Here is a 144,179-nt window from a genome sequence, read left to right on the forward strand (position 1 = left end):
GATCAAACACTTTTTATCCACCAAACAGATTATCAAATATAAACCAAAACGTATTTTAAACTTCAATATTTTTATTAAAACAATTAAATAAACAAATAAAAAGATATACATATGATTAATTCCTTACGATTCTTCACTCACACTTTTATCAAACCGTTTACTACACACTTTCAAATATTTTTTTCTAATATGTTTATTCCAGAGACATATATATAGTCTCTGTTAATTCTAACCACTATACAATATCAAACTAACAACAAATTAAACAAATCATAAAGTATACAAAACACTCACATCATTCATCCTCATTCGTACCCATCACGTACATGGGGTCTCCGAATCCTTGTTGATCGACCTCGTGGGCACGGTAGTAATTTATGAGTGTTAAAATGTTCACGAACATGTCTAACCGTCGCATCAATTAGTTGATCACAGAAAATTATCCCTCACACAGTCAGAATGGCCACCATGAAAAAAATAGTCAATCTTAAATTTTTACACCGAATCATCATCATCTACCGCAAATTAGGTAGCGTGCCCATTTTTATTTCTTACACGATATTGTCCTGCTTTTTGCTAGTTAGTATACTAGACCTCTGTTCTATGTTAAAGTAGGGACGTACATGTATACGTATATGAATAAATTATTGGATGTTCCAAGGACATTCGGCTAACCTCGGCTGATTCCGGTACCCTTCATGAAGAGTTAGATGTAGGTACGGAATCGGCCGAGATGTGACGAGTGGTTCCAAGGGTTTTCATTCAAAAGAACGACAACTCTGGCTATGAGCACTACCACAGACTGCAAAGCGCTCTTTGGCGGTATTCAGTACAAGTCGTTTATTATGTTGCCTAACATGAAAAGATGGCGGTGTGGAAGTAGGCTAGATCACGTTGTCTGAGAAGATACAGATTTCTTGTGGTTATAACACAGATAGAAAAGGTTATTAGTTGTGCATTTTAAACTAATTTTGAAAAATACTTTTTTTACTGTAAAAGTAGCTTGACAATGCTATTAGGCAATACGTTTCCTGTTTATTGAATACACATTATAATTTACGACGTTAACCTTACAGTAGGCCTACCTTTTATCTAGTATCTGGTTATGGCCGTTGTGCTCAGTAGCCGTGATGCGCTGACAGTAGAACAGTAGAATACTGTAGGTCTGGTGATGATTCCACAAACGAATCACGACTAGGCCTAACTTGTTTAGGTTCATGACCAGACCTCCAGTAAATATTAGTTGCTATTGAAATAGTTTGTACAAACATGTACACCAGGGTGTTTGCTAGCCCGAGTTTTCTCTGGCCCTGTTACCATGTCTGGTGTAGGGGCCCTACACCAGACATGGTAACAGGGCCAGAGAAAACTCTGGCTATAGGTACATGTGTCAATGATTTTTTGGTACTTACAATACTCAGGTAAAATATTGATAGCAGTACCTGTCAGACAAATTGATAAACAACTTGTTTTATTTCTATAATGATGCTAGTTCCAGAAATGGCTCTAGATTTTTTTGAAAGGAAATAAATTTTGCCATTGGATTTGCTAATTTTGAGCAATGCATAGGTGAAATACACAGATAGTATGTCCTTGGATTGTAAAAGTGCAAGTTAACCTGGGGTCCATTGCAGGTTTCTTTTCGCTGGAAATTACGTAACGTGTTTCAGTTTCGTTAAATAACCAATGCAGTACCTCACCAGCCAAACCTGTCTGGAAGTCAGTGTGGTGTCTGCGGTCAAGCATGACGGTGTTACAATAGGATTCACTGAGAGTGTTGTCTCAATAGCCCTGGGCATATATGACCAGGTGTGATTACCGTAGTCGCTTCGTAAGAAGCCCTGGGTTTACAGGTAAAATAAATCTGAACAGAGATTTTATGTCAGAAGTGTAGACATGTACCTTAAGATGGACACAAACAGTAAAACAAGGGAACATTCACAAAATATTTGCTGAGAGTAACAGGTAAAGGGAAAACCATCTACATTTGTGTACATGCATATAATACGCAACCTTGCTTATTATACGCCAATTAAGGTATAGTTTTGTTACTAAAAAATAGCAAAAGTAACTTCACAGTTTCCAAAACATTAGCTGAGGTGACAAGGCTTTCTGTGTATGGTTGAAATTCCTATAGCACGTGCATGCATGCACGAATGCGCTTTCATATAGTTCAGAAGCCATATATTTAAAGATTAGTAATGACTCTCGGTGCATACAAAGTAATATCATCCCAACTATGAAATCAATGTGGTTTTATGACGTTTTTCGCCAGTTTTCCCCAAAAACTTGATATGTTGACATTATACATGTACATAAGTACAGGATAAAATATGTGAAGGTAAGAAAAACAATTACCTTTATTAGCATTAATGAATAACTGATTTTGTGTGAAAGCATTGGGCAAGAAAAACTTGTTTAGTGCCCATATCGTAGACAAGTGGAATAGCTTCCAACAAAGTGTCATAGATAAGATCTGATGTTAAACATTTTGAAATATTACCGGACAATCATTGGATACGAGAAAAGATAACATTTTGAAATATTACCGGACAATCATTGGATACGAGAAAAGATAACATTTTGAAGTATTACTTGACAATCATTGGATACGAGAAAAGATAACATTTTGAAATATTACTGGACAATCATTGGATACAAGAAAAGATAACATTTTCTGCTAGTTAATCAAATTGATTATTGGTTATATGTAATAATGTAATGTATATATGTACACGGACAAAATAACACCAGAAGTAAGAAATAATTATTGTATATATAACTGATATGGATATAGAGGCTGGCACTAGTTTGCATCCATTCTTTTCATATTAAATCATAATGAATTAAAGTAGTTGTTATACCAAAGTGAAGAGTCAACCTGCTGTAAAAAGATTATTTGACCATCAGTATTTTCTAGTTATTATATATAATGAGTCTGTCAATGATTTGGTATCAGTTGTTTACAAAGAATAGCCATTACTTTTTTTCCCCTCTTTCATTTTGCCCCATTGCAACACCTGGGATCTGTCCATTCTTTAATCACTTATTTGTCTTTCTTTGCTTTGTTTTCCTCGATGTCTCCTAGACACTCATCCTGATATGACCCTGGCTGTTGGGAGGGCATGCACATTAAACACCTAAAAACAAAACAGATATCTCCTTTGTCTGTTTTAGGTGTTAATCTGGTGGAATAGGCCGGCGCTGTCATGGCAAGTACTGGAGATGGTGATAGTACAGATATCCAAAAAGATAGTACAAACATACAAGTGGAGGAGGATGAAGACTTCATGTTGTCAATGGACCAGTGGGATGTGGTGGATGAAGCGTCTGGATCAGAGGAAGATGGAGGTGGCCAGATGACTGAGGAAACGGTTAATGAGCTGATAGAACCAAGAGAAAAAGTTGAAGGTAAAATGAAATTACCTACAGCTGACACTAATGTCCAAGCTGATGAAGAAGTTGACACTCATGTCAGAGGTAATGAAAAATCTGACACTAATGTCGAGGTTAATGAAGATGACTGTAATAGTGCTACTGAAAAAAGCAACGAAGAAAATGAGGCTAAAATTGATCATGATACAGACCAAGTGCATTTATTGGAGGATGACATTGCTAATGCAGAAAATGTCCTACTGACCACAGAAGGTGCTACACTTACAGATTTAGGGGATAACAGCTTGGATAAGAACAACAGTAACGAGGACGATAAGGCAGCTGCTATGACTGAAAGTTCAAAAGGTAAAAATAATGTCCTTCCGTAGTAAACTGATGTAACTTATATAGGTGTGTAAGAATGAAGTACACTTTTCTATGTAGTTACTTAGCAATCTTTATAATGAGGTATACTTCCCTGTTTGTAATTATCATCTCACCTCATCCAAAGAGACTAAATATCATTAGCTTTATCTGTTCTGAAGAATCCATATTCTTCTCATTTGAGTCCATGAATAGTACAGTATATGTTAACTTTGACTGAAAACATCCTGATATGGTAGGGATTCAGAATTGTACAAATAGGAAAGCTGAGGAATTGGATCAGAAAGAGAAAACTTATCATTGTTGTTTTCCAATTACTCCCCCTGGTAACTTGGAAATGGTTGATCATGAGATATCCCTATCATGTAATTTCTGTTTTATAGTGTTTTTGTAGCCTGGAGTTTTTTCAAGGACATTAACCCTTTCTAACTTCTAACATCAAAAGACTTGTTATTCCTAAAACAAACAATTGCTCAGAATTAAGAAACAGACAAAAATCATGCTATAAAGATTTTCTCAGAATATCGGTCTTGCATATGAGTTACAACAGACTTACAATTTTATTGTCAGTAGGAATATTTTTTCATGATTATGATTGCTTTCCATTAATATCAATGTTTTTTGGTGGGTCTATAAAACTGTACCCTTGTACATTGTATTTTCAGAATCAAGTGAATCATCAGTTTTAGTATCAAACTTCAGTCTGTGGCCCAATTTTACTGTAACTATACAGAATACTGACGAGGAAGCTGTTCATTCTGGGGATGAAGGGGCAGATTCTACAAATACCCCTGCTGTGTTGCCAGCAGGCGATGAAAACTTGGAAAATCTTGATGTGATTACTACTTCTACAGAAACTGATTTCGAGGAGAAACAAAATACACTGGATGGGGAAAAGATTGATGTAAATTCAACAATAGGCAATGAAGATAAACTTCTTGAAGTAAGTGAATCAAAAGGTGAGAAGGAGTCATTTCATGAAGAAATTCCAGAAAAAGACAATGTTATTGATAATGACATGTCTGAACTTCTGGACAGTTGTACTGATGGTAGCAAAGAAGGGAATGCGTTTTTAGAAAGAATTGAGGAGACAGATGGAAAAGCAAATCAGGGCAAAGACAACATGGAAGTTGAAAGTGAGACAATAGAGGAACAGGTTGAGGTGGAGACTGATGATCAGAAAGAGAGCTCTTCAGATGGAACTCAGATAGTCACAGAGTCAGTCATAGAAGGGAAAGAGGAGGATTCTCAGCTTGATATTAAACTTGATGATAAAAATGAAGAACAGTCAAATGATGAGAAAGAATTCAACAAGGAGGAGACTGAAGATGATAAAAAAGATGCGAAGAAAAGCTTGGAAAACATTCAAAATAATGACGAAGTAGAGGAAGGAACAAATGAAGAAGAAGAAAAGATGGAGGTAACTGATTGTGAGAGTAAAGAACTGGAAGAAAGAAAGGATACAGATGAAGAGCTTGAAGATGGAGAAAGGAAAGAATATTTGCAGGAAGACAAAGATAATGAGGGAGAGGAAGAGGTGAAAGAAGTGGAGGAAGATACGAGTATGGATGAAAAGAGTCAAAAGGAGGCAAAAAAGGCTGAGGATATGGAGGTTGTAGATGAAACTGTGATTGCAGATGTGGTCATGGTAGAGCAAACAAAGGATAAACTTATGAAGACAGTACCAAAGGAACAAGTAAAACTTCGGAGGAAACCTGCCATCAGTGCAGCCAAAGCTGGCACTAAAGCTCCTGTTGAGACTGAAGTCAAGGCACCTTTCAAGGCGGAGGCTACCCAGGAAATCACCAGCACACATGTTTTGGGTAAATACTATCTAAGATAACACAGAGTATATAAAGTGAAAGTTCACGTCATACTCTGTGTTACAAATTTCTCGACCTTGGTATAAAGAATGTGTGTTCAGTGATAATCATATAAGGTTATACATGTAAATACTCTTCAAGTCAGGGTATTTGATGGCTAAATATGTTTCTGTAGATCTCTTTATGGCAATTTGTTATACAATATTTTACACTACTAACAAAATTAAGTTATATATTTCTGTATTCATAACCTAAACAATAACTTTTAAGACAATGTATAATTGTTTGGTTGATTTATTGGGTCATATGACCTGAAGGGTCAGGATGACTTATAATCATAATTGTGCTCCCTCTGCCGTGGTCCACCATGTGTTAACTTTTCACTTTTCAAACTTCTTCTCAAATTCCATGAGTGGGTCGACTGAGCTCTAACTTGCCTGATATGATCCTGAGATGGTCCTGACCAAATGTTTTTATTTTTCGTGTTGGTCCAAAATCCAAGATGGCCACCATGGCAGCTATCTTGAAAAGCACTTTTTAAACATCTTTTCCAGTTCCACTACTGGTGCCATTGAGCTGAAAATTGATGTGTACATTTAGGAAGCGAAGCCTACAAAGTATTACTATTTTTCAGCCTTGTAAAAATTGTACATAGCAGGCCACAGTGGACTTTATAATAGGATTGTACAATCAAAGTTTGCCTGAACAACACCCATTTTGACTTCTTCTCAAGTTCCTCCAGCAGTAGGATTCTGCTGTAACGTGCCTGAAATTATCCTGAGATGGTCCTTACTTATACCCAAGTATAATTTCACAAAGCTTTGTAACTTCCTTTATGCCAAATCCACCCTGTTCTAACTTACAAAAACAATTTAACATTGTACGCAAGCATGCACTTTTGAACAGAAAATGATATCGTTCTAACTCAATTGCAAATTATCAGAAGAGAACAACTACGTATATATGCCTTGTGAGGGATAGTTTCGAGATAAAATCTGAAAATTATATTGCTACTATTTGTTTTTACAGCACGATAAACAATATCCAATTGGAATATTACAGAATATTTATTTTATCTTCTCTGGATAATATGGTTATTTGGATAGAACAAAATAAAGTTAATTGCCTGTGTACAGGGCACAGGTTTAGGACTGGCGTACACTTTTTCCCCCAAAAAGTTTTTTTTTTTTTTTACTTCTATGTTAGGGAGAGGTATATATTCTTACTGGGAGAATTTTTTACGACTATTTTACACATAGGATACGACAAAAAGAACGAACACCTAATGTTTGTAAATCTTTATGAAAATTTGTAAGTTACAAAACTTTGTGAAACAGTACCCAAATCTTATTTTTTGGATCGGTCCAAAATACAAGATAGATCTTGAAGATCACATTCAAAACTTATTCTCCAGTTCCACTGGTGCCATGGGACAGGAAATTGGTGGGATGTTAAGGAAGGGAAGTCGAGAAAGTATTGTTATTTTTGGGACTTGTAAAAACTTTGACATGACAGCCAGGGAGGCCATTTTGTAACGTGCTTGCTCAATCATGGTTTTCCTGAAGAATACCTGTTTCAAACTTCTTCTCAATTTTTTTTTTAAGTTCTACCAGCTTAAACTTGCAATGAGATAGCTCCTCTCCAGGTGTTATTTTCAGGTTGGTCAGTAATCAAAGATGGGACCATGGCCAACATGCAGTATTGCACCATCCCAATTGTTGTCTTCAACTATATACTGCTTAGGAGTGTGCATACTACAATTGTGCTAGTGTCTGTTTAAGTCATATGACTGTTAAGGTCAATGGGCCTCTCGTTGATGTCTGTTTTTGTTTCTCAGATTTGAAGATGACCTGTGTAACTGTTGATGATCTGGGGTCAAGAGATATGATTCTCATCCTTAAGAATGCCTTACACTTCAATGTAGATTTCCCAGGCCAGCCTGGTGGTGTTAAAGGAATAGGGTGAGTTACCTTGTTAAGTAATTGCTGGTAATCTATAACAGGAAAACGATCATGATTTATTAACTTTTCTTGTTTTGGTTGTTGCTATTGAACCACAAATATAAATATTACAAATATTGTTGTATGGGCTAATATAACCTAGAAAAGTTTGTACCAATGAAATAATTTGAAACCATGAGCTAATGCTGTACCCCCGGCATCGGCGTCCTCCTTTGGTTTATATATTCATTAAAGGTCTAGGAATAATGTTAAAGCAAAACCAGGCAGAAAAAAATTGTGATTTTTTTGCATTTTACCATTTTGTGGACTTAACTTTTTTGGCACCAAAACTCACTTTAAAGTTTTTTGGAGGAAGTTTTTGGAAAGCATGTAAGTCCACACCCTTCTAATTTGGTTTATACATCCATTAGAGGTCTAGGAGTGATATTCCACACCCTTCTAATTTGGTTTATACATCCATTAGAGGTCTAGGAGTGATATTATGTGACATATGCAATTTCAAAATGAAATGCTTGTACGTACATTAAAAATGAGTGCATAGTGTGATTGCTGCTGCCGGTGAGCTTTGATTGCACTTGTCATCCTTAAAGATAACTTCACATCAACATATTAACCCTGAACCTGAGTTAGAGATCATATATTAAACTCCCAAAAAAACATAACTTTTTTCCGTAAATCTCACTAAATACCTACTTTAATTTTTTCTTGTATGCCAAATGCTCATTTTGGAAAGGATGTTTAATCATTTTGTGTAATATCTTTCAATTGATGCCTTTCTGTATAATACAGCATTGTGACTGCCACCGTATCCCTGGATAAGAGACACACAAGTCTGAAGTATTTGATGAAAAATCTAGCTGGTCTTTACTTTGAAGGAGTTGAGTTTCCAGACCTGCGACAGAAGTACTTAGAATGTATTGGTATGATTTTCATTTAATTTTAAATGCATTGATCTAAGATATATCCTCTCAAAAAGCTTTGTCCATTTTAGTTGATACAACTTTATAATGTGTTATGAAAAAATGTATAAAGGTTTCTTTTTACCCGAATATTATGCAAGAAATGCAGTTTTTGTATGTTGAAAATCGATAGATAATTATTATTGATATGATAATAATGTGTTTGGTTGAAATCAGTCATCAGTATCTCTTAATAACGATTATGAAGATGAAAACAAAACAATGTAAGGTAAATTTTTTTAGTTCATTTCTCAACTAAAGAGTTAACGTTGTTTGCCTGAAAACTGACCTCATTGATTTGTATATGGAACTTTTAACTGTTAGAATTTAACAATGGATTCCTCTTTTATTTCAGCCAAGGAATGTAGAGGAATGAGTCTGCAAGGTAATAAATTGATAGCTGGCTAGCTTTCTGTATTAGCCTGTCTGTTATATACTGGCATTACTGTAGGTGTTTAGGGATCTTAAGGTCCTATTGCTAGCTGTGTACAGGAGGACATAAGCTGTGTACAGGAGGACATAGCTTGTATCTACCTGACTAAGATACAGTGTAACATTGTTGTCACAGAGGATACTGGCATTCATACACAACATTTTACAGGGTAATCAAAGTAGAATATAGTCAGAAATCTCGTGTGGGAAAGCATAAATCATAATACCGTTTACCTAGTGTATTTGTTGCTGTGTTACTTTGTAATAACAATGGTCTATTGTTCACTGTGCACAAGACCAAGGATCATCTACAACTTTTTTAGTTAGAAATCATTTGACTTTTTCCTGTAGACTAATTGATTGTTTCTTTGAGAGAATCAATGCAAGTTGTCAAACAATTTCAAAGTCTGGCGGAAAAAGCAGGTTAACTTCAGGACACATTAATATCTAGGGCAATGTTAGAAGAGATATGTATATTTTAAAGATGTTTATTATAATAATTGTATTATGTATTTTTTATGCAACATAAAGATAATGATTTGGAAGTTAAAGATAATATAAGTGCTTTGAAATATCAATTTATAGTTATAATCTACAAAGTACCTAAGATACAGGTGTTGAATGGTTTTATATCTGACGTGATCAATGTCAATAGGCAGTTTGTCCTGAAATGTGTGATTTTCCCTGGGCCAAGGATTACTGTACGTTTATTTTAGTATGTTGAACAGATATGTTTATCATTGGAAGGATCCAATACCCTGTATGTTGTACCTTTGTAAATAATATCGGTTATAATGGACTATTTCTTAACTTAATTGTTAACGATTTAGTTTGCTGCTTGGACTTTCTTGTCATTTTTTGTTCAATAAGGAAGTGTTTGCATTACCATGTATACCTGAAAATCACATAAATCTTATGTAATTTAGTGAAAACAGGTCTGTGTTCATTCTATTCCATCCATGGGTGTGTGGTTTAGATATATTTTGTTTTGAAGAAAATCTGTTTAAAACTTTGGATAATCTAGAGTTCATTTTGAGAGTGTGTTTCAGGGGAAATGTCTCTTGTAAATGGACTAAATATTCAAAACTTAAAAGATGATTTTGTATTGTAACTTGTTGAAAACCCTGGCGAGGACTGCATGTGTTGTGATATCGTGATTGGTGCCGTGGATACAGAGGTGAAATCAGTGAAAAAGTGAGATAATCATATGGATATTCAAAGTGATTGCAAGGGAAGATAGTTAACTTTAATTTCAGGTTTACATGTTGTTTAATACACAACTTGGACTGTTAATGTCAAGGGTGACAAAATTGTCCAGAACCCATTTTGTATTTGCTTATCATTCACAGGTATACATCCAAAGCAATATTCTCTGTTTGCTTACCAACTTCCAAAATACACAACACGGGAAAAACTCAAAAAAGTTTTCCCTAACTCCAAAAGATCATTCCTAGCGTATACAAGGAGAGGTATTGGGTAAGTTTTATGATGAAGGAATAGTCGGGATGAAGGTAAGTCTTCTTGGTATGAGATAACCAGAGTACGTCTACTGTCGATAGAGATTCTGGCATGGGTCAGAACATTAAAGTGTATATTACATACAATAATGTTTTTAGGTATGTGCATGTGGTTTCTCGTTTTAATTTGTACATTTGTTTGACACGTTTTATTGTTTAATTATATAAAAGTACATTTCTACATTAAATTGGGTTTGATACAGAGGATTGTTCAAACCATATGCTGTTTACTGGATTGTTTACTTGTTAACAAGACTATTTATAGGACTAATGAGTGTACATTTTTTATAACATTTTCAGAATATCTACTACATTTTCTGAAAGTTCACATTCAGAAGTAAAGAAATAATCTACTGATGTAAACATTCAATGTTTGGTGCAAAATTATACCATATATATATAACATAACCTGCATATATGTGTCATTGGGAACTGTACTATGCAGACAGCTTAGTTAGATGTCAGATGTGTTGTCAATTTCTACTGTCATGGCCAAGTGTCCATTATACTGTAAGTTAACAAACAGAAATATGTTGCTGCAGAACTTTATATCATTGTAAGTGTGACAGCATCAGTCAGAGCGCTGAACACGTAACATCAGGGTGAAGATCTGAGGTGTTTGGTTCGATGCTCCCTACCTGTGTTGGTTTCTCTGGAAACTGAGAAACAGGCCAGGTCTGTGCTGTTATTGTTGTGTCCTTGGGCAAGACACTTAACCTTAATTGCTCTGGATGGCATGCAACAGGCCTCCCATATGTTGTTCAGTGAGGTAGTCACCAACTACTACACCTTTAAACACACTTTAAATGACCCTGGCTGTTCAAGGGGTTATAAAACACAGCAAACAAACAAAACAAACGAGACAGTATCTGTTTCTTGCAGTGCTGTTTTGCTTGTCTGAGACAGCCATCTTCAGAACTCTTGTCAAATTGTTGGGCTTGTCTGAGACAGCCATCTTCAGAACTCTTGTCAAATTGTTGGGCTTGTCTGAGACAGCCATCTTCAGAACTCTGTCAAAGTTTGTTTTACATGTTTGTTTACAGGTGGGCAGTGCTACAGTTCAGGACAAAGGAGGAGCCCCTGAGGATCCTACAGGCTACTGGCGGTGAAATTACTCTAGAAAGGAAGGCTCTGCCTACAATTCTAAGTGTTGTATCTCTTCGTTCTACAGGTATCAATATATTTAGAAATATTTCTAATGAAACACATGGACTACACTTAAAACTCCTCAGAGCATAATTATACTTCCTGATTATGGTAGTAAAGGCTGACGAACAAATATGTTGTTAAAGACCAAGGAGAAGCTACCTATGTAGTTTGCAAAAAGCCTTCCAGTATGTAGGGCTATAGTGCTTTAGCCTGATTAAGAAGGAGCCTTACTTCAATTTCAATATTAAATCATTCAATGTTTTCCCCACCCTGAGGAAAGTACCAATATTCTTATTCAAATAATTATGCTAGTACATATCTACAGTTGACTGTGGTTCTTAATAGATTAGTTATTTATTTGTTCATTATATAAGAAATATGACATATTCTTATGTGTCGATGTATATGTAAGCTATTACTTGATATGAAAAGTAAGACGGTAGTAAGTTAATCACTTACTGAACCCTGTAAAATGAGTCATTGTTAGCTCTCCTGCCGGAAGTGATGCAATGTCCATCGTCCTGTCATCTATTTTTCCCTTCAAACAACTTCTTCTCGAAAACAAAGAGATCGAGAGCCATGATGAATGATATTGACCTACTTCCAATGTTACAGTGGGAAAATGTGTTAAACTGTTTAAAAAATCTTCTTCCCAATAACACAAGAGGCAAAGAATCATAATATTTGGCTATGTGGGCTGAAGGGTTTTATGATTTGTTTACCTGCTTTTATGGCTGTATGTGTCTTCATGGGCTAAAATCTTCAATCACTTATATTTTTTCTGAATAACAACTCCAAGGATATGATAATTATTTGATGCATTCTCACAGGAATGCATATTAATTTGATCTTCATCATTTACCTACATCAGCTATAAAATTCATATGCATTAACCCTTCCAGCAAAGTCGTCTCTACATAATTGAGCTGCGTAAGAGATGAACAATACAGGCCCTATGTGTATTTTGTTTACCTGAACAGAATTCAGATCAGCAATTTTACAATTAGATTACAATTCAAAACCAATGAGAGTATGTATTGTTAAAAAAAAAATGCATTGTTGTTGAATGTGATAAAATTTATATATATTGCACAATTTTGAAATACATTATTCTTAAATTTGTGCTCCAGTGTGAAGCATCCTAATTCCCACATCGCAGGTGCCCTATTGTACAATTCTCAGTGTCCGTCCTTCCATCGGACCGTGTGTCCATCTATCCATTAGCACTTTTCTGGAAGTTATATTAGAATCATAAAGACTTTTTGAAACTTACCCTGGTATTACACTGTGATGTGCAAATGTGCAGTTGGTGGTTTAAAACGTTCCTAATGTCAATATTACTGTTAATGAAAATAGAATTGAGTACATACTGTCAATAATACATTACATAAGGCCCTTACAGAAGGCCAGATCTTCCTGAAACTTCACATAATGAAACACTGATATTCTGCTATACGTAGTTTTACCATGTTGAACCTTGTGAATACAATAACTTGAGTAATTAGTATGAACAGTTTTTCATGAAAGTTATATTAAGTAGCCTTATATCAAGAAGATCTCGGATGGGTTTGACATTTGGGCCGATTCCATTGTAGGTCATGGGACCAATTTGATCATAACTTACAGAGTTATGGCCCTTTGCAGTTTTATTTACCATTTGGCCTTGTGAACATTCTTACTTGATCAAATATGAATGGATTTTGATGAAATTTGGTATGCTGTGAGCTTTATAGCAATGAGATCTTGAACAATTTTCTTATTGGGACTAATCTGATAATAATAATGATCCTGCAGTCATTTTGAAATAATTATTGCTTTCAGAGGAGCTGACTTGTCCAGATTTCAAGGCATGGTTTTTTGACCCAAGATTTAACCCTGGTAGGTCATATGTATGCTGATGATGAGATTTAATAGGAAACTTACTTTGTGTATATGTCGTTAAAAGAAAAAAGAAAATACAACATTTGGCAATTGATATTAATGAAAATTTCAGTTATTTGTTACCTATACCCTTCCTTATCTAGTTGTTGATGATACATAACGATCTAACCGTATGTGTTGTTAAATTATCTTTTCTTGTTTTACAGCAATTATCCTGTAATTTTCCAATCAGACTTGTTTCAATTTGCATATAAGCCTTTATGAAGAGAAAATACAACATCAGTGTTAATATAAACAGTATATGTCATTTCTTATCTTATTGTCGCAAAACATCTCATGATGATCATTGTTCAGAAACTTCACAAACATCATGTGCAATATGTGTTTACTGCTTTCCTATTCTGCAACGAAAATCAAAGTGATTTACTATAAACAGACATGATTGCCATCATCAATATATAGACATCTTTTATCCCATTCTGATAGATTTTTCAGTCCTTTTTATTAACACCATCTCTTGCAAATACATGTCTCAATCTTTCTAAAATCACAGTTACTATAAATGTTGTATTTTTAAGTGACTAACCATATATTGTTAGTCACAATAAGTTATAAAAGCTTCTAAGTCTATTAATTTGTTTCAGGTGGTAGAGGTTGGGGACCAAGAGTGGGGAAAGACAACTCTAGAGAAAAAGCTACAAAAGAAATGGCCAAGGAAATAGCTCACAAAGACAAATTGTCTTCAAAAGAGAAACAAATTTCTAAGAAGCAGTTAGACAAGGCACAGACAAAGGATGGCTATCAACAAGTAGCAAAGTTGGAGACCACACAATCAAATGATGGCGGTACACAAACAACAAAATTGTCAACAGTTATCTCTGATAGAAAGATGGGCCAGTTCAATGTACCCCCAAGTGTCCGATGTCTGATCTCGGTTCTACCCACTGTCGAAGGTCCAACAGCATCATCATCCAATGTCACAGGTCCAACAGCATCATCCAATGTCACAGGTCAGACAACATCATCATCCAATGTCACAGGTCAGAAATATGTGTCATCTCTTATAGAAATTCAAACATCGTCATCAGCTATAACCAAAGATCAGACATCTGTGTCTCCAGGTAAAGGTCAGAAAGCTACACTGTCCAAGGTCAAAGGTCAAACAGCTACACCATCCAAAGTCAAAAGTCGGACTTCTGCAGCCTCCAGTGCTAAAGGTCAGACTTCTAAAAACCCTACTGTCAAATGTAAAGTGGCTGGTGGTGTCAATAAACAAGATTCTAAACTTTCTGTTGTCCAGAATCAAATACAGGAAACAACAGATAAAGCAAAACCAACAGCACAAGGTAAACCGAAGAACAACTTGCAGTTCGAGACCAGCAAGGATGTACCAACTGACATGGTGAAACTACAGAATCTGGAATCTGAAGATACTAAGTCTGATGACAAACCAACAGTGATTGATGAATCTGAAAACAAATTATCAGAGGAAGATCAGGTAAATGATGGTGACCAAAGCCAGAATGAAGGCGAACACCAGGCTTGTGAGGAACCAGAGACTAAGAAGAATGAAAGTGTGGAGGAAGTAGATGCTGATGTGGTTGAATTGAATACAAATGGAAAAGAGAGGGATGTAGAACTTGATGTAGAGGAGTTGGAGGATGAAGAGGATCCTAGTGAGAATAAGGGTCAGGATGACACTGGAGAGGATGTGGAAAAACAAGATACAAACGAGAATATAATGGATGTAGATTCCGGGGAAGATGTGGATGCAAAGGATGATGCAGAGGAAAATGATGAGGTTATAGAACTTGATGCAGAAGAAGTTGAGGACTTGGAAGTTGATGCAGAGGAAGATGAAGAGGTTATTGAACTTGATGCAGAAGATGAGGTTGCAGAAATGGATGCAGAAGAAGTTGTGGATGTTGATGCAGAAGATGAGGAGGTTGTGGATGTTGATGCAGAAGAAGAAGAGGAGGTTGTGGATGTTGATGCAGAAGAAGAAGAGGAGAGTGTGGAAGTTGATGACGATGAAGATGGGGTTGCGGTTGCAGAAGTGGATGCAGAAGAAGTTGTGGAAAATGAAGCAGAGAATACTGAGAATCTGGATAATTCAATAGAAAATAAAGTTGAAGAAGAAAAGAAGGCTTCAAATGATTCGGGGGAAAACGAGGGCAAGAATACAGTAGAAAACGAATCTGATAAGGGCACACATGCTGCTCCAGCAGTAAAGCAGTCCACAACTCAACATAAAATAAATAAATCCTCAAGAAAACTGAAAGCATCACCAATTAAAAATCCAGTGAGAAGTCCTTTAAAGAAGCTTGTTTCTAGGAAAGCAAGGCCAGGATTGGTCAAAGGTGAAGGGGCAGGGGACATGTACGACAATGTGTCACCATATGACAGCATATCACCATATGACAGTATCTCCAGTGATTCAGAACATGATGGTCTTAACAGGAAGGAATCACCTCGTAAGAGAAAAGCTGCAGTGAAGTCTGATAACAAATCGAAGGATACACAGCTAGAAAATGACAGCATCTCAAGTGATTCTCTCCCACCAGAAGACTTTAAAAAGAGCAAAGGAGGATGGGATTACATGCGAGGAGTATGGGACTCAGTAAGTGGTGAATCTGTGACGAGTGCTAATAGTGAGCTGAGTGATATCAGCTCCAAGGACAGCAAAGACAAGAGGCACAGGAAGGCTAAGAAAGGCAAATCTGATGATGACTTGGATGAGGAATCCCTCAGTAATGTATCTGATGCAGGTGAGTGGTGGGAAATTGTGTTCAGGATCATTGAAATAATGGGCAAATTCTTACTTTTAAAATTTGTGTTGATAAGATGGTACAATATCAATGTATTTAATTGATGTCGTGAGATGACTGATCTGATAACTAATATGATGATATACATTGTACACTGTACTTAAAAACAGGAACTCTTCTAACTTTGTTGTTTCTCCATTGTAGAGAGTGAAGGTCATCCCCGTAAATATTCTCACAAAGTAAGTACTTAGTACAGAGAAAATGAGAAGGTACTGTAGTTTATATAAATTATATTAACACCTCTTCTGTAGTTCTGTATGTTAGGAATAGTTTTTTGTGTAGAAATTGTTCATGCCTTTCCACTGTACTGTAATAATAGTCCCCGGATCAATCATAGTATGATGCCTGAATGATTCCTGTTGACAATTTTCATTCAATAAAATGGTAACCACTAATGTTCCCACAAAATCTTCCATCATTTTGTGAAAGAAAAAAAGAAGAAAAATGAAATGCATATCTAACTCAAAGAATCCATTCAGAGAGTTGTATTTTCTTGGCAGTTGGAAAGTAAAATGTATACATAAATATAGATATAAACTTTTTTGTGGCTCCCCTATTCACCACCCTCTATTGTTTTCTTGGGGCTCACTACCATATACAGCTGTTCACATTTATTTAAGACTGTCTGCTTGCTAGTATAATGTATCTCATTGCAAACCTCACCCATATTTTCTGGAGGTCATTTACAATTTGTTAATCAGTGATCACAAAGACAATTGTAAATTCCCTTGAAGAAATAATACTTGTTTATAATTTCTTGTAATGAAAATATCCTTTAACATTTTGTAAACAGGTTTAACTTTTATATTGTTTTGCCTTCAGGAGCTGTCCAGCAAACTTCACTCAGCTCTGTCAGATGGGAAGTAAGTTGACATGTTATTATTGTTGCCCCTTCAAAAGAAGCGACACATATTGTATTAGTACTGGTTCTTCTTCTGGTTCTCCTTCTAGTCATAATTGTCTGGGTCATAACTTCGGAACAGTTGAAGATATGTTCTTATGTAACTTGGAGGATACTTGCATCACTTAAAACTGATGTCCAGTGCACTGTTTTCGGTCACTGTGACCTTGACATCTAGGTCAAATGTCAAACAATTGCTAGTTTTACAACAATTTCTTGTCCGGGCCAAAACTTTTAAAGTGTTTAAGATACCTAAAGCCAATGTCAGTGCACTACATTTACATCAATTTGACCTTGACATCAAGGTCAATCAAGTGTAAATTTTTCAGCAATCTCTTGTTGGGGCCAAACTTTCTATGCTTTTGAAGAAATTTTGATGTGCAGTGCACTGCTGTAGGTCACTGTGACCTTGACCTCAAGATCAAATGTTAATTAAATTTTTCAAAAAACCATTGTGCAAGCAATAGCTTTTTAATGTTTAAGGACATCCTAGTAAAAATGCTGTATACCTTAAAGGTCAAATGTCAAGTAAGTGTGAGTTTTGTTCAGGCCTTCTTAACTTCTTAACTGTTGAATATATCTGGACAAAACTTACAGTATCTTTTCATTACCTGAAAGCAAGGTGTAGTGCACTACCATATGTCACTTTGACTGTAGTATCAGGGTCAAAGGTGACATTGTATATTTATTTAATCATTTCTCATCTGGTAATAACACTAAAATCGTTAAAGATGTTCCAATGATAGCAGCTGAATACCTTTATTGCCCCACTAACAAAGTTCAATGCGACCTTGACCTACAGGTCAAAGTTCAATGAAGTGCAAGTTAATCTCTAGTTGATTATATTTGAAACAGCAAACTTTTTGCTTACTTGAAATTTTAACCTGTATCAGATAACACTTAACAGCACCAATGTAAGCAGAACAAATTCTATAAAGTTTCACCTGTTTTTTGTTTTTATAGATACAAACAGAATGATAGTGCAATGGTAGCCCTCCTTCGTTCAGCACTTGATGTGGTGGTCCAGAGTAGAGAAAAGTAAGCCCTATTATACGTAATAGATCTCCCTCAGTCTATGGTGGGCCAGAGTAGGGAAAGGTAAGCCCTATTATACGTAATAGATCTCCCTCAGTCACTGGTGGGCCAGAGTAAGGAAAGGTAAGCCCTATTATACGTAATAGATCTTCCTCGGTCAGTGGTGGGCCAGAGTAGGGAAAGGTAAGCCCTATTATACGTAATAGATCTTCCTCGGTCAGTGGTGGGCCAGAGTAAGGAAAGGTAAGCCCTATTGTATGTGATAGATCTCCCTCAGTCATTGGTGGGCCAGAGTAAGGAAAGGTAAGCCCTATTATACGTAATAGATCTCCCTCAGTCAGTGGTGGGCCAGAGTAAGGAAAGGTAAGCCCTAATGTATGTAATTGATCTCCCTCAGTCATTGGTGGGCCAGAGTAGGGAAAGGTAAGCCCTATTGTATGTGATAGATCTCCCTCAGTCATTGGTGGGCCAGAGTAGGGAAAGGTAAGCCCTATTGTATGTGATAGATCTCCCTCAGTCAGGGGTGGGCCAGAGAAGAGAAAGGTAAACCCAGTTGTACAGAAGAAATCTCCCTCTGTCAACCCTCAATGTCATTGTCAAGAGTAGAGAAAGGTAAGCCCTGTTGTAATGTGTATATATAATATATCTCCCTCGGTCAACCCTAGATGTTGTGGTCAAGAGTAGAGAAAGTTAAGCCCTGTTGTAACGTATATATAATATATCTCCCTATGTCAACCCTAGTTGTCATGGTCAAGAGTAGAGAAAGGTAAGCCCTGTTGTAACATATATATAATATATCTCCCTCGGTCAACCCTAGATGTTGTAGTCAATAGTAGGGAAAGGTAAGCCCAGGTGTATGTAATTCATTTCCTTCGGTCAGTCCTAGATACTGTAAATCTTTAATATTTCAATTAGGATTTACTTTTGGGTTAATACGCAAGGAGAGTCAAACAAAGAAACAAACGAATTCAAATCCTTCGCAATGATTTGTATGAAAATAACACCTTGGTATGGCAACCAAGCTATCAGTTACAGGAATTTTGCAAAGTCAATGGCTCTAATTGCCCATCATTTGCAAATTAAGTCATTTCTAGATCAGCATTCACAAAATCATGTATTTGCAAATATGTCTGTTCGCAAATTAAAGTATTCGCAAGATCTAAGTGGTTTACAGTATTGTGGTTCATAGTAAGGAAAGGTTAGCCCTGTCTTTGGTCATGTAATAGGTCACATTCAGTCAGCCCTCAGTGTCATGGTCTCAACCTTTGATTACCTGATACATGTAGTGTTAGATGGCAATCAAACAGTTTAGATAACTTCCTCCGTAAAATCTAAGCAAAAGATTTGTAATAGCTCTGTATATCAATACTGTATATGCATAATAACACAATTTGTTGTATTTCAGACCTAGCCCATCACCTCCTCCTAAAAGCAGCAAAGTGAGAGGTGTCTCCCCCAGGAGAACTGATACCTATCACAAGTACAAACGCTCTCCTTCCCCAGACTCCTACAAAAGACGCAGGGAGTCTCCAACATTGAGGGGTCGCCATTCAAGGTCTAGGTCACCAATGATGAAGTACAGAAGATCATTTACTCCATTGAGGTCCCGCAGCTCACAATCTCCTACAAGACATCAAGAGTCACATTCTTCTTTACATATGCGAGAGTCTCTCTCCCCAACTAGACGCAGAGGTTCACTCTCTCCACTGCGAACACGAGGCAATTCATCTCCCCACAGATCCTTTAGGTCACCAATAAGAGGTGCATATGGTGGTAAGAGAATGTCATTTTCTCCAGTACATGATGACAGATATCGGCAGAGGAGGGATGCTCGGATATCCAGGGAAGGCTCTCCACATGGGACACACAGACATGGGCTGTCACCTGTCTCGGTATCGCCTATAAGGGATAGGTATGGTCGGAGCTCATTCTCCCCGAGTACTTCAGATTATAGCAGAAACATGCTTGATAGAGGAGGGCAGTACAGACAGAGGTCACCATCCAACCACAGGGATCTAAGCTTTACTCGTCGTAGGGTTTCAGTTTCTCCACCAAGGCCCACCTATACCAGACACCGGTCATCATCTCCTGAAAGGATTGTGTCCTACAGGAGGACAAGAGATTCAGTGTCTCCCATCGGTAGGGAATATGACCGTGGTCGACGGTCACCATCACCTGGTGAAAGGCATAGGAGATATAACCGAGGCAGACGGTCACCATCACCTGGTGTAAGGGGATATGACCGGGGTAGACGATCACCATCTGATGAATCAAGGAGATATGACCAGAGCAGGCGATCACCATTCTCAGGTGTAAGGGGATATGACCATAGCAGACGATTACTTTCCCCAGAGTCAAGAAGTTATGACCAGAGTAGAAGATCACTATCTCCAAGGACAAGGAGCTATGATCGAAACAGACGGTCATTATCTTCAGTCAGGCAAGGCTCTTATGATCGGAGTTCAAGGTCACCAGAAAGATCATATGTGAGATATAGGTCACCTGCAGGGTCTTTGTCTGATATAAGCCAACAGTCAGTTTCTAGAAGTTTGAGCCCTATATCTTCAAGGTCAAGATCAAGGTCGCCTAGTGTGAAGCGAAAACATCCATATGATGATTACGCAGAACAAGATACTAAGAAAGCAAAGTTGGATCAGCCAGCAGGTAAAAAATTTGTAATCGCAAAAATATTGTTAGGATGATTTGTAAAAAAAAAGTTGTACGCTGGTTATTTAATTTTCTAAAATTACAAAATGAAATAAAATATCCACTTAAACAAATGACTTAGTTATTTTACAAAAAGTATTGATCACTGCCAATATATTAATTGAATGCAGAATATGAATGCCTGTAAGAAAACGACATACTAGTACACTTCATCAAATGTCTCATTAACCAAATAAGCATCTATTATATTATAGCTATCTGTTATACTAAAAACAGGTATATTTATGGTATATTATAATAAGTCCTTGTATATATGTTATATTGCTGAACATACATGTACATATATGCTTTTGAAAAAAAGCTACCTGGTGGCTTCATGGGTTCTCCTAGGTAAACGGGCATGTACTGATTGAGTCTGTGATACAAATTGCTGTGTTACTGTGATATTTACTGGTATATGTTAGTTTGATATTTATAGGGCATCCTATTTTTATGATTTTTTCTCAATTTCAGTGGCTTCATATACATCAGTTGGGTACAATGTGTCCCAATCCAGTTCAGCAGTGGCTGCCTCGTACTACCCTGGCACAGGTAGGTTCAGCACAACATGGCATGTGTTGGTTCAGTACAATCTGTGTAATAGTATTACATTAGTCCTTACTGGAGAGCTGCCTCCTACTACCCTGACACAGGTAGGTCCGGACCACTCTGTACAATCTATCTCATTAGTCCTTACTGAAGAGCTGCCTTCTACTACCCTGACACAGGTAGGTCCGGACCACTCTGTACAATCTATCTCATTAGTCCTGATAGGAGAGCTGCCTCCTACTACCCTGACACAGGTAGGTCCGGACCACTCTGTACAATCTATCTCATTAGTCCTTACTGGAGAGCTGCCTTCTACTACCCTGACACAGGTAGGTCTGGACCACTCTGTACAATCTATCTCATTAGTCCTGATAGGAGAGCTGCCTCCTACTACCCTGACACAGGTAGGTCCGGACCACTCTGTACAATCTATCTCATTAGTCCTTACTGGAGAGCTGCCTCCTACTACCCTGACACAGGTAGGTCCGGACCACTCTGTACAATCTATCTCATTAGTCCTGATAGGAGAGCTGCCTCCTACTACCCTGACAAAGGTAGGTCCGGACCACTCTGTACAATCTATCTCATTAGTCCTGATAGGAGAGCTGCCTCCTACTACCCTGACACAGGTAGGTCCGGACCACTCTGTACAATCTATCTCATTAGTCCTTACTGAAGAGCTGCCTTCTACTACCCTGACACAGGTAGGTCCGGACCACTCTGTACAATCTATCTCATTAGTCCTTACTGGAGAGCTGCCTCCTACTACCCTGGCACAGGTAGGTCCGGACCACTCTGTACAATCTATCTCATTAGTCCTTACCTGGAGAGCTGCCTCCTACTACCCTGGCACAGGTAGGTCCGGACCACTCTGTACAATCTATCTCATTAGTCCTTACTGAAGAGCTGCCTTCTACTACCCTGACACAGGTAGGTCCGGACCACTCTGTACAATCTATCTCATTAGTCCTTACTGGAGAGCTGCCTCCTACTACCCTGACACAGGTAGGTCCGGACCACTCTGTACAATCTATCTCATTAGTCCTGATAGGAGAGCTGCCTCCTACTACCCTGACACAGGTAGGTCCGGACCACTCTGTACAATCTATCTCATTAGTCCTTACTGGAGAGCTGCCTCCTACTACCCTGACACAGGTAGGTCCCGACCACTCTGTACAATCTATCTCATTAGTCCTGATAGGAGAGCTGCCTCCTACAACCATGACACAGGTAGGTCCGGACCACTCTGTACAATCTATCACATTAGTCCTGATAGAAGAGTTGCCTCCTACTACCCTGGCACAGGTAGGTCCGGACCACTCTGTACAATCTATCTCATTAGTCCTGATAGGAGAGCTGCCTCCTACTACCCTGACACAGGTAGGTCCGGACCACTCTGTACAATCTATCTCATTAGTCCTGATAGGAGAGCTGCCTCCTACTACCCTGACACAGGTAGGTCTGGACCACTCTGTACAATCTATCTCATTAGTCCTGATAGGAGAGCTGCCTCCTACAACCATGACACAGGTAGGTCCGGACCACTCTGTACAATCTATCTCATTAGTCCTGATAGGAGAGCTGCTTCCTACTACCCTGACACAGGTAGGTCCGGACCACTCTGTACAATCTATCTCATTAGTCCTGATAGGAGAGCTGCCTCCTACTTCCCTGGCACAGGTAGGTCCGGACCACTCTGTACAATCTATCTCATTAGTCCTGATAGAAGAGCTGCCTCCTACTACCATGACACAGGTAAGTTCAGAGTAACCTGATACATGTAAGTTACAGTAGCTGTAATGAAGCTTGTAGAATATCAACATATTTAAAGCCACATACTCCCAAATATATATAAATGTTTACATTTTGGCCTCTTTACAGTTTTAAGACGTAATATATACCTAACAAATTATCCCGAATCCAAAAGTGGAGGAAAATTTGTATTTATGAAAGTATACAGGAAATTCCCAAAAATAATAACTGGGTCTGATGGACCAAGTTTCTGTGCAAATTAGTCCCACAATGCAACAGGCGGATTATCATTCAACACAAATGGGGGACCAACAAAAGTGTGGGCCTGCAAAAATGCACACAGATTCTGTCTAAAAGAAATGTAAAAGGGACTGGAATAGGCAAAACCCCAGGCTTTTCCTAGGAAAAGAATTGATTTGTTGGAACTTATCAAGAGAAGAAAAAGGGATAGACTTAAATTCCCATTTTGCCGGATGTGTATTGAACATTGTCAGCTTCACCAATCTGCATTGTATCGATGTTTTGTCATATCCATATTGCTATATTTTAAAATTAAGTGTTTTAGTTGTATGTTTGTTTATATTGATCAGTTATTACGAGAATATTTTGCTAATTTGTTCATATGAAAGCATTATTGGGCAAGTTAATGTATATTCGATATGTAAACAGCAGTCGTATGGGTAGTTTATGTGTAGTGTACGTTGTTGTAGCCTAGTTCTCGGCTCCGTGGCAAATCTGGCGATAAAAGTAAATGCGGCGAGTTATTTTTTATACACTAATGTTGCAAGGATTCCTCCGGTCAAGCTATTAGTCAAATGGTCATTTTAATGTTAGGAGAGTGTGAATGAGCATCTTGGATTGCCATTAATACATGTGTGCAACTAGAATTTTTGGTTATTTGGGAGTATGCGGCTTTAATAGTGTTGGCAGGAGAAGGGAGACAATTAATTGTTGCTTGTAAATTAATCGATCAATAAAACAAGTTAATTCTGAAGGCCTTACAGCCCATAGGTGTTTGCACAGTTGTTTCTATGTGGAAATACTTTATTCAGTGATCAGCTTCACTTTTTATCCTGACTTGGAATTGATTATGGCTGCGACTGGTTGCACTGTGATGGACCTTGGAAAGAATGCTTTTGTTCTTATGAAACACTCTTGGCTTCTGGAACATTCTACAATATTTGCTGAATCAATCAGAAGATTTTGTTTTAACAGCAGATTTATGATTCTTTATAGTAACAGTTGGCTATCTTGGATTTTAATACCTTAAGTGTTCTTTTGTCTTGTCGGTGATGAATAGTCAGAAAAGCAAGATTATGATTTCAGTTGCGACAGTGACTCTGGAAACTTGTGATGCGTGGAAACTAGTGTCTCGGAAAGTTCCAAATTGATTGTTATTTGAACCAAATTTGGCATATGGTTGCATTGTTGTATGGATATCCCAATCCACCATATCAATTATATGAATTATATTTTATTTGTTTTTGTGGTTAAAACATATAATTTCGTGTTATTCTTGTGTGATAGCCCTTAAAAGGAATATCTCATTTTCATGAAATGTCCTATATCAGTATGGATGTCAGAATCCATCAGAATCAGATATCTGAGGAAATTAATTGAATATTGATAATATTTATTAGCACTGTTTTCGATCAAATCGTTCAATGGTTCCATGTTACGTATCTTGATTTTCTCTCACTTGTACTAGTACAAAATGTACTCAATTCACAGGAAGTGAACACAGGGAGATGTTTTGGACTTGTGCAAGTCTTAGCTTGTTATAAACTTCAATTTCCTGTAGCTATAATTATTGAGAATTGCGTAAAGATATGTGCAAGGTACTTGGAGTATGAGATATGCATCTTTATGTGACGACAATTAAGGTATTGTGACCATCTTATTCTCATCAAGCGATATTGGTGTCTTTGGATCTATTTAGATTTTATAAGCAAGTAATGAAATTATTATTGGATTTTTTTTAAAGAAATTTTCACACTTTAAAAACAAGAATTTCAATGAAACATAATGCAAACAATTATTGTTTATATCCATTTGTACATTTTGTGTTTACTTAGACTACCAGCAGACAGCCTCTGCCTACTCTCAGCACCCTACAATGACTGCCACAGCACATGGCCAGTATGCAGCTCCATACCAGCCCCCACTTGTTCCACCCCCTCCGATGCTACCTCAGTCTGGTCCGTCATACATGTACTCACGGCCACCATTGCCATACGTGGGTCCCCAGCATCCTCCTCCCATGATGCCACATCAGCTCCAGCCTCCACCAATGTTCATGTCGATGCAGCAATCCTCATCATACTCTTCAACACAGCAGCCATTAGTCACAGTCACCACCAAGAAAACCCAGCCACAACGCCGCCAGCTAATCCCTGTACCAGAACAAGGGACCCAATCTGCTGCAGTGTCTTCGCCTTTTACAACCAAAGCTGTGGGTATAGTGGACCCTCCTAGACGGATACTCTTTGTTGGCGATAGCCTTATTCACCAGCTTAGCAATGATTTTGTTGGACAGAAACAAAACTTGAACCTACATCAGCGTGAATTCCAAATTCACTGTGTTGGCAAGTTAGGAGGAAAAGTAGGAGATTTGGAGCCTCCAGCATTGAACCATACCATGAATGAAATTCAGCCACATAATGTGTTTATGCAGTGTGGGGGTGATGACTTGGACTCGCCAAACTTTAACCAAATAATGACATGCCTACCTACACAACTTGTGTCCATTGCTCAAAGATTAGTGGATGGGTTTGGTGTGCTTTCTGTGGGAATCATGCAGATTCTGCCACGACAGACAACCAAGCATGTTGTCTGCGACACCTACAACCAAGGGGCCAACCAGGTTAACTGTAGCATCAAGGCTCTTTGTAAAAACAATGAAAACCTCTTTTTCTGGAACCACAAAAATCTTAAAAATACTGATGTAGTTAGTTTAGGTAATGATGGTATTCGTCTAACTGAAGCAGGAATGGTGAAGTATTTCCGATCAGTCAGAGGCGTGACCTTATATGTGGGTCGTGGATCAAAGAAAAGTCTTCAGTGAAAGAATCTTATTTTCGTTACAAGTTCAAAACTTGTTTGATTGGAATGTCTATTGATACAGTTTATAATATTACCTGAATTCACTCATAATGGGTTGGAATATTAGTTGAGAAGTGTGACATGTACACATTTATGGGTGACCATGTATTTTACATGGTAGTTCTTTTGAGGTCAAACATCACAGCAGTGCATTTTGGGATTCTGTGAACTTTGCCTGTTTAAACATGAATCCAGTTTAAGTTCCATCAAAGGCGGTATTTGGGACAGAGGGTATACATGTTCACATATAAACATGAGAATTCATTGATGATTTAGAAACGCATTGTGCTTTAATGTTAAATTAATTATTGTAGGAATTATTTTATTGCATGTGATCAAAATTTACAATGTAAATTCTTATTTTTATAGATGACTTGTTACTCAAATTCATTGTTGTTTCTTGAACTGTTCGAGTTTGATATAAATTAATGGCCATTATGTTTAGGGATTTGAAATTGGTTTGAACCATTTGCCCCATATTCATTGTTTTAGCACTATGTTTTTACCGGAGTTTGGAAAGGCAGTAAGGTTATATAGTGGTATTTCAATGACAATATGAATGATTCTAATCATAGCTTCATGTGTAAAACAAAATGTGTTTGTGGAAAAGAACAATATACACCCATCAAATGCCATAAAGTGTTACATAATATCTTTGTTGGATGGCATGCTATAAACCTCACCTTTTCTCTACTAAGTCAATGTTTAATTAACAGTTTGAATACAAGTCATCACAGATTAGTCCCCAACAACTTGATATAATGAATTATTTTCAAAGAAATTTGTAGTAAAAAAAACAACCTTTAGGAGATGATCTGTGGACCAGATTTAAGCACTACACTAGTAACAAACTTTTAAAAATCATTCCAATCAAGATGCCTCTCTGGGAAACAATACGTGTCCTGATTAAAATCTCCTAAAATCAAACAATGAAATAAGCAAAGGACAGTTACGTAGCTGTTGCAAAAATATTGGATTCAAAATGTAATTGAGGGGAAACGCCTACATATGATTACAGTGCATACAAAGTTTCAAAGAGAGATCTGGCGATAATTGATCTCGGATGGACAAACCAATACCATAATACTTAATATTAATTAGGCTTATAAAAATTGGCCAAAATCCCTACACCCATGGCAATACTGTGTAATATAAACTTAGTGTACGCATTGGATATTTTTCAGGATAGAAAAGTTTTGGTAGTAAATTAAATAATGGAAGTTTGTGGGTAACATTTGGCAGACAATTACTGCTGCAGTGGTATTAATAGCTTTATCTTACATGTATATGTTTGTAATATCAACTTTCAGAGGGTGATTTCGTAAACTGTTATATATGTATGTTGTTATATTGACATATTATTAGGTTTGCTTTTGTCCGAGACGTATGTGCGATATTTGTCCCTGCTTTTGTGTATTGGAGTAATCATTGAGTAAAAGAAATATTATTCATGAATTGAGAAAGTGCTAGATAATCTGAAGGTGCAAGGAAAGAATAAATACCTGGTACATGAACAAATTGTTTGATTATTTTTGTGATTTTATGGTATCAGAGGTTGGAGAAACTAAAGCTACCAATGCTGGCCTCTAGGAGAATCAGAGGAGATATGATTGAACCAATAACTATACAAAATAAGTCAGATTTATGATGAGGAATGTTTTACTGCAGTATCAGTAATCACTCTGGAAAGATGCATTCGATCCCCACAGCTGTAGTAAAGAGGACACACAAAAAGAATACTCCCTAAACGAGCAACTACCATGCTAAGAAAAAACTATTTATGGATCAGAACAGTAACAATTTGGAATGAACTGCCAGAACATGTAGTGTCAGCAATAAATTTTCTTATAAAAATAAGTTGTACAATCATTGGAAAATTCAAGAACTTTGTTTTAATTATAAAACTATAATAGGAATAGAGAACAATATATGTTACCGGATAAAGTATCTAATATATTTATGTATCTATTACGAGTCTGGTATGGAGGACTTTAAATAATCCTGAATCAGAAGGAAACTCATCCTTTCTTATGGTATGTTGGAGATTAAGGAAAGACTAGTTGCTGGAATGTGGGAACGACAGAGTTTGAGATTTTCTACTGCCCCTATGTAACACGTAATATTGTGGATATGACCTAAATGTTATCAAATGAAGTAGAAAAAACAAATTTGCCTGGTCTTTATCGTATTATAAGTTTCCAAAGGCCACCATGTTGATATATATTTTATGTTTATATTTTGACCTTGTTTCATTAGTTCACCTGTCGCCAAAGAGCAAGTGAGCTTATGCCATGGTGGGGGTCCGTCTGGCATCAACTTCTTCTCAATAACCAAGAGGCCCAGGGAGTCGATATTGGGTCTGTAGCATGCTGGGGTGAAAGGCTACAAAGTTTTTCAAAGGAATGATCTTGACCTACATTCAAGGTCACAGGGTTCAAATAGGCTAATATCTTCAAATCCATTTCTCCTCAATAATCAAGAGGCCCAGGGACTTGATATTGGGTTGGTTGCATACTGGGATAACAGGCTACAAAGTTTTTAGAACTTAATGACCTTGACCTATATTCAAGGTCACAGGGGTCAAATTGGCTAAAATATTTGAAACAGCTTCTCAATAACCAAGAGGGCTAGGGACTTGATATTATGTATGTAGCATGTTTAGATGAAGGGCTATCAAGTTTGTTCGAATGAATGATCTTGACCTTTATTCAAGATCACATGGGTCAAATAGACAAATATTTCTATGGCTTATTTTTAATAACCAAAAAGTCCATAGACCTGATATTTGGCTTATAGCATGCTTGGATGAAGGCTTGGATGAAGGCTAGGAAGTTTGTTAAAATGAATGACCTGGACCATAATTTAAGTTTGAAAGAGTTAAATAGGCCAAAATAATTAAGACATCTTTTCAAATTACTGCGAGATCTTATATCTCGTCTCTGATGCACTTGTTCTTAATTATGTTTATGTATAGAAAGGATCAATAGCCGTGATATTCTGTTTGTTGTCTACCAGTCATTTCATGTTTTTACCAGGAATTGAAGAAATAACTTGAAAAGTGTTTAATTTGAAATGAGAAAAAATGTAAAAATCCATAAAAATGACAAAAAGATCTTTATTACAAATGCACAATGTGTGAACAAAATGACAATCTGAAGCTTTAATGAGATACCAATTAGCCTTAACCAGTGGACAATCAATAATAATGTAAGTCACATAATTGCTGTGTAAATATTACAACATCTAAGATGCTAAATTCTGTGACATACACTTTCTCATGATTACAAACACAATTTGAACATAGATGTACATTATACATGTATATACAAATGGATAGCTGTAAACTGCCACATTTATTTTCCTGTGACCAGACACTAGCAAACATACATATAGTTTGCAAAATTGACTATAAATGAGGCCAACTACTGAAGAATTGTTACTCTGTATCAGAAAATTACTTAGCTACACACCTCCATCCTTTATTTACATAAAGTTTGATATGTACAACAAAAACTGAACACAATGTACAAATAATATTTCAGCTTCTCTTTTCTAATATTTAATCTACTAATATATGTTCCTTCAAGAGTTAAAATTTCCAGGGTCACAATGTCTGTAGTTATTGTCATTAGGATAATGATGTCACTATGTTCTGTATCAATAGTCCTCGTAACTCCTCGTCATTCCTTGGCTACTGCCCATACCCATCTGTGGTCGATTTCCTCCTGAGAATATAACCAGCATGAATCTATTAATATCTACATGTATATCAAACTCGTGACCTACAGAACACTCTGTCATTATCAGACTCCCTAAGGATGTAATTATTCCAAACTAGAACTTGCTTAGTAATAAACTTATTATACTGCCCACTCCTACGTCAAATATATAGCTCCCCAATAGAATCAGACACAAACCTTGGTTGTATCCCCCTCTGCCAGCTGCACCATGACCTGTTCCTCCTCTGCCTGTCCCACGAGCTGTTCCTCTAGCGGTCCCTCTTATACTCCCCCCTCTCATACCCCCTCTTCCACCTCTACTCATTCCTCCTCGTGCTATACTTTGTTTGGAGTACTCGTTCTGTAATGGGGTGCGGTACTGCTGTGATGACTGTACACCAGAGTAGCTCCCACTCCCCATTGTAGAGCTGTGACCCAGTGAGGATCCTCCTCGACTTTGTCCTTGCGAAGAAAATTCTAAATTGACAAAGAAAGTTATTTTAAATTTTGAGCAAAGAAGCTAAAGCCTTGCTCGATTTATTGCCACAAAATAATTACAAGGCTATCAGAAGTGAAGTAAACACAAATCATTATTAAGACAAATCATAGTGGGCAGTGCATACTGCTTGTATAGTCATAATGACCCAAGTATTTTCCAGAAACATTAAAGCTATCTATCACTGGCAAGGTGTGCTTGAAGGCTCTGAAAAAGGAGCTACATTTGTACCTGATCTTGGTCGCTTTTGCAGTTGTGAGAGGTCCTCATCATAGGGTTTCCTCCTCTTTAGAGGGATGGGATTGGATCTGCGCATGGATGGGGATGTGACTGGACGCCCAAGTGAGCTGCTGACAGTGGCACGGGCAGGCGACTTACTCCTATGACAAATTAATGATGCAGATATTATTGTTAATTAATTGTACAATTTTATGCCTCACTATAGTTATGTACAAAATATGAAGTTCTGTGAATAACTTTCCACAAACTGAACAAGATACTTGGTTTTTACCCATTGAACTACAGGTAAATGGCATAGCTCCCTTTGAAGTAATTTCTGAAAATAATATTCTCATAAAAATTTATTTTGGATTGAAATTTTAAACAAAAATTTGATCACAAAGCTGTATCATTTTACATGTAGGTCATGTGTTTGCATTATGTAGAGACATGTCCGTGATATATAGGATTTCCATTCAACCAAGTCAAGAACATCATTTTAGCATCATCTTTACACATAATATTAAAGTGGTTCATAGTTTTTACACAATCAAATCTATATTGTTATGTCAACAGAAATGCTATTTTTCAGTATTTCTACACAAAATGATCCCAGATATTACCCTTCCTTTTTCTGCATGGCATCTAGGGCTGTTTGCAGGAGAGCCACCATAGCACGATCATCTTGGACACCTTGTCTATAACATTATGGACAGTAAATAAAGTAACCACTTAATGACAAAGATAAACTACAGCAAACAAAGTTATCTCCAGTATGCAAAGGTAACTTCTAATGATGAAGCATACTATATTTTTCAGCAATAAAGATATGCTTGGTAATAAGCCCACTAATTTCAATTACAGTTCAGTAGAAATGTCATGTTTCATTCTTCTACCTGGTTCTATTAATTTTAACATGAATCTGTTTAAATATTATTTCTCAGAAACTTGAACATCAAAAATATTATTACCTTTCATTTGAGAGGACAACTCCAAGCTTTTCGGATAGGTCCTGAAATAAAGAACATGAGGCCAAAATAACACTTTGATCTAGCAATCTTGATGTTTAGACACATGGTTTATGTTTAACTAATAATTTTTCATAATCTTGCTTCAGAGCATCCAATTCGTCCACCAGTTAACAGAAACAAAATTTAACCTGTGAGTAACCCAACAAGACAATTTCTTCATTTTTAAAAAGAAGTAATAGGCGATATAATCAATTACATAAAACTGTACATTATTTTGTAATACATTTATATAATGAAATATTTTATAATTTGAAAATACACTGTACTTTCATACAGATAAAGGGTACATCCTGAATTACCTACTGTATACCTGGTAATTTTCGCCCCCGTTTAATTTTCGCCATTTTCGCCCTTTGAAGATAGGGCGAATTTAAGATGAAGGCGAAAATTTCAAGCTGAATTGGATTAATAAACCACAGTAAAAATTAATATTCAGTTATTTTTAAAAAAATTATATAGTCCGGGTCATGATAAAATTGAAATACAGAGTGGCATCAAATTCCTGTCATGGACACGACTAATTTTATGTGTTCAATGTCGCTTAATTGTGGCTTCCATTCATGTACATGTGAACAAAAGAAAACACTGGTCAGTCATTAGTGATGGCGCGGTGAACTTAAAATTAATCGTGTTTGCTTAAAACCACCCATGCATACTCATGACTACTTGAATCAATAGGGACTAAAAGAAAATCTGAGCACGGGTAAACATTCTTTATTTGACACCTGATTACATTTCACATCTCATCCTGATAAGACAATTGGGTAACTCGATAAGTCCTGAGTGTTCCGAGTTCAACTGTATAGAGAATTATGAACGGAATTTTTCAATTTTACAAACGAGAAACGGATATTTCTTGAAAACCATTTAGGGCGAATTTAAAACGGGGCGAATATGTTTTGTGTTGCTCAAGGGGGATAATAACCTGGGGCGAAAATTACCAGGTATACAGTATTTATGTCGTTTTCTTCAGAAGTGTTCAATATAAATTACATTTCAAGATCTAAGAACTTCCAATCAAATTCAAAATTTAATGGGCACTTCATAGGTCCAAAGGAAACCTACATGTAAAGTTTGAGAACTATTCCTCCAGCACCTTTAAAGAAATAGCGATATCAAGGGTTGTTTACAGACTGACAAACCACAGATGTACGGTGATTTTGTAGCTTATTTAATCTCCATCTGAGCAATATCCATCGCTTAGTTCCAGAGAAGAAATCTTTTATAGCAATACAGCCAAATTGCTCCCTTTTGGCCTCACCTCTCTGCCTTCTGAGGGGTAAACCCCAACCATTTGTAGCATTTTGACCAGTCAAATTAGGTTAAATTCATATCAGTAATTAAGAAGAAGTAATTTTTTGTAGTGTTGACAGATGGATGATGGGCAACGGGTGCCATGGCATGACATCAGCTCATATTGGTCCTTTGGACCAGCTGAGCTAATAATACTGTTTCTCCAACATGTTCTATTGTAATTGTATATTTTAAGAACAATTGCATATCATGCTTTCTGCATACCTTTGGTAAACACTGACTTACCCTGCGAGAAGCTGTCTTTTTCATCCCTCTTCCCCTGGATTCATCATCTAAGTTGAAATGGAAGGACAAAATCTACATTGTAAACCACAAAAATCAGGATAGGTTTTTCCAATCTCAGATATTTTTTTTAATTTTTGTTGATTTGAATCTTTCCTGAGGGAACTGCTTTGTGTTACCAGGAAAAAATAACTATTGTCGAGTTGAATTCATGGTTTTAAAATGGTTAGGCATATCACTTTTTCTCAGAATCGGTAGACTTATCTTTATGTCAGTACATTAAACGAAATGTGGGTTTGTCTAAACCATGTACAAATAGATAAAGGATCCTGATCGACATTGAATAAGGGATCATTTATTCTGTGCGTATAAGAGTTTTCAGATTAACTACTTTCAACAGGAAAACATACTGAATGCATTTTGTTATCAGACACTGAATACAATATTCCAATTAACAAATCAAATGATAGTGGTCTTGTTAAAAAACAAACACAAACATTAAGAATTAAGTATACCTCGTTCCATGCTAGGGGAGTTGTCATAGTCCCGATCATCCCACATGGGGCTTCTCTCCCTCCTCTTAGTGATCTGTTGCATTCTCCTTGGTGCTGAACTCTGTCCCATTCTGTCGGAGGATCTTGATGGCCGATCATAATCATCATCTCGACTGTAGCGAGATCCGCCTCTGTTGTAGTCCTCCTCATAGTCGCTGTGATCACTATAACTACTACCTTTGTTGTAATCCTTATAGTCTCGGCTAAAGTCCTCGCTGTCTCTACGACTTCTACGGTCTCTATCGAAGCTTCCATCTCTGCCAGAATCAAAGCTGCTTCTATTGTCTCGCCCACCTCCGTAGTTACCTCCCCTACCACCTGTGTAACCACCTCCACGAGAAAAACTGCCCCTATTGCCTCGAGATGAATTGGATGATCGGACATTGATGTCACTTGTACGTCTCATCCCTCCATCCCTAGGTGACCCTCTCCTGTTGCTGAAGCGACCTGTATCCATGGTACCCCCAGTGCTCCTCCTTTGACGCTGATCATTGAATGACCTTTCTGATCCATAGCTTCTTTTAGGGGAAAGACTTCGGTCAAGTCTATCCCTACTTCTGGACCTTGACATTGAGGCAACATTGGTTCTCATTCCCTGAATATCTGACCCCATTTGGCCCATTCTTTGGTTCATGTTTAGGCCTCCCATGGAATTTCCACTCATGCCCATTCCCACACCGCTCATGTTCCCCATCATTCCAGTTCCCATCCCCCCCATGCCAGATGCCATACCCATATTTCCCATTCCCATAGCTGATCCCATGTTGTAGCTCCCCATGTTTCCTCCCATTCCTTGTCCCATCATGCTCCCCATATTTGATGGGCCCATTCCCATGCCACCCAGGTTTTGAGCTGCTAAATTGACATTTAGCCCTGGGATTCCCATATTTGACCTCATTCCTAGGTTCATGTTTGACCTCAGACCAGTGCCCCGGATGCCTGGTCTCCTGCCACGAGTATTCAGGAACTTGTTGTCTCGGAAGTTTCCGCGACTGAACCTACCAACAGTTCGTCTATCCAGGGAAGACCGGTTGTTTTGGAGGTTGTTCTGTTTGTTGTTCCAGTACTCCCTTCTCTCTGTAATCAAGAGGAGACAGATTATTGGCAGGATCAATAAGTTATCATTTACAGTATTTACTTTCATGGGGCACATAAAACTAACATCTATGTCGATCTGAGTACCACACCCTGTCAAATATCATGTAGTATGTATCCATTACAATAATTTTATTAGTGTTACAATTTGGGTTTATCTGGTGAAAAATGTTTGAAAGTACCATATCTAGTTTTGTTACATTTAATTCTTGGATGTGGTGAAATAGAAAAATAAATCATTCAGGACAGATGGGACACATAAGCTCTCTTTACCTTAATGTGTCCCATACAATTGTTTGACTAGCATACTATTGTTTTCTACTGAAGTTAGTGTTAATTTGATGGATAAAAGGACTTCTTGAAATGTTGCTAAGAAACGATTGATATACAGAGACTGCTGGACTATAAGCCACATGAGAAATGTAACAGAAATGAGACAAGAGGTGTTTTGAAAACAGCTTAGCTCACCTTGTGATGACATTATTATTATGCTATGTAAAATAACTTTAAATGAAGACCAATATACATGTATTAATCTTGGGACAAATAAAACCCTACAGTAATACAACAGTAGTGATAAAGTAGCAAAACATATTGGTACCACTAGAAAAGACAAGAAGGTTCTCCCACTTCTATGCAAATTAGTATCAACATTTGACAAATACAAGGTACATTGTTATAACTATAAATTGTGAAGGTGATCGGACTCTTTCCGACATTGCATCTGGCACGTCCTTAAATGACCCTTGGCTGTTAATAGGACGTTAAACAAAACAAACCAAACCAATTCTGACACTGACCTTTTAACCCTGAAACAAGAGGCCCATGGGCCTTAACAATCACCTGAGATTTGAAATATTTCAGTTAATTTAAATGACCCTTTTTGGCCCCGCCCATCAGCCCCTAGGGGTCAGTCAGGATCAACATGTGCATACCATTAAGCTGTCATCCCATGCTGATTATGTTAACAAAGTTAGAATTAATTCCAATAGAAATCAAACAAATTATAGTCAAAAATGTGATTTCCCTATATAAACTATAGTTGAATTTATCCCCTCCCCAGGGGCAAACTTGTGACCCCAGGGTCATGAAATGAATAGTTTTAGTAAAGCACCATAAGACCCTTCCATCTATGATGGAGTATTTGATTCTACCTTATTTGGGTCTTGAGAAAAAAAAGATTTTTGAAATTTCAGTCAATTTGACCCTTTTTAGCCCTGCCCATCAGCCCTGGGGGTCAGTCAGGGCCAACATGTGCATACCATCAACCTGCCATCACAAGCTGATAATGTTAAACAAGTTAGAATTAATTCCAATAGAAATCAAACAAATTATAGTCAGAAATGTGATTTCCCTATATAAACTATAGTAAATTTTACCCCCTCCCCAGGGGCAAACGTGAGACCCCTGGGTCATGATATTCACAATTTTGGTAAAGCACCGTAAGACCTTTCAATCTATGAAGAGTATTTGATTCCATCATATCTGAGAGTAGAGAAGATGATTTTTGAAATTTCAGTCAATTTGACCCTTTTTAGCCCTGCCCATCAGCCCCTGGGGGTCAGTCAGGGCCAACATGTGCATACCATTAATCTGTCAACCCATGCTGATAATGTTAGCCGATTGAATTCCATTACAAATCCAACAAATAAAAGTCAAAAATGTGATTTCCGTATATAAACTATAGTAAAGTTTACCCCCTCCCCAGGGGCAAACGTGAGACTCCTGGGTCATGAAATTCACAATTTTGGTAAAGCACCTTAAGACCCTTCCATCTATTAAGAGTGTTTGATTCTAACATATCTGAGAGTAGAGAAGATGATTTTTGAAGTTTTAGTCAATTTGACCCTTTTTAGCCCCGCCCCTCAGGCCCCTGGGGGTTGGGGACCATATAATTCACAATTTTGGTTGAACTTTAGCCATAGAAGCTTCTTGCCAAATTTCCTTGAATTTGGTTTAGGGGTTTTGGAGAAGAAGTCGAAAATGTAAATTGTTTACGGACGGACGACGACGGACAAAAGGCGATTAGAATAATAATGAACCAACCCCGCACCGATGAAATGACAAATGACAATGATATAGTTTTTTCTTATTCAAATGAAATCACTGTTAATCTAAAGACCTTTTGGGTTTTTTCTATGAAAGAAAAGCTTACTGTCAGACAAGTAGAAGAGTTTTCCCCACAGCCATTGCTGTACACGTGGTGTTGTTGGAATCTCAGGTTTACCTGGAATTAAAATGATTCATTGGTATACATAGTACTTATTTTTCCATACCACATACATATATAGTTACCCTGATGATATCAAAGGGCTATAATTCAACAATTATGGCTAAACTTCATTCATAGTATAAGTCTTATGCATTTGATTAAGCTATTGGTCAAAAATGATATAACAATTTACTTCTGCTTCAGTAGAGCATGTTAATTCAACCTAACTCACCACATCTTTATTCAAAATAATGTATGATTTCTTGATAAATCTCAAAAATGTTTTATCAATATAACTCATCACAGGTCTCTCTGACCTATCACATTTACAATACATTTATGCCTTCTTACTACAATCAATGTGATGAAATGTTACCTATTGAGGTCATTCTGCTGACCCGCACTTGATGCTTGCCGATCTTGATGAACTTGTTTTTGTGAAGAAAGGCAAGACATTCTCCTTTAGATTCCATTTCAACCACTGCCCAGCTAGAAAAAAATCAACGCAATCTTTAAATTTAATTATACCTGCGTGATATGTAGGAGGTATCTGCAATGGCTGCAGGTAACACAAGAATATCTAGCTAGTTAACTTCATGAATATAATTTTTGTCAAATTGTCTGAAATTTGTAGCAATCCTTATCTATTTTACAGCTTATGGATGTGACGACATAAATATTACTTGTCAAATAGTCTAGAGATATAATATTACTGATACCAGTCTTAGAGAAGGACTTCAAAATATAAATGTTACCTGTCTTAGAATTGAGGGATATGACAATATTAATGTTACCTGTCTTACAGGTGAGGAACGTGATGATATTAATGTTACCTGTCTTACAGGTGAGGAACGTGATGATATTAATGTTACCTGTCTTACAGCTGAGGGACGTGATGATATTAATGTTACCTGTCTTACAGCTGAGGGACATGATGATATTAATGTTACCTGTCTTACAGCTGAGGGACGTGATGATATTAATGTTACCTGTCTTACAGCTGAGGGACGTGATGATATTAATGTTACCTGTCTTACAGCTGAGGGACATGATGATATTAATGTTACCTGTCTTACAGCTGAGGGACGTGATGATATTAATGTTACCTGTCTTACAGGTGAGGGACATGATGATATCAATGTTACCTGTCTTACAGGTGAGGGACATGATGATATCAATGTTACTTGACCTTAACTTAATATTCCACTTAAGATGACACATTCCAAGATTATATGATATCTGGACAATGAAGGCAACAGTATGAAGAAGTCGACGTGCTGGTACATCATATACACTTTTTACAATGCAGATGTAGAGTATTTCCCATTTGAGGCAAATCGTACAGTAAGGTTATAAGGCTATAAGAAGTGATGTTTGCTATAATCATTGACAAAGGAAATTAAGGCAACTATGGCACTTACAGGAAATAAGACACTTTTGCACAACATTTTGTTTATAACAATGTAGACATAAACCCAAAGCAATTCTAGATTTAGAAGATCATTGATGTTGTGTACAGACACACATCCACTGGATGTTGTACAAGGCCAACAGATGATTCTACAGAAGATGAAGCATGTGTATTGAAACCAGAAAAAAATAATCTTGTCAAGGCAACATTGTATCATGTTTTTTGCCAGTTCTTTAATGAACACGGTACATAATCTTTATCTTTTTGTAAACTGTACTAGATTTATTACTTCTATTATTATGCATATAGACCTCAGTACTGGTACAGCACTCCAAAAAAGGTTTTTTTTTTATCTGTTAAATAAAGGTCATATATATATCCTTCTCTTTGTGTCTCTCCTTTTGTCATGCAATAGACCCTTTTCATTTTCATTTATCTATACATGTTCTTAAAGAGATAAAACAAAACAAAAGTTGTGTTTGTATAGCTGGCATATTTCTGAGATCTTTCGAATCCTTTCTTAGACTTTGCTTGATTTAAATCATGTACATTGTTTTAATCTATTGTACAGAATTTATCACATCAAGATACACCATCAATAATGTTAATGGTTTCATTTTGTGATGAACAATGACACTGTCATTAAGCGTTGTTAATCCAGCATAATTATTCTAAAGGGATCAGCATGCTCCAATGATATTATAAAGGGACCAGCATGTCCCTATGATTATTATATGATACACAAGATTTCTTTCATTATACGAGTCAGCTCTTTGATCCATGTCAATGAAATGATTTCCTAAGGTGACTGCAGTCCCTCTGACCAATATTATCAACTTATACAGTAGTTGCTCACCTGCCTTACCTCTCCCTGAGGCCTGTCTAATTTGTATACCCCACAGGTCTGTACTTACTTACCCAACAACCTTGCCCCCTGGCTTGCGGGCTACACAAGCTCTGACCATATTAGGTATGTATTCCTTCAGAGATAAATCTGTCGTATCTTCAGGTAAATTCTTCAGGAACAATGACCTGTCCCTGGGATGGCCTTCTGTAAACAACACGCAAAGCTGAAAATCAAGTCTTCATCAAGAAATATTGAACAACATTGACAGTCGTTCCTCTGTCCCAGATCGGAGATTCTAAACATCCATATGGAAGTGTTAATTCTCTTTCTCTGTTTCCAGTCTAGCAGTGTATCACTGAATCAATGACATGGAGGATTACTCCATTATGTGACAGTCTCTTTCATCTTCAAACATAAATAGTGAAGATGTGTGGTTTACATGTACAAAGCATACTATAGTACTTCTAAAATGGCAATATTTGGTGCTACTGGAAATCCATCACTGCTTCTAACAATCACTTACAATCAATTCCATACATTCAACATTTGAAATAGACCAATATGGAAATATACATCTTTTGTTAGCCTTGCATCATCAGACATGCATCTCATTCCAATCAAAGAAGATTTTATGACTATTTGAACATCACATCATGATCAATAATAGATGAAACTTTGTGATTTCATGTATTTCATATATTATATATAATTCAAAATAAAATCCACACAATACTTTGTGTCAGGTGAGCATTACAGCATCACAGATTCTTGCTCTTTCAGCAAATAAATAAGCATTTTGGATCTTAGACAGAATCAACAACCCTTTGTAATTCTTTATATTTTATTTCTTTGTCCTTTCAATCAGATGAATCCTATAAAGTTATGATTTTTCATCCAATGTTTTCCTTGACATCCTTAATTGCAGTATTTTGATTTCCATACTTTGTGTGGCATTTTTGGTGATAACATGGTACATGAAACACTCAATTCTTGGTCATTTTGAAATCCACATCCTTCAGTTGACAAGAATCCAGTTAGTGAACATGGAAACCTACCATGCTAAAAACATTATTGATTGCAATTGCAAATTGTTGAACAATGTAGTGTTTATCTGGATACACTCCACTTCAGGTAACCTGTTGCCATTAACAAGACACAATTCAGCAGTTATCCAAGTTACTTTCACAATCTTTCATCTCCAACTGTTTCATCTTGCAACATATGTTTGCATAAAGATGGCCCATTTCTTCACCATTTTCTGCCACAGTGAGTAGACATTTTCCTGTAGAATGCTGTTGTATGGCATTGATGAGACCAGAAAGCCTGCTTTTCTCCAAATTCGTTTATATTGATACATCAGCAAAATATCTCCAAAATTAAAAAAAAAAGTTGTGTTGATAATACCTGTTAACAGTTTTCCAGCATATTTTCAAGAATCAGAAGATGACTTTTCCCTTCATTTGAATACTGATTGAGAACCAGTACAGTAATTCAACGGAACGTGAAAAACTGAAATGTACACAGTACAATAGGTGAACCTCCAGTGATGTGGTCACAGTTGTCCTGATTATGTGGGAGCTTCCAAGATATGTACATTATGAAGACACTCTGACTCATATGTAAGTAAATGATGTAGTAATTTTGTACACTTGGCCAATGTCGGTCACTCAAATTTCACTCTTTTGGAGCTTTTAGATCTTCTTGGCAACAAGTCAACTCTTCTTGCATTACTTCTTTATTCAAATAAGTAGTGATTTCTGAACTCATGCCCAGTGTGTTGGATGATACTCTACCTGTTGGCAGTACCTCCTAAGATTCAGGATACAAAATCCTTACTATGTTTAAGTATTGACACAATTTCATAATGCATGTATTCAATCATTGCAATGTGTCTTGGTCAGCAACATATATATCTCTGTATAAATGACTTACATTACAAGAATTGATTTCTTGTGTTTTGAATACATACAGAGACATTAGTAAGTACAATACAGTATATAATGTATACTCACCTAGTTTATCTCATGGTTAATATATATATCTTACCTTGCAGACCCAGTCTTCTGCAGAATTCATCTGAAATATGAAGAAATGGATGATCAAAAGGTTTCTTACCATGTCCTGGTATTGTATCAAATCTAGATAGTTCATTTTTTGTGGGGATACAAATTTTGTGATCACACTTCTGACCCCCACCAATACCAAAAAAACAAAGAGCATCTGGATAGAGAGAACAATAACAAACAGCTGCCAAATTATAAAACATCAGATGATCATCTATCTATATAAACATTAGATGACCATCTATCTATCTAAACATTAGATGATCATCTATCTCTCTAAATATCAGATGATCATCTACCTATCTAAACATTAGATGATCATCTACCTATCTAAACATTAGATGATCATCTATCTAGATAAACATTAGATGATCTATCTATCTAAACATTAGATGATCATCTACCTATATAAACATCAGATGATCATCTATCTATATAAACATTAGATGATCATCTACCTATATAAACATTAGATGATCATCTACCTATCTAAACATTAGATGATCATCTACCTATCTAAACATCAGATGATCATCTACCTATCTAAACATCAGATGATCATCTATCTATATAAACATACGATGATCATCTATCTATCTAAACATCAGATGATCACCTACCTAGCTAAACATTAGATGATCATCTACCTATCTAAACATTAGATGATCATCTATCTATCTAAACATCACATGATCATCTATCTATATAAACATTAGATGATCATCTACCTATCTAAACATTAGATGATCATCTACCTATCTAAACATTAGATGATCATCTACCTATCTAAACATTAGATGATCATCTACCTATCTAAACATTAGATGATCTACCTATCTAAACATTAGATGATCATCTATCTATCTAAACATTAGATGATCATCTACCTATCTAAACATAAGATGATCATCTATCTATCTAAACATTAGATGCTCGTCTACCTATCTAAACATTAGATGATCTACCTATCTAAACATTAGATGATCATCTATCTATCTGTGAGGCTACAGTTAGTCTTTCCCTCATTGAGCCTATACACACTATATATACTATAACTACAGTGTATTATTAGTTACCTGTATTCTTAGTGGAGCAGTCCACACAAATCTTCCTTTGTTTTCTTAACTTCTTACAATATTTATTTTTTCTTTTATAAATGCATTTATTTTTTCTATGAAATTTTTTAAAAATATCTATACAAGTAGTAGAGGTTTTGATAGCTAAGATATAGTATTTGGGGACTAAAATTGTGGTTTCACTTGTCCAGTGTGCTTAAAACATTGCACTTACTTGTTTTCTTTAACAGATGTTCAGCGCATTCATCAATCTTTATTCCCAGCAGCCTAATGTTAGCTAGACTTTTGACGAGGCTTTCATATCGTGCTGGACTTGAAGCATTAAAAGCGACTTTCATTTTACTGGAAATAAAAGAAAACAAAATATTACTCTAATATACACTGTATATGTAAAGATTATTTATAATCAAAACATTTCTCCTACTCTGGAAAATTAGAGCAGTTGTATGCTGTCACAAAAACAATCCTGCCCCCTTTTATACAGTTTGCTGAGATTCAATCCCCTTTATAAAAGGTTAACACATACCTTATATTTGAGTTATGTAGTTCAAAGGGATCCTCATATATACATCATACTTTTCCATAAGATATGTTATAACGGGATGTTATCTACAATGTTTTACTGACTTAACTGTAATCAAAGGGCCAAAGGCCCTGAAAAAAACATCAGAGTCTGAGGTCATAAAATAAGGAATTCAAAATTGGATTTTATAGTCAGACAGCTGCATTTGTATTAAATGAAATGTCTTGATCTGGTTATTCCTATTCTATACATATTCAAGAAAACATGTTTAACATATTTATCTGCTGAAAACTTTCCAATAGCTGAGTATAGTTCTTTCCCCGACCATTTTCTTAAATGTTTGTGGAAGATTATTGATATACTTCTGAATCAGTAAAGCTGCTTGTAAACTTTGAAAAAAATCAACTGAAGGACAAATCATGATCAGTCTATTAGTATTAACGGTTACATGTACAACATGCAGAGATAAAATCCAAGATGTACACAGCCTAATGTTTTTTTTTAATTTATATTATAAGATGTTAATTAGGCCTAGCAAACATCTATTTTATGACCCTAGTAACATCGAAAATGCAAATATTTCAGCTCCGATAGAAAACTGCGGTCGCGCTGTTGGTCACGCTGTCCGACGAGACATATAAAGGCCTACAGTTTTGACAAACAAGACGTCAGTACATCAGTCACAGATCATAATCGTTATATTCTTTTCAAATAAACAAACAATAATCTTATTTAATAAAATCCTCATGAAAAACGGCAATGTAGTTTGTTACAACTTGCCTTCAATTCATGTTGATATTTCTTGCGTATTCTAGTGACATAAAAATAAATATGAAACTGTGAACGGTCGCTGGTTTAGTTACATTAGACATAACCGCCATTTTGGTTGATAAGTGATGATCACATAATTAGTCATGTGACAGCTGAAGTTCCCATGGAATGTATGGTTGTAAAGCTATTATAGAATTGTAAACATTTGACTACGTAAACATGGTTGGTTTTAGGCTTATATGAAATGTTCTTGCATATGAACATATGAGTCTAAGACATGTGGATAGTTTCTCTGTGGACGCATGTAAATTTCCACGACGATCAAGCTAAATTTTTTTACTTTCGTTTTCAAGCCAAGATTGAGACAGAGCTATGTAATCCTACGCCAACAAAATTGCATATACTGATGAGGAAAATGTTTATATTTAAAATTTATAATAGTGTAGAACACCAAACATTCATATTTCATTTTTAATAATTGCAGTAAACATGGGAACCATCAGTTAAATTGCTGTTAAAATAGGAACTATATTAGGCTGCAGATGTATATTATTTGTATCACAGGAAAGAGAAGTTGTTAGCTGACCCTAATACATTGTAATAAAAACAATTCTTACCCCAGGGTTCGCATCCCACTGTCATCTTCAAAATCAATATGGATTTCCTTTGCTTTGCAAAGGCATAGGAAAAAGTCATCAGTTTTAAAGTGTCTCACTTCCACATCACCCATAGTGACGACTGGAAATGAAAATGTAACATGTTGTAATTTATCTCTACTTATTTACTCTTACTATCAACATAAATAAATTTACAAATTTCAAATTAATCAAATCGAAGTTAGCAGGGGCTTGACCAGTAAGAGTTCTTAAAGTGATATCCTAGTTGTAATTATATATAAACTAAATCTGCCAAGGGGTTCATGTGATCAGGTAAATTACTTTTATTTATGTTTGTTTGATAAAGAAATCACAGTGCGATATAGATTGTAGTTAGAATTAATACCCAGGTTATCCCATTCCTTAGTCATGGCTTCCTCGTCAGCCTTTCTCCTTGCTTCAGCCCTGGCTCTTGCTTCAGCTCTGGCTTTAGCTTCAGCCTCCGCCTCAGCTTTAGCTTTTGATTTAGTACTCTTTCCAGCATCCTTTTTATCACTCTTTGATTTATCAGCTTCCTTTTGATCTTCATCAGGTTTTTTCTCAGCTTTCTTTAAGTCTGCTTTATCCTCTCCTTCATCCTTTTCTTCAGTTTCCTCCTTTTTGACATCAGCACTTTCCTTTTTGTCAGCATTGTCTGCATCGTCACCTGTAACTTCAGCAGCTTTGGCATCATTCCCCTCTGAATTTACCACCTTACCTCCTTCTTTTTGACCAGCATTTTTTTCTGAGGTTTCTGTTATTTCAGTTGCATTCTTATCTTTAGAAGTCTCTGTATCTTTAGAATCAATATCAGAGGTTGTACTTTCTTTCTTTGAATCTTCTTCATTTTCTGGTGCTGAAACAAGAATGTCTTATAATTTAAATTTTTCTAATTATATTTTTCTATGAACAACTTGCAGCTTGCAGTCACAATTCATTTTCCTAGATGTATTGGCTGTAATGGGAAAACAAGAGGCACTTATGGCCTGAATCTCTCACCTGTACCAGTTTATTACTGGGAGATTTAATTGATATCCATGTGAGTTTCAAAATAGATTAGTTCTTTATTCAGATTTTACCTTATATTTGTAATATGAATGGTGTAGAGCTTTTGGTTATTGAGAAATCATTTGAAGTTTTTAACATATTTGGCCCTAGTGACATTGAAAGTGGGTAAAGATCATTCATTTATACAAAATTGGTATGTAGCTTGTGACGATAGTTATCGTATAAACTTTAACATAAATAATGGTCACCCCCATTCTGTATAATGAGTGCTCCCTTGTTGTGTACATGATAACTACGTTATCAGTTTGTGTGAAGACCATGCCTGTTTTTACAATGTGAAGAATACACCGGCACCTGCCGACTGAAGTTATTAGCATCAAATCTGGTTGTCTATTCAAGCTTGAACGACGCTACATAGCTCTTAATCCCAAAATGCTACAGGCCCAAAATCAGTATCCTAGGCCTTAATACTATGAAGAAGTTTGAGGATTTGCATACATTGTACATACATTTTATGATTTGTATGACCCCTGTGATCTTGGAAGTAGATTTAAAAGTCATTCATTTGAACAAACTTATTAGTAGCCCTTTATCCTAGCATGCCATTGATATGCTTAATATCATTACTGGGCTTTTTAGTTACAAGTATCAAGAAAAAGTTGTTTGAATGGAAAACTTTACAATGGACAGATGCTGCACCACATAGATATATATAATGCATTACATGTATATTCATACAAATTATAGTGATCATAGGACCTGAACCACTTGATCACCAGGTTATTTCAACTATTTCAACTATTTTGACACAATATTCACACAATAATATTTTTAAATAGCCATGCTAATATTGAGTACAATGTATAAATGAGCAATAGTACAATTACAACCCCAATCAATGTTTTGGTTGAAAACACTCAAAACAAAAAACAAAAAGAAAACAAAAACTAAAAAGGTTTATTTTTGTGTGTGTGTTTTTTTATGTACAATATTCCATTACCCCCTTACTGGTTATCGATTCCCCTCTGTTCCTTATGGGACCAAAGCAAGTCCTATATTATAACATTGATTTCCCTTCACCCAAGGATACATGTATTCCAAATCAATTATGGTTATGATGACATTCACTCTAACCCCCATCCCTGTGGCCCAAGGGTACAAATTCTCTTTTTATACAAACCCCATTCACCCAAGAACATTCCAGAAGAAACCAATTGTAGCTATTGCAAATTTGCTATTAATCATGATAATGACTTTAAGTGATATTCTTAACAATTAACTTAGATCAACTCTAAAGCCAAACTTCCTTTTACCACACAGGGAAATCAATGTTAAGTATATTTAATGATGTTATAGATTTGCTTTGATGTCATTAACATTTACTCTGCAATAAGACCTGGGAACAACACATAATCTATGACTCCAAGTCAAGGACCAGGGTTGACTTATTACAGCACACTGAAATTGTATTTGTTGGGTGATTTTACAGGGCTCAAAATGGCATCTGTTTGGTGGACATGGCTCATTAAATTCACCATTGGCAATCAGTTATTGACCTGTAAGGCGCCTGCATGGTGACCAGAAAATTTTAAAAAATGTGTCCAACAACCATATTCAAAATAAACAGTTCACTTATCACAATCCAAAACATATGCTTTGTAAAATGGCTGCAGTTTGAACCACTGCATGAGTTTCAATATGATGTGATTTCATTAAACTGCATGAATGTGTGTAATTTGCAATTAAGTTATTTTTCAAAGGTTTCTGTCAATGCTTGAATGACATTAATTACAATCCAAAACGTTACAGACAGATGTTATTGTATACTGAAAAGTTAATAAGAAATTAAGACAACTGGGCCGGGCGACCCAACTTTTCTGGTAGCCCAATAGGTCGCCTGGTGAAAACATTTACTTTATATTGAGCCCTGTTTTATTGAACAGCAATAAATATGGATGTGCTTGTTTATACTACTGTGGAAGTTGGTGTATTTTGTATGTCAGACCCAGCCGTGGTGGAGTGTGTGTGCCTTCTATGTATGAAGTTGAGTGTAAGTAATTGTATTTGAATGCAAGATCATAACATTTATATGAACTACCTTTCTAAGTTCTTTTGTATTAACTGTTTTCGGCTATTGTTAGGGACGGACCTGTCATGCTTTCTTTCTACTTTCACTTTCCATTCTGAACCTCTCCTGTAAACTGTCTCCTCATTGGCTATCTCTATTTCGGCATCTGATTGGATACTTTAGTTATATAACGTAATGTCTTCTGTCATAACTTCAGTCTGTATAGTAGCTCCCAGAGCTGATACGACTCATTTTCTTTCCGATTCTCCTATTGACTGGTCTGTGTGTAAGGTGGGTGTTGTCTTATAATGTATGTCCTGTACTGTCCTGGCGTAGCCATGCTGGCTGACCTATATATATATGTGTGTGTCTCATTTATACCTGTAACGTTATACGTATACATGTAGGGTGTATGTAAGTCCCCTCGATAGCCGGTGTGGTGTGCTAGGGGCTAGCTAGCTGTGTACTCATTTATTATTGTATCTTGTCGTCTCTTTCTCACTGTAATAAAATATTGAATGTTAAATGTGCGTTACTTATTACTACACGGAACCCCAAACAGAACCTGGGTATAGGTGTGCAGTATAGGCGCAGTCCTACTACACTACTACTAGGCATGAGGTTATTCATTATTCAATATTGTAGGATAAACACATTATACACTTGTAATTCCATTGAGTTTCAAGAACACACATGCAAGATTGCCTCATAAATACAGTACAGAAAACCTTCAACTTTAAATAAATATTTACCATCAGTTAATGTTGGATCTTTTTTCTGGTCACCTTCAGCAGATTCTCCCATTCCCTCCTCCTCATTAAATTCTTCATCATAACTAGCTTCCAAGTCGTCTTCCATGTCACCTTCATGTGCATCGTACTTAGGACCAGTAGGTATATCACTGTCATCGATCTGTAGGTCATGATCAATCTCTCCCCCATCATCACCATCATGTTCAGATCCTGAGGCTTCATCTACAACATCCCAGTTATCTGTCATAAACATTTCTACTCCCTCTTCATCTTCCATTTCTCCTCCATGTTCCTCATCACCATCTTCCATTTCTTCAGTGTGCTCCTCATCAGCTTCCTCATCCAACTCTTCTCCTAGTTGTTCAGCTCCTTCATGCTCACTCTCAACATTTGCAGGTTCTGTAGCTGTGTCCTCTACTGGGGTTGACATTTTTAAAACCGAAGAATCAGTGGCACTTCTGAAAATAAACAGTAGGAAATTATTTGCAATACATACAATATTGATATTGACATTTTAACAGTGGTCGACCACAGGGGCATATCTAGTCTTTAGGAGGTTCCGTCCAGTCTTATATTAAAAATAGCCAGCAATACCTACATTGTCTTGATATATATACTGAAGTAGGTATTTTTTTCTTCTTCAGTAGGACCTGCAGTATTGAAGCTGTAACATTGATATCCTCAGTAATACATGCCGAGACTTACAATGTGGCTGTAATTTGCGATATATTTAAGTAGTTCAGCAACTCATATGGTCAATAATCTTGTCAAGACAAAGAATAATTCATAAAATGTATCAATAATGAATAAGCAACAATACGAATATTACCACTGAGACAATGCCGACTGCAACACCACGCAGCTCTTATCTTAAGTTATCCCCCTGTCCTAAAATTTGCTCACAAGGTGGCGCAATAATATCTATCTTTTATAAATCCAGATAGCAGTTCATAGTGAAAAGAGTTCTATATATATTCCCAACGAAAAAGGAGAGAGAGAGAGAAAAAAAACGATGCTAACATATATGTTATTAAAAAAACGTTAAATGATCCGGATATTTTCTTCGTACCGGAAATGTTTCTAAAATTATATTGCACCGCCATTGTCACGTGTGAGAAGTAGCTTTCAGGTAATGTTTTGAGCCATATTTCATGGACTGTGTACAAATTATTCCAATCTTCTAAGTGTCTTCGATAAAATGTTAGCATTAATGATTTGATGGATCCAAACATGATAGCAAACATTAAAATGGAAATGCATCGGGCATGATCACCCGCTCCCCCGCCGCGGCTGCACCGGCCGACAACTTCCCTTTCACCCCCGCACCCTTATAAATTACCTAGCTAACCGCTTTCAAAATCGAGGAGTGTTGCATAATATATTACAATACTTAACATTGCTATCTGATACCAAACACCGCGTACTCACGCATTCATGTTACTCTATAAGGTAAACTGTGTAAGGAAACTGGCAATACAGCAAACTATTGATCATATATTGCATCATAACATAGAGCGGAACATAAGAGTAACTTAACAAAACCAAAACAATGAAATGTAAATTTGATGTATAACTGCAAATAGCTGAGTTCGGTGTAAAGTCATATAATGTGTTCCTTTTAAAAAACATCAACAGGTTGTATTAAGGTTATATTGGACAAGGAATCTTGACATTGTCCTTCCTTGAAATGGCTAAAAAATCTAAGTAGACACGAAACTAAACAGTAGGGTCGGTAGGGTTAGCAGAAACACATGTATATCTTCTGACTTGGTTTGGCTTATTTTGTTTAACGTCCTATTAACAGTCATTTAAGGACGGCCTCCCGTGCGTGCGACATGCATGCGTGTGATGAGTGCGTATGTGTGTTTTGGGAGGCTGCAGTATATATGTTGGTGTCAAGTCTCCTTGTGATAGGCCGGAATTTTTTCCGATTTATAGTGCTACCTCACTGAGGCATACTGCCGAAGACACCCAGCAGGACACCCCACCCGGTCACATTATACTGACAACAGGCGAACCAGTCGTCCCACTTCTTATATGCTGAGCACTAATAATATATATTTATACATATAGATCTATAATATATGCAGTTTGTTTCCATACTATTAATTGGAGATTTTTTGGCTGCTTTTGGAAAATTAAATTAATTTTGGAGTTTGCTAAAAAAAACTTGCTGCATTGACAATGCTGGACAGGCAAGACATATAATTCTGGGCTTGTTTGTAAAAAAATGTAGATGTTGTGTTTTTATTTCATTTAAGGCTTCACTTACTAAAGATGGCTGAAACAACAGAAAATATGGACACAAGTGAAGATATCAGTCAAGACATTGATGCAACAATTAATGAACTTTCTGAATTGGTAAAGGATGATGCTGTTGTTGGAGATAAAGAAGAAACCAAACAAGATGAGAACATGGATGATTCAACTGAGAAGAAAGCTGAAGAGGATTCCAAAGCAGAAGAGAAGGAATCTTCCGATGAGATGGCTAAAAAGAAGAAGAAAAAGCAAACTGTTGTTGATAAATCACAAAGACCACCTTTAGTTAGAGGTACTGGTAGTTAATTTGTTTAAAGTGATTTAGAAAAAGGTCAAAGTCAATGACACTATTACTCAACTTGTTCTTGATTATATATATTAAAAAAAATACATGTGAACAAGTATATTCTGACCACTCAGCAGAGGTCTTCAGACTTCTGGACAACCTCTTTGCAATATTTATTTATAATAATATCTTTTTTATTGGTATGAATTGCCTAATTTTAGTTTGTCCGGTATTTGATTATCATAGTTTGCCTGGTATTTCAGTCAGTTTGTCTGGGAACATCTGTCTATCATGTTAATTTTTTTTTTAAAGCTGTTCAAGGTGAAGTGATCATCAATAAATTTAAAATGAAAGATGCCAAGATGAAGGACTTCCTGACTGTTCTCAGCAAATCTGATAGCTTTGTCTTCGAGTACAACACTGAGAGCACACAAAGCAGTCAAACCGAGGAAAACAGGAAATTCAGGATTGGGTATGTATATGATATCAGTGTGCCAATAATTTTTGCCTACCTGAGGTAAAGTGTACTTCTCCAATTGAAATTTCAAGGGTACAGACAAGATATTCAGGGTACACCACATGTAACCAGTTTATCAGCAGGATTACAGACTTGCTGTGTGCATCCCTTCTAAACCTAGACTTGTATGGATCTGTGTTGGTGTGTTTGAAAATAAAGTTTAATCTACAATGGTCTTAAATATGAAAATTACATGTATATGGTATCTGTTGACATGAATCATACATTCTGCTAGGTGTACAAATTTGTTAATCTATAGAAGTAGAAATAATTAGGTTTGGTTGTTTTGTCTGTTATGTCTAGACCTATCAGCCTGAAGATATGAAACATTATTCAGGTTAGGGAATTACCTAGATCGGGACCATAATCAGCCTATCAAATAGAAGTTCAAAGTTAGCAGGGGAATGCGGCATGTCTGGAAACAATGATAGGAAAGATTTTGCCCTTTAATAGATGTAAAAGCAAATTTTCTCCAGGCTCTTTGAATTTAAAACTAACATTTCACAGTTTATTAAACTGTATTTTATGTGTGCAGTATATTCAATACTTACATTTTCATAGTTTATACAACTGTTTTTAGAACACCTGAGCAAAGCTTGGTGACCTTTTCCAATCCAGCTTTGTCCATCGTCGTCTGTTGTTATTTAACATTTTCACATATTCAACTTCAAATTCCCAAAAACGCCAGAACTATTTTTGATGAAATTTTGTAGAAACCTTCCTTGGATAAAGGCTCCTGAGGGGCCTGAGGGCGGGGTCAAAAGGGGTCAAATTGATTGATATTTCAAAAAACCTTCTTCTCAAGACCAAGATATGGCAGAATGAAATACTCTTCATGGATGAAAAGTTCTTAAGGTGCATTATCAAAATTGTAAATTTTATGGCCTCTGGGTTTCACATCCCTAGCGTCCCGAAGGGGTTGGGATTCAAAAACTATAAATGGACCAGCTGATCCCCAGGGGGCTGAGGGGTGGGTCTAAAAGGGGTCAATTTTGCTAAAGATATGTACGGTAAACCTCTGATTAGTTTGAACACGCGAATAGTTTGAACACACATTGGCTATATTGATATAAACGACTTCTTCTCTGAAACCGAGCAATGCCTGTCACTCATATTTGCCTGGTAGCATCACTATGGGGTTGGGATTCAAAATTGTACAAATGATGGGACTGACCCCCCAGGGGCCTGAGGGGCGGGGCCAAATGTGGTCAATCTGGCTATATTCATATAATTGACTTCTTCTCTGGAACCAAACAATGGATATCTCTCATATTTTACTGGTAGCATCACCTTGGGGTAGGAATTTGAAATTGTACAAATGACGGGGCTGACCCCCTGGGGTCTGAGGGGCGGGGCCAGAAGGGGTCAGTTTTACAGAATTGATATAAACGACTTCTGCTCTGAAACTAAGCGATGGATATCGCTCATATTTGCCTGGTAGCATCACTTTGGGGTGGGGATTCAAAATTGTACAAATGATGGAGCTGACCCCCTGGGGACCTCTGGGGCGGTGCCAAATGAGGTCAATCGGGCTATATTGATATAAACGACTTCTTCTCTGAAACCGAGCTATGGATATCGCTCATATTTGTCTGGTAGCATCACTATGTGGTGGGCATTCAAAATTGTACAAATAATTGGGCTGATTCCCCCGGGGGGCTGAGGGGCGGGGCCAAATGTGGTCAATTGGGCTATATTGATATAAACGACTTCTCTTAAACTAAGCAATGGATATCTCTCATATTTGCCTGGTAGCACCTACTTGGGGTAGGAATTCAAAATTGTACAAATGGTGGGGCTGACCCCCTGGGGGTCTTAGGGGCGTGGCCAAAAAGGGCCCGTTTGGCTTGATTGATATAAACGACTTCTCCTCTGAAACCAAGCAATGGATATTGCTCATATTTGCCTGGTAGCACCCCCTTGGGGTAAGGATTCAAAATTGTACAAATGACGGGGCTGACCACCTTGGGGCTGAGGGGCGGGGCCAAAAGGGGCCAGTTTGGCTAAATTGTTATAAACAACTTCTCCTCTGAAACTAAGCAATGGATATCTCCCATTTTTCTAGAAAAACAATATTTTTTAGCTAGTAATAGTTCGAACTCTGGTTGTTTTATAACTGACAAAATTTCGCATAGTTCGAAGTTGTCAAATGAAGAAGGTAAAGTAAGATTTCTTTCGGCAAACTCCATTGAAAGCTCGCTACGACCCGGCCCCGACGACCAGCCCAGAAAAAATGCCCAAGACTTAAATTTGATCAACAGGCACATTTAGGTTATTACATTGTATGCTTGATCATTAGAATGCGTCTGATTTAATATATGCCACATATTTTAGCGTTAATTCAGTTTTTTTACATTGCAAAATACACCACGCACGTGACGGCTGATTGCAAATTTAGGCCCTGACAATGTATAAATAACATGCAATATTTGTATTCGCGCTGTATGGCAAACTAAGAAATCATCCGTGCATTTTCAAATATAACTAGTGTTAACTTAGCATTATGATTATTTAATTGTGACTGGACATCTCTTAATTATTGCCAATCAAGGTATTACCTGAAAACCTGCAACCTCATGCTAGGTAGGCAGGCCACGCGAGGTGTCGCTTGCGGTAAAGTTGAAAGGACCGGCTGCCCGGTCGTGCTGAGTGACGTGATCAGCATTCATATCCAGTCAAAACAGTCCACAGGTGTCCCAATTAGTGATGGATAATTTTGCAGCTATCAAATATGTTTGGTAGATAATACCACAGTCAGACTGGCCATATTTAAAAGCAGACATGTTCTGACCTAATTTTATCAGCATATATCGCCTATTTTTACAGTAGTGCTTTCGTAAACGCAACAGGTTATGTAGACTATGCTTTCGATATATTAAAGAGACCATTTATTACAATAATATAGCGATAGTTTCTGATTGAGATAAAAAATATAACCATGCGGAGATTATACTGTACAAATGTTAAACTTTTGTGTCACAAATGAAATGTGTACTGTACTGTTTTGGGGCCTATAGCTACGCATTGCCCGAGCGGCTTCGCACAATAATCATCATAATTATCGCGAAACGAAGAACGTTTAACGATCGATTAACATTGAATTAAATTAAAATACTATCATTTTACTTATTTATAAAAGTGCCATTGTTCAGACCGCCGTTGTTACGTATCAGATTTACAATGTGTTTGTGTCTCTGCCAAGATTTTCACTGATATAGGCTCGGATAGTTCGAACTCGCGATTAATTTCTGAAGCATAATTTTGAATAATTCGAACAGGTTCATAAATATTTATTTGATTTTGTTCGAACTAACCAGAGGTTTACCGTAAACGACTTCTCAGAAACAGAGTTATGTACATCGCTCATATATGATTGTGTAGCGTCTTTATGGGATAGGGATTCAAAATTGTATAATTGGTGGGGCTAACCCCCGAAGGGTCTAATGGGCAGTCCCAAAATGGGTCCACATGGCAATATTGATATTGTTGACTTCTTCTCTGGAACTAAGTAATGTATGACATTGATATTTCAGTGGTAACATCCCCAGGACAACTAATGGGTTGACACTCCCCCACCTCTACTCCCTGGGGTCTGAGGTATTTTCCCGCCCTTGAAGACTTAGTTCCTTTGTTATATCTTTGAAACCATCTAGATCCCATCCCATGACCATAAATAGCTTTGCTGAAGTTGCTGGGCATCAAGAGATGAATACAATCCTAATGTAAAAATAGGCCTTGGGTCTTTTCCCACCCCAAGGGACTTATAGTTTCTTTAAATACAATCATGTTGAATCTTGACATTGTTTCTGGGTTATATCTTTAAAGCTTTTGAGATCCATAGAACATAAACATTATTTTGATGTTTGCTCAAATAAACCAGGTGAGCAATACAGGCCCTCTGTGCCTCTTGTTTATGTGCTTGGCACTGAATTTTTGAGTTTATAAATTAATCTTGATATGGATCATGCACAAATAAGGTTTTGACACAGATTTTGATCAAGTGTTTTGTACTGGTTTTCATGAACTTTATAATAACATATCACTAATTTTAAATCTAATCATTGTCAATGTTTCTTTTAATGTATTAAATCAATTACATATTTCCTTGGTTTGCAGAAAAATAAAACTCACCTATACTGCAAAAAAAGATTTCAAGGCTCTGTCTATCATCAACATTCTAGCAGACCTGGTAGACTTTGATCCTGATATTGAAATAACTGCACCAGACTCAATAAGGAATGAGTTGGGTAGGTGAAGTTTACAAAATGCTGCATTGTAAGTAAAAATAGCTAATGTAAATTTTGAAATGGCCACATATATTACTGGGTGGCAATTAGAAAGATTTTTGTACTTGACAGCTGTAGGTAAAGTGTGATCCCACCCTGTGTCAAAACAGTAAACCTATACAGAGACATTTTTAGGTCACCTGACAAAGTCTCAAGTGACCTGTTCTAATTGCCATTTGTCCGTCGCCTTGCGCCGTCCATCCGTAAAAAATACATTTCCGACTTCTCCAAAACAAAAGTCAATGAAATTTGGCAGGAAGCTTCTATGACTAAAGGTCAACCAAAATTGTGAATTATATGTTGGCCCTGACTGACCCCCAGGGGCTGATGGGTAGGGCCAAAAAGGGTAAAATTGACTGAAATTTCAAAAATCTTCTTCTCAATACCCAAATAAGATAGAATCAAATTGAAATACTCTTCATAGATGGAAGGGTCTTAAGGTGCTTTACCAAAATTGTAAATTTCATGACCCTGAGGTCTCACGTTTGCCACCGGGGAAGGGGTAAACTTTACTCTATTTTATGTTGGGAAATCACATTTTTGACTATCATTTGTTTGATTTCTATTGGAATTCATTCTAACTTGGTTAACATTATCAGCATGGGATGACAACTTAATGGTATACAAATGTTGGCCCTGACTGACCCCTTGGACTGATGGGTGGGGCCAAAAAGGGTCAATTTAAATTAAATGAAATATTTCAAATCTCAGTTGACCATTAAGGCCCATGGGCATCTTGTTAGTTTTCTTGTTTTAGACCCCAACATGCTTGAAGCAAATGCTCTCAAGGCTTAAATCTGTATGCTAGATATTATTTTATGTGGTTTTATGTGTTGTATTTAACATTTTGAGTAATGGTTTTGTTTGCCAGGTTAAAAAAATCTCTGTATGATACAGAATTTAGGTGACCATTAAGGCTGTTGTGTTTCTTGTTTATTATTTCTTTATTTATGTGCTCTAGATAATTTTTTTTTCTTTGGTTGAACAGATGCTGAGCTTTATGGAATACGAAGAAGCTTGCTAAGTATGTACTTATTAAGTGTACTTTATTTGGTACATCATACAACAGTCCCAGATTTTTCAGTTAACACACAATCACTACTCACCCAGACTTGCTGTTAATCCTTAATTGACACATTTAGAATGTAAATTAGACACACCACTTTATCATGCAATGTAATGACAAAAGAAATTCAGATGAAAGTCAAAATCATTTTTATTTTGATACTGCAAAATTATTACACAATTTATGATCTGATATAAAAGTATTAGATACAGTATGCTACTACTAACTTCTTCATTCAATAATGGGTTTTTTTCTGAAAAAAAAGTTTTATATAACTTGGAGAATTTTTCTTTATTTACACGAAAATGTTTGGCAATATTGCTTATCAGGTGGAACCTGATTAGTATCATTCAATTTTTTTAGTCAAGCAAATTCTTGTACATATACACAGGACATGCATGTAATTATAGTAAAAATAAACATTTTTCTGTTTTTACCAAAACAAAATGCTCAATATACAGAAAAAATATACTGCAATACAGAGTACACAATTTACATCAGAACAAAGTTAGGTTTAAGTACACATTTCTAGAAAACAAACTTTCCGCTATAAGTTACCTATCCATGTTAGGCTTTGTGAAGGAATATCTACAGCAAACTGCCACAGAAGAGGAGGACACTGAAAAAGGATGACATGCACAAATAAACAGTTTAAGGGGATATATCTGGAATTAGAAGTATGAGTAGTCAGTTTGTGTGACCTGAAGATGACAAGTGACTGGAGGTTAGCCTCTGGCCACACAGTCTAGAGGAGTTTGGTCAGCCTCTTTGGATGCATCAAAAGGTCAAATATGGAACTTTGAACTGCAAAGTGTGTTTGGTATAAAGGAGAGGTCTGTCAAACTAGAAGCTGGTCTTTTCCCTCACAACTTAAATGCATCAACGAATACCCAACAATCCTCTTGCTGGTGATGTGAATTTCCAGTATAATAAGTAAATGCTGTGTGGCATTTGTTCACCGAGTGACAGGTAGCATCAGTGATGTGTTCATGAGCTGTACACATTCTGATACCATGGTTTTATATAAATAATTGTATTGTTCACTCTAGATATTAAAACTTCATTTGAATGTAATGAAAAGAGCAGACTTGATACTCTGTATCTTGATATTTTAACATCCATTGCACTTAAGTTTGTGATTTAGATATTGACATCAGTTTCAGTGATGTTCATAATACATTATATATATATATTCTGGCAATGCATGTATATAGCATATGAAAAAATTGAGCTTTGAATGTTGAATTTGTCTAAATGCATACATGTATGCATTTGATTTCACTATGACCAGCAAATCACAGCAAACTTGTATACCACAGAGGTTTACATTTGCTTGTATGTCATGATGATGATGATCATCATCTTGGTTGTATTATAAATTCCCCATATCTTAAAAAAATATGAAAGTTAATTGTTTGCAGATATTTTTTATCTGTTTTGATCCTATAAAATGAAGTCAAACTTCTCAATCCCTATATGAGGACCATGTTCTCAAATATATTAGTTTTTGTTTATCCTTATGATTATCTGGTCATGAACCAGCCAATCAAAAAAAAATGTGACAAAATAAGACAACTGGTCATATTGTCAAGGCAACACCTCTCCAGCCACAGTAACTATGGTTACTCTGGTTAGAAGCAATATGTCTATATGGATAGTTTGTCAATTTCAGATCAGGCTAAAGATAAAACTTTGTATGTAAACGACATAACAAATGCTACCTCAGAGGAGTTCTTACGGGCCTTAGTGCCTGATTGTACCAAAGCTCATATTCCTGTAGACTCAGAGGGCAACAAACTTGGGTAAGTATTCCTCCAAACTTGGTGGACGGACTGTCAAGTAAATACATTGTAACACATGCTGTCAATGATGATACATATACTTATTGAACAAGTAGTTAATTTATTATGTTTATTAGCCCGCCATCAGATGGTGGGCTTTTAAAATTGCTTTTTGTCCAGATTCCAGTCGTCTTTCAATGATTTTTGTTATTTCTATTTTTAAACAAATTTTTATTGATATTTCTCAGACTTCATATGTGTAGAAATATAGGTTCCCCTTGGACCCTGTTTACCTTGTATTCCATTTTGAGACTGATCGGAAAACAAGATGGCCCACAAACAACCGTTTTCAATTTTGACAGTTGAAGTTTGTTATTGCTATTTCTCAGAAAGTTCTTCATGGATCTTTCTCCTTGGTCCGTATAATTTTTGCATGTTTCATATTGAGTTCTTACTGAGATATGTCCTTAATTTCAGTTTGTTTATTCTCGTATTAGTTGAAGTTTGTTAACCCTATTTCTCAGGGAGTTCGTGATGGAGCTCTCTCAGATTTATTATGTCGGTTCCTCTTGTTTTCAAATGATTAAAAACAAGGAGAGAAAAGTGGAGAAAAATCAGTCTTAACAGATGGAGATCCAATAATGGACATTCGATGGTGGGCATCAAGATCCCTATCGATCTCTTGTTAAATTAAGTGTTCTAGATCATTCTCAGACTTGAGTATCGGATGATAATCTAACCTATATGTTTACAGTGCACACTTCATCATCCATTGACAGTTTATATTTCATAATTTTCATCGTTTATTTGAAAAGAAGGACCAACAGGTGCAATAATTATCATTAAGGCAATAGATAGATATATGTGAGTCTCTGTACTTTTAGAATCGTGATGCAACTCAGTAGATTTTTCTCAAAATGCTGAAATATAACTTAAGGGACCCTATAAAGGAGATAAGAGAATATCTGTAGGTGTCGTCTAAATGGGTGACTTCTTTTAACCAGACAGGACCCCGTAATCTGCAGACAAGTGAAATATTAGTACAAATTTCAATATTGAAGCTATTCCTGCCATATCATTTGAATTTAATCATTATGGGACTTTTCTGAATAATGTGATGTAATATCTAATATAAAAATCCAAAGTAACTTGTATCAAAATGAGTTGGTAATTCCATAAAAATCATTATTTGCTATAGTAAATGGTAAAGTTGGCCATGAACTTGAAATATAACATAGTTTTTTAATGCAATTGCAGTTGGGCAGTGCTGGAGTTTAGAAATGGCAAGGAGGCAGATGATTGCATGAAAACAGTCAAGGAAATCGAACTTGGGACTGATAACAAGGTTGTGATTAGTCGTGCAGAATCATCTGATCCTGCAGATGTGGAAAAAGGTTAGAAATTTTATGATTAAAATAACAGTTGTGCACCAAAATAGACATAAGACTTTAATTGTAAACAATAAAAGTGTTTAATTGACATTCACTATGGTAAGTTGTAGTATCACACTGTATAAAGATGGAAAAATTGAGTATCATTCTGAAAAAAAATCTGTCCAATTGTGGGCATACCTATCTGATATATATATATATATATATATATACAAAATATTAAATATGTTTTGAATTGGTGATAAATCCATATTTTTTTTCAGCTAAAGAGCTTCACAAGAACAAGCCCCTAAAAAGGAAAAAGGCTGTCCAGACACCTGCCAAAGACAAAAAGCGACTATGGAACCAGGGGCCGGGAATGCTGGGACCTCGTCCCCTGATTGGAGGCAATATGGGTAGAGGATGGTCACAGGGAGGAGGTGCATGGGCGGGAGGGAATATGCAGGGAAATTCCAGGCAGATGAACTATGACGGATTTGGCAATAAGAATGCAAAAGGAAGTGCCAATAAGCCTAGACCTAATACTGCCGGGAACTATGGAAAGCAGGGGTCATTTGGTGGTAACCAAGGCTATGGAAACCGGGGTTATGGAAACCAAAGTTATGGAAAACAAGATTTCAGGAACCGAAGTTTTGGAAACCAAGGTGTTTAAATATACAATTTATTATGAGACTCCAGATGGCAACAGTTATATGCAATGTTTATTAAATTGATCTAGATCATAAGATTCATAATATAGTAAGACATTATATTCGTAGGGATAAATATTTGGGATTATCTCCCTTCCCCAGCTTTTCAGTCCATTTATTGTTGTGGTTGTTGTCCCTGGCATGTTTTGTCTGGACTAGAAATCCTCCACATCTGATATGAATGGGAAGATATCTGTTTCTGCTGTGCTTCAGCAAGTTCTGAATTTATCTGTATTGATGTCATGGAAGTAAATTGTAAAATGAAAATTAAATCTAAACTTTGTATTACAAAATTGATTTTACTCAAATAATTTTGTAAGGAAAACCTAGCGACAAGTCTTCAACACAGGAAGACTCGAACTGCTCAATTCTAAAGTTTTATTTGTCTTGCATTGGTGGTTGAACATTCATTTATATTTTCAGATTGGGGTCACCAAGGGTATGATCGTCAGGGGAAATTCCAAGAAATGGTAAAGTTTGTAAATCTTTTACTCAAGTATTATATGACAGTGAAATGATATTTCTCATACTATATTAAGTCATGTACAGATTTATGTTGCGAATCATTACCTGGTTTCTAGTCCTAATATCTATTTTTTTAAATGATATCTTTAATTGTGATGTACATGTATTATAGATATTGTTCTGCTGAAGACTTCACTACATCAGCTTGCTAGCTTCTGTTGTTTCTATATACAGATTATTTTAAAGGAAAAAATCTGATCTTTTCTGTTGCATTTTTCAGCAGGACAGTTATGGGTAAGTATGTGGTTAGTTTATAAACTGTAATGATGGTTTTCAGAGTTTAATTCTTCTGGTTAATATCACAGTACTGAAGGTAGTACTTGTATGCCTCTTGATACTCTTGGCTTTTCTATATATGTTTATATGTTCAGGTCTAGAGAATGTAAATGTTATTTTACAAGGTGAACACCTCTAATATATGTGTGCAAACTAGTACATGCATTGGGGGGGGGAGGGGGGGGGGGGGGGGGGGATGCTTGAAGTGTATACTTTTTAGCTCACCTGCCCGAAGGGCAAGTGAGCTTATGCCATGGTGCGGCGTCCGTCGTCCGTCCGTCTGTCCGGCCATCCGGCCGGCCGGCCGGCCGTCCGGCGTCAACTTTTCATTTAAACAACTTCTTCTCAATAACCAAAAGGCCTAGGGACTTGATATTGGACCTGTAGCATGCTGGGGTGAAGGGCTACCAAGTTTGTTCAAATAAATGACCTTGACCTTCATTCAAGGTCACATGGGTTAAAAAAGCTATAATCTTCAAACGACTTCTTCTCAATAACGAAGAGGCCCATGGACCTGATATTAGGCCTGTGGCATGCTTGGGTTAAGGGCTACCAAGTTTGTTCAAATAAATGACCTTGACCTTCATTCAAGGTCACATGGGTTTAAAAAAGCTTTAATCTTCAAATGACTTCTTCTCAATAACCAAGAGGCCCAGGGACCTGATATTAGGCCTGTGGCATGCTTGGGTTAAGGGCTACCAAGTTTGTTAAAATAAATGACCTTGACTTTCATTCAAGGTCACATGGATCAAATAGGCTGTAATCTTCAAACGACTTCTTCTTGATAACTAAGAGGCCCAGGGACCTGATATTAGGCCTGTAGCATGCTGGGGTGAAGGGCTACCAAGTTTGTTCAAATAAATGACCTTGACCTTCATTCAAGGTCACATGGATCAAAAAGGCTATAATCTTCAAATGACTTCTTCTCAATAACCAAGAGGCCCAGGGACCTGATATTAGGCCTGTAGCATGCTAGGGTTAAGGGCTACCAAGTTTGTTCAAATAAATGACCTTGACCTTCATTCAAGGTCACATGGATCAAATAGGCTATAATCTTCAAACAACTTCTTCTTCATAACTAAGAGGCCCAGGGACCTGATATTAGGCCTGTAGCATGCTTGGGTGAAGGGCTACCAAGTTTGTTCAAATAAATGACCTTGACCTTCATTCAAGGTCATATGGATCAAATAGGCTATAATCTTCAAACGACTTCTTCTTGATAACTAAGAGGCCAAGGGACCTGATATTAGGCCTGTAGCATACTGGGGTGAAGGGCTACCAAGTTTGTTCAAATAAATGACCCTGACCTTCATTCAAGGTCACATGGGTCAAAAAGGCTATAATCTTCAAACAACTTCTTCTCAATAACCAAGAGATCCAGGAACTTGATATTAGGCCTGTAGCATGCTGGGGTGAAGGGCTACTAAGTTTGTTCAAATAAATGACCTTGACCTTCATTCAAGGTCACATGGATCAAATAGGCTATAATCTTCAAACAACTTCTTCTTGATAACTAAGAGGCCAAGGGACCTGATATTAGGCCTGTAGCATGCTGGGGTGAAGGGCTACCAAGTTTGTTCAAATAAATGACCTTGACCTTCATTCAGGGTCACATGGGTCAAAAAGGCTATAATCTTCAAACAACTTCTTCTCAATAACCAAGATGCCAAGGGACTTGATATTAGGCCTGTAGCATGCTGGGGTGAAGGGCTACCAAGTTGTTCAAATAAATGACCTTGACCTTCATTCAAGGTCGCATGGTTCAAAAAGGCTATAATCTTCAAACGTCTTCTCCTCAATAACCAAGATGCCCAGGGACTTGATATTAGGCCTGTAGCATGCTGGGGTGAAGGGCTACCAAGTTTGTTCAAATAAATTACCTTGACTTTCATTCAATGTCACATGGGTCAAATAGGCTATAATCTTCAAAAGACTTCCTCTCAATAACCAAGAGGCCCAGGGCCTGATATTAGGCCTGTGGCATGCTGGGGTGAAGGGCTACCAAGTTTGTTCAACTGAATGACATTGACCTACATTCAAGGTCACAGGGTTGAAATATTTTTAAATCTTGCCATAGCCAAGAGTCACCAAGACCTGATATTCTGCCAATAGTATGCTGGAATGAAGGACTAGAATATTTATTGACATGAATAAATCTAGCTTACTCTGATATTTGAATAAATTGGTTATCGGCATAGTATCTGTAGAAATAACTTCAATCAACTGCAAATTTGCTGTATAGCCAGGTGAGCGATACAGGCCCATTGGGCCTCTTGTTGTCCAAGCTTTCAAAAGGAAAAAATGAATTTACTTTGACATCAATAAGGAAAATATTGTCAAATAATAAAAACATTGAAAATTATGATTTTGTATTTTTAGAGGTGGTCGTGGGGATATGGAGGATGATAACATGCTGGATTTCTTACAATCTGCCATAATAGAGATGAAAAACAAGAAGAGGTATGCCCATTGATTGTATACTGCAGCCAACAATGTTGTAAATCCTTTCAATTCCATCATATGGTATACTCTCAGTTTGAACTTTGATAACAGTATCTAAGAATAATTAGAATCTTACATAGGCCTGTTCTGGGGACAGGGATATCTCAAACTGAGTGTAAGAGTTTGGCTGGCCAACATGAAGCTTGTTGAGTGCTGTCTGGCCAAACTCTTACAAGCGGGTTGAGATATCCCTGTCCATGGAACAGGCCAATGTTTGTTTATTTTTCTCACATACCTGGAAAAAAAAGTAACAGATATTGTAAAGTGTTGTGAAACCTTTTCATCAGGGTAAGCAAGTTTGTCCAAATGAATAACCTTGACTTACATTAAAGGTCACAGGGGTCCAGTAGGTTTAAATCTTTAAGCATTGATTTATCGATAGCCAAGAGATTCCGAGACCTGATTTTATGCCTATAGTATGCTGGAATGAAGTACTAGAACATTTATTGAAATAAACCTAGTCTATTCTGATATTTGAATAAAATGGTAATTAGCTAAGTATCTGCAGAAATCACCTAAATCAACCTTAAAAATTGCTGTTGAGCCAGGTGAGTGATACAGACCCATTGGGCCTCTTGTAAGTTTATGAGTGATACATATGTACATTTAACTACATCAAGAGTTAAGATACATGTGAGTGAATAGGCTATTTCTCAAAAAGTCTTTTGATCTTTCACAAATTATGTATGTAGGTTCCCATTGGTTCCTTGTTATGCATATTGCATTTTGGGACCGATCAGAAAACATGGCTGACAGGCACCCATATTGGATTTCTCAAAAAGTAATGGAAACATTTTCCTGAAATTTGATATATATGTTTCCCTTAGTCACTAGTTTTGCATATACCATTAAGAGACTGATTGGAAAACAACATGGCTGACAAGCTGCCATCCTGGAATTTGATAATTGAAGTTTATCACAATTTCTCATAAACTGCGAAAGGGATCTTCCTCCTATTTCATATGCAAGTTCCCCTTGGTCTGTAGTTATGCAAATTACATTTTGGGACCAATCTGAAAACAACATGGCCGACAAACAGCTATCTTGGATTTTGATAATTGAAGTTTGTTATCACTATTTCTCAGAAAGTTTCAATTTCATAGGTAAGTTTCCCTTGGTCCCTAGTTGTGCATATTGTATTTTGGGACTGATCCGAAAACAACATGGCTGACAGGTGGCCATCTTGGATTTTTTTACTATTGCAGGTTGTTCCTGCTCTTTTGTACTATTTCAAGTTATTAAAAGTTTTAAAAGAAGAGTGAAAGAAGGAAAAAAAGAGAAAAGATCAGTCTTTCATTTGACTGATATAGATCATGCAGTGTATGGGATTCCTTCGGGGATCTCATGTTATGAATAATTCTATGATTTTACTAGCTTAAAAGGTAACTTATTTGATTTTCAAGGATTCATTTAGTCTGCACAGTCAATTTCTGATAAATATATATAAAGTAATAGGTATCTGAGCTTTATGCTCCTCACCATTGCCTTATACAAGTGTATCAGAAGTAGGAGTCAGCCATTGGCTTACAGTTTTGGTGTTGGCCTTGTCTTGGTATTTCCATTCCATATGTATACATGTACTTGTAGTGCCAAGATGCAGCCCGGTGGAGATAGATGGGGAGGCAGTGGTGGCTACGGCTATAGCCAGTACGAGGGATTTGAAGATACTCCAAAGAGGAGACGAGATAACTGGAATGTACCATCGGACAGAAACTGGGGATCAGGTGGCAGGAGTAAGCATTTATAAAAATGTATATCTCTGTAGCAATTATATTTCACGTGTGTTACTTTTAACCTGTCAGATTGTTTTACATTTATCCTTAAACAATATGTAGTTATAGGTATGGGGTTGTTGAACTTTTTGGGAGATTATCAACAGGCAGTTTATATACCATATGTCCCGAAAGTGGACTTATTATAAACAATTTTGACAGATTGACATCTTTGATATGAAACAAGTTAGAAATAAAGAATCTTAAAGATTTTAAGTATATCTAATTGTTCAATTAATCAGTGAAAGCTTGAGCTTTAAAGATTTTAATCTTTTATGTGTTTAATCCTACCAAATAGTGATGTGTTTTTCATCGTTACTTCAACATTTAAGATGTAGCAAGTGTGATATTCTAACACTGTTCTTATTTGTGGTGGTGTATTTCCATCTGATTTCTTAGTAAAGTAAAGTTGGCTGACATTGTTATGATTTTTTATTACCAGAAAGGAGTTATTTGTGGAAATAGACATTCTGCCCTGTTAATATTATTATGATATTGATTAACAAAGCTCAAGAATAAGCCAAGTATCCAGCTTTTGAATATTGTATCCTGAGATCAGACTGTTCCTCAACTTGCCGCTGGATCTGTTTTATAGATAACCAGGGAAACAGGGGGCAACAGCAAGGACTTGGAGTGTGGACTCAGGGGGGAAATCAGCAAAATAGAAATGACATGGGGCGTAATACTGGCAAAAACTATGGTGGTGGATATGGAGGTAAGGGTCGTAATACTGACAAAAACTATGGTGGTGGAACTGGAGGTAAGGGTCGTTATACTGGCAAAAACTAGGATGGAGGTAAGGTCGTAATACTGGCAAAAACTATGGTGGTGGATATGGAGGTAAGGGTCGTAATACTGGCAAAAACTAGGGTGGAGGATATGGAGGTAAGGGTCGTAATACTGGCAAAAACTATGGTGGTGGATATGGAGGTTAGAGTCGTAATACTGGCAAAAACTATGATGGTGGATATGGAGGTAAGGGTCGTAATACTGGCAAAAACTATGATGGTGGATATGGAGGTAAGGGTCGTAATACTGGCAAAAACTATGGTGGTGGATATGGAGGTAAGGGTCGTAATACTGGCAAAAACTATGTTTGTGGATATTGAGATTAGGGTCGTTATACTGGCAAAAACTATGGTGGTGGACATGGAGGTTAGGGAAATTCACTGTTTGTGTATGTAGGTATGGGAAACTCACTGTTTGTGTAAGTATGGGAAACTCACTGTTTGTGTAGGTATGGGCAACTTACTATGTGTGTAGGTATGGGAAACTCACTGTTTGTGTAGGTATGGGAAACTCACTGTTTGTGTAGGTATGGGAAACTCACTGTTTGTGTAGGAATGTGAAACTCCCTGTTTGTATAGATATGGGAAACTCACTGTGTGTATGTATGGGAAACTCACTGTTTGTGTAGGTATGGGAAACTCACTGTTTGTGTAGGTATGGGAAACTCACTGTTTGTGTAGGTATGGGAAACTCACTGTTTGTGTAGGTATGGGAAACTCCCTTTTTGTGTAGGTATGGGAAACTCACTGTTTGTGTAGGTATGGGAAACTCACTGTGTGTATGTATGGGAAACTCACTGTTTGTGTAGGTATGGGAAACTCACTGTTTGTGTAGGTATGGGAAACTCCCTTTTTGTGTAGGTATGGGAAACTCACTGTTTGTGTAGGTATGGGAAACTCACTGTTTGTGTAGGTATGGGAAACTCCCTTTTTGTGTAGGTATGGGAAACTCACTGTTTGTGTAGGTATGGGAAACTCACTGTTTGTGTAGGTATGGGAAACTCACTGTTTGTGTAGGTATGGGGAACTCACTGTTTGTGTAGGTATGGGAAACTCACTGTTTGTGTAGGTATGGGAAACTCCCTTTTTGTGTAGGTATGGGAAACTCACTGTTTTGTAGGTATGGGGAACTCACTGTTTGTGTATGTATGGGAAACTCACTGTTTGTGTAGGTATGGGAAACTCACTGTTTGTGTAGGTATGGGAAACTCCCTTTTTGTGTAGGTATGGGAAACTCACTGTTTGTGTAGGTATGGGAAACTCACTGTTTGTGTAGGTATGGGAAACTCCCTTTTTGTGTAGGTATGGGAAACTCACTGTTTGTGTAGGTATGGGAAACTCACTGTTTGTGTAGGTATGGGAAACTCACTGTTTGTGTAGGTATGGGGAACTCACTGTTTGTGTAGGTATGGGAAACTCACTGTTTGTGTAGGTATGGGAAACTCCCTTTTTGTGTAGGTATGGGAAACTCACTGTTTTGTAGGTATGGGGAACTCACTGTTTGTGTAGGTAAGGGAAACTCACTGATTGTGTAGGTATGGGACACTCCCTTTTTGTGTAGGTATGGGACACTCCCTTTTTGTGTAGGTATGGGAAATTCACTGTGTGTGTTGGTATAGGAAACTCACTGTTTGTGTAGGTATGGGAAACTCACTGTTTGTGTAGGTATGGGAAACTCACTGTTTGTGTAGGTATGGGAAACTCCCTTTTTGTGTAGGTATGGGAAACTCACTGTTTGTGTAGGTATGGGAAACTCACTGTTTGTGTAGGTAAGGGAAACTCACTGTTTGTGTAGGTATGGGGAACTCACTGTTTGTGTAGGTATGGGAAACTCACTGTTTGTGTAGGTATGGGACACTCCCTTTTTGTGTAGGTAAGGGAAACTCACTGTGTGTGTTGGTATAGGAAACTCACTGTTTGTGTATGTATGGGAAACTCACTGTGTGTGTAGGTATGGGAAACTCACTGTTTGTGTAGGAATGTGAAACTCCCTGTTTGTATAGATATGGGAAACTCACTGTGTGTATGTATGGGAAACTCACTGTTTGTGTAGGTATGGGAAACTCCCTTTTTGTGTAGGTATGGGAAACTCACTGTTTGTGTAGGTATGGGAAACTCACTGTTTGTGTAGGTATGGGAAACTCACTGTTTGTGTAGGTATGGGAAACTCCCTTTTTGTGTAGGTATGGGAAACTCACTGTTTGTGTAGGTATGGGAAACTCACTGTTTGTGTAGGTAAGGGAAACTCACTGTTTGTGTAGGTATGGGGAACTCACTGTTTGTGTAGGTAAGGGAAACTCACTATGGGTGTAGGTATGGGACACTCCCTTTTTGTGTAGGTATGGGACACTCCCTTTTTGTGTAGGTATGGGACACTCCCTTTTTGTGTAGGTATGGGACACTCCCTTTTTGTGTAGGTATGGGACACTCCCTTTTTGTGTAGGTAAGGGAAACTCACTATGGGTGTAGGTATGGGAAACTCACTGTATGTGTTGGTATAGGAAACTCACTGTTTGTGTATGTATGGGAAACTCACTGTGTGTGTAGGTATGGGAAACTCACTGTTTGTGTGTGTAGGTATGGGAAACTCACTGTTTGTGTAGGTATGGAAACTCCCTGTGTGTGTAGTAATGGAAACTCACTGCGTGTGAAGGTATGGGAAACTCAGTGTTTGTATAGGTATGGGAAACTCAGTGTTTGTATAGGTATGGGAAACTCACTGTTTGTGTAGGTATGGGAAACTCACTGTTTGTATAGGTATGAGAAACTCCCTTTTTGTGTAGGTATGGGAAACTCACTGTGTGTGTATGTATGGGAAACTCACTGTTTGTGTAGGTATGGGAAACTCACTGTGTGTGTAGGTATGGGAAACTCACTGTTTGTGTAGGAATGTGAAACTCCCTGTTTGTATAGATATGGGAAACTCACTGTGTGTATGTATGGGAAACTCACTGTTTGTGTAGGTATGGGAAACTCCCTTTTTGTGTAGGTATGGGAAACTCACTGTTTGTGTAGGTATGGGAAACTCACTGTTTGTGTAGGTATGGGAAACTCACTGTTTGTGTAGGTATGGGAAACTCCCTTTTTGTGTAGGTATGGGAAACTCACTGTTTGTGTAGGTATGGGAAACTCACTGTTTGTGTAGGTAAGGGAAACTCACTGTTTGTGTAGGTATGGGGAACTCACTGTTTGTGTAGGTAAGGGAAACTCACTATGGGTGTAGGTATGGGAAACTCCCTTTTTGTGTAGGTATGGGACACTCCCTTTTTGTGTAGGTATGGGACACTCCCTTTTTGTGTAGGTATGGGACACTCCCTTTTTGTGTAGGTAAGGGAAACTCACTATGGGTGTAGGTATGGGAAACTCACTGTATGTGTTGGTATAGGAAACTCACTGTTTGTGTATGTATGGGAAACTCACTGTGTGTGTAGGTATGGGAAACTCACTGTTTGTGTGTGTAGGTATGGGAAACTCACTGTTTGTGTAGGTATGGAAACTCCCTGTGTGTGTAGTAATGGAAACTCACTGCGTGTGAAGGTATGGGAAACTCAGTGTTTGTATAGGTATGGGAAACTCAGTGTTTGTATAGGTATGGGAAACTCACTGTTTGTGTAGGTATGGGAAACTCACTGTTTGTATAGGTATGAGAAACTCCCTTTTTGTGTAGGTATGGGAAACTCACTGTGTGTGTATGTATGGGAAACTCACTGTTTGTGTAGGTATTGGAAACTCACTGTTTGTGTAGGTATGGGAAACTCACTGCGTGTGTAGGTATGGGAAACTCACTGTTTGTGTATGTATGGGAAACTCACTGTTTGTGTAGGTAGGGAAACTCACTGTGTGTGTAGGTATGGGAAACTCACTGTGTGTGTAGGTATGGGAAACTCACTGTTTGTGTATGTAGGTATGGGAAACTCACTGTTTGTGTATGTAGGTTTGGGAAACTCACTGTTTGTGTAGGTATAGGAAACTCACTGTGTGGGTATTTGGAAATCACTAGGTATGAAAGTCAGATAATCCAGGTTTTTGTTGTTTCCTATATGAACCCCTATATTACTATGAAGTTTAGTGTCCTTTATAGATGTTGTGTTTTGTTTCAGGAGGACAATACAGCTCGTACGGGGGACGCTATTGAGTGCCATCTAGAATTCTACAACTACAGGCTGGAATCCACACAGCTTTTGTTATTGTGACAATTCTTTGTCAGCTGATCAGCAGGATAATTAGATTTGTTGTTGATGTCGGCCTTTGTGTTAAATCAATGTTGTAGTTAAATATTTCATGGGATGTTTCTTAATCTGTGTATCTTTTGAGTAACAAATTCCTTTGTTATTAAAAGTGAAAAAGAACTGCATCTCTAGACAAGTCCTAAGACATCACATCCTTTTTTTCTTCATTTTCATATAAAGCGATTGTAAATCTTCATCATTTGGTGGTATTCAGTTGAATAATAATGTAAATATTCACTCATTTAATGTCAGAAAATGTTGTTTGTGTTTGTAGATCAATAAAATCATGGCAGATGTTGTTTTTGTTGTGTCCTATCACCATTATTCAGATCATGAATAAAATTCAGTGTACAAGATTCTAGACTTAACTGTTATGATTGAAGTACTCTATGTTCTGGTGTGATGTAATCAAACAACATCCTGTAACCAAGAGGCCCAGAGATCTGATATTGGGCCTTTATAATGCTTGGGTGAAGAGTAAATATGTATATGAGCGCATGATGTATGAAATGTTTGTGCACAACTCTGAATCTTGCATTTACTATATATATATATGGATAGTACCTTCTATACTTTAAGTCAAAGATTGATTCTAGACTAATATATATATTAGTATTGGCCTATAATCGATCTTCGACTTATACATTGATATACACGTGATAAGCACCTATACAATTATGTTTGCTATGTCATTTTCATAGACGTGTAATTACATATTGTACCTTGATTTCCAGTGTTTTACATTCCATTTAACTACTTAAACAGAAAAGACGTTTTCTGCGACTTTAAGCTACTAGATCTTTGAAAACAAAACGTATGTGTTTTTTGGTATAGCGGTCTGTAAATTTCTATTTCCTGCTGGTAAAAGGCAAACTTATTTCATATGATACATGAACAGTTTGGATGGAAATCATGTTTGAATAACAGTCTGGCCCATGTAGAAATGTTCATAGAACAAGCGACACTATTGTGGAGAGCGAGTCGGTTTAGTAGATGGGTCCAATTTGCCATTTCGTCCGCTGTTCACAGCAACATATTTTGGGTATCTACATGTAAATGGTTAAGTGTCAATAATAAGTTCATCCGACATTCTGTGTGACTATTCATGATATCAGAAAACATTCAGAAATGCGGAAACCACCTCGGATATATGACCTTCATTTTCCTTCACATTTATTGCCATTTTTGACTACAGTCTGTGCTTTGCAGAACAACAGTCCGGCTTTGGAACAACAGCCGATGCTTTTCCCTTTACCAATGTCTTATTCGTAACTTTCAAAATGATATTGAATTGTATTGAATTTTAATATATCATATGCTTATACAGTTGTTTACTTATTTGGACTAGAAAAACTGATGCCGTTACGTTACATCGCGAATAAATTAGAATGGTACAAGTAACATGAAGAATTAAGGCCAGATATTAAAGACCTAAATCATTCAGCATAGTAATCACAGACTTCTAGTAAGTAGATTAGTCGATTAGATCAAAGGCTAATTGAGAAAAACCAGATATTACTATCATTAAAACCATATTTTTAAACCATGTGTTTTCTGCCAGTTATTGACACCTATCATGATAATTGTGCAAATGAGAATAAGTCCTTGAATAATGAATCGGCTGTTATGTGAAAACATCATAAGTGGGGGGAATTTTATTAATTAGAAATATGAAATTCACAACATGGAAACCATCACGCTTATACAAAAAAGGTGATACACTGTCACTCTTGGTTACACAAAGAATGAAGTTGTACACCTCCGGAGGGGGAGCTGGAAAATCAACTCTGAACATAGGCAAAATAGGAAAGGATGAGCTTACCTCTCAAAACAAACCAGGTATAACTTGCCCGTCACTAAACAAAGAGGAACTCACCTGTCACCATGAACAAATAAAAAAAGAGCTCACCTGTCACCATAGACAAATGAAGGAGGCCACACCTGTCACTATAGACAAATGAAGGAGGCCTCACCTGTCACTATAGACAAATGAAGGAGACCTCACCTGTCACCATAGACAAATGAAGGAAGCCACACCTGTCACCATAGACAAAGACAAATGAAGGAGGCCACACCTGTCACCATAGACAAATGAAGGAGGCCACACCTAGCTGTTACCATAGACCAATCGAAGGGTACCTCACCGGTCACCGTAGACAAATGAAGGAGGCCTCACCTAGTAACCGTAAACAAATGAAGGAGGCCTCACCTGTCACCATAGACAAATGAAGGTCTCATCTATCACCATAGACAAATGAAGGAGGCCTCATCTGCCACCATAGACAAATGGAAGGGTACCTCACCGGTCACCGTAGACAAATGAAGGAGGCCTCACCTGTCACCGTAGACAAATGAAGGAGGCCTCACCTGTCACTGTAGACAAATGAAGGAGGCCACACATGTCACCATAGACAAATGAAGGAGGCCTCACCTGTCACCATAGACAAATGAAGGAGGTCTCACCTGTCACCATAGATAAATGAAGGTCTCACCTGTCACCGTAAACAAATGAAGGAGGCCTCACCTGTCACCATTGACAAATGAATGAGACCTCACCTGTCACCATAGACAAATGAAGGAGGGCACACCTGTCACCATAGACAAATGAAGGTCTCACCTGTCACCATTGATAACTGAAGGAGGCCTCACCTGTCACCATAGATAAATGAAGGAGGACTCATCTATCACCATAGACAAATGAAGGAGGTCTCACCTGTCACCATAGACAAATGAAGGAGGCCTCACCTATCACCGTAGACAAATGAAGGAGGTCTCGCCTGTCACCATAGACAAATGAAGGAGGCCACACCTGTCACCATAGACAAATGAAGGAGGCCTCACCTGTCACCATAGATAAATGAAGGAGGTCTCACCTGTCACCATAGACAAATGAAGGAGGCCTCACCTATCAGCATAGACAAATGAAGGAGACCTCACCTGTCACCATAGACAAATGAAGGAAGCCACACCTGTCACCATAGACAAAGACAAATGAAGGAGGCCTCACCTGTCACCATAGACAAATGAAGGAGGTCTCGCCTGTCACCATAGACAAATGAAGGTCTCACCTGTCGCCATAGATACACGAAGGAGGTCTCACCTGTCACCATAGAAAAATGAAGGAGGCCTCACCTGTCACCATAGACAAAGACAAATGAAGGAGGCCTCACCTGTCACCATAGACAAATGAAGGTCTCACCTGTCGCCGTGGATACATGAAGGAGGTCTCACCTGTCACCATAGAAAAATGAAGGAGGCCTCACCTGTCACCATAGACAAATGAAGGAGGCCTCACCTATCAGCATAGACAAATGAAGGAGACCTCACCTGTCACCATAGACAAATGAAGGAGACCTCACCTGTCACCGTAGACAAATGAAGGAGGCCTCACCTGTCACCGTAGACAAATGAAGGAGGCCTCTACTGTCACCATAGACAAATGAAGGAGGCCTCACCTATCACCGTAGACAAATGAAGGAAGCCACACCTGTCACCATAGACAAATATTTACATTTGCTCCACATTTCCCCATTGACACAATGCTAAGAGGCAGTTGCCACCATACGCCTATAACACCCAGTGCCTCAGGCTGTAACACCCAGTAGGGTATGTGACATTAAAAAAGGGGGGATTTGTTTTTGTTTGTTCAGTTTTTTTCAAAGTTGACGGAAATGGTAAGACAATGTAAATATAAGTATTGAACAGTGGTTTTAATGTTGTTATAGTCAATATGGCAGCAAGATGTATGGTGGGCAAATGTAGCATGGGAACCCTAACAGGTTCTCATGCCATTTGCCCACCATACATCTTGCTGCCATATCGACAATAACAACATTAAAACCACTGTTCATTGATAAATGAATGAGACCTCATCTGTCACCATAGATAAATGAAGGAGGCCTCACCTGTCACCATAGACAAATGAATGAGACCTCACCTCTCGCCATAGACAAATGAAGGAGGACACACCTATCACCATAGACAAGTGAAGAAGGTCTCACCTGTCACCATAGACAAATGAAGGCGACATCACCTGTCACCATAGACAAATGAAGGCGACATCACCTGTCACCATAGACAAATAAATGAGACCTCACCTGTCACCATAGATAAATGAATGAGACCTCACCTGTCACCATAGACAAATGAAGGGGGCCTCACCTGTCACCATAGACATATGAAGGAGGCCTCACCTGTCACTATAGACAAATGAAGGTCACGCCTGTCACCATAGACAAATGAAGGAGGCCTCACCTGTCACTATAGACAAATGAAGGTCACGCCTGTCACCATAGACAAATGAAGGAGGCCTCACCTGTCACTATAGACAAATGAAGGTCACGCCTGTCACCATAGACAAATGAAGGAGGCCTCACCTGTCACTATAGACAAATGAAGGTCACGCCTGTCACCATAGATAAATGAAGGAGGACTCACCTGTCGCCATAGACAAATGAATGAGACCTCACCTCTCGCCATAGACAAATGAAGGTCACACCTGTCACCATAGACAAATGAAGGAGGTCTCGCCTATCACTATGGACAAATGAAGGAGGCCTCACCTGTCACCATAGACAAATGAAGGAGGCCACACCTGTCACCATAGACAAATGAAGGAGGTCTCGCCTGTCACCATAGACAAATGAAGGTCTCACCTGTCGCCATAGATACACGAAGGAGGTCTCACCTGTCACCATAGAAAAATGAAGGCGGCCTCACCTGTCACCATAGACAAATGAAGGAGGTCTCGCCTGTCACCATAGACAAATGAAGGTCTCACCTGTCGCCATGGATACATGAAGGAGGTCTCACCTGTCACCATAGAAAAATGAAGGAGGCCTCACCTGTCACCATAGACAAATGAAGGAGGCCTCACCTATCAGCATAGACAAATGAAGGAGACCTCACCTGTCACCATAGACAAATGAAGGAGACCTCACCTGTCACCGTAGACAAATGAAGGAGGCCTCACCTGTCACCGTAGACAAATGAAGGAGGCCTCTACTGTCACCATAGACAAATGAAGGAGGCCTCACCTGTCACCGTAGACAAATGAAGGAAGCCACACCTGTCACCATAGACAAATATTTACATTTGCTCCACATTTCCCCATTGACACAATGCTAAGAGGCAGTTGCCACCATACGCCTATAACACCCAGTGCCTCAGGCTGTAACACCCAGTAGGGCATGTGACATTAAAAAAGGGGGGATTTTTTTTTGTTGGTTCAGTTTTTTTCAAAGTTGACGGAAATGGTAAGACAATGTAAATATAAGTATTGAACAGTGGTTTTAATGTTGTTATAGTCAATATTGCAGCAAGATGTATGGTGGGCAAATGTAGCATGGGAACCCTAACAGGTTCTCATGCCATTTGCCCACCATACATCTTGCTGCCATATCGACAATAACAACATTAAAACCACTGTTCATTGATAAATGAATGAGACCTCATCTGTCACCATAGATAAATGAAGGAGGCCTCACCTGTCACCATAGACAAATGAATGAGACCTCACCTCTCGCCATAGACATATGAAGGAGGACACACCTATCACCATAGACAAGTGAAGAAGGTCTCACCTGTCACCATAGACAAATGAAGGCGACATCACCTGTCACCATAGACAAATGAAGGCGACATCACCTGTCACCATAGACAAATAAATGAGACCTCACCTGTCACCATAGATAAATGAATGAGACCTCACCTGTCACCATAGACAAATGAAGGGGGCCTCACCTGTCACCATAGACATATGAAGGAGGCCTCACCTGTCACTATAGACAAATGAAGGTCACGCCTGTCACCATAGACAAATGAAGGAGGCCTCACCTGTCACTATAGACAAATGAAGGTCACGCCTGTCACCATAGATAAATGAAGGAGGCCTCACCTGTCGCCATAGACAAATGAATGAGACCTCACCTCTCGCCATAGACAAATGAAGGTCACACCTGTCACCATAGACAAATGAAGGAGGTCTCGCCTATCACTATGGACAAATGAAGGAGGCCTCACCTGTCACCATAGACAAATGAAGGAGGCCACACCTGTCACCATAGACAAATGAAGGAGGTCACACCTGTCACCATAGACAAATGAAGGAGGCCCCGCCTGTCACCGTAGATAAATGAAGGAGGCCACACCTGTCACCGTAGACAAATGAAGGAGGCCACACCTAGCTGTTACCATAGACCAATCGAAGGGTACCTCACCGGTCACCGTAGACAAATGAAGGAGGCCTCACCTGTCACCGTAGACAAATGAAGGAGGCCTCACCTGTCACTGTAGACAAATGAAGGAGGCCACACATGTCACCATAGACAAATGAAGGAGGCCTCACCTGTCACCATAGAAAAATGAAGGAGGTCTCACCTGTCACCATAGATAAATGAAGGTCTTACCTGTCACCGTAAACAAATGAAGGAGGCCTCACCTGTCACCATTGACAAATGAATGAGACCTCACCTGTCAGCATAGACAAATGAAGGAGGGCACACCTGTCACCATAGACAAATGGAGGAGGTCTCACCTGTCACCATAGACAAATGAAGGTCTCACCTGTCACCATTGATAACTGAAGGAGGCCTCACCTGTCACCATAGATAAATGAAGGAGGACTCATCTATCACCATAGACAAATGAAGGAGGTCTCACCTGTCACCATAGACAAATGAAGGTCTCACCTGTCACCATTGATAACTGAAGGAGGCCTCACCTGTCACCATAGATAAATGAAGGAGGACTCATCTATCACCATAGACAAATGAAGGAGGTCTCACCTGTCACCATTGATAACTGAAGGAGGTCTCACCTGTCACCATAGACAAATGAAGGAGGTCTCGCCTGTCACCATAGACATATGAAGGAGACCTCACCTGTCACCGTAGACAAATGAAGGAGGCCTCACCTGTCACCATAGACAAATGAAGGAGGCCTCACCTGTCACCGTAGACAAATGAAGGAGGTCTCGCCTGTCACCATAGACATATGAAGGAGGCCTCACCTGTCACTATAGACAAATGAAGGAGGTCTCGCCTGTCACCATAGACATATGAAGGAGGCCTCACCTGTCACTATAGACAAATGAAGGTCACGCCTGTCACCATAGACAAATGAAGGAGGCCTCACCTGTCACTATAGACAAATGAAGGTCACGCCTGTCACCATAGATCAATGAAGGAGGCCTCACCTGTCGCCATAGACAAATGAATGAGACCTCGCCTCTCGCCATAGACAAATGAAGGTCACACCTGTCACCATAGACAAATGAAGGAGGCCTCACCTGTCACCATAGACAAATGAAGGAGGTCTCGCCTGTCACCATAGACAAATGAAGGTCTCACCTGTCGCCATAGATACATGAAGGAGGTCTCACCTATCACCATAGACAAATGAAGGAGGTCACACCTGTCACCATAGACAAATGAAGGAGGCCCCGCCTGTCACTGTAGATAAATGAAGGAGGCCTCACCTGTCACCGTAGACAAATGAAGGAGGCCACACCTGTCACCATAGACAAATGAAGGAGGCCACACCTAGCTGTTACCATAGACCAATCGAAGGGTACCTCACCGGTCACCGTAGACAAATGAAGGAGGCCTCACCTAGTAACCGTAAACAAATGAAGGAGGCCTCACCTGTCACCATAGACAAATGAAGGAGGTCTCATCTATCACCATAGACAAATGAAGGAGGCCTCATCTGCCACCATAGACAAATGGAAGGGTACCTCACCGGTTACCGTAGACAAATGAAGGAGGCCTCACCTGTCACCGTAGACAAATGAAGGAGGCCTCACCTGTCACTGTAGACAAATGAAGGAGGCCACACATGTCACCATAGACAAATGAAGGAGGCCTCACCTGTCACCATAGACAAATGAAGGAGGCCTCACCTGTCACCATTGACAAATGAATGAGACCTCACCTGTCACCATAGACAAATGAAGGAGGGCACACCTGTCACCATAGACAAATGAAGGTCTCACCTGTCACCATTGATAACTGAAGGAGGCCTCACCTGTCACCATAGATAAATGAAGGAGGACTCATCTATCACCATAGACAAATGAAGGAGGTCTCACCTGTCACCATAGACAAATGAAGGAGGCCTCACCTGTCACCGTAGACAAATGAAGGAGGTCTCGCCTGTCACCATAGACAAATGAAGGAGGCCACACCTGTCACCATAGACAAATGAAGGAGGCCTCACCTGTCACCATAGATAAATGAAGGAGGTCTCACCTGTCACCATAGACAAATGAAGGAGGCCTCACCTATCAGCATAGACAAATGAAGGAGACCTCACCTGTCACCATAGACAAATGAAGGAAGCCACACCTGTCACCATAGACAAAGACAAATGAAGGAGGCCTCACCTGTCACCATAGACAAATGAAGGAGGTCTCGCCTGTCACCATAGACAAATGAGGGTCTCACCTGTCGCCATAGATACACGAAGGAGGTCTCACCTGTCACCATAGAAAAATGAAGGAGGCCTCACCTGTCACCATAGACAAATGAAGGAGGTCTCGCCTGTCACCATAGACAAATGAAGGTCTCACCTGTCGCCATAGATACATGAAGGAGGTCTCACCTGTCACCATAGAAAAATGAAGGAGGCCTCACCTGTCACCATAGACAAATGAAGGAGGCCTCACCTATCAGCATAGACAAATGAAGGAGACCTCACCTGTCACCATAGACAAATGAAGGAGACCTCACCTGTCACCGTAGACAAATGAAGGAGGCCTCACCTGTCACCGTAGACAAATGAAGGAGACCTCACCTGTCACCGTAGACAAATGAAGGAGGCCTCACCTGTCACCGTAGACAAATGAAGGAGGCCTCTACTGTCACCGTAGACAAATGAAGGAGGCCTCACCTGTCACCGTAGACAAATGAAGGAAGCCACACCTGTCACCATGGACAAATATTTACATTTGCTCCACATTTCCCCATTGACACAATGCTAAGAGGCAGTTGCCACCATACGCCTATAACACCCAGTGCCTCAGGCTGTAACACCCAGTAGGGCATGTGACATTAAAAAAGGGGGGATTTTTTTTTGTTGGTTCAGTTTTTTTCAAAGTTGACGGAAATGGTAAGACAATGTAAATATAAGTATTGAACAGTGGTTTTAATGTTGTTATAGTCAATATGGCAGCAAGATGTATGGTGGGCAAATGTAGCATGGGAACCCTAACAGGTTCTCATGCCATTTGCCCACCATACATCTTGCTGCCATATCGACAATAACAACATTAAAACCACTGTTCATTGATAAATGAATGAGACCTCATCTGTCACCATAGATAAATGAAGGAGGCCTCACCTGTCACCATAGACAAATGAATGAGACCTCACCTCTCGCCATAGACAAATGAAGGAGGACACACCTATCACCATAGACAAGTGAAGAAGGTCTCACCTGTCACCATAGACAAATGAAGGCGACATCACCTGTCACCATAGAAAATGAAGGCGACATCACCTGTCACCATAGACAAATAAATGAGACCTCACCTGTCACCATAGATAAATGAATGAGACCTCACCTGTCACCATAGACAAATGAAGGGGGCCTCACCTGTCACCATTGACATATGAAGGGGCCTCACTTGTCACTATAGACAAATGAAGGTCACGCCTGTCACCATAGACAAATGAAGGAGGCCTCACCTGTCACTATAGACAAATGAAGGTCACGCCTGTCACCATAGATAAATGAAGGAGGCCTCACCTGTCGCCATAGACAAATGAATGAGACCTCACCTCTCGCCATAGACAAATGAAGGTCACACCTGTCACCATAGACAAATGAAGGAGGTCTCGCCTATCACCATGGACAAATGAAGGAGGCCTCACCTGTCACCATAGACAAATGAAGGAGGCCACACCTGTCACCATAGACAAATGAAGGAGGTCACACCTGTCACCATAGACAAATGAAGGAGGCCCTGCCTGTCACAGTAAATAAATGAAGGAGGCCTCACCTGTCACCGTAGACAAATGAAGGAGGCCACACCTGTCACCATAGACAAATGAAGGAGGCCACACCTAGCTGTTACCATAGACCAATCGAAGGGTACCTCACCGGTCACCGTAGACAAATGAAGGAGGCCTCACCTGTCACCGTAGACAAATGAAGGAGGCCTCACCTGTCACTGTAGACAAATGAAGGAGGCCACACATGTCACCATAGACAAATGAAGGAGGCCTCACCTGTCACCATAGACAAATGAAGGAGGTCTCACCTGTCACCATAGATAAATGAAGGTCTCACCTGTCACCGTAAACAAATGAAGGAGGCCTCACCTGTCACCATTGACAAATGAATGATACCTCACCTGTCACCATAGACAAATGAAGGAGGGCACACCTGTCACCATAGACAAATGGAGGAGGTCTCACCTGTCACCATAGACAAATGAAGGTCTCACCTGTCACCATTGATAACTGAAGGAGGCCTCATCTGTCACCATAGATAAATGAAGGAGGACTCATCTATCACCATAGACAAATGAAGGAGGTCTCACCTGTCACCATAGACAAATGAAGGAGGCCTCACCTGTCACCGTAGACAAATGAAGGAGGTCTCGCCTGTCACCATAGACAAATGAAGGAGGCCACACCTGTCACCATAGACAAATGAAGGAGGCCTCACCTGTCACCATAGATAAATGAAGGAGGTCTCACCTGTCACCATAGACAAATGAAGGGGGCCTCACCTGTCACCATAGACATATGAAGGAGGCCTCACCTGTCACTATAGACAAATGAAGGTCACGCCTGTCACCATAGACAAATGAAGGAGGCCTCACCTGTCACTATAGACAAATGAAGGTCACGCCTGTCACCATAGATAAATGAAGGAGGCCTCACCTGTCGCCATAGACAAATGAATGAGACCTCACCTCTCGCCATAGACAAATGAAGGTCACACCTGTCACCATAGACAAATGAAGGAGGTCTCGCCTATCACTACGGACAAATGAAGGAGGCCTCACCTGTCACCATAGACAAATGAAGGAGGCCACACCTGTCACCATAGACAAATGAAGGAGGTCACACCTGTCACCATAGACAAATGAAGGAGGCCCCGCCTGTCACCGTAGATAAATGAAGGAGGCCACACCTGTCACCGTAGACAAATGAAGGAGGCCACACCTAGCTGTTACAATAGACCAATTGAAGGGTACCTCACCGGTCACCGTAGACAAATGAAGGAGGCCTCACCTGTCACCGTAGACAAATGAAGGAGGCCTCACCTGTCACTGTAGACAAATGAAGGAGGCCACACATGTCACCATAGACAAATGAAGGAGGCCTCACCTGTCACCATAGAAAAATGAAGGAGGTCTCACCTGTCACCATAGATAAATGAAGGTCTTACCTGTCACCGTAAACAAATGAAGGAGGCCTCACCTGTCACCATTGACAAATGAATGAGACCTCACCTGTCAGCATAGACAAATGAAGGAGGGCACACCTGTCACCATAGACAAATGGAGGAGGTCTCACCTGTCACCATAGACAAATGAAGGTCTCACCTGTCACCATTGATAACTGAAGGAGGCCTCACCTGTCACCATAGATAAATGAAGGAGGACTCATCTATCACCATAGACAAATGAAGGAGGTCTCACCTGTCACCATAGACAAATGAAGGAGGCCTCACCTGTCACCGTAGACAAATGAAGGAGGTCTCGCCTGTCACCATAGACATATGAAGGAGGCCTCACCTGTCACTATAGACAAATGAAGGTCACGCCTGTCACCATAGACAAATGAAGGAGGCCTCACCTGTCACTATAGACAAATGAAGGTCACGCCTGTCACCATAGATCAATGAAGGAGGCCTCACCTGTCGCCATAGACAAATGAATGAGACCTCGCCTCTCGCCATAGACAAATGAAGGTCACACCTGTCACCATAGACAAATGAAGGAGGCCTCACCTGTCACCATAGACAAATGAAGGAGGTCTCGCCTGTCACCATAGACAAATGAAGGTCTCACCTGTCGCCATAGATACATGAAGGAGGTCTCACCTATCACCATAGACAAATGAAGGAGGTCACACCTGTCACCATAGACAAATGAAGGAGGCCCCGCCTGTCACTGTAGATAAATGAAGGAGGCCTCACCTGTCACCGTAGACAAATGAAGGAGGCCACACCTGTCACCATAGACAAATGAAGGAGGCCACACCTAGCTGTTACCATAGACCAATCGAAGGGTACCTCACCGGTCACCGTAGACAAATGAAGGAGGCCTCACCTAGTAACCGTAAACAAATGAAGGAGGCCTCACCTGTCACCATAGACAAATAAAGGAGGTCTCATCTATCACCATAGACAAATGAAGGAGGCCTCATCTGCCACCATAGACAAATGGAAGGGTACCTCACCGGTTACCGTAGACAAATGAAGGAGGCCTCACCTGTCACCGTAGACAAATGAAGGAGGCCTCACCTGTCACTGTAGACAAATGAAGGAGGCCACACATGTCACCATAGACAAATGAAGGAGGCCTCACCTGTCACCATAGACAAATGAAGGAGGCCTCACCTGTCACCATTGACAAATGAATGAGACCTCACCTGTCACCATAGACAAATGAAGGAGGGCACACCTGTCACCATAGACAAATGAAGGTCTCACCTGTCACCATTGATAACTGAAGGAGGCCTCACCTGTCACCATAGATAAATGAAGGAGGACTCATCTATCACCATAGACAAATGAAGGAGGTCTCACCTGTCACCATAGACAAATGAAGGAGGCCTCACCTGTCACCGTAGACAAATGAAGGAGGTCTCGCCTGTCACCATAGACAAATGAAGGAGGCCACACCTGTCACCATAGACAAATGAAGGAGGCCTCACCTGTCACCATAGATAAATGAAGGAGGTCTCACCTGTCACCATAGACAAATGAAGGAGGCCTCACCTATCAGCATAGACAAATGAAGGAGACCTCACCTGTCACCATAGACAAATGAAGGAAGCCACACCTGTCACCATAGACAAAGACAAATGAAGGAGGCCTCACCTGTCACCATAGACAAATGAAGGAGGTCTCGCCTGTCACCATAGACAAATGAGGGTCTCACCTGTCGCCATAGATACACGAAGGAGGTCTCACCTGTCACCATAGAAAAATGAAGGAGGCCTCACCTGTCACCATAGACAAATGAAGGAGGTCTCGCCTGTCACCATAGACAAATGAAGGTCTCACCTGTCGCCATAGATACATGAAGGAGGTCTCACCTGTCACCATAGAAAAATGAAGGAGGCCTCACCTGTCACCATAGACAAATGAAGGAGGCCTCACCTATCAGCATAGACAAATGAAGGAGACCTCACCTGTCACCATAGACAAATGAAGGAGACCTCACCTGTCACCGTAGACAAATGAAGGAGGCCTCACCTGTCACCGTAGACAAATGAAGGAGACCTCACCTGTCACCGTAGACAAATGAAGGAGGCCTCACCTGTCACCGTAGACAAATGAAGGAGGCCTCTACTGTCACCGTAGACAAATGAAGGAGGCCTCACCTGTCACCGTAGACAAATGAAGGAAGCCACACCTGTCACCATAGACAAATATTTACATTTGCTCCACATTTCCCCATTGACACAATGCTAAGAGGCAGTTGCCACCATACGCCTATAACACCCAGTGCCTCAGGCTGTAACACCCAGTAGGGCATGTGACATTAAAAAAGGGGGGATTTTTTTTTGTTGGTTCAGTTTTTTTCAAAGTTGACGGAAATGGTAAGACAATGTAAATATAAGTATTGAACAGTGGTTTTAATGTTGTTATAGTCAATATGGCAGCAAGATGTATGGTGGGCAAATGTAGCATGGGAACCCTAACAGGTTCCCATGCCATTTGCCCACCATACATCTTGCTGCCATATCGACAATAACAACATTAAAACCACTGTTCATTGATAAATGAATGAGACCTCATCTGTCACCATAGATAAATGAAGGAGGCCTCACCTGTCACCATAGACAAATGAATGAGACCTCACCTCTCGCCATAGACAAATGAAGGAGGACACACCTATCACCATAGACAAGTGAAGAAGGTCTCACCTGTCACCATAGACAAATGAAGGCGACATCACCTGTCACCATAGAAAATGAAGGCGACATCACCTGTCACCATAGACAAATAAATGAGACCTCACCTGTCACCATAGATAAATGAATGAGACCTCACCTGTCACCATAGACAAATGAAGGGGGCCTCACCTGTCACCATTGACATATGAAGGGTCCTCACTTGTCACTATAGACAAATGAAGGTCACGCCTGTCACCATAGACAAATGAAGGAGGCCTCACCTGTCACTATAGACAAATGAAGGTCACGCCTGTCACCATAGATAAATGAAGGAGGCCTCACCTGTCGCCATAGACAAATGAATGAGACCTCACCTCTCGCCATAGACAAATGAAGGTCACACCTGTCACCATAGACAAATGAAGGAGGTCTCACCTGTCACCATAGACAAATGAAGGTCTCACCTGTCACCATTGATAACTGAAGGAGGCCTCATCTGTCACCATAGATAAATGAAGGAGGACTCATCTATCACCATAGACAAATGAAGGAGGTCTCACCTGTCACCATAGACAAATGAAGGAGGCCTCACCTGTCACCGTAGACAAATGAAGGAGGTCTCGCCTGTCACCATAGACAAATGAAGGAGGCCACACCTGTCACCATAGACAAATGAAGGAGGCCTCACCTGTCACCATAGATAAATGAAGGAGGTCTCACCTGTCACCATAGACAAATGAAGGAGGCCTCACCTGTCACCGTAGACAAATGAAGGAGGTCTCGCCTGTCACCATAGACATATGAAGGAGGCCTCACCTGTCACTATAGACAAATGAAGGTCACGCCTGTCACCATAGACAAATGAAGGAGGCCTCACCTGTCACTATAGACAAATGAAGGTCACGCCTGTCACCATAGATCAATGAAGGAGGCCTCACCTGTCGCCATAGACAAATGAATGAGACCTCGCCTCTCGCCATAGACAAATGAAGGTCACACCTGTCACCATAGACAAATGAAGGAGGCCTCACCTGTCACCATAGACAAATGAAGGAGGTCTCGCCTGTCACCATAGACAAATGAAGGTCTCACCTGTCGCCATAGATACATGAAGGAGGTCTCACCTATCACCATAGACAAATGAAGGAGGTCACACCTGTCACCATAGACAAATGAAGGAGGCCCCGCCTGTCACTGTAGATAAATGAAGGAGGCCTCACCTGTCACCGTAGACAAATGAAGGAGGCCACACCTGTCACCATAGACAAATGAAGGAGGCCACACCTAGCTGTTACCATAGACCAATCGAAGGGTACCTCACCGGTCACCGTAGACAAATGAAGGAGGCCTCACCTAGTAACCGTAAACAAATGAAGGAGGCCTCACCTGTCACCATAGACAAATGAAGGAGGTCTCATCTATCACCATAGACAAATGAAGGAGGCCTCATCTGCCACCATAGACAAATGGAAGGGTACCTCACCGGTTACCGTAGACAAATGAAGGAGGCCTCACCTGTCACCGTAGACAAATGAAGGAGGCCTCACCTGTCACTGTAGACAAATGAAGGAGGCCACACATGTCACCATAGACAAATGAAGGAGGCCTCACCTGTCACCATAGACAAATGAAGGAGGCCTCACCTGTCACCATTGACAAATGAATGAGACCTCACCTGTCACCATAGACAAATGAAGGAGGGCACACCTGTCACCATAGACAAATGAAGGTCTCACCTGTCACCATTGATAACTGAAGGAGGCCTCACCTGTCACCATAGATAAATGAAGGAGGACTCATCTATCACCATAGACAAATGAAGGAGGTCTCACCTGTCACCATAGACAAATGAAGGAGGCCTCACCTGTCACCGTAGACAAATGAAGGAGGTCTCGCCTGTCACCATAGACAAATGAAGGAGGCCACACCTGTCACCATAGACAAATGAAGGAGGCCTCACCTGTCACCATAGATAAATGAAGGAGGTCTCACCTGTCACCATAGACAAATGAAGGAGGCCTCACCTATCAGCATAGACAAATGAAGGAGACCTCACCTGTCACCATAGACAAATGAAGGAAGCCACACCTGTCACCATAGACAAAGACAAATGAAGGAGGCCTCACCTGTCACCATAGACAAATGAAGGAGGTCTCGCCTGTCACCATAGACAAATGAGGGTCTCACCTGTCGCCATAGATACACGAAGGAGGTCTCACCTGTCACCATAGAAAAATGAAGGAGGCCTCACCTGTCACCATAGACAAATGAAGGAGGTCTCGCCTGTCACCATAGACAAATGAAGGTCTCACCTGTCGCCATAGATACATGAAGGAGGTCTCACCTGTCACCATAGAAAAATGAAGGAGGCCTCACCTGTCACCATAGACAAATGAAGGAGGCCTCACCTATCAGCATAGACAAATGAAGGAGACCTCACCTGTCACCATAGACAAATGAAGGAGACCTCACCTGTCACCGTAGACAAATGAAGGAGGCCTCACCTGTCACCGTAGACAAATGAAGGAGGCCTCACCTGTCACCGTAGACAAATGAAGGAGGCCTCACCTGTCACCGTAGACAAATGAAGGAGGCCTCTACTGTCACCGTAGACAAATGAAGGAGGCCTCACCTGTCACCGTAGACAAATGAAGGAAGCCACACCTGTCACCATAGACAAATATTTACATTTGCTCCACATTTCCCCATTGACACAATGCTAAGAGGCAGTTGCCACCATACGCCTATAACACCCAGTGCCTCAGGCTGTAACACCCAGTAGGGCATGTGACATTAAAAAAGGGGGGATTTTTTTTTGTTGGTTCAGTTTTTTTCAAAGTTGACGGAAATGGTAAGACAATGTAAATATAAGTATTGAACAGTGGTTTTAATGTTGTTATAGTCAATATGGCAGCAAGATGTATGGTGGGCAAATGTAGCATGGGAACCCTAACAGGTTCTCATGCCATTTGCCCACCATACATCTTGCTGCCATATCGACAATAACAACATTAAAACCACTGTTCATTGATAAATGAATGAGACCTCATCTGTCACCATAGATAAATGAAGGAGGCCTCACCTGTCACCATAGACAAATGAATGAGACCTCACCTCTCGCCATAGACAAATGAAGGAGGACACACCTATCACCATAGACAAGTGAAGAAGGTCTCACCTGTCACCATAGACAAATGAAGGCGACATCACCTGTCACCATAGAAAATGAAGGCGACATCACCTGTCACCATAGACAAATAAATGAGACCTCACCTGTCACCATAGATAAATGAATGAGACCTCACCTGTCACCATAGACAAATGAAGGGGGCCTCACCTGTCACCATTGACATATGAAGGGGCCTCACTTGTCACTATAGACAAATGAAGGTCACGCCTGTCACCATAGACAAATGAAGGAGGCCTCACCTGTCACTATAGACAAATGAAGGTCACGCCTGTCACCATAGATAAATGAAGGAGGCCTCACCTGTCGCCATAGACAAATGAATGAGACCTCACCTCTCGCCATAGACAAATGAAGGTCACACCTGTCACCATAGACAAATGAAGGAGGTCTCGCCTATCACCATGGACAAATGAAGGAGGCCTCACCTGTCACCATAGACAAATGAAGGAGGCCACACCTGTCACCATAGACAAATGAAGGAGGTCACACCTGTCACCATAGACAAATGAAGGAGGCCCCGCCTGTCACAGTAAATAAATGAAGGAGGCCTCACCTGTCACCGTAGACAAATGAAGGAGGCCACACCTGTCACCATAGACAAATGAAGGAGGCCACACCTAGCTGTTACCATAGACCAATCGAAGGGTACCTCACCGGTCACCGTAGACAAATGAAGGAGGCCTCACCTGTCACCGTAGACAAATGAAGGAGGCCTCACCTGTCACTGTAGACAAATGAAGGAGGCCACACATGTCACCATAGACAAATGAAGGAGGCCTCACCTGTCACCATAGACAAATGAAGGAGGTCTCACCTGTCACCATAGATAAATGAAGGTCTCACCTGTCACCGTAAACAAATGAAGGAGGCCTCACCTGTCACCATTGACAAATGAATGAGACCTCACCTGTCACCATAGACAAATGAAGGAGGGCACACCTGTCACCATAGACAAATGGAGGAGGTCTCACCTGTCACCATAGACAAATGAAGGTCTCACCTGTCACCATTGATAACTGAAGGAGGCCTCATCTGTCACCATAGATAAATGAAGGAGGACTCATCTATCACCATAGACAAATGAAGGAGGTCTCACCTGTCACCATAGACAAATGAAGGAGGCCTCACCTGTCACCGTAGACAAATGAAGGAGGTCTCGCCTGTCACCATAGACAAATGAAGGAGGCCACACCTGTCACCATAGACAAATGAAGGAGGCCTCACCTGTCACCATAGATAAATGAAGGAGGTCTCACCTGTCACCATAGACAAATGAAGGAGGCCTCACCTATCAGCATAGACAAATGAAGGAGACCTCACCTGTCACCATAGACAAATGAAGGAGACCTCACCTGTCACCATAGGAAGTCTTAGGATCAATCATGGCTCCAAAATTACCTGGTTTCAGTACAATTCTCCCGGATTGTCCACCTTCCGGTGATGGTGACGTCATATTTTTGTGGGAATATCGTACTCAAACCACCTAATTTAAGGTCTTTTTCACTATCTCGAAACTCCGGTATTAAACAACTAAGCCCGATTATCATATGGTCGGAGAGGGTGTTTAAACAATTTCAAAATAATCCTTCGGAACAAAATATGTGGAAAAACGACATTACGATGAATTAGGAGTAATTCCAATACCTACTCAGAAGAGGGCGCTTACAGTGAAAGAGGCGATCAAAGAACCCATGTATTTTATGTCAAATAGAGTAGATCGGTGAAGCTTGTGTTAAGCAGTCAATTTTCAACAGACCATCCGTTGAGAATTTACCTTTTTAAAGGCATTCAGAGTCCATATTCAACGTTGAAAACTGACCCAGGGTCCATATTCAATGTTGAAAACTGACCTAGGGTCAAGGGACAAGGGCACGTTCGGACCACATGGATACGTACTTTGCGTACGCCTTAATTTATCGATATTCAGGGTTGTAAAACATTAAAAGGGAATGGTACTTCTCAGGCTTCAATTTATTGGGGCACACAGGTGATCGTCAGCTTCATATATCATCACTGGGCGCATTCACATCTTCGCGACGGACAACTTGGTTTGTGCCGGATACGTCAAGGCCTTGTGTATTGCGGAAATGAAAGAACTGAAGGAATACGAAAGGGAGATATGGATGGAATTTGAGTGTCATAACTGGGTTTTAAACAAGAACCAAATGCCGTTCTGTGGTATAGGACCGGATCACGTTCTGGAGCAAATCAACAAAATCATGAAGGTTTCGGTGCTCTCAATGGAAATGCCCGCTCCTGGTTCCTCCTACTGTATCCACATTTGTCTGCTCTAGTCGAAGAAACATCTGAAATGTCTTAGGAAGGAAAACATATGACAGTACATCTCATCACGACCTTAACCTACCCCGAATGCACAGACAGGAATAAAGAGAGAAGTAGGTTTTGAAAGTGGTTCTTTAACCCCACAGTGATCCGTTCAAAACAGAAGAGAATGCAGCAGTGAACATCGTGACCAGGGATGTCATGCCCAATGCTGTTACAAATGATCACGCCAATATCAACGATACTGGTTAGAAAACGTACGTTGGATTTATGAAAAAGAGGCAATAACACAGAAAATGGCACCAGTGTATGGGACCCAATTATAAACTCTAGATATCGACACGGAAACAAAGCGAAAAAAATATCGATAGTAAGCGGCGACAGATTGGTTGAACTACACACAGGCGTCTCCTTCTGTTTAGTATTGATAAAAGAATAGGCCCTACGCCTAATATATCATAATATTATAGTAGGGGTAGGGCCTATTTTTCTATCAATACTAAACAGAAGCCGACGCCTGTGAACTACGCGAGGACAGAAACGTGTTTGCAAGGATGCTCATTTTTGCTTGTTTCCTGCTAAATACCACTTCCAGAAACACATACGAACTGTTAGTTGTACCGCGATCACTTTTCTCAACGCTCAATGCTACACATATATCCTGCAAAATGTCAGTTGAAGTTGTAAGAATTAAGGTGCTGTTAAAACCGGAGGACACATCACTCATTCGGCAACCAGGAAAGGGTGTGGGTCGCTGTCGTTGATGGCATGGAAGAAGCCTCGAAGTCTGTACCGTCCGTGATATCGTATGAGGACCAGTATTTCCATGCGTTCGACGAAACGCACGTTATCTTTGATAGGTATGATAACAAGCTACTCGTTTTAAATAGGTGGGAAAGGGCACCGATATATCATATCACATAGCAGACAATACTCAGAAACATAACGTAACGTGGGGACAGAGGGGCGGGCCCTAAAAGGGAACTTTGGTGATTTTTGCTTTAAAACCTACTCCTCCTTAACCCTTGGTTAGATTACATCCAGATTTGGTGTGAAACATCATTGGGGAGGGCAAACTTTTTTTTTATATAGATCAAGCTGGTCCGACCCCTAGGGAGAGGGGCGGGGCCATAAAAGGGAACTTTGGTGAAATTTTGCTTTAAAACCCTACTCCTCCTTAACCCTTGTGTAGATTACATCGAACTTTGTTGTGAAACATCATTGGGGGAGGGCGTTCATTTTTTATATAAATGAGGCTGACGTGACCCAAGAGGCCTCAGTGGCGGGCCCCAAATACGGAACTTTGGTGAAGTATTGCTTTAAAACTCTATACTCCTCTTTAACCCTTTGGTGGATTACATCCAAATTTGGTTTGAAACATCATTTGGGGAGGGCAATCACATTTTGATGCTAGTGTGCATTGGGGCCCGAGTTGCAGGTAATTTTGCTTTAAAACCCTACTCCTCCTAAACTTCCAGTTGGTTACAACTAAATTTGGTGTGAAACATCATAAGGGGATGGTAATCACAATTTATGTAAATGAGGCTGGAGGGACAGAGGGGAAGGCCCCAAAAAGGGAACCTAGCCAAATTTTGCTTTAGAACGCTACTCCCTAATGCCTGAATGGATTACAACCAAATTTGGTCTGAAACATCATAAGGGGACAGCAATTATAATTTTATAAATGAGGCTTATGGGGCCCCTGGGGACAGAGGGGCGAGACCCCAAAATTGGAACTTAGCCAAAATTTTGCTTTAAATTGCTACTCCTTCTTATGCCTTAATTGATTACAACCAATTTGGTTTGAAACATCATAAGGGGAGGCAATAATAATTTACATAAATGAGACAGGTCCGATCCCTGGGGAAAGAAAAACGGTGCCCAAAAGTAACACTAAGGTTAAATGCTACTCCTCCTTAATACCCTAATTGATTCCAAAAATGGAAACTTGGCTGAAATTTTGCTCTAAGATGCTGCTCTTCCTTTAAGCCAAAATGGATAAAAAACAAATTTGATCTGAATGCACCTGTTTCTGTTTATTAGATATAGAAAAAAAAGTCTTAACTGTGTACATGCTCACTATCAGGGTTATTCTTTCTCAACGTCTAGTTATTACGCATGAAAAGGACAGAAAAAAAGACAGTGGCAGCGGTGGGATTCGAACCCACGCCTCAGAGAGACTGGTGCCTAAAACCAGCGCCTTAGACCACTCGGCCACGCTACCATACATCGCTTGGGAAGAAAGTTTTGTTCAACATTATTTCATATGCTTTTAGTTGATTGTGTGTGTTTTTTTTTTTTAATAAATTCAGTTTTTGAAAACAGCCTTTTTATTAGGACTCAGACATACGTCCAAACTAAACTTCAACGAATGTTGCCTCTCGTTAGAGACGTAGTGTAACGTTACTGTACATTAATATAATTGATTCTTCTCATTCGGAAGGGATTTTCATTAGGCTTAGTTGTTATGAGTCCAAATATTGCACGTTTACGTTGCTCTGTTCTGTTTGCAAAAGTGTTCGCGGCTAGATATCGGCCACAAACAACTTCTGTTTGCGACTACTTTAATTGAAATAGTTTGTTGCAAATTTGCAAGAAATTTACTTGCCAAAATTCGTTCACTTGTCACAAAATTTTGCTGCGCTCGTAAACTTTGTAAAACCATGTTATATTCAATAACTGTATGCATGGTCGCATCAACGTATTCAAACGTTGTTTCGTCTGTCCTGACGGTGTTTCCCTTGTCGTTTCGTCTGTCCTGACGGTGTTTCCTTTGTCGTTTCGTCTGTCCTGACGGTGTTTCCTTTGTCGTTTCGTCTGTCCTGACGGTGTTTCCTTTGTTGTTTCGTCTGTCCTGACGGTGTTTCCTTTGTTGTTTCGTCAGTCCTGACGGTGTTTCCTTTGTCGTTTCGTCTGTCCTGACGGTGTTTCCTTTGTTGTTCGTCTGTCCTGATGGTGTTTTCTTTGTCGTTTCGTCTGTCCTGATGGTGTTTTCTTTGTCGTTTCGTCTGTCCTGACGATATGTTTCCTTTGTTGTTTCGTCTTTCCTGACGGTGTTTCCTTTGTCGTTTCGTCTGTCCTGACGATATGTTTCCTTTGTCGTTTCGTCTGTCCTGACGATATGTTTCCTTTGTCGTTTCGTCTTTCCTGACGGTGTTTCCTTTGTTGTTTCGTCTGTCCTGACGGTGTTTCCTTTGTTGTTTCGTCTGTCCTGACGGTGTTTCCTTTGTTGTTTCGTCTGTCCTGACGGTGTTTCCTTTGTTGTTTCGTCTGTCCTGACGATATGTTTCCTTTGTTGTTTCGTCTGTCCTGACGATATGTTTCCTTTGTTGTTTCGTCTGTCCTTACGGTGTTTCCATTGTCATTTCGTCTGTCCTGACGGTGTTTCCTTTGTCGTTTCGTCTGTCCTGACGGTGTTTCCTTTGTTGTACGCTTGTCTCTTCGAAGAAGAGGGAGAGCTTATGTTGTCACTCCGGCGTCGGCGTCGGCGTTTTCAAATGTTATGATTTTGGTGTAAGTGTTGAAAGGCATATAGGGGCCTAGTCATATATGGTAATATGGTCCCTGTGGGGGTTGTAACTATTCCCTGCCGGACTTAAACTAAAAGATTTTTTGGGGAAAAAAACAGATTTTTGCGTTAAGTTTTTGGTGCAAGTGTTGAAAGGTATTAATACACCACTTTATAATTGTACTAGAGTGCTTATAATTGGCAATAGAGTTCCTCTGGAATTAAACTATCCCCTGCCGGTGTTAAACAGATTTTTCAAATTTTTGGACCCAAAGGTTTCGTTCGTCGTCGTACTCCGTCCGTAAGATTTTTTTATTTCAAAATGCTACTCCCCAAGGTGGATTACTACCAAATTTGGTTTGAAACATCACTGGGAGAGGGTAATCATATTTTACATAAATGAGGCAGGTCCGATCCCTGGGGACAGAGGGGCGGGGCCATAAAAGGGAACTTTGGTGAAATTTTGCTTTAAAACCCTACTCCTCCTTAACCCTTGTGTAGATTACATCGAACTTTGTTGTGAAACATCATTGGGGGAGGGCGTTCATTTTTTATATAAATGAGGCTGACGTGACCCAAGAGGCCTCAGTGGCGGGCCCCAAATACGGAACTTTGGTGAATTATTGCTTTAAAACTCTATACTCCTCTTTAACCCTTTGGTGGATTACATCCAAATTTGGTTTGAAACATCATTTGGGGAGGGCAATCACATTTTGATGCTAGTGTGACCCATGGGGCCCGAGTGGTAGGGCCCAAAAAGGGGAACTTTGCTGTAATTTTGCTTTAAAACCCTACTCCTCCTAAACTTCCAGTTGGTTACAACTAAATTTGGTGTGAAACATCATAAGGGGATGGTAATCACAATTTATGTAAATGAGGCTGGTGTGACCCCTGTGGACAGAGGGGAAGGCCCCAAAAAGGGAACCTAGCCAAATTTTGCTTTAGAACGCTACTCCCTAATGCCTGAATGGATTAAAACCAAATTTGGTCTGAAACATCATAAGGGGACAGCAATCATAATTTTATAAATGAGGCTTATGGGGCCCCTGGGGACAGAGGGGCGAGACCCCAAAATTGGAACTTAGCCAAAAGTTTACTTTAAATTGCTACTCATTCTTAATGCCTTAATTGATTACAACCAATTTGGTTTGAAACATCATAAGGGGAGGCAATCATAATTTACATAAATGAGACAGGTCCGATCCCTGGGGAAAGAAAAACGGTACCCAAAAGTAACACTACTTACTACTTACTCCTCCTTCATACCCTAATTGATTCCAAAAATGGAAACTTGGCTGAAATTTTGCTTTAAGATGCTGCTCTCCTTTAAGCCAAAATGGATAAAAACCCAATTTGATCTGAATGCACCTGTTTATGTTTATTAGATATAGAAAAAATGTATTAACTGCTCACTATCAGGGGTTATTCTTTCTCAACGTCTAGTTATTACGCATGAAAAGGACAGAAAAAAAAGACAGTGGCAGCGGTGGGATTCGAACCCACGCCTCAGAGAGACTGGTGCCTAAAACCAGCGCCTTAGACCACTCGGCCACGCTACCATACATCGCTTGGGAAGAAAGTTTTGTTCAACATTATTTCATATGCTTTTAGTTGATTGTGTGTGTGTTTTTTTTTTTAATAAATTCAGTTTTTGAAAACAGCCTTTTTATTAGGACTCAGACATACGTCCAAACTAAACTTCAACGAATGTTGCCTCTCGTTAGAGACGTAGTGTAACGTTACTGTACATTAATATAATTGATTCTTCTCATTCGGAAGGGATTTTCGGAATGCGTCTGCTGTTTTCATACCAAATTCATTGTGGTAAACAACAAGCGTGACCTCATGATACTTGTGGAGTCAAGGCTCTTCGAGCAGCAAGAAAACAACGTTGCATGACGCGTTCTCAGACAAGTGAGCGAGCTAATTTAGAGACTGACAGTTGTAAGCATCAGGTAAGAATTTTCAGTAGACATTTGCTTTTCATATTTAAGCATTTAACTTGCATTGTGTTTCAAAGTTTGCAACATGCTTGTTGAATTGTTTGTCCCATCACCTACACAGAACAGGGAACGGGGGTAGGTCCTAATATACTTTTTGTAATATTAACAGTTAGATCACACGTCCCTGTGGTCCCACCACATGGTTTTGGACAATGTTTAAAATACAAATAAGATAAGTAAATCCTTAATATTAACTAAGTTACCTCCAACTAATGCCAAAATGCGTACCTATGATATGACCAGGAAATATTAGGCCTAACGTTATCTTCAACGCCAGACCTCATGTCCATCAAAATGTAACGTCTGGTGTTAGTGACAGGGAACTAACTATATAGGGTGCTTGAAAAAAACACTAACGTTAACATCAAAGTTGAGGGTGTTAACGAACCGTTGTGTTATCCCCTGACGATGTTCTTAGAGTCTAATTTGCATTTAAAAAGTTAAAGATGATCAGGTCACTGGAGATGCACAGTCCTATGTAAGAATTGTCTTTAACATGAAAGTGAATATAATTTAAAAGCCTGATACCTTGTGATGCCTAGATGAATATTTTCTACCCATATCATATATAAATCAAAATTAATTTATTTGCAGGTTGACAGCCAGCAACAATTTGAAGATGCATAAATTCAGATTGCTTTGGGGTATTCCCTGTGACAATCAACTATTCTTTTGAGAAGTGGAAACGATCTATATACATAAGCCAGGGATCAGAGTGTATTTACGAATACTGTTAATGTGAATAATCACATTGTTCCAGAACATCAAGGGGAAATTAACAGAATTTGACATTGACTTGATACAAGTTCACAAAGAAGCCTATTTAACATAATATCAAGATGTCATCTAAAAGCACAGAAACATATGACAGTGATGATGATTGGGACATGCAGCTTTACCCAACAGAGTGTCCAGACTCAAGTAATGATGACGATACAGGAGCAGACGCGTCAGATGAACGTGAAGATACAGAAAGTGATAGTGAAGCTCCCGCTATACCTCCACTTATAACACTGAGGCAAAGAAGATTGAGCAAATCTGTTGCTTTGGCATCTCTTAATACTCTTCAAGCCAATTCAAACTCATTGAAACTAACTGTTAACACTGCACGTGCACGAGCAAAATTCAATTGGGCTTTGGCTATTAGAAAGGCCAAATTGCTAAATGACCCATGGAAAGCTTTCCATATTGAGGATATTGATTCAGAAATTTGTATCCGACATCGCTATAACCCACATAAGAAAACTTGGTTAACAGATGAAGTTAAGGTCAAGATAGAATCCAAGGTAAGCATTCATCAGTTTGTTAATGAAATTTCCAAGGTTAATTTATCTGTTAATTATGGGGATAATACTGTACTTAGATATTGACAAATTGTGTTGATTGATATTGACAAATTTTATTGATTGCTTATAGTATGGCGATTAATTTATAATATTGACAAATTGTATCAATTGTTTATAAAGTATGGCTATGAAATAGATTTTGTAGTTCCAAAATTAACAACGAAGAAATACAAATTTTTTTGTATGTTTTCAGTCGTTTAACAGAGGAGCAATGAGAAAATGCTACCGACTGTAAGTATTTTCATCATGATCCTCTTTACAATTACAAATAGAGTAGACAGACCTTCCTTAAAAATGGCCAAAATAACCTTCAGGGTCGGCTCAAAATGAAAAATATAGGGTCTGTATAGGGTAAGGCTTATCAGCAGAAAAATATGTTGTTCTTTTTTCAGACTAAAGCAGAACCTGAATTTTTCAATTTATTAATTTGAAAAAAATGCATTAAAGTATAGACATCTGTTGTGTGGCGAGCATGTAGGGAAATCACTAGAAAAGATATAATTTTTGTGTAACTTATATATATACTGTGTTGACTTAGTTAAAGGTAAAATACATCAATGGTAAAATGTCTGATTAATCTAGACCTACTGAACACATGTTGTAGATGCTGAGGGCAGTCACTTACAATATTGAATTAATTGATAGGTTGTTTGTAAACCAAATATTTAAAGTTTGTATCATGATATCTTGATAAATATAAATGCCACATTGGGCACACTAATTAAATGTCCTGTGTTGTCTGCTAACAGGGAAAATCAATGACAGTGTTTTTTTTTAATAATTATATATTACAATAGGAATTGTAGTGATCTTTATCATTACATTAGCATTTACATTTACACAAATTCAGGTGACAATCTGAAGCAGATCTGGTGACATGATTAATTGGCCGTAAAATGATGGATACTGTCATACTTATGTATAAATCATATTAATGCACTTTTGCTAATGACATAAACTTGTAATTGGCCTTTTTGCTGTATCTTTATTTACACATAATAAGGTACAATTGTTTCTGTGTTTGGTACCTATATGATAGTGATGTTGAAAAGTATTCCGGTCACCACAGCTCAGCTTACATGAATAATAAACAGTAAACCAAATAAATGCAACAATCTTTTTCAATGACAAAAAATGAATCTACAAAAATCAAACTATTAAAGAGAGTTTTCTATCATGAAAATACAGAAAGTCACTGATGTATTTAACCCAAATTCAAAGCTATCCATGCATTTGTGTTACCTGGTAAGGTATGGAATTGTTAAAGTACAAGCAGGACCAACTTGTACCACAATACACATGTGCTTAGGAATTATGTTTAATACAATAGTCAGAATGTGCTGTTATTGAATTTAAAAGTATAATGTAGTACATTGATAGGCTGAAATTTTAGTAAGTGTATTGAAAAAGAACTGGGTTGAGCAAGAGATGTAGTTTCTATATGTTGTTGTTGATTTGGCCGGTGACCTACTGATAGTTACAGCTGGTTAATGACCTTTGGTGTAATATAACTCTGGATGTCATGACCTTATCATTGAATTCTGATATCATTCCTTGTGTTGACACAAGCTGAAGTAAACAATCCAAATTGTTATGGCTAAAGTATGGAAATTCATGTTACAATATGCTACACTGTTAAAGAAATGTGATTTACAATTTATTTCTGTGATGGGTACAAATATATTTAATGAATGTATGAACATGAGTAACTTACATACTTTTATAACTTACCTAGATTGACTGAATTAATACACCTGTATTTAATAAACAGTAGTCAATATAATGCTTGCTTTATTACAAGTATAATGATACATTTGCATAAGTCAGATGATTTAGGACTGATAAGTTACATGTCGGCAAAACATCAACTCATCTGGGCATGGGATAATGGACACACGTGGTGCACAGATGCAGGCTGCCTCACAAGTGATGACTAAAAGTCATGCCGATTGTGTGTCAAATAGCAGCGTATGTGCATGAGGCTTAGGTACATGGTAGGCGGTAGTAAACAAGTTAACAATGTCAAGTCTCAGAAGGAGGCTACATGGTATTGTGCATCCATCAGCTGTTGGGGTTATTTGTGAAAATGTAAAGATTATTAACCTAAAAAACATTTGCCATGAATCCAGATAGCAGGAGTCTGCCATATCCTTGTGTCTCTTAAGATAGCATCTCCTGCTCGGTCAGGAGTGGAAGTCTTTAGTGAGAGCTTGATCGCTTCTGTGATTAGGTCAACTAGCATTTTAAATTATGTCATGCATGGTCACAAGTGAATGGGTATGGCAAATCATTTTATGGAAATTTGCTCTGGAGTGTGGTTATGACCTTGTGTAACACTTGTGATTAAAAATTATTTTTTGTAAACCACCTTTTGTAGACAGGGTGTCAATATTTGGCTGAATAAGTGTTGGTGTTGACATAAAATTTATGGAGTTATTTTGAAAGAGTCAGCTCAGGTCCTTATTTGTGAGAATTGATTGATTCAGCTGCATTACCTCAGAATGTTCTATATATCCTTGTATTACGGTTACCCACTTTTATGTATCCAGATCTAGTATATATATAGAATGAACAAAGTAATCTTAATAAGTTTCTACAGTCTGTTGGAGTGAATTTTATAAATTATGCTGTTGGTCTAATTGAAATTCGTATCTGGGGAAATACATTACAATTCTTGATGGTTATCTCAGAAACAGGTTACAGGTGAAGGGACTACATTCAAGGACAAGGTCACACAGTACTATAAACACTTGATATGACGACTGGAAACTTTTCAGACAATTTCATAATGCATGTCTCCAACGCTGTACTCACGTCACAGCTTGCACTGGTTATAGCTGTACAAAGTCAGTGTACTGTTTGCAGTTCTCATGTTTTTTGGATGTCAGATATGATAGGGTTCCGATTTGTTATATTCTTGAGCTTGTATAGCACTGTAATATACACTGTGTATATGATTAATAATATGAACAATACTCTCTCTATCAATTTATGGTTTAATTAAGCCAGCATGATATAAAAACCTAGAGGTCTCTGTAATATATTCTACAAGTATATAGTTCCATCAGAAGCCTGACAAAAACAAATCTTGTGTAAAAATGAATTGTCCAACTGGGAAGGATCAAAACAATTTTATTAGTATCAGCTCAGTAACATTATAAAACAATTCATTATTATGATGTGATACTTATTAGTCACTGTCAGTGGATTTTTTTGTCCAATCTGTAAATCGTATGTGTACATATGATTTGATTGCTAGTTATCTGTATGTTGATAAAAATTAAAAAATTACATTATTGTGTTTTATACCATTTACATGGTTGTAATGAAAAGTACTGCAATTATTATTAAACAATTTGGGGTCAGTGCTAGAAAAGTATTGGAAACAAGATAATGACAAAAAGATTTTTTTGATCAGTGGCATATTTTTCACTTTCATTTTCGGTACTTTGCAGATTTCAGTGTTTGGTTATTTATTACAAGCGTAGTCTTTTGAATAGATAGAATTTACATACATGATACAATTTTGTTTTACTTTTATCACATCAAAGTAAACATTACCTCAATTTACTACAAGTTTGGACCAAAGATGCTATTGGAAAATTCAGAAAAAGTGCTTGAAAAGTACTTTAAATTTGGTGTGAAAAATTTTATAATGTTGCCCTTGACTATGAAATAGTTAAGTAAGGGTGGTAAAATATCTTTTTTGTGTGTGTTTATTGTTTCTTAAGTCTATCTGAAAGATTGTGACCTCCAATGTGAAGATGTTTACAGTATGTATGTTTCCATGAGGTAAGCAAGTTGTTTACCTATTCATCCAGGTCATTCCTGTCTGTACTACGCTAGGTGTATATAGGACACCGATATGGGACATGGCTTGTGTGGAGTTTGTGTGGAGCCCATGACCTAGTATAATTGTGGGTAGAGAAGTAACAGCTCTGTTTGTGATGTCATATGACATGTGTAAATATTATGTTTTTTGTTAGTAAGAGTGCAGACACCTAACATCTGTCTAATTGTGCTGTATCTTCTCTTGTTGTAATGAGGTTATGTTACACATAAAAAAGGTTGATGATACACACTTAGACCGAGTAGAATGTGATATCAGCTGCTCATTATGACTTTGTTTATGAATGAACTTGGCATTTTAAAGAAAACAAAAAACTTTTGATAGAATAATCAATTATAATCAATTGAATTCATGTACATAATGTAAATGTACATGACCATTTAATATATAATTAACAGAAATTCGTTATTTATAGAACTGTTATGAAATGAACAAAGAACTTTGTATTTTGCATGTAAACAATTAATGTACTGGGAAGGAAGGAAAATACTTCTATTATCCCACATATATTTGAAAAATGTTGTGATCAAGTTATCAGACAACATGTACACAGTGACGGGGCATGTTTACAAATGTTGACTATCCACCTTTTTCAGGCAACACTATACATATATGGGTATCATGGAGAAAGGATGTTATTTTTGGATAGAGGAAGGTGGTACTGTAGCGTATGTAAACTGATGTCATGGAGGTAGAGGGTGATGTGAAGGGGTGCTGTGTATGTTATTAGGGAGGGGACACCAATTTTGCTTAGAGGAAGGGGATGGCATGTATTTGTCTGGAAGGGAGGGGTAGTGAGTATGTTACGGGGAGGGGTAGACCCCAGGGGTAGTGAGTATGTTACGGGGAGGGGTAGACCCCAGGGGTAGTGAGTATGTTACGGGGAGGGGTAGACCCCAGGGGTAGTGAGTATGTTACGGGGAGGGGTAGACCCCAGGGGTAGTGAGTATGTTACGGGGAGGGATAGACCCCAGGGGTAGTGAGTATGTTACGGGGAGGGGTAGACCCCAGGGGTAGTGAGTATGTTACGGGGAGGGGTAGACCCCAGGGGTAGTGAGTATGTTACGGGGAGGGTTAGACCCCGGGGAGTGATTATGTTACAGGGAGGGGTAGACCCGAGGGTAGTGTGTATGTTACGGGGAGGGGTAGACCCCAGGGGTAGTGAGTATGTTACGGGGAGGGGTAGACCCGGTAGTGATTATGTTACGGGGAGGGGTAAACCCCAGGGGTAGTGTGTATGTTACAGGGAGGGGTAGACCCCAGGGTAGTGTGTATGCTATAGGGAGGGGTAGACCCCGGGTAGTGTGTATGTTATGGGGAGGGGTAGAATCCGTGGTAGTGTGTATGTTACGGGGAGAGGTAAACCCCGGGGAAGTGTGTATGTTACGGGGAGGGGTAGACCCCTGGGTAGTGTGTATGTTACAGGGAGGGGTAGACCCTGGGTAGTGTGTATGTTATGGGGAGGGGTAGACCCCTGGGTAGTGTATGTTACGGGGAGGGGTAGACCCTGGGTAGTGTGTATGTTACAGGGAGGGGTAGTGTGTATGTTACGGGGAGGGGTAGACCCCTGGGTAGTGTGTATGTTATGGGGAGGGGTAGACCCCAGGTAGTGTGTATGTTACGGGGAGGAGTAGACCCCGGGGTAGTGAGTATGTTACGGGGAGGGGTAGTGTGTATGTTACAGGGAGGGGTAGTGTGTATGTTACGGGGAGGGGTAGTGTGTATGTTACGGGGAGGGGTAGACTCCAGGGTAGTGTGTATGTTATGGGGAGGGGTAGAATCCGTGGTAGTGTGTATGTTACGGGGAGAGGTAGAATCCGTGGTAGTGTGTATGTTACGGGGAGAGGTAGAATCCGTGGTAGTGTGTATGTTACGGGGAGAGGTAAACCCCGGGGAAATGTGTATGTTACGGGGAGGGGTAGACCCCTGGGTAGTGTGTATGTTACAGGGAGGGGTAGACTCTGGGTAGTGTGTATGTTACGGGGAGGGGTAGACCCCTGGGTAGTGTGTATGTTACAGGGAGGGGTAGACCCCTGGGTAGTGTGTATGTTACGGGGAGAGGTAAACCCCAGGGTAGTGTGTATGTTATGGGGAGGGGTAGACCCTGGGGTAGTGTATGTTACGGGGAGGGGTAGACCCCGGGGTAGTGTATGTTACGGGGAGGGGTAGACCCCAGGTAGTGTATATGTTACGGGGAGGGGTAGTGTGTATGTTACGGGGAGGGGTAGACCCCGGAGTAGTGTATATATTACGGGTAGGGGTAGACCCCGGGTAGTGTGTATGTTATGGGGAGGGGTAGACCCTGGGTAGTGTGTATGTTACGGGGAGGGGTAGACCCTAGGTAGTGTGTATGTTATGGGGAGGGGTAGACCCCAGGTAGTGTATATGTTACGGGGAGGGGTAGTGTGTATGTTACGAGGAGGGATAGAACCTTGTTTAGTATGTATGTGATAAGGAGTGGTAGTATGTATGTTATTGGGAGGGGTAGACCCCAGTAGTGTGTATTACACTTAAATATGTTAATAGCTTAGAGGGAAGAGGTGTTATTTATTGTATTGAGGAGTTAAACACCATGACACTGTAGTGCTTCGTAAACAAGCGTCTTTTATAGAACGGTTTGCAAGAGCATACACAGGCTAAGGTCATTTAGACAACTGCTGTCATTTGAATCACATGATCAGTTTTGAGATACAAGCTTACAAACAACATAGCATTAGATTTTGTTTGAAAGGATAATGCTATATATATAGGATAAGAAGATACATTGTAACTCATTTTTACTAGTATTATGGTGTTACATTATATTTCAAAATACTGCGTCTGAATTTTATTTACACTTACAGGGCAATCTATAGTTATTAGGGGCATATTGGTACATGTAAACATTATACACAACATACATATTTTAAAGTACTGTGTTTATCTTTTGATAGTCGTTATCAGTATAAAGTATAATCAATATAGTAATTGGTTTGTTGAGGTTGAAGTCCTCCCAACAGCTAAATTTATATTTATTTTGGGCTGCAGTGTCCACAAGGTGCATGGGGCTAGGGTCAGATTTAGGACTGTGTATACATTGTACATACACAAGGGTGGGGCTATATAAGATCATATTTAGGACTGTGTGTACAATGTACATACACAAGGGTGGAGCTTAAGATCATATTTAGGACTGTGTCCACTAGGGTGGAGTTTTAAGATCATATTTAGGACTGTCCACTAGGGTGGAGCTTAAGATCATATTTAGGACTATGTCTATTAGAGTGATTCTGAAGCTAGCAGGTGTGTCAAGTCACAGAGAAATCTAGAGATTAACTAAGATGCTAGTATACATTAGACTTTTTCTCAATTTTTTTTGACGGGGGGAAATGTGTTCAAATTGTACATTAACATTGGTCTTTATTGAAGAGAATTCATCAGGACAATTTCATTTTAATTCACAATTAACGAAAAACAAAATGGCTGACAGGTGGCCATTTTGAATTTTGACAGGTTGAAATTTGCTACAGCTCTGTAACTTTATGGATCTTGTCAAATTTCATATGTTGGATCCTCTTGATCCCTATAGCTAGTTGTGCATGTTTATATAATTAAGAGACTGATTGAACAGAAATGGTTGACAGGTGGCCATTTTGAAGTTTAACAGTTGAAGTTTGTTATCACTATTTCTCAAGTTCTTTCTTCAATTTTGTATGTTGGTTCACCTTGGTGTCTTGTGCATATTGAAATTTGAGAATGATTGGAAAACAAAATGGCAGTCAGGTGACAGTTGAAGCTTGTTATCAATTTTTCTTGTTCACTGAAATTTCTTATCAGACCCTTTACGATTTCATTTGTAGGTTCCCCATGACACTAACTAATTAAAAGGAAAACAGGGAAAAGTAGGGAAAAGTTTAGTCTTGCATATATACTGAATAAAGATTATTGAATGGTTGATGTAAAGATCTGTCTGGGATCTCTCTTGTTTAACAGTAATAACACTGAGTGTGATGGGAATCAAACTGATGTGTGGTTACTGTTAAGGAAGTATATTTATTATCTATACTGTTCAGACATATTTTGAGATATGAATGTAACATCCTGCTATAACAAAAAAAATCCCTGTTTATTGGAATACTTCAATTCCTCCTGTAGTTGCAGACACAAAGAGCTGTTGAAATATTTTATTTTGTTGGAGTTGTTTTCTTCTGGTGGTAAGTATAAGGTTACCTGAGGTACATGTTTACCTACATATTGTCAGAAGAAAAACAAGCTGACAGTGATGATTACCAAAGGAAAAACCAACATTTGTATTCTGTTCTCAGTTCATTTGTGTTTCAACTTTGTTATTATCCCAGATTTGTTCATTAACCTAGAGTGATATAGTAGGTCATAAGAAGACATTCTCATTTGCGTCATAGTAATCAAAGGTGACATGTACACAAATCATATATGTTCTACCATTACTTATTCATGAGCCATCATATACCTGAGGCAGGCAAAGTTATTATGTCTGACGTAAGGAGATCACATCAAACTGCTACATGTACATGTAATATATACAACATTACTTGACATGTGTATGGTTAGAAATCAGACTTGGAAGTTGGCACATTTTGTTTCCATGCTTAAATGTCACATGTTTACTAACACATACAGTTAACTTGTAGATCTATAAAATGCATGTTAGCTCACCAAAAGAAAGGTATATCAGATTAATTAATGACATGATTCCAGATTATAAGATGTACTAGTATTGTAGTTTATATTATCTTCTGTGTATAGTTCTGCATTTGAGGCTTGTTTCCCATACCTAAAAAGTGTTGTATATAAATTAATGGACTATTATATCTGTTGACCATTGATCAGTTTGACACCAGAATGTGATAATGAGACCTTCATGTCTTCAAAAATGGCAAAATAGTCAAAATACTTCAACAGTGGGAATAGAATCAAAATATTTCAACTGTGGGAATAGAATCAAAATACTTCAACAGTGGGAATAGAATCAAAATACTTCAATGGTTGGAAAACAGTCAAAATACTTCCAAAAGTAGAAATATAGTCAAAATTCTTCAACATTGGGAAGATATTTTAAAATATTTCAACAGTGGGAATGTAATCAAAATACTTCAACAGTGGGAATATAATCAAAATACTTCAACAGTGGGAATATAGTCAAAATACTTCAACAGTGGGAATATAATCAAAATATTTCAACAGTGGGAATAGAATCAAAATATTTCAACTGTGGGAATAGAATCAAAATACTTCAACAGTGGGAATAGAATCATAATCAACTGTTTATTATGGAAGTATGGCCGTTTACATCAGATATGGTATAAATACTTTGTTTTTAATTAGTTTATCATGACTACGGTACAGTCTGATTAACACAGGGGGATAAGACTAATTAACACAGTGATATGATTAAGAATGATAAGTATTCCAAAGTCTCTTGTTGACTGATCACTATGTCTATATATTATGATTTAATAAACAAGGCTTGTTGTTTACTGAAGATAAAATACATGTGTTTTGATATCAGGCAATATGCATCCATTTTCACATTATATTATTCATCAGATAATGACAAAATGTTATGAATCATAAGTTGAAAAACATGTCACATAGGATGACATATGGTAGAAAGTGTGAACCTTGTACCTGTGTAAATATGTTAATGTTATATTATCTAAAAGTAGGCATGAGGAGACATATTGATTTTATGTTATAAGTCTCTAAATATACTTAGGTCAATAGCTTTAATGTATATATACCTACCATGCAAGGCACGGACAATAGCTTTAATGTATATATACCTACCATGCAAGGCACGGACATCACAGCCAATGTAATAATAATAATATTGAACATGTTTTTAAACTGTTTATCATAGCCAGAAGTATCCATTTTAGAGGACATCATGTTAAAGATTTAAAAATAATCTTTTACTGTATCCTAGGTGATAGATTGATATTGTAATGTTGCTAACTTCCTGATATTGTAATGTTGCTAACTTCCTGATATTGTAATGTTGCTAACTTCCTGATATTGTAATGTTGCCAACTTCCTGATATTGTAATGTTGCCAACTTCCTGATATTGTAATGTTGCCAACTTCCTGATATTGTAATGTTGCCAACTTCCTGATATTGTAATGTTGCCAACTTCCTGATATTGTAAATCACATACCCACCAATACATATTGTGTATATTGTATATAAATCACATACCCACCAATACATATTGTGTATATTGTATATAAATCACATACCCACCAATACATATTGTGTATATTGTATATAAATCACATACCCACCAATACATATTGTGTATATTGTATATAAATCACATACCTACCAAGAGTGATTATATGTTTATTGTATATAATATAAATCACGGGTCCATCAAGACTTATTATGTATAATGTATATAAATCACATAGGGTATATACACCCAGACTGATTATGTATATCACATACCAAGCAAGACTGTTTATGTATATTGTATATAGATATAAATCACGGGTCCATCAAGACTTATTATGTACTATTTATAAAATTCAGACAGATTATGTATATTATAAATCCATAAGCATGTACCATATATAAATAAATGGTGGAACACACGTTCTCTGGTCTAAAGAATAGCTGGCATGGTTTACAAGTTTACATGAATATTCAAGTGATGTTTAAGCTTAATATATGATAATGAATAGATATCTTCATATGGAATATTTTTATAACTTAATATTTTACTGTTTCCACAGCCTTGGGTATTCTGCTATAAGGTATAGTCTGTTTCATAAAACTTCAGAATAACGAATCTTAATAAGGGTGCCTCCACTGTCAATTACCCGTGTCCTGCACCCTTATTAGGTCATATATGGTATGACATTGTGTATTATATATAGAACAATGTATGTATACTATAATGTGGAATTGAACTTCATGTATATTATGTATTTCAGAAAGAAACTCTCTCAGTTCCTCAAGCATCCAGACTGGAGTCATGCTGGAAACTATGTGGCCAAAAACTACATACAGGCTGTTGACAGAGATGTTTACTTCCAGGATGTCAAACTTCAGATGGATGCCAAGGTCTGGGCAGAAGAGTACAACCGACACAAACCCCCCAAAAAGGTATACAACTATATAATGTTATTGACATGTTGTTTTTAGAGGGGTTGAGTCATATAGTGTTATCCCTGTCCGTCAATCCTGTTCTGTCATGTCCTATCCCATTCCGTCCCATCTTTAACCAAATCTGATGAGGGGTTTGCAAGACATGTCATTGATTCATACTTACACCATAGTATCATAACATCAAGCTGTATCTCTGATCACTTACTGGTGGTCATTGGTCCAAATTACAGGGTCAAAGGTCACCTTTGACTCCTTCTACATGGTACATATTGTTGTATAGGAATGGGGCCATCCATGTCTTAAAGAAATTTACTGGTTGATTTTTTAGGTCACCTGAGACGAAGTCTCAAGTGACCTATTCTAATCGCCTTTTGTCCGTCGTAGTGCGTCGTGCGTCCGTAAACTTTTTACATTTTCGACTTCTTCTCCAGAACCATTTAACAAAATTCAATGAAATTTGGCAGAAAGTTTCTATGGCTGAAGGTCAACCAAAATTATGAATTATATGGTCCCCACCCCCCAGGGGCCTGAGGGGTGGGGCCAAAAAGGGTCAAATTGACTAAAACTTCAAAAATCTTCTTCTCTACTCTCAGATATGGTGGAGTCAAACACTCTTTATAGATGAAAGGGTCTTGTGGTGCTTTACCAAAATTGTGAATTGCATGACCCTGGGGTCTCACGTTTGCCCCTGGGGAGGGGGTAACCTTTACTATAGTTTATATAGGGAAATCACATTTTTGACTATTATTTGTTGGATTTGTATTGGAATTCATTCTAACTTGTATCAAATTATCAGCATGGGATGACAGTTTGATGGTATGTACATGTTGGCCCTAATTGACCCCCAGGGGCTGGTGGGCGGGGCCAAAAAGGGTCAAATTGACTGAAATTTCAAAAATCTTCTTCTCTACTCTCAGATATGGTAGAATCAAATACTCTTCATAGATGGAAGGGTCTTAAGGTACTTTACCAAAATTGTGAATTTCATGACCCTGGGGTCTCACGTTTGCCCCTGGGGAGGGGGTAAACTTTACTATAGTTTATATAGGGAAATCACATTTTTGACTATTATTTGTTGGATTTGTATTGGAATTCATTCTAACTTGGTTCAAATTATCAGCATGGGATTACAGTTTGATGTTATATACATATTGGCCCTGATTGACCCCCAGGGGCTGGTGGGCGGGCCCAAAAAGGGTCAAATTGACTGAAATTTCAAAAATCTTCTTCTCTACTCTCAGATATGTTAGAATCAAATACTCTTGATAGATGGAAGGCTCTTCAGGTGCTTTACCAAAATTGTGAATTTCATGACCCTGGGGTCTCACGTTTGCCCCTGGGTAGGGGGTAAACTTTACTATAGTTTATATAGGGAAATCACATTTTTGACTATTATTTGTTGGATTTGTATTGGAATTCATTCTAACTTGGTTCAAATTATCAGCATGGGATGACAGTTTGATGGTATGTACATGTTGGCCCTGGTTGACTCCCAGGGGCTGGTGGGCGGGGCCAAAAAGGGTCAAATTGACTGAAATTTCACAAATCTTCTCTACTCTCAGATATGGTAGAATCAAATACTCTTCATAGATGGAAGGGTCTTAAGGTACTTTACCAAAATTGTGAATTTCATGACCCTGGGGTCTCACGTTTGCCCCTGGGGAGGGGGTAAACTTTACTATAGTTTATATAGGGAAATCACATTTTTGACTATTATTTGTTGGATTTCTATTGGAATTCATTCTAACTTGGTTCAAATTATCAGCATGGGATTTCAGTTTGATGTTATGTACATATTGGCCCTGATTGACCCCCAGGGGCTGGTGGGCGGGCCCAAAAAGGGTCAAATTGACTGAAATTTCAAAAATCTTCTTCTCTACTCTCAGATATGTTAGAATCAAATACTCTTGATAGATGGAAGGCTCTTCAGGTGCTTTACCAAAAGTGTGAATTTCATGACCCTGGGGTCTCACGTTTGCCCCTGGGGAGGGGGTAAACTTTACTATAGTTTATATAGGGAAATCACATTTTTGACTATTATTTGTTGGATTTGTATTGGAATTCATTCTAACTTGGTTCAAATTATCAGCATGGGATTACACTTTGATGGTATGTACATGTTGGCCCTAGTTGACCCCCAGGGGCTGGTGGGCGGGGCCAAAAAGGGTCAATTTGACTAAAATTTCAAAAATCTTCTTCCCTACTCTCAGATATATGGTAGAATCAAATACTCTTCATAGATGGAAGGGTCTTAAGGTGCTTTACCAAAATTGTGAATTTCATGACCCTGGGGTCTCACGTTTGCCCCTGGGGAGGGGGTAAACTTTACTATTGTTTATATAGGGAAATCACATTTTTGACTATTATTTGTTGGATTTGTATTGGAATTCATTCTAACTAGTATCAAATTATCAGCATGGGATGACACTTTGATGGTATGTACATGTTGGCCCTAGTTGACTCCCAGGGGCTGGTGGGCGGGGCCAAAAAGTGTCAAATTGACTAAAATTTCAAAAATCTTCTTCCCTACTCTCAGATATATGGTAGAATCAAATACTCTTCATAGATGGAAGGGTCTTAAGGTGCTTTACCAAAATTGTGAATTTCAGGACCCTGGGGTCTCACTTTTGCCCCTGGGGAGGGGGTAAACTTTACTATAGTTTATATAGGGAAATCACATTTTTGACTATTATTTGTTGGATTTGTAGTGGAATTCATTCTAACTTGGTTCAAATTATCAGCATGGGATTACAGTTTGATGTTATGTACATGTTGGCCCTGGTTGACTCCCAGGGGCTGGTGGGCGGGGCCAAAAAGGGTCAAATTGACTGAAATTTCAAAAATCTTCTTATCTACTATATGTTAGAATCAAATACTCTTCATAGACTGACCCCATTAGGACTGATGGGTGGGGCCAAAAAGGGTCAATTTAATTGGCCGAAATATTTCAAATCTCAGGTGACCGTTAAGGCCCTTTGGGCCTCTTGTTTCTTTAACTGCTTCAAATGATATTTATATAAAAGCTGAATAGAGGGAAATAACTCTTTATGTTTTGAGTGTTGAACGGTTTGTTGTGTACGGTTGTTTCGATTTGCATTTGTTTATGTGAATAAGGATGCATACAATTTTAACAAAGCCGTTTCATATTAACACCAAGAGTGACATTTTACTTATTTTATCATTTTTTAGTTATTGTGTTAGGAAAAGAGAAACCGATTTTGACTCTCAGACAGAAAGACAGCTATGTTGACCCGTCATCACTAAACTTTCCAGTGTATGACCTAGACATAGTTGTATTTGGTGTTGATTGATTATCTGTTTTATTCAGGTGGACATATTCCAAATGTACATCTTGGAGTTTAAGGACAGGCCAGGCTGTCCATTGTATCACCTTGAGCACTTCATAGAAGGTCATTACGTCAAATACAACTCAAACTCTGGGTTTGTTGAAGACTCCACACGTTGCACTCCACAGGTAGGTGGTTGGTCATATAATTACAGTGGACCCGCGATAATCCGGACGCCGATAGTCCGGAAAACTCACAGTCGGGACGGAAATGCACGGGAACGGATTTCCGTAACGTTATTTGTACTCACCAGTCCGGAAATTCCGATTCCGATTCCAGAAGCCCATTTTAGGAACGAAACGTACTTTTCATTAGTAAATTTCCCTCAATAATCCGGACGATTTTTTCACCACGAGGAGAAAAAAATGTCGGGGCAAGTCACCCGTGTCGACAGCTGTACAGACTATCGCTTGACACTATGCATAGTCATAGCGACCGCTGCTGGGTCATAGCCCCGGGTGTTTACCTGTATTACAATGTGTAGCTTTTGTTTTTATAACGGTACATTGCTTTTTCTCTACAACCTAAATGTTACAGAATTTATGCACAAACATACAGTACGTGATACGATAATTAATCAATCTCAAATACATGTAATTTATGATCGGTAATTAACATCATTAACACTTGTATTGGGTAAACACGGATATCGGCTTTGTAACACCGTTACGTGAAACGACGACTCATTGAAAGATGCAATATATGTAATTAATTACATACACATTTACGTATTAAGCAGTGGTCACAAGAACTGGGTTGATTACACACAAATTAGTCAATAGTCGTCTGATACTTAACTATAAGCGTCACATTGTTCAGTGAATACGGGTTTGATAATTATCGGACATCTTGGGTAGTTCTCGCTGGTGTCTCGTACTTTTAAATAGATAGCTTGGGGTTTCTGGTACGTAAAACTCATAAAAAAACATGGACTGGTGGTAAGTTGTAAAATCCGGGTCTTTTATTTAAGGTATTGAACGTTTGTAATTTCTACTTGTTTGTGAACCTCCGGGACGTGACACATGTGTGTTGTTTGTAGGTCACATATGCCCGCTATAAATAAAACAACTTTCACTTTACATGTTCTTTTAAAAAACATAGTTTATTTTTTACTTTCTACAAAACAAAACAAGAATCATATCAGAAACAAAAGTATATTTATTGTTAAAAAGTCTGACAATTAGACGTGTTTATGAAACGTCCCGGATTGTATATAATCAAGGGAGATAACTCTTACACGACAATTTTTTTGACCTGGTAGACGAAATTCGGCAGTCCGGAAAACTCGTAATCCGGACGGTTTGGACTGGGAACGAAGGTGTTCGGATTATCGAGGGTCCACTGTACATCATTCTTAAATTCATGATATGATTGATAAAAGATACACATTTTAGCATCACATATACAACATTTTCCATAAGTAGGATGTTATACAATGTTGTACAGGCTGGAGGCTAACAACATAGAAATTTACCTTTGAGTAGGATGTTTGTACATTGTAGTAGTCTAGAGGTGGGATTTACCTTGAAGTGTGATATTGTACATTGTAGTATAGTCTAGGGGCGGAATTTTCCTAGGAGTGTGATATATTGTATATTGCAGTACAGTCTGGAAATGGGATTTACCTTAAAATGTGATGTTGTACATCGTAGTACAGTCTAGAGGTGGGATTTACCTAGAAGTAGGTGTTTGTACATTGTAGTACAGTCTAGAGGTGGGATTTACCTTGAAATGTGATGTTGTACATTGTAGTACAGACTAGAGGTGGGATTTACCTTGGAGTGTGATGTTGTACATTGTAGTACAGACTAGAGGTGGGATTTACCTAGAAGTAGGTGTTTGTACATTGTAGTACAGTCTAGAGGTGGGATTTACCTTGAAATGTGATGTTGTACATTGTAGTACAGACTAGAGGTGGGATTTACCTAGAAGTAGGATGTTTGTACATTGTAGTACAGTCTAGAGGTGGGATTTACCTTGAAATGTGATGTTGTACATTGTAGTACAGACTAGAGGTGGGATTTACCTTGGAGTGTGATGTTGTACATTGTAGTACAGACTAGAGGTGGGATTTACCTAGAAATGTAGGTGTTTGTACATTGTAGTACAGTCTAGAGGTGGGATTTACCTTGAAATGTGATGTTGTACATTGTAGTACAGACTAGAGGTGGGATTTACCTTGAAATGTGATGTTGTACATTGTAGTACAGACTAGAGGTGGGATTTACCTAGAAATGTAGGTGTTTGTACATTGTAGTACAGTCTTAGAGGTGGGATTTACCTTGAAATGTGATGTTGTACATTGTAGTACAGACTAGAGGTGGGATTTACCTAGAAGTAGGTGTTTGTACATTGTAGTACAGTCTAGAGGTGGGATTTACCTTGAAATGTGATGTTGTACATTGTAGTACAGACTAGAGGTGGGATTTACCTAGAAGTAGGTGTTTGTAAATTGTAGTACAGTCTAGAGGTGGGATTTACCTTGAAATGTGATGTTGTACATTGTAGTACAGACTAGAGGTGGGATTTACCTAGAAGTAGGATGTTTGTACATTGTAGTACAGACTAGAGGTGAGATTTACCTTGGAGTGTGATGTACATTGAAGTACAGTCTAGAGGTGGGATTTACCTTGGAGTGTGATGTTGTACATTGTAGTACAGTCTGGAGGTGCTATTTACCTAGGATTGTGATGTTGTACATTGTATTATATTCTGCATGTGGGATTTACCTTGGAGTGTGATGTACATTGTAGTACAGTCTGGAGGTGGGATTTACCTAGGAGTATGATATTGTACATTGTAGTACAGTCTAGAGGTGGGATTTACCTAGGATTGTGATGTTGTACATTGTATTATATTCTGCATGTGGGATTTACCTTGGATTGTGATATTGTACATTGTAGTACAGTCTAGGAGTGTGATATATTGTACATTGTAGTACAGTCTAGGAGTGTGATATATTGTACATTGTAGTACAGTCTAGGAGTGTGATATATTGTACATTGTAGTACAGTCTAGGAGTGTGATATTGTACATTGTAGTACAGTCTAGAGGTGGGATTTACCTTGGAGTATGATATTGTACATTGTAGTAAAGTCTAGGGGCAGGATTTTCCTAGCAGTAGGATGCTGTTTAATGTTGTACAGGCTAAATGTTTAGGCCATATAGAAATTAACCTAGGAGTAGGATGTACTTTTTACAATTAAAACTTCGATAATTCTTACAATTAACTTACATATACCAGGCTCTTAGCCACTTCACATTTGAGAGGTCTGGCCACATGCTGATAGTGGTGGATATCCAGGGAGTGGGTGACCTCTACACTGACCCTCAGATACACACCATTGAGGGTAATGAGTATGGAGATGGTAACCTGGGAGCTAAGGGCATGGCCCTTTTCTTTCACTCACACATCTGTAATGATATCTGTAGGAGTCTTGATCTTACTGAGTTTGATCTCTCTCCTTTGGAACTCAATGCCCACAAAGACATCCTTCGTCATCAGGTATGCACACCTACCAATATTTTTTTTTCTTTCTTTTTATTATGTATTGAAGAGTCTTTGTCATAGCTTAATTGATGGTTCAATGTTCTCGAGGTGAAAGTTGATGATAAAAATACAGACTACTACTACATAATATTACGTATTGCTCTATTATCTATGCTACCGCTTCTTCAGTAGAATGCATGTTGATTGCTATATTGCGAGAAAATTCAATCTTTTTAGTGAACGAAATGTAGCAGCGATTTCACAGGACCTTTCACTTGTTGTAGAGAAAGTCTATGATGAAAACAAGGTTACGAGGGGACGAGGAACGCTGTATTTCTCTTTCATCCCCTGACACAAAGATTGATATTACTCGTTTCTTGGAGCGCCAGCGATCCAACTCATCAATGCATAGTGACTCTGCAATAGACGAAGATACAGACGAGGGCATGTTCATTGAAAGTCCATCACCAGGGGTGAGACATAGTCGCATGAGGTTCATCAGTGAATCGGAAAGATCTGACAAGTCTGACAGTCAGTCCTCAATGACAGCAGAGGTACAGTAACTATTTTCATACTCATAGCTTGCTTAAAACTATGGAATTCAAAGTGTTGATAACTGACTTATGTTAATCAAAAGAAGTAATGTAACATAGTCTTGAGAAAAACACTAACTGTTGTGTTTGTTGTCCAAAATTATTCAAATATACTTTAATTCTGTATTTTTTGATGATGTCATATGACACCTTGCTGTATATCCTTGATAATACTTAGCAAGTAGCTAGTCTATTAACAATTCTGAAAGTCTATGACCATGAGAGAACAAGCCGAAAGTGTGGATTACTTTGTGTCTACCCTCCCAAGAGATCAAAAGTGTTGAATTAGCTCTTGTTAATACTCTTCTTGTTTCATACCTCCCCAGAATTATTAGAATAACATTTCTTAGAGGAAAGAATCTTTACTCTGGTATATATATGATACAGTTTAAGGTATATTTTGTTTATTTTTGTAGGAAACATATACCTTAGGGTGTCTTTCTATCTTGAAGGTGTGATTACAAAATCATTTATATGTATAGTATTACCAGTTATGTAATACTGTCTCCATGTTTAGTGTAGACAATTAAATGGAACTCCTGAAGATGGCTGTAGGGCTTTGAAAAGTTATCAGAAATGTTAGGATGTTGTATGGCCATTTATATAATTATGTAGCAGTATAAAAAATGTAGGAAAATCTGTTTGTCTTCAGATTGATGGACATGGTGCGCATCAGGTGGGAATAACTATACAGTCAAAAACTTCTTTTTCACTGCACGCTCTAGCTGCAAACTCCCATTTCCTTCAACTACCAAAGTTTACACATGTGGAAAGCACATTTGATAAACAAGAGTTACTACTAATATAATTGAAAATGTTCAATAAGAGAAGTTATTGTTAACTTAATTGATGCTATTTTTTGCATGGGAAAGATTAATATGTGACACATGTTAGAACCCCATACCTGCTGAATAACCTTCTGTTAAAGTTTATGGTGTAAATTTATCACTTTCACGTTTGGAATTGCAGGTGGTTTGATTTCAAGCCTGTTGATTGTTTTCACTATCAGATGTTATAATTAATATAACCATGTTGTAGTTTCTGTATTATAATCAACAACTGATGACAACACTTAAGATTACAAGGAGCATTTGTATTTACCTGGCCCTAGACAATGTGAATCCAAATTAGAACTCACAAAAAGTTTGTATCATACGAAGAGGTCTGGTACATTATAATGCTGACAACACTTAAACAAAAGGTGGTGTCAACAGCTACACCAAACATGATAATGTGTTGGTGAGTCATCATCATAGGGTATATATGTGTCCCAGTGTGGCCTGTTCTTCTCAACCTATGGCAAAGAATTCCCCAGTCAGCGTAGTTATCTTTTGTCTTGAACCCTTTAGAATGCTTCCAAAGAAATCATACTTTCTACTCTCTGTATAGTATGGTTTACGAGAGCTCTCTACCACTCTTTCTACCAAGAATCTCATATTCAAAACAGCAACTGTAACTGCAACTGTAGTACACTAAGTACTGATAATGTAATTGTTATACAGGTAGTACACTAAGTACTGATAATGTAATTGTTATACAGGTAATACACTAAGTACTGATAATGTAATTGTTATACAGGTAATACACTAAGTACTGATAATGTCATTGTTATACAGGTAATACACTAAGTACTGATGATATAATTGTTATACAGGTAATACACTAAGTACTGATAATGTAATTGTTATACAGGTAATACACTAAGTACTGATGATATAATTGTTATACAGGTAATACACTAAGTACTGATAATGTAATTGTTCTACAGGTAGTACACTAAGTACTGATAATGTAATTGTTATACAGGTAATACACTAAGTACTGATAATGTAATTGTTATACAGGTAATACACTAAGTACTGATGATATAATTGTTATACAGGTAGTACACTAAGTACTGATAATGTAATTGTTATACAGGTAATACACTAAGTACTGATAATGTAATCGTTAAAAATCTCAATGTTTGTTTTATCAGGAGGAACGCGAGGCATTCCAGAGAATGGCGCAGCAAAGAGCTCGGCCATCTTGTGTTGCTATGGAGGTTGACTTCAGGAAACTGATGAACATAAAAGTTGGAGATTCTACATTAGGAAAGGTAAGTGTAGATTTGTATTGTCTGTCCATTCTGCCACCCACCATATTGTGTTTTAGCCTGAACTTTATACTATTTAGATAGATCTGCATTATGCTTCCTATCACAAAGTAACAATTTTTTGTACGCAAATGTCATATCTCAAAGGTCAAGGTCATGGAATCTAATGTACTTTAAGTTAAGTGTCTGGCTCATAACTTTGCCCGGATCTAGATCACAATCAAGAGCATCATTACCAATGATCAACTGGTGTGCTTCAAACTGTGACCATTTACTGACATCAGATGATACAAGTACATTCATTCATAGGTGCCTATTTTAGCTTACCTGATCATGACCTATGTTATGGATATTGTATGCAGTCATCATAAACCTTTCCTTTATAATGCTACTTGTCCTGAATGGTTAAAGGGATTTGGTCCTAACCATTGCTTGCACTCAGAGCTCAATTGTGTATAATCTGTTGGTAGAGGACAAGACCACTGTGATTAATTGATTAAATTGAAATGATACATCTTCACCAGAAAGTGAACAGATTTTTTTGAACATGTGCTTAATAACTACTTGGGCCAGGAGAATCTCATTATTGTATTCATGGGGTGTGGCCTCCCTGGGGGAGGTAGGGGGGCTGACAGGGCTCTGCTGATATTATAAAAGTACTCTGAAGATAAACTAGTGGTCCGTGTTATAACAAAGTTTCAATATATGAACACCCTATCACAGATTCATCATGAGGTGGCTAAGTATCATGAAGTGGGCAGATTTGTGGTTGGAGAGGAGAGAAATGAGAAAGACATTGATTGGGAATCTGCCATATTTCACGAGGAGCATGCTGCAGAGCTGGGAGAGATGGAAGCCATACTGACACTGTCTAAGCTCTATCTTGACATGGAGAGGGAAGTCCTGCTAAACTGTGTTGTAGAGGTAGGCATACAGTTTATGGTTAGGGAGAAGGTGATTGTAGATGGTAATAGGTATATTAAGTGCAGTCAAGGATAAAAAGAAACCAATGCTTGTGAACAGTCAAGGATAAAAAGAAACCAATGCTTGTGAACATAGTTATTTATTAGAATATAAATCGCTTAAAGGAATATATATCAAGTAAATGATATATTTGAGGCAAGCTTAATGACTATAATTGAATAAAAAGTAATATTGAATAAAAAAGAAATTGTATGAGGGTATACATTTTTTTTATTGTATCTTACCTGATTTAATTAGCCATACCTGTACCGATTTACAGAAAAGTGACGAGAACTTCAACATTGGTGTTGACTACATGGTGGAGGCTGCTGAGGCTGGAGACCGAGGAGCAATGATCTACATGGCTAAAGCATTCGAAACTGGTAATGGACTCGGCACAAAAAGGTCAGCACTATTTACGTAATTTATTAACATTCATCAGTGTTAAACATCCTCTGGGCAGACATTAAAGTTTTAAAAATCCTCTGGGCAGACGTTAAATTGTTTAACATCCTCCGGGCAGACGTTAAAGTGTTTAACATCCTCCGGGCAGACGTTTAAGTGTTTAACATCCTCCGGGCAGACATTGTAGTGTTTAACATCCTCCGGGCAGACGTTTAAGTGTTTAACATCCTCCGGGCAGACGTTTAAGTGTTTAACATCCTCCGCGCAGACGTTTTAGTGTTTAACATCCTCCGGGCAGACGTTTAAGTGTTTAACATCCTCCGGGCAGACATTTAAGTGTTTAACATCCTCCGGGCAGACATTGTAGTGTTTAACATCCTCCGGGCAGACATTAAGAAGAGACATTATAATTATACCCGTTATACACTTTACTTAACTTTGTGATATATCATCCATCAATTTGTGAGGAGATTTGTCTGCCAATTTAAGTCTTTTAGAAAAGTTATCAAATATTTAATCTATGTCTATATCTAAATCTATGCCAGAGTTGCTAACCTTCAGACATGGGGGCTGATGTTGATATCTTTAAATATGATTGCTAATTAATGATAACCTACCATTTTAATATGTAATCCTTAATTTGTAGTTGTCACATATAAAATTGCAACCCGAAAGGGTGAACACATGGAATGAGACTGGGTTAGAGTCTGGAATTTGAAGCTGGGGCCTTCAACATTCAGCTCAATCTGTTACTACGTTAAAACTTAGAATAGTTTATGATGACACAGATCAGGGGTTCTTTAGCATTGGTAAGAAATGTAATCTTGTGTGTTTTATAGGTCAATATCGTGGGAGGATTCTCTGTCCTGGTATGAACGGGCTATTGAGACTGACAACCATGATGAAGGAGGCGAGTACAGCTGTACAATGGAGGACCCTGTCCATATCCTTATAGCCAAGAAGGCTGAACTACTCCACAAAGGAGGTCATGGGCTTGAAAAGGACCCATCACAAGCTGGTACATAGCCCTGCCATTACTTTTACAAAGGGAACCTATTACAAACAAAAGATGTTCTTGTTATCACTGTGAAGTTTTCACTCATATTCCACAAATTAAGTCATCATCAAGATTTTTAAAAACATGGTCTCCCTTTCCTTTTCTGTATTAGATACATGTATAGATAGTTTTAAAAACTATAGTTAGAAGTAATCATATAGGACCTAAACTTATATAAATTTGATGACTGTAGTTAAAATAGCATGTTGAGAAATTATGCAGCATCTTTAGTGAAGAAATGTGATGAAATCTTCATATATTGTAGGTGACTTCTACAATGAGGCTGCGGAGGCAGCAATGGCTGCCATGAAGGGAAGACTTGCAAACAAATACTTTGCTTTGGCGGAGGAGGCATATGGCGAGGTTGAGGAGTGAGGGAGCTTTGGCGGAGGAGGCATGTGGCGAGGTTGAGGAGGTTCGGAGGAGGAGGCAATCGGCGAGGAGTGATGGAGGTGTAGACTACTCCTAGAAGCAATAGATACAGATGTCAAGCCTAGCAAATCATCAAGCGTTCTGAAAGAAAAGTGATTTGATGTTTTGAAGATATGTATCTTAATGTGACTGTATTGTCAATTTCTTTTTACTTTTGAGTATGATTTTGTAGATTTGTAAAGGGCTAAGAATGTCAGCTGGTTGTATAGGTTTTGATATGTCTTTTGATGTAATACAACAGCTTTCCAGGAAAGTGTCACAGGTGAAGGTGTTTTGTTAGTGTTTTGTACAAGGGCATACTGAATACATCCAGTCAGTGATTAAAATAGGTTTGATAAAGTGTTCATTCAGAGACAGATGAGTACATACAGAATGTATCCATTTTCATCACTCCCACAGCAACATAAAGTACAGTATAATGGTACCTACCAGTGGCAGTTAAAACAGGACATGTGCTGTTAAGTTGGCACTCAGGGTATCTATAAGAGGACCTGCTAACTGATTAGGTACATATTGTACCTATCACAATCTATGTCAACCCGACGCTATCTTTATACCCTACCACCGACCTAAATACAACTACTACAAATAGGCTAAGTAAGAAATTAAATTCTTGATGACTTTGTGCATAAGATGTGAAGTCATCTTCAGTGATATATTCTGTGATAAGTACCGGTAACATAGACAACATTCTTGTCTCTAATATATACAATGATACACAGATATGCCCTGTGTTAGATATTAGCTGATGAAGATATTTTAAGTTATGAGATTAGTTAGAATTTTTCCTTCATTGTTAATTAACCTGGTAGTTTCTCCATGTTTCTGTAATATATGCCCTATACCATTGTCGCACCCCACATCTAATTTTGAAAATCTGATGGATTTCTTATTACCTGGTCAATAAGGTACTACGAAATTGCCTGTTGGGTGCGAAGTTGACCCTTTACAAAAAGTGAGTAATTCTGTTCTTCCTTTGTACAAATCATGATGTCTTTGCCTCTAAATATATGAAGTTTATAAAACAATTTTTCGTGTAACTCATTTTGATGAAATTGATATTTGTTAACACATTTGTAGATAAGTTTTACTGAAGTTGAGTGCGATGTCATATAATGTTACTGAAGTGTATTATAATGTTGTACAAGTGTATAATGATGTAATGTATTTTACTGAAGTGTATTGTGATGTCATGTATTTTACTGAAGAAGTGGAGTATGATGTCATGTATTTTACTGAAGTGGAGTATGATGTCATGTATTTTACTGAAGTGGAGTATAGTGTCATGTATTTTACTGAAGTGGAGTATGATGTGTATTTTACTGAAGTGGAGTATGATGTCATGTATTTTACTGAAGAGGAGTATGACGTGTATTTTACTGAAGTGGAGTATGATGTCATGTATTTTACTGAAGTGTATTGTGATGTGTATTTTACTGAAGTGGAGTATGATGTCATGTATTTTACTGAAGTGGAGTATGATGTCATGTATTTTACTGAAGAGGAGTATGACGTGTATTTTACTGAAGTGGAGTATGATGTCATGTATTTTTGTTGTTTTTTCATTTAAGTGGAGTATGATGTCATGTATTTTACTGAAGTGAATTATAATATCATATTTTACTGAAGTGTATAATGATGTCATATGTTTTGCTGAGGTGAAGTACAATGGAAAGGATGACTACAGGGTTTCTGTTTTATGTACATACACTTTTGTCTTTGTTGCCATATATTATATACATGCATGTATATTTAACATGATCTGGACACCTGTTCAAACCAGGCGACCAGGTTTCACAGTCTATACTGGACAAAAGATGTGGTGTTTGATTGATTGTTTCTGTGTACAATATGTTATTTTGTGCATAAATATCTACCAATGTATGATATCTGTAACTTGTGTTTATGTTTAAAACATAAAAGTTCATACAAAGAATCAAGATAATCTTGTGTTGACATCATCACATAAAGTTGAAAGTGAAGGGCTGATTGATACTAGAAAATTAATTTTGTAAAACTGGATAAACATACAACAGTGTCACAGACAACAAATGGTAGAAGTCATCACGAGGACCCTGTGGAAGATTAGCTATGCTAAACAGGTTTTTATATCTGCAGTAAATTAAGCTTATTGTCATGAATTTATATGAACAGTAAATACTTTTTGCTTATTATTACTAAAAGTAACATGTATCTCAATAGTAAAGTGTAAAACACTTGTATTTAAATTGAGTGGGTTTTCTGTTCCATAATGTAAAATTCACATTCAGACCTGCACACAAATTGGAATGAGGTGTTATCTTGATATTCTGATTTTTAGTTTGGTGTATTTATTTGATAGTATTTAAGATTTATCTCATTCTCCATGGAAGTTCAGTTTATGGAACATCATTTATGAAGATTTGATACACCTTTAGCAGTGCTAGTGTGAAGTTTTGTTTGTAAGCTTTCCTTAGCTTTGGTAAATTTGAAGTTGAGCTTTGGTAAATTGGAAGTTGCATACCCGTGATAAATTTAGTATGCTTGATAGAATAATGGAAATTTCCATGGTAGAATAACGGAAATATATATTGAATATTGTTTAGTCACATTTTTGCCTCGCTGAAGAAACTTAAACCTATAACCAAATTCACATACCAGAGTTCACCTTGGGGATCGTCTAGTGTGCTGATGTCATTGAACATGGACATGTTGCTCTTGTAGGCCCTGTTATTGGATATGGATATGGTGGATTTGTAGGCACTGTCATTGGATATGGAGGATTTATAGGCCCTGTCGTTGAACATGGATATGATGAACTTGTAGGGCATGTCATTGAACAAGGACATGTTGGATTTGTAGAGCCTGTCGTTGAACATGGATATGGAAAACTTGTAGTGACTGTTGTCGAACATAGATTTGGTGAACTTGTAGGCCCTGTTGTTGCACATGGTCATATTGGGCTTTATGGCCTATTGTTTGACATGGATATGTTCGACTTATAGCTAGGCCATGCTGTTGGAGATTACTACAGAGGACTTGTAGGACCTGTTGAACATGGACATGGTGGTCTTGTGGCCCTGTTATTGAACATGGACATGGTGGTCTTGTGGCCCTGTTATTGAACATGGACATGGTGGTCTTGTGATTGATCTGCAAGAGCCTCTGGTTTAATAGTCCTCAGCTGTCGGTACCCCATTTCATATTTTTTTCATAAGTTTTCTGTGGTAACATGATCTACCTCCTTTTCTATTAATATTTTATGGTAGCACAGTGTAAGCCACAATTCTGATGTTCATTGTGTGGAAAAGAAAGATAATCATATTGCATTCTCTGGTGTTTGAGACATTAATTTTGTATTGCTTCCTTATTTTCCATTTTATTTATATATCTAGCTGTAAATTTAGCAAAAAAGTTCTTATAGAATTAACATGTTTTGAATTGTTTTAATCCTTTCGGTTTATCTTTAATTTCCCTTTAGTTTGGATTTAAATGGTTTCTCAATCTTTCTAAAAATCCTCTTAAGATGAGAAATTAATAAAAAACAAAAAAACAAAACAAAAAAACTGGTGATTTATTCATTTTATAAAAAAAAAAAAAAAATGTCCTTGTGGTAAACCCAAAACAGTGGTCAAAAACCATTTTTGTAAGAAAGTCTGATTTTTTACATGGGTGATGGGGTATGGGTTTATTGTGTTTTGGAAAATTTTGTACATGTTTTTATTTTGTTTGTATAAACCATGGCAGGAATTTGAATTGTTTTTTTTTTTTATATTTTTATTATTACAGCCCTATGCTTTACAAGCATACCTATATTATGTCTCTTGTCATGTATAACATATATGTCATATCATTCATGAAACACTTTGTTGTCCATTGAAACTGATCTCGCATGTAACCTTTCCAACCCAGTGTATATATATGTTAAGATGCTGTTACAGCTCTGAATAAGTTATCTGATTTTTGATTTGCCTTTTCTTTGTTCAAGGCATATGGATAATTGTTGCTATGAGACTACCGGTAGTACCGGGTACCAACACCAACCAGGACTTCATCACACACTCACGTCTTTGATAAATGTTATCAGCAAGATGCTAATGAGTGGACTTTATTCTATTTTAAGTTTATCATTTTGCGAATTCGAAAATAAAATGTAATTTGATTATTTCTTAAGACTTTCAGTAATGTAACCATTATAAGATGCCATATGTAGCATTACTGTTAGATTCTATACTCATTCTCGACTTTTTGCTCTTTTCATTTGTTAACAATATTTTGGATGGGACTATGTTTATATGACTATTTTGTCTCTTTAACCTTCTACTTACAGTAGACATGTATATAAAACTGCCATAAGTATTGTGTTTATATGACACCAAGTTAATTATTTCAAATTATTTTCTAGGTGTCACATTTTACAGAACTGTAAGTCAGCTCTGCCCTGCTATTGTGCAACATTGTAACAGGTTTGTGATAATTTGAAAGTACAAATGTATTGGCCATTCAGCCATTTTTCAACTGACAAAAGGATTGCAATGTTGCTGACGTCATTGATAAACGTGGTGTATATGTAATACAGATGCAGAAAATATAGTTGTGTTACATTTTATAACTAAATGTTAACACACAGGAGAGTGTTTTTGACTACATACCTGACATTACTGTACAATACACTGACATCACCATACACTACAGACATCACCATACACTACACTGACATCGCCATACACTACACTGACATTACCATACAATACACTGACATCACCATACACTACACTGACATCACCATACAATACACTGATATCACCATACACTACACTGACATTACCATACAATACACTGACATCACCATACACTACACTGACATCACCATACAATAGTGATGTCACCATACAATACACTGACATCACCATACAATACACTGACATCACCATACAATACACTGACATCACAATACACTACAGTGCTGTCACCATACAATACACTGACATCACCATACAATACACTGACATAACCATACAATACACTGACATCACCATACACTACACTGATATCACCATACAATACACTGACATCACCATAAAATACACTGACATCACCATACAATACACATTTCATTAGGAATATATATCGCCTTTGTTGAAGACCTAACCATGCAATGGTGTTTCATTTTTAGGTTATATATGCCACAAGATTACAAAATTTTCCAATAGAGCTCATCTCTTCTAGCCTGAGTGTATTAAATTATGATATAGGGAAGTTTTTGTTTTGTTGAAAAATTACTTCATTGGATATTTTGAAAACTTTTGATTATGAATCATAATGTAATAGAAATTTACCATGACAACAGAAATATGATTAAATCAGTTTTGCAAAGTTAAGTCTTCAATGATATTAAAATGCAAAAAAAAAGAAGAAAAAAAAATGAATTAAAATTATGGCTTTGAAATACCTGTACTTTATACAGATCTTGAAAACAACTTTAATTTCAGTACAGTACTTGAAAAGTCATGTGTTTTTTTCAAGAAAGTTAAGAAATTTTGATATTTAGGCCTTAGGTTTTACTTACTGTTGGTGGCAAAATTTAAGAAATTTTGGTTTAACAGTGAGAACACGGTGGCAAAATTTAAGAAATTTTGGTTTAACAGCGAGAAATAAGAATGAATCACTATTTTTAAGAATTATATGTACAACAAAAACAGAAAGATAGTTTGTGATATTTTGGGCATTAATTAGTTGGTCTTCCCCTCCTAACATCTGATGCATTCCGTTTTTAATGTTTAGAACTAATTGTTAATAATATCTAAGATACTGCTGATGTTTTCCTATCTTGTAAACAAGATAAAGCTCAATTTTTGGCATCGTCAGTCATCCATGGTCCTGATGCTCTCAGAACCACGAGTTACTAACAATAAATTGTTGGCGTCTTCTAGAATATTACCTATATAAGCTGTGATGTTCTAATAGGAATCACTGGGTTTGAATGTCCACGAGAAGGAACCTATTAACCAAACCCTGGATAAAAGACCTGTTTTATGCAGGTTGACATAGACTTGTACTCACTTTGCTATATGATGATAGTATGTTTCTGTGTCACTACAGCTGATCTGTCTGAAGTAATTGACAATAAACCATTTAATGTGATCTTGTCCTCTTAATTTTTTTAGGTCACTTCAGCTTTGCTCAAGTGACCTTTTCTGATCACTTTCTGTCGGTCCTTCATCTTTTGTAAACTTTTCATTCAAACCACTTCTTCTCAATAACCAGAAAGCCCAGGGTACTGATATTGGGCCTGTAGTATGCTGGGATCAAGGACTACCAAGTTTGATCAAACGAATGACCTTGACCTTCACTCCAGGTCACAGGGGTCAAATATGCTAAAAACAACTTCTTGATAACCAAGAGGCCTAGAGACCTGATATTTGGTTTGTAGCATTCATAGGTAAAAGGCTGTGATGATTTTTCAAATGAATGACCTGAACCTTAAAAATTCAAGGTCCCAGGGGTCAAATATGCCAAAACATCAAAACATCAAAACTCAGGTGACCGTTCAGGACCATAGGCCTCTTGTTTTCTGGAAACTTGATGTGTTTGTTGTAATTGCATTAACATTTTAGCCCACCATCATTATACCCCCACAACAAAGTTAACAGTGAATATCCATCCACTGAAGTGGTTGAAACAGTTGCACTCAAGAAAGAAGCTAGGAATAGTTTCTCTAGCATGCTTCAATCACAATACCTGGCTTATACACAGGCAAAAGTGCCACACATGTGCCACATGCGTAAAACGCATGAAAATCATATGAAATTTACATGCGTGGTTAAGCAGAAAAGAGCACGCGCGTAAATCGTGCGTTGACTTCATATGAATATCATGCGTAATACGCATGTGTCTCGTGTGTAAATTTCGACATGCGTGGATCATGCGTAGCTACATGCGTAAATTATGCGTATCATATGCGTTAAACGCATGTAAAATCTGTCATGCGAGAATCGTGCGAATCAATACGCATGTGGAGGAGACGAAAAGAGCTACGTGCGTATCTCGTATGTAAATTACGTGTGTAATATGCATGAAAAGAGCACATGCGTAAATCACATGTCCTCTGAGAAAGTCTTGAATTGTTCTAGAATTTCTTCAGAAATGTACTAGATCATTCTCAAACAATTCTATTACAACTCAGAATGTGTCATGTCAGGGTCCGCAGTGGCCGAGTGGTTAATGTGTCCCAACATTGTTCCATTATAACCTTCACTTCTGGATTGTGAGTTTGAAAACCACATTGGACAATTGCCAGGTACTGATCATAGATCTTTGGTTTATCTCAGGTACTCAGGCTTTCCTCTATACATTCAACACCTGACATCCCTTTAATGGCTGTAAACAAAATAAAGCAAACCAAACAGAACAATGTCAGATGCCCAATGGGCATTTTATCTTAAAGTCTAATCAATAATAACAAGATGAAAATTTGTCATTTAGAATCAAAAATATAATTCATTTAACACTTGCTCATGTAAAGTAAATCCATACAAAACCAAGTTGCACTATAGTTTAGAATGTCAGTTTATCTTATGGTAAGAAAGATCAATACACATATATATAAATATTAAAAACCACTATCCATGTCCTTGGCCTTTGCATTACTGGTATAACTTGTATAGAGGAAAACATCACTTTTTCAACAAGACGGAGATACTGTTGTCTTATTCATATTGTTTGCCTCTCCAACATCATTACTTCTAGTTCCAGAAATCACTTTTGCTGCTTGGAGATATTTATGCAGAATCATATGATATACAGTTCCTTGAATCTTTTTCCTTGAAGCTTAACACTGTTGACATGGGTTTCAAAACTGCCGAGCCTTGCCTGCTGTGACTGACTGACTGTCCATTTGCCGAAAGCAGAAAACAGTTTCACTATGTTGCAGATCTGTCTTTCAGCTTCTCCAGATGTCCACCTTTGTTGAAGTTTCTGTAAACAAAATTAAAAGAAATCAAAGTACTGGAAGTACTGTAAACGAACATTATTGTTTAATGCAAAATCAGTAATCTTCTAAGTTTAAAGTTGATAAATTTACTGATATCGGTTTAGGAATGAATTGCAAATAATTTGAAATGTTTGCAGCTGTTGTGATATGATTGTACACATGCATGTCTCTGTAAGGTCCTAATTGAAATTGGAAGTTTGTTGATCTATCTTGGATGGATGAAAATAAAATATGTCTTCTTTCTTTCGGGAAGGCATCATCAGTTATAATACAGCCAGGACTCTGTGACCTTATTGATGCCAACTTCTAATATGCACTAAATTTAGGCTAGTTCCATCGTTAGTTCAACTTAATATGATGAAACACACATAAAGAATTACTGAAAACCAAAACCAGAGCTGCTAATCAAATCCCGGATTAGGAATGTATCCTATTGAAACTGTACTAAAGCATGTATGGTACTTCAAAACAAAAAACATGACTCCTTTTGTGCTGGAATCATTTGATGTTAATAAATCTTTATATGAGAAGATATACTTCTGGTATAAATTAGAGTATTGTAAACAATGTGATAACAACCAGATAAAGACTATTTTCATCGAATAATTCAGCAAACAGGAAAAGAAAACTTCAAGCTTCATTTTCAACTTCAAACCTGATCACAAAGATTACAGTCCATTCGATGGGACGACACATTCCCTATTTATTGTCCTTTTCCAATGCTGATCATCCAATCATACTGAACCACACAGTTCAGCAATGTAATTGCACAAATCACACCTTTATGTGTAGAGAACATTTTTGGGGGTGTTATAAGATTCCATAACTGTATGCAAATTTGTGAAGCATTCCATATCTATATCTATATATATACCGTATGTGTATATATTTACACATCAAAATTGGAATGACACAGGAGATTTGCAAGTTTAAGTTCACCATCAGTCATGGGAGGTTTATGTAAAATGTTATATTTACCGGGGTAATTAGTAATTTTGAGAATATATTTATGAAGCTCTATTCTGTACTTTCTACCAGTGCAGCACTGCTTAGAGAATGGACACAATTATATGTTTTCCAATGTTAAAATTAATCAGATGTAAAATATAAGGGGTTTATTTGACCGTATTTAAGTATTTGAAGTATTTAATTTTTTTGTAATCATTCGCCATTTGAGGCCTAATTGCCGTCATAGTTGAATTACCAAAATGGACCTGAAATCAATATTTTTAAAAGAGAATGATCAATGACTTGAATATTTCATAAAAATAATTTAATACATCGTTTATTCACTTCATTCAGATCTTCAGACACCAAATAATTTGTGAAGTCATATATAGAAATATATGAACCATTTTATTATTGATTTATAGTTCACACAAGTAAGCACTAGATGTAAGCAGTAAGTACATGTATATGTACCGCTATCTACTGGCATGACTTTGAGTACAGTAGACTACACTCGCTTTGTGGATATTGACAGGCTAACATATATTTACATACTAATTCAATTTTAGAATTGTAACTGAAATCTTGTAACAGCATGGCACAAATAGTCATCTGAACATTTGTTTGAAACCCATCAAAAGTAAAAGATATAGAACTCATTGAAAATGTGCAGAGAAGGGCAACAAAACTGATTCCTGGATTTAAAAATATATCGTACCCGGAACGGCTACAACGGTTAAATCTCCCAACGCTACAGCACCGTAGGACCAGAGGAGATATGATTAACGTTTTTAAGATAGTAAATAACATATACGATAGTAGAATAACAAAAAACTTTTTCCAAATGGACAAGATGAGTAGAACCAGAGGTCACGATAAAAAAATATTCAAAAAGCGATGTCGTCTTGATGGGAGGAAACAATTTTTTTCAGTTACCGAGTTATTGATTTATAAACGTTTTTATTCATGAATGTACAGGAACTAATATAAAGCAATTAATTACACAGGAAATATTTATATTATACTATGTATTGATATTGATATGGATATAGAGGCTACAAGGCTGCGTCCATTATTTATGCTAATAAATGTATATTGAAAAATATTTAAGGTAAATATTAACTCATTTGCTTGACTTCAATTTTCAGTTTGAAGTATGGTGTAGTGAGAATTTCAAGTCTTGATCATGACTTCATGAAAATTCTAAATTAACAAATTATTAAAATGAATTTGTTTGAAAAATAACACAAGTTCCACAGCAATATTATATAGAGAATCAATCACAATATATCAGAAGTTATAAAACTACAAATAACAATTAACGGCTGAATATCAAATTAAGTGACTATCACAAGTATTTTTGCATTTGTTTTTAGATAATCCGGATTTCCGTTTTCCGGCTTTAAAAAAATGTACGTAGACGTAGCGCATAGTAAACGTAGCCATGTAACAGCTGATTTTAATCAGATTGACTTAACATGAACTTAACACCGTCTCAGTAGTTCGTCACAATCGAAAATTCGGTCGTGAATTCGGTATTTTGCAAATTATTTCAAAATACTTCCAGGTAAATGAAAAACAAATTCATATGGTCTCTATACACACACCAAAGATTACTATATTGGGTCCATTCTCTCGTAAAAATATCGATTTTGGGTCCACTATCGGCCATTTCGGTAATTCAACTCTTAACGACAATCGGGTTGCGATTCGCAAATGAAAAATTAATTTAAAATTCGGTCAAATAAACCTCTAATATTTTACATATGATACAATTAGGCATTGAGGAACATATATTTGGGTCAATTCTCTGAAAATAATGCCAATTTATATTATAATTAAGCACCATTTCTCTTCGCGTCGGTATTTCCAAGTCCGCTTCACCTGTGGTCCGTTTCAGTAAATATTCTCGTCTTTGCCGAAATAAAAACAAGCTATATAATTGTTCATTTTAAACATGACAACAACTGCCAACCACACGTATCCAAAAATGTTTTTGTTGATATCATCGGAATATTGCCGTAGTTATGAAAAGTCATGAGATCGACAAATCAAATTGGTAGAACTTTTGATTTCCGTAATCTTGCAGTTACCTCCCCTACAACAGTAAATACGTTCCAAGTATCGTTTACAACACGCAATTCCATGCACATAACAACAAGATATTATCATTTGCATTTGATCTATTGGTCATTTTCGTCAAAGGAAAATGGTATATGGAAATCGATGACAACGTTAACGCTATGACCAGTCACCCTGACCACAAATACCACTTTATTGTAAGCCTATACAGTAACCTATGATACAATGTATTGTCTCGTTTGCCGTTATTGATATATTTCTTTCTCTAAATTATAGAAATACACACCTAGTTGATAATGATGTAACATTCTAGAATATATATATTACACATTTAAGTAAATCGCGGACATATTTGCAGACCTATGCTATAGGCCTAATGTCAGCCGTTTTGGAATGAACACGGAGGAGCAAAACTTTCTAAACATCCGGAGACGAATGCGCCTGCGCAATAGTTGATTACATGAATATATTGACCTGGAGTTATTCGCAAAGTTCATGTTCATTTAGTCTTCACATTTCGCTAGCGTTATGCATTTCTCAAATCGTATGCATCTTGAAAACATCTACTGAATACATTTCAATATTTTCAGTAAAACTACTCTATAAAACGAAGATGTTTTTGCACATAAATTATTTGAAGCGTAAGGTCATGGGGGCAGCCATATTTCATTGAAACAGACAGTAGATGGCGTATTGGTGAATGTGGTTACCAAATATGGTCATATTTCTCAGTCCAGTTCTTGATTGCAATAACCGAACATTAATGTTCGTTTAAAAAGTAATCAAAATTGGTTTTTCATGGTACATTCACACATGATGAACTATATTTAATTATGAGATGATAATCAAAATCTCAATAATATGACTACATTACTTTTCAAAATTAACTAGAACTGTCGCCAAGATGGCTGACTTATACCCCCGCAATCTGCAATGGTCGAAATGGAAGGCTTAATAAGATAACCCAGTAATATAGTGACCAGTTGCCATAGCAACCACATTTAAAAAAAACAGAAAAAAAAAAGAAACAAAAGTGGCATGCACATCTACACATGTTCCTCTATATTTGTGAAAAGTTTCATTGAAATCGGCACTATGGTTTAGGAGGAGTTGTCTGGACAAACTTAAAGTTATGGTTCTTATCAGAAAACCTGTTTATAGTGACCAGTTGCCATAGCAACCATAATCTTGAGAAAAATAAAGTGGCATGCACATCTACACATGTTCCTCTATATTTGTGTGAAGTTTCATTGAAATCGGCCCATCAGTTTAGGAGGAGTTGCCCGGACAAAATGCGTCTACAGACGGACGGACGGACGGACGGACGGACGGACAACCTGATTCCAGTATACCCCCCCCCCCCTAACTTCGTTGCGGGGGTATAATTATTTTAGAGAATTAATCACTGAATCATTGCAATGACAGTGTCATATACAGCTTTATGAGCAGAGGTTAAATGCCTTCCCTATATAAAATAAAGTAAATTTTACCCCTTCTCAATGAAGACGCTTGACCCCAGGGTTATGAAATTTACAGTTTTGGTAAAGGACCTCAAGACCTTTCCATCTACGTCTTTGATACAAAGAGTATTTGATTTCAGCTTATCTGGGAGTGGAGAAAAAGATTTTCAAAATTTCAGTCAATTTGACCCTTTTTGACCTGCCCCTCAGGCTTCTCTGTTGTGAGTTTGAAACCCAAGTGGGGTAGCTACTTGGCACTGACCAGAGATCAGTGGATCCCTCGGATTAAACACTGGGTTTTCCAGCGTTCCTTCTCCTCCAAACCCGGTACATCCTTAAATGATATTGGCTTTCAACAGGGCGTAAAAAGAAACCAAACTGACCTGGACGTTGGAAAAGTCAAAGTCAGTGCTTACACATTGATGTTTCATATTTATTATAGAAAATTTATAAAAATTATCACATTTCTTTATGAGCTTGACATGAAGGTAACAGTGATTAAACAAACAGCAGTTGGTTAAGTGTCCAAATAAATAAGTATTTTTCAAAGATTATTATGAAGTTACAAGACATATGTGATTACCTAGACTTGAAGCTGACAGGAGTTCTTACAGCTGGTGTCCCTCTAGGAGCTGGATGTTGAAGATATCTAAAACAAAGAAAACAAAATAGTTTTCAGAAAATAAAAACATAAATTCAGCTTCATTTAATCATTGATATCAATTTGTTTGCAAACTGTATGAATAAATAAATGTTTTTAACCTCTTATATGGTAGCAGTACGTGTATACCACAGGGGCTTGGCACGATTTTCCAAATGATAGTCCATATATATAATATGTATATAGTATCGATACTATATACATATATATATGGACTATCATTTGGAAAATAGTGCCAAGCCCCTGTGGTGTATACCAGTTTTAATAAAATATCTAACAATTGCAGTTGTATCAAATAAGTGAACAAGAGGCCCATGGGCCTTAACGGTCACCTGAGATTTGAAATATTTCAGTTAATTTAATTGACCATTCTTGGCCCCATCCATCAGCCCCAAGGGGTCAGTCAGTACCAATATGTGCATACCATCAACTGCTATCCCAAGCTGATAATGTTAACGAAATAAGAATGAATTCCAATAGAAATCAAACAAATCATAGTCAAAAATGTGATTTCCCTATATAAACTATAATAAAATTTACCCCCTCCCAAGGGGTAGATGTGTGACCAGTGTCATGAAATTCATAATTTTAATTAAGCACCATAAGCCCCTTCCAACTATGAAGAGTATTTGATTCTACCTTATTTAGTTATTTGGGTCTTGAGAAGAGGATGTTTGAAATTTTTTGTCAATTTGACCCTTTTTAGCCCCGCTTATCTGCCCCTGGGGGTCAGTCAGGGCCAACATGTGTATACCATCAAACTGCCATCACAAGCTAATAATGTTAACCAAGTTAGAATGAATTCCAATAGAAATCAAACAAATTATAGTCAAAAATGTTATTTCCCTATATAAACTAATGTAAAATTTACCCCCTCCCGAGGGGCAAAATGTGAGACCCCTGGGTCATGAAATTCATAATTTTGGTAAAGCACCATAAGACCCTTCCATCTATGAAGAGTATTTGATTCCAACATATCTGAGAGTATATAACTATATAGAGAAGAATATTTTTGAAGTTGCAGTCATTTTGACCCTTTTTAGCCCCATACCTCAGGCCCCTGGGGGGTGGGGACCATATAATTCACAATTTCGTTAACCTTTAGCCAGATTTCATTGAATTTGGTTCAGGGGTTTTGGAGAAGAAGTCAAAAATGTAAATTGTTTACGGACGCATGACGGACAACGACGGGCAAAAGGCGATAAGAATACCAGGTCACTTGCAATTGAAATTGAGAGAATAGTTCTGCAATATGAAATGAAAACCATATTTTGTGAAAACTTTTAAAATATTTCAATTTAGTTTTTCTCAAGAGGGAAATAAACTGCGCTCTGAGGCCTGGAATTGAATGCCCTTTCTGATGTAAATATTTGTCCATTGCAGTGATGGCCACATACATTGTGAACTTTTTACATTAGTCCCTGTGCAACTAAGCCAACTATATTTTACCTGTGTGCAGATGACATTTCAAAGAATTGTGATAATTTATTCCTGGTCATTGTTCGAATTTGTCAAATAATTTTCTTTAATACCTTTGTAAATAGATGAAATCAACTTGAATTCAAAAGTGTACAAAAATGTACATGGTTCCTCACCCAAAATAACTGAATATGACTTAATTGAAAATATTTTAGTATCAACTTAGCTTTCTCCACATTGATTTCTTTGTACATGGCAAAAGATATAATTTGGCTCTGTCCAAAGATATAGTCTCAATCAAGGTCAGAGACTTCAAAACAAATAATTTCAAATTGTTAGCATTTGCATATGATGTAATCATGTTTCATTAAAAATTTGAATAAAAAGTCTAATTTGAAAAAAAAAAAAAAAGGTTGATAATGTGAGATTCATGAAGCAAATCATTTGAATAGTTAAATTTGATCTTTCAAAATTATTCCCATCACACAACACAGGCTGAAGTTATTCAATATTTCATTTCGAAATCAATTTCAAATCTTGAAATTTTCTTATTTAAACAATCATTATGACCAGGGACATATCCCTGATATCATGTATTGTAGTGACAGGACCTGATGCATGAGGAACTTTCCAGCTTGCAGTGTACATGTCATTTCAATAGTTCTACAAATACATGTAATTGAATGATATAAGTTCAGAAAAAAATTATGCAAACAAATTAAGAAATGATGCAGTTCTCTTGTTTGATTCAAAAATATAAAGACAATGCTTTAAAATTTATTCCAAAGAAAGATGTTAAAGTAAAAAAAAACTTCAGTGAAATTCCCAAAGGTATAAAGAATGTAAATTCACCACTTCCAAAAACCAACCTATAGCCGTATACCCGTTATTAGTACACATTGTTCACGTCCAGGAAAATTAAATAGGCCTATAAATCTACAGTCTGAGGTACAATTTGACTCTGGGCAGCAAACTATGTACAATTTACCTGCAAACAGACCTGTTGGAACTACATCATTTTCCTTTCCCACTCATTCAATATATATCATAGTATGACGTGTCACTCTTACATTTTATGTAACAGATTATGACGTGTCACTCTCATGAATGTAGGATGGTTGTTCAAGCCAATTTTAAAATCATAAATTCAAATGTTTAAACTTTTAAAAAATGACATAAGACCAACTGCAGTTAGTGTACATGAAAGCTTGATAAGAATTTGCTTAACTCATACATGAAAATTATATTAATCTATGGATGTAAAAGTTCAAGGAGTAGCAGTGTGCAGCCAGCTGGGATCGAACCAGCGACCCCGGCTTACTGGTCCACTGAGCTAAAGGGAAATTCCCCCTAGCTGGAAGCTATAGTAGAAGGCGACCATACAACTATGTACAGTATTTACAATTAACTAAAATTTTTCTACTCCAAATATAAAAATGTGTTTGAAGAATATTATTTTGACCATTTACTGTACATTTTTGAGTGTTGTAACAAGCTTTTATACTACTATATCATAAATATTTATTTCCCTATTTGGAGAAATGCATGAAATTGAAATATAGATTATTTATATTAAGTTAAAAATGCCAGGTTCAAAGTCTGCATGCATAAAGGACGCTTTATATATTAGTTATTAGGTAGAGTTAAATTGATGGAAATGAGCATGACTATGAGTCGCATAAATTTCACATCTTCGGAGTTCTTATTCTATGGCAACCCAGCTGGGATACCTGGGACAATCATATCATTTCAAAAGTGTAAGATAGCTAGTCATAAGCTTAAGTCTGTACCGGTTTACTTTATGAGCTTGGTAAAGGTAAGGTGTGATGACCAGTTTCCATCTAACAATTAAGGGGATCTTTATCTAGTTTATATGACCATGTACACCTGTCCAGATCTTCACACCTTATAAGGTAAACTTTGAAGGAGGGGTCATTATTGGGGTCAGTGTAAGTCACACCCTTGTGACCTGGAAGTGTGGGTGTGTAGGGGGGGGGGGGGGGGGGGGGGGGGATTATTTCTTATATAACTGGCATAAGAACTCCATGTATGACCTTGATTTAATGAGGCAGGAATAACATGAAAACAAAAAATTACATTAACAAAATAATAAGATGATAGGCCTATACTGTATACTTTAAGATAAGTTACATGTTTTATGAGTAGTATACATATGTATATCTATGCGAGCGGTTATAAATCAAAATGTATTTCAATATTCTGCTCGTTCACGAGAAAATGTCCGTGAGCACACGTGCGGTTTTCTGTACATTTGTGACCTCAATCTGGCGATTCCCGTTGATATTTTTAGACGTAAACAATCACTGAGAAAGCTAGCCACATAAAAAACTAAACCGGCTAGGCCTATCGATAACTAAAATTAATTAAATTTGGAGAAAAAAGTATTACTACAGTAAATATAAAATAAACGGGATCTGTTCTTCGTGCATATTTAGCGCCGCCTGTTTACATCAATGTCAACAAACAAGTTTACTTACAAGTTACAGTCAGCGGTACTGGTACTGCCGATGAGCTCGAGGCTACGGGACTTTGCTTGACATTCTGAACGCTGGGTTGATTATTTTTTGCACGCGTGCTTGTGCAAAGCAACATACAATCATGACAAAACATCCATATCTTGGAATATCGTCTCTGATATTCAGATATTGTAAGAAATACTGGCAGTGACAGTAAAATACAACACAGAACTTCAATGAGACAGGCGCAGCAACAAACTTGGTGACGTCACTGGCGACGTAACATCCGGAGAAGACCCTACTGAAAAAAACAACACACAAACGAATTTCACTTACCTATCTGTTATCTTTGTCCGCCTCGTTGGTTACGTGAAGGGAAAAGGATTCGCCGTGAATCACAGATATGTTCTCCGCCACGGACTGCGCTAGCGATTGTAATTCTGATTCTGTCCAATTTGGTTTTCCGCTTTGTAAGTGACAGTACGACTAACCACCCGAATCCAAACGCAATGGATCGAAAAGACCACATATCATTTATTGTGTTTCTTCTTACTTAGTTTAAATTAATGAAACTGAGCATATTATTTCCCAAAACCTGTTATTCAATTCAAAAAATTACTATCTATTAATTATAAGCGGTAAAATATATGAAAATAAATGTTGACATTGTATTTTTTTCTTTTCGCTCCATCGGGTACTGATTAGGGTAATTAGGCCGCCCCGCCGGTAGCAATATGGCGTCGAGTCAAGTATGAAATTTTCCCTAGCGTAAGCGAGGGTCTATGCGGACGAATTAAAACACCTAGATGGGACTAAATATGTGTTCTGAGGTAAATAAGTATCTCATTTATCTATATATGTAAGCTAGGTGTTATGTCACACCCGATTTTATTGTATTTGCACCAAATTCTTAGCGACACCAAATTGTTTTCATATCTAGTGGTGCGCTCTGGCCCTGCACCAGATACAGTGCGTGGACGTGATGCAGGTATCCGTTTCTAGTGGTTTTCGCGATATTTGTCTCAATATATGTGCAGCCTGGCTATGGATCATGGTTACTGCCGTAATATTTATCAAATGAAACAGCCGATGATATTTAAATGTACTTTGCATAATTTTAGGCCTATATCAAAGTATATGTTCACTGATTTATGTGCATATTTTGTCAATGTCTTTATGATCATTAAGTGTCGATTGTCAATTTATAATAAAAGATGTAAACACCTTCATTTAACAAGATTTCAAGATTTTTATAGATACACTCAGACACATGTGTAACATGAGGACAATTGTGACAAACAATAGAAATAAGCATGAGCAACAAGAGCAATTATATAGCTACTGTTAATTAAAAAAATGGTATCATTATGCATTCATGGCTTCTTTAGTCTAACTTAGTCAAATTTACATTGGTGTATACCAGAAATGTTCTACTATATTGACCTGGTAATCTTGATTATTTGAATTTATTTAGAAAAAGAAATATATATGTACAGTACTGTATATATGTATTCATGTTTCTTAATCTATACCATTTGAGTGAAGTTATGTATAAGTCTTGAAATTTGTTTTCAAGTTTAAAAGAATTTGTTCAAATAGTATATATTGTTCATTTTTTTCTGGTTAATGTGAAATTTAAAACAATTAAAAGATCTCACTTGAAAATCAGTCCTCATTTATATGAAAAGTGATAAAAAAACCCACATAAGCATTAGAATAGACTGTAAGTGCTGAAAGAATGAAAATAAATGAAAATAGAAAATAAAAATGAATGAAAAACAACAAAATATTTGTTTACGCATGATTCTGATGCTTAAAATCTTTAATGTGATACACGCATGTAAATTTCACATGTATCTCGCATGTAGCAACAAAACATGCGATTCTCATGCGTGTCAAGTAGACATGTAAATCGCATGATAATCGCATGTGGATGACATGAACTTTTCATGCGAAAATCATGCGTGTGGAAAATCATATGATATACGCATGAAAATCGTGTGAAAATCGCATGAAAAATGCTACGCATGTGGCACATGTGTGGCACTTTTGCCTGTGTAGGAGAGGTCTCCAGCGCAACATGCCGCCCAAAGGCCTCATCCAAGACCAACCTCGAATCACATTCATTACGGGATGTAGAATATCAAATCATTCACATTCTGGACACGGATCCCTCATCCTCTGAATCCACCTCCGGCAGGAGAAAATCAGAGTTCTACTTGGTTACATCAATTATACACTGACACCACTGGGGATCAATGTTCAAGGGTTACATTATATTCTTAGTCATTTCTTCACAGCGCTCAAATATGTTTAAAAACATCAAGAATATTCTTAAATTTTGCAGAAGGTCCAGAAACCTGATATTTTGCCAGCAGGTACGGAATTCAAATGATCTTCTTTTCAAATCTCGGAAGACACATATGCATAATTTTTTGATCAAGTGCTATAAAAATGACCATGGCCTATACTTTAAACCTTGATATTTATGCGAGGGGGAAATTTACGCTAATTATATTTTGATATGAATTTGCGTAATCGTGAACTAAAAGTGAAAGTGGATCGATCGCGAAAATTAATTTAACAAAAACACCAACAGAGGTCATATTTTGGTATATTGATACCATTAATTGACTTGGACATGCATCAATCATTGACCCTACATTATAATGCACCAATGCATCAGTGAATCATATCCTCTATTAATAATATTGTATACTGATTTCTAAAACATCACTAACATATTACATTCAACGTGAAAATCGGATATACATGTAGTAATTTTGCCATTATTTTTGGCCATGTGAGCGATTCAGGCCCTCTAGGCCTCTTGTGTGACTGATCGAATAGAGATGGTCTCTTGGCAGCCATCTTTGATTTTGAGGGTCACATATAAAGAATGCTGGCACTGTTTCCATGAAAACACTTTTCTCTCTTGACTAATCTTATGAAACAAAATTGTAGACTTTTTCAGTACAATATACCCTGATCATTCATGACAGTAACTGACTTAGTGCCAGAGACTATTCATGTAATTAATTCTAGTTATTACAATTAATGACCACAACAGTGTTAGTCTTGATCAGTAGTCTCAATCCCTTACATTCTCACATATTTGTTCTTAACATATCAATTTATTTAACGTATACATGTATAAATAAAAAAAACAAACAAATTAGTAAGAATTAAAATGAAACCTTTAATTCATTTATAGAAATAGTAAGTACAAATCTTAATTAAATAGAAGTGTAGTGAAACAGATGGTTCCTTGAATATGCATCACATGTAACTGTTTAGAAGACAAAACAGCACACTGGTATGTTGAATTACAGCTATACATATATATATATAAGTCTCTGGTATGTTGAATTTTAAGTAAACATGTATATAAGTCGCTGGTATGTTGAATTTCAGCTATACATGTATATAAGTCACTGGTATGTTGAATTTTAAGTATACATGTAAATATGACATATTGGTGACTTATCTGCAAAGAAAATCTGCTTGGTGACAATTTACACACTGTATATATAATTGCTGTTTGTACTGTGAACGTACAAATAACAGATTTGATGGAAAGTTGCAGTAGTGCTTATGTGTTAATGATATATGGCCAGTATTTACTGGCGATTTGTCGGATACTGTTTATTGTATGAGCCCATCCTTGTATATACTGGTGGAGATTTGAGAAAATTATGGTACACATCCTTGTATATACTGGTGGAGATTTGAGAAGATTATGGTACACATCCTTGTATATACTGGTGGAGATTTGAGAAGATTATGGTACACATCCGTGTGAAAGACTTGTGGTATAAAGATGTCTATGCTATCCTCAGGCCAGAGATGCTCTTTTCCAGGGACTGAAACACCAAAACATGATACGTCATCAGATCAGAGGTTTAACATTGAAAAAGAAGAGGGGAAACATATTCTTCAGTATTCTTTGATCACATGTACAGTGCATATGTAAATTCAAATAATTTATACTTGTATACCACTTTAAACTTGTTGGTATGTATGAAAAAAACTTACTTTAAAGTCCCAAATGATGAGCTGGCCATCTGCTCCAGAGGTAGAGAATTTGGTACAGTCAGCCTTAGTCCCAGCAAACACAGACACTTTGCTGGAGAGATGAAAATAAAGGCATGGCCATCTAGCTCCGGATATATAACCAGTTGAGACAATATACCATTGTGATATAATAATAACCTGTGTGTTGAGACATCCATTGTAAACAGTTAACATATACCATGTGTATATACCAGTGTGTTGAGACAATATACCATTGTGATATATAATAACCAGTGTGTTGAGACAATATACCATTGTGATATATAATAACCAGTGTGTATTGAGACAATATACCAATGTGATATATAATAACCACCGTGTTGAGACAATATACCATTGTGATATATAATAACCACCGTGTTGAGACAATATACCATTGTGATATATAATAACCAGTGTGTTGAGACAATATACCAATGTGATATATAATAACCACCGTGTTGAGACAATATACCATTGTGATATATAATAACCACTTTTATTTCATCCACCACAATCTATTTAAATATGTTACACAATAAAAGATGTTGGTATCGTGTGCCATCACAGCCATCAAGCTGGTCTTTTGATAAGAGACAGCTGGCGACCATAGAAAAGTCCTTACCACACAGACCATGCTATTCTCAGTCACCCAAGTCAGACTCATGAAAGGCAGGAAGTTTCCTTTGACAACAGCAATTCTAGAAGGATAAGATAAACACTTTTAGATAAACTTATTCTACGTCCCTCTAATATAGAAGAAGCATGCAGTGTTGATCTTTTAGCTGCATTACTTCAATTCTGGAGGTCTTGAAAGATTATCAAAAGTAGGTCACTATGAGGAATACTCCACCAATACATCATTATCAAAAGTAGGTCACTAGGGGGAGTACATTATCAAAAATAGGTCACTGAGGAGTACTCCACCGATTTAACGTAGGTCACTGATGAGTTCTACACCAATATATCAAAAGTAGGTCACTGAGGAGTACTCCACCGATTTAACGTAAGTCACTGATGAGTTCTACACCAATATATCAAAAGTAGGTCACTGAGGAGTACAACAGCAATGTATAAAAACAAATGTCACTGTGACATATACATGTAGCAACATTTCCATTAAAGCACATATCAGATATTAGATTATAACCTGACTTTAGGACACAGTGTATGACCGAGTCAATAAGTTGGATATGGCAGGGTGTCAGTAATGTTAGTGTTTGTAATGACGTTTGACTGAGGAGAGTCACAACTTATTTTATTATCAAAAAGTAGTTATAGAACTGTCTGTGAAAAAGCTTGTCAAGGGAGACTTGACAGAGACTTTTTTGAATACTTTCGTAGTTTTAAGATTTTCTTCCTGTGTCAAGTATGATAAATCTAAGTCATACTCAAGCTCATATTGATCACTGGTATGTCTGCGTCTGCATTACTTAGAAACCAAGAGGCTGATAGGCATTAATGGTCATCTGACTCTAAAGACCCTTGTACTATTGTAGTGTACATACTCAGTAGCAAGTATAGTGGTACTGTTGGCCATAGTGGCCATGTTAGCACTAGTGGAAATTGAGAAATTTAAAATGTGTTTTCTAAGATGGCAGCCAGGGTTGCCATCTTGGATTTTGGACTGACCTGAAAAATAACAACACTTGGTCAGGATTATCTCAGGATCATTCCATGCAAATTTCAGCTCAATCCCACAAGTGGAACTTGAGAAGGATTTTGAAATGTGAAAAGTTTATGCACGGCGGATGGCAGATGACGACAGACAAAGTACAATGACTATAGGTCTTCCTGATCCTTTGGGCCAGGTGTTTGTTCCTTCTGTTATACAGTTGTAAGAATTTTCACCAATATTCATCATTTCATTAGGTACCCACAGGAGTTATCATTTCACAAAGTGGGGAGTTTTCATCCAGGTCATTGAAATTGTTGTTATTTAGATGCTTGGAGCACTCAGTGGTGAAACCAGCATTTATCGGGAAATAAATACCAATTTAACATCCATACAGGTAAGTTGTTTAAGGTGTCCTTTTAAAGTCTGGTACGGTCATGTGTGTGTACAAGCCAAGTTTTCTGGCCCTGTGAACTATGATTGAGTGGTATTATCAGAGCAAGTGGTTAGTTAATTGTGAAAATAGAAATGCCATAAATATACGTAAATGATGCAGTGAATGTAGTCAGTTATTGTGGATATGGTCAGATCTTCAAGAGGTCATTAAAGTCATTGGTCAGTAAATTCAGGTTTCACTGTTCAGCATACTTACTGGTCACCATTTCCTGCCAAGGCAACAGACACACTAGCGTCATGTCCTACCCAGGCCAGCTTTTCCCCTAGTTCACTGTTCAGAATACTTACTGGTCACCATTTCCTGCCAAGGCAACAGACACACTAGCGTCATGTCCTACCCAGGCCAGCTTTTCTCCACTAGGGGAGAATGACACACTATGGACCCATCCACCTATGGAAATGATCACGAAGTTCTCAACAGAATTCCAAATAACAACAAAAAATATCAAAACACACCGTATCCTTCAGTTAAGCAATACAGAATTATCTTGTTAAAATAAAATTAGGTCAACAAAAGCAATTAATCCAAT

The 144,179-nt window shown here is 37.9% G+C and overlaps 5 protein-coding genes, 1 long non-coding RNA gene and 2 other non-coding genes across 13 annotated transcripts in view; 3 read left to right on the plus strand and 5 right to left on the minus strand.

Moving 5' to 3' along the window:
• The first annotated feature begins 818 nt into the window (after window positions 1-818).
• On the plus strand, window positions 819-27,868 carry LOC117325143. 3 transcript variants are annotated; one of them, XR_004532153.1, is made up of 17 exons: window positions 819-943; window positions 3,178-3,741; window positions 4,425-5,582; window positions 7,420-7,543; window positions 8,333-8,463; window positions 8,858-8,887; window positions 10,284-10,410; window positions 11,495-11,622; window positions 13,422-13,478; window positions 14,126-16,249; window positions 16,454-16,488; window positions 17,132-17,172; window positions 18,174-18,248; window positions 19,651-20,909; window positions 21,426-21,503; window positions 25,328-26,448; window positions 26,482-27,868. XR_004532153.1 is itself a non-coding variant. In XM_033881135.1 (17 exons), exons 2-17 carry the CDS (start codon window positions 3,210-3,212, stop codon window positions 26,314-26,316), a joined length of 6,858 nt encoding a protein of 2,285 aa, XP_033737026.1. In that variant the 5' UTR covers window positions 819-943; window positions 3,178-3,209; the 3' UTR covers window positions 26,317-27,868. The 3 variants fall into 3 exon arrangements, 2 of the variants coding, with proteins under 2 accessions (XP_033737026.1, XP_033737013.1); XM_033881135.1 differs by having other exon boundaries at window positions 14,126-15,396; window positions 15,427-16,249; window positions 25,328-27,868; XM_033881122.1 differs by having other exon boundaries at window positions 25,328-27,868.
• Window positions 27,869-29,449: 1,581 nt separating this feature from the next.
• On the minus strand, window positions 29,450-49,411 carry LOC117325160. The gene is made up of 16 exons (XM_033881147.1): window positions 49,200-49,411; window positions 48,371-48,828; window positions 44,910-45,398; window positions 44,525-44,645; window positions 42,828-42,955; window positions 41,521-41,550; window positions 39,546-39,678; window positions 37,593-37,705; window positions 37,160-37,231; window positions 33,871-34,986; window positions 33,359-33,405; window positions 31,760-31,800; window positions 31,412-31,486; window positions 30,801-30,949; window positions 30,272-30,550; window positions 29,450-30,079 (listed from the first exon to the last, which is right to left on the minus strand). The coding sequence occupies exons 2-16, from the start codon at window positions 48,798-48,800 to the stop codon at window positions 30,012-30,014; spliced, it is 3,291 nt and encodes a 1,096-aa protein (XP_033737038.1). The 5' UTR covers window positions 48,801-48,828; window positions 49,200-49,411; the 3' UTR covers window positions 29,450-30,011.
• Window positions 49,374-71,093, plus strand: LOC117325168. 3 transcript variants are annotated; one of them, XM_033881159.1, is made up of 14 exons: window positions 49,374-49,499; window positions 50,632-50,921; window positions 51,228-51,387; window positions 55,549-55,679; window positions 56,707-56,742; window positions 58,457-58,586; window positions 59,823-59,959; window positions 60,220-60,600; window positions 61,069-61,115; window positions 61,391-61,404; window positions 63,826-63,906; window positions 65,536-65,681; window positions 66,316-66,435; window positions 70,609-71,093. In XM_033881159.1, exons 2-14 carry the CDS (start codon window positions 50,648-50,650, stop codon window positions 70,641-70,643), a joined length of 1,692 nt encoding a protein of 563 aa, XP_033737050.1. In that variant the 5' UTR covers window positions 49,374-49,499; window positions 50,632-50,647; the 3' UTR covers window positions 70,644-71,093. The 3 variants fall into 3 exon arrangements, with proteins under 3 accessions (XP_033737050.1, XP_033737059.1, XP_033737068.1); XM_033881168.1 differs by having other exon boundaries at window positions 61,394-61,404; XM_033881177.1 differs by lacking the exon at window positions 66,316-66,435.
• A 21,341-nt stretch (window positions 71,094-92,434) lies between these two features.
• Trnal-uag lies at window positions 92,435-92,515 on the minus strand. Its single transcript has one exon. It is a non-coding gene; the product is annotated as a tRNA-Leu (tRNA).
• Window positions 92,516-95,277: 2,762 nt separating this feature from the next.
• On the minus strand, window positions 95,278-95,358 carry Trnal-uag. The gene has a single exon. It is a non-coding gene; the product is annotated as a tRNA-Leu (tRNA).
• A 282-nt stretch (window positions 95,359-95,640) lies between these two features.
• LOC117325177 (eukaryotic elongation factor 2 kinase-like) lies at window positions 95,641-126,629 on the plus strand. Of its 2 annotated transcripts, XM_033881178.1 has the most exons (13): window positions 95,641-95,754; window positions 96,397-97,088; window positions 97,342-97,379; window positions 107,950-108,121; window positions 111,453-111,599; window positions 114,716-114,976; window positions 115,246-115,515; window positions 116,207-116,230; window positions 117,533-117,652; window positions 118,373-118,573; window positions 118,893-119,017; window positions 119,857-120,035; window positions 120,340-126,629. In XM_033881178.1, the coding sequence occupies exons 2-13, from the start codon at window positions 96,642-96,644 to the stop codon at window positions 120,447-120,449; spliced, it is 2,094 nt and encodes a 697-aa protein (XP_033737069.1). In that variant the 5' UTR covers window positions 95,641-95,754; window positions 96,397-96,641; the 3' UTR covers window positions 120,450-126,629. The 2 variants fall into 2 exon arrangements, with proteins under 2 accessions (XP_033737069.1, XP_033737070.1); XM_033881179.1 differs by lacking the exon at window positions 116,207-116,230.
• A 1,371-nt stretch (window positions 126,630-128,000) lies between these two features.
• On the minus strand, window positions 128,001-137,771 carry LOC117325186. The gene is made up of 3 exons (XR_004532208.1): window positions 137,547-137,771; window positions 133,552-133,617; window positions 128,001-128,462 (listed from the first exon to the last, which is right to left on the minus strand). It is a non-coding gene; the product is annotated as an uncharacterized LOC117325186 (long non-coding RNA).
• Window positions 137,772-140,704: 2,933 nt separating this feature from the next.
• LOC117329013 (actin-related protein 2/3 complex subunit 1A-like) overlaps window positions 140,705-144,179 on the minus strand; it is a 10,733-nt gene continuing 7,258 nt past the window's right edge. Inside the window, exons 8-11 of the mRNA XM_033886732.1 lie at window positions 143,938-144,040; window positions 142,082-142,279; window positions 141,561-141,681; window positions 140,705-141,388 (exon numbers count right to left, since the gene is read on the minus strand). Coding sequence (XP_033742623.1) covers window positions 141,350-141,388; window positions 141,561-141,681; window positions 142,082-142,279; window positions 143,938-144,040 — 461 coding nt within the window. The 3' untranslated portion in view covers window positions 140,705-141,349. The remainder of the gene's footprint in view (window positions 141,389-141,560; window positions 141,682-142,081; window positions 142,280-143,937; window positions 144,041-144,179) is intronic.

Source organism: Pecten maximus, chromosome 1 (genome assembly GCF_902652985.1).
Source record: "Pecten maximus chromosome 1, xPecMax1.1, whole genome shotgun sequence".
In the NCBI taxonomy this organism is placed as follows: domain Eukaryota; kingdom Metazoa; phylum Mollusca; class Bivalvia; order Pectinida; family Pectinidae; genus Pecten; species Pecten maximus.

What these genes read in the sequence shown, in the direction of transcription:
- LOC117325143 (XM_033881122.1), top strand. Translation starts at nt 3,210, where the DNA reads ATGGCAAGTACTGGAGATGGTGATAGTACAGATATCCAAAAAGATAGT. An exon ending in TATGACTGAAAGTTCAAAAG is followed by an intron (nt 3,742 to 4,424) that starts GTAAAAATAATG and finishes TTGTATTTTCAG; the next exon opens with AATCAAGTGAATCATCAGTT. An exon ending in TAGAGGAATGAGTCTGCAAG is followed by an intron (nt 8,888 to 10,283) that starts GTAATAAATTGA and finishes TATCATTCACAG; the next exon opens with GTATACATCCAAAGCAATAT.
- LOC117325177 (XM_033881178.1), top strand. Translation starts at nt 96,642, where the DNA reads ATGTCATCTAAAAGCACAGAAACATATGACAGTGATGATGATTGGGAC. An exon ending in AGTCCTCAATGACAGCAGAG is followed by an intron (nt 115,516 to 116,206) that starts GTACAGTAACTA and finishes GTTTGTCTTCAG; the next exon opens with ATTGATGGACATGGTGCGCA. An exon ending in TGCTAAACTGTGTTGTAGAG is followed by an intron (nt 118,574 to 118,892) that starts GTAGGCATACAG and finishes ACCGATTTACAG; the next exon opens with AAAAGTGACGAGAACTTCAA.
- LOC117325160 (XM_033881147.1), bottom strand. Translation starts at nt 48,800, where the DNA reads ATGTCAACCCCAGTAGAGGACACAGCTACAGAACCTGCAAATGTTGAG. An exon ending in ACATCTGTTAAAGAAAACAA is followed by an intron (nt 41,551 to 42,827) that starts GTAAGTGCAATG and finishes TTCATATTTCAG; the next exon opens with ATGAATTCTGCAGAAGACTG. An exon ending in GTTGTCCTCTCAAATGAAAG is followed by an intron (nt 31,487 to 31,759) that starts GTAATAATATTT and finishes ATAATGTTATAG; the next exon opens with ACAAGGTGTCCAAGATGATC.
- LOC117325168 (XM_033881159.1), top strand. Translation starts at nt 50,648, where the DNA reads ATGGCTGAAACAACAGAAAATATGGACACAAGTGAAGATATCAGTCAA. An exon ending in TCAGAGGGCAACAAACTTGG is followed by an intron (nt 58,587 to 59,822) that starts GTAAGTATTCCT and finishes ATGCAATTGCAG; the next exon opens with TTGGGCAGTGCTGGAGTTTA. An exon ending in TCCTGCAGATGTGGAAAAAG is followed by an intron (nt 59,960 to 60,219) that starts GTTAGAAATTTT and finishes ATTTTTTTTCAG; the next exon opens with CTAAAGAGCTTCACAAGAAC.